Here is a 144,179-nt window from a genome sequence, read left to right as displayed (position 1 = left end):
GATTGTTAATGTGAGGACCTCAGCAGATCTTTATTATAGTATCCTGTGAGGAGAGAGTGGAGTTGTGAGTTAGCCATCTATCAGGAAGGAACATGTGTTATGTCAATGAGTATGTCCACACAGAACCTACAAAAGAAAAGTACAGAATTAATTGGTGTATGTTTCAGAGTGGTTTTTGATGCAATAATACAAGTCTGATAAGCCACACGCTGGAAAGCATGAACTTCTCAACAAGGATTTTTAAAGCAAACCACAGGTGCTGACACAAAAATGTTGACACTTATTTTAGGAAAGTAACAGATGCCAAGCAGAGATGGGCCTGTTAGGTTAACATGATTGAGAAACTGGGAAGGGCTCCCATGCCCCAGTCTCAGAGTGGTAGGACTTGAGACAGGGTGAAGGTAGAGAAACCTATCACTAGAGGGGTGCACTCAAGAGGGACTAAAAAGGGGTCCAACACACAGCTTGCCCCGTAACCATGGAACATGTCAACTCCACAGCAGTGACTTCAGTGGGAGTTGAGGGTATTCGGCATTTTGCAAAGGTGGTCAGAGGGTTGCAGAATAGGATCCTTGGTAAACCTGTTAATCTACACATATAGATATAATCAACAGTGAATGTAACCCCTGAAGATAAGTACTGTATTCCTTCATATACATTTCTTATCTCCCAAAGTAGGTGCAGTTTTAAAACAGTAGCTTTGGCCATATATAATTTGATAGGTTTCAGAGTAGCAGCCGTGTTAGTCTGTATTCGCAAAAAGAAAAGGGGTACTTGTGGCACCTTAGAGACTAACCAATTTATCTGAGCATGAAGTGAGCTGTAGCTCACGAAAGCTTATGCTCATATAATTTGATGTAATCAAACTGGAACGTACATTGTGCAACTCTTGAACAAGGCTTGGGGGGCTCCATCACCAGGCTTTTTGTTATATTACATATTTGCCGACATAAACTCTGCCTGGCGTGAGTGGAAAATATGACCATATGAACATCTTGTTGATTCTTAAAATTTCCACTGGGAATGCTTTGTCACACAACACCCTTTCTCTTTGTGGGAACCGTTCTCACATCATTAATAGTTTTTCCTAAAATTCAAAGTATCAGTTTCATAACAAAGCCCAAATTAAGGATTTTTTTTAAAAAAAGTACAACAAAAACATAAAATGTCTGAGCATTTAGGTTTTCCCAAACTGGATTACCTTCTACCTCCATTTCCACTCATTCTCTTTAAAATTCATCATGTCTGTTAGAAACTTGCTATGTCATCTCATTCTCCACAAATATGAATATCCCAGTTTAATCATGGAAGACTAATAATCACATTTTTCTTGCTTTTACTAAAGGACACTAATATTTCAGCTAATGTCTAGAATCTGTATATTATATATTGATTATACATGTTGTAATTGTTCGATTTCATTCTTGTTTTAAATCTAATCCAGTTAATATAACTTTAAGGATTAATAGCTATTAAAACTGCACTTAAAAAAAAGATTTATCTAAAAGGCTACAGTTTAAGTATTATTTTAGTGTGTGTGGTAAGAGAGAGAAAGAATGTTTATTATATACAGCTAATACGAAGCTCACAGCAGCCACTGAAAATATTCTTATTTACTTGGGCTTTGGATCAGATGTATAATACTTATTTATATATCTAAGTATGTTAGCTATAATGCTATAAACAATTATTTCTATTCTGCAATACCCAGTTCTGCTCCTGAAAGCATGAACTGCAGACATGTCTATCTTTCTCCCCTCCCCCTAATTTATATGAATAAGAGAGTCTGTAATTTTCCTAGAGAGAATAAGCATGTGTAAGGAATATCACTCACTATGATTTAGGACATGAGCCAAGCACTGACTTCTGGAGGTCAGGAAGAAACTTCTCCTGTAAGTGTACTACGCCATAACTGTCCATGGGCTTTTGTACCTTCTTTCAAAACCTCAGGTACTGGCTATTCCCCCAGACTTAGGAAACCATTTTTAACCAGTTTTCTTAAGATTAGACTCTCATCACTGTGATAACACCATTTCTGCTGCCTTATATGGCTATCTCCCAAATGTTTATTGGGTTGGAGAAGGGGACATTAGACATGGTGGAACTGAACAGTATTCAGAATCCAGATGGATGTTCACAAACTGTATTTGAGGTACTTAAATTGCTTCTTTAGCTCTGTATATTAAAGATGAATGCAAGCTAAGTCCATTAATTCTTTATTCTGGGCCTGACAGAATTGTGTGGGAAGGAGGGGCTATCCCACTACACATGCAAAACAATATAATATATATTTCAGAATACATTTTTCATTTTTAGCTCAAATTTTCCAGGAAAAAGAGGTCGTTTTTGACCGATTTATTGCAAAAAAAAGTTTAACTAGAGGAAAGTGTGGGGTATTATCTTTGACTAGATTAATGAATATGTCATTCTTCACATGTGAATAGTCACGAAGACAAAATTGATATTGCCCTGTACTGAAGGTTTTTACAAAGCTGTCTCTTTGTGAATACAATTTTGCTGGGGTCTGGATGGCTCAAGGGATATGGAGATAGTTAGTGGCATATGGAGCCTCTCGGCTCCATCTATTTGTTGAAAGAAAGCCCAGTTTAGCAGTGACCAAAAGTTAATCTGAAAGCTAGCTAATGGTTAATATGAAATGAGTTTGCAGTCTCATTCAGTTCCCAAAGGAAAGATGTTGACATCACAAAACTTCTATCACAGATGCCCCCTTGTTTGCAGTTTTAACAGAGAAGCCTAAAGGTTGAATTGGAATGGAAAGTGAATTACCCTTTCACTCCTAGCATGTTGTGGTACAATTGAGGCACAAGAGTTGACAAGAAGGGAAAGAGCTTTATGAATGGCAAATTCAGAAGCAGCGTAGAAGAAGCAACACTTCTTCCAGATCTAGTAGTATCTGAACTCATCCAGCGCACAAGCAATTGAAACGCATTAAAATCATGGAGCAGGTCCTCAAGAAAACCATTCTGAAGCACTTGGAGGAAAGGAAGGTGATCAGGAACAGTCAACATGGATTCACCAAGGGCAGGTCATGCCTGACCAACCCGATTGCCTTCTATGATGATGAGATAACTGGCTCTGTGGATATGGGGAAAGCAGTGGATGTGATATATCTTGACTTTTGCAAAGCTTTTGATACAGCCTCCCACAGTATTCTTGCCAGCAAGTTAAAAAAGTATGGATTGGATGAATGGACTATAAGGTGGATAGAAAGCTGGCTATATTGTAGGGTAGTGATCAACTGTTTGATTTCTAGTTGGCAGCCTGTCAAGGTACCTTCCCCACTCTGAACTCTAGGGTACAGATGTGGGGATCTGCATGAAAACCTCCTAAGCTTACTTTTACCAGCTTAGGTTAAAACTTCCCCAAGGTACAAATTATTTTACCCTTTGCCCTCGGACTTCCACTGCCACCACCAAACGTTTATCTGGGTTTATTTATTAGGAAAGCATTGTTTGGAAACATCTTTCCCCCCAAAATCATCCCAACTCCTGCACCCCACTTCCTGGGGAAGGTTTGGTAAAAATCCTCACCAATTTGCATAGGTGACCACAGACCCAAACCATTGGATCTTAAGAACAATGAAAAAGCATTCAGTTTCTGATTTTAATAGAAGTAAAAAGTCAAAAAGAATCACCTCTGTAAAATCAGGATGGTAAATACCTTACAGGGTAATTAGATTCAAAACATAGAGAATCCCTCTAGGCAAAACCTTAAGTTACAAAAAGACACACAGACAGAAATATCCATTCTATTCAGCACAGCTTAATTTCTCAGCCATTTAAAGAAATCATAACCTAACGCATATCTAGCTAGATTACTTACTAAATTCTAAGACTCCATTCCTGTTCTGTCCCCGGCAAAAGCATCACACAGATCCTTTGTTTTTCTCCCTCCTCCCAGCTTTTGAAAGTATCGTCTCCTCATTGGTCATTTTGGTCAGGTGCCAGCGAGGTTATCCTAGCTTCTTAACCCTTTACAGGTGAAAGGATTTTTCCTCTGGCCAGGAGGAATTTTAAAGGTGTTTACCCTTTCCTTTATATTTATGACACAGCCGGTATCAAGCGGAGTACCCCAGGGGTCGGTCCTGGGGCTGGTTATGTTCAACATCTTTATTAATGATCTAGATAATGGGATGGATTGCACCCTCAGCAAGTTTGCAGATGACACTAAACTAGGGGGAGAGGTAGATATGCTGGAGGGTAGGGATAGGATCCAGAGTGACCTAGACAAATTGGAAGTTTGGGCCAAAAGAAATCTGATGAGGTTCAACAAGGAAAAGTTCAGAGTCCTGCACTTAGGATGGAAGAATCCCATGCACCGCTACAGGCTGGGGACTGATTGGCTAAGCAGCAGTTCTGCAGAAAAGGACCTGGGGATTACAGTGGACGAGAAGCAGGATATGAGTCAACAGTGTGCCCTTGTTGCCAAGAAGGCTAACGGCATATTGGGCTGCATTAGTAGGAGCATTGCCAGCAGATCGAGGGAAGTGATTATTCCCCTCTATTCGGCACTGGTGAGCCACATCTGGAGTATTGCACCCAGTTTTGGACCCCCCACTACAGAAAGGATGAGGACAAATTGGAGAGAGTCCAGCAGAGGGCAACGAAAATGATCAGGGAGCTGCGGCACATGACTTACGAGGAGAGGCTGAGGGAACTGGCTTGTTTAGTCTGCAGAAGAGAAGTGAGGGGGGATTTGATAGCAGCCTTCAATGACCTGAAGGGGGGTTCCAAAGAGGATGGAGTTCAGCTGTTCTCAGTGATGGCAGATGACAGAACAAGGAGCAATGGTCTCAAGTTGCAGCGGGGGAGGTCTAGGTTGGATATTAGGAAACACTATTTCACTAGGAGGGTGGTGAAACTCTGGAATGGGTTACCTAGGGAGGTGGTGGAATCTCTATCCTTAGGGGTTTTTAAGGCCTAGCTTGACAAAGCCCTGGCTCGGATGATTTAGTTGGTGTTGGTCCTGCTTGGAACAGGGGGTTGGACTAGATGATCTCCTGAGGTCTCTTCCAACCCTAATCTTCTATGATTCTATGATAACAGCACAGTGTGGAGAGTCTTGCAGTGCTGATATCCATCCTGTGAGTAAATGGCCATTCTAGGGATGTCAATCCAACTCCTTTGACAAGGGTTCCAAGGCTTCCCAAGCATGTAAACTGGCAGCTCTTACATGGATGTGTGAGCATGGGTGTGGGGTTGGCACAGTTTGTTAATACCACCAAGATTTGGCAAGAGGGAGACTCCTGGGTATACCCAAATTGCAGCCCCTTTTCTGGCTTCTCCATAACTCATTATTATATTTGTGGCTGTTCTTCTCTCTACACTTTCTTTTTTTTATTTTTATTTTTTTGCATATCCTATGTGAGCCTCCCCAAAGCCCATAGACCTCCTTGTCAACCTCCTCCTGGAACTCGCTAACATGGTCATTCATCTATCAGGAGGGAGAAGTTAGGAAGATAGGGGAGCTGGCTTTTCCTGTGACTGTGGGGCCTATTTCCTCACACTTTTATGATCACCCATCCAAGCAGAATTTCTTTGGGTACCTTCATATCTTCTTGGAGTGGTGCAGGTTGTCTGAGGTTCTCTGCTTGGTGGCCCTTTCTGGCTGGTTAATTTTATCCTTATAGCTTCACTTCAATTCCTTTTTATTCTCCTTCCACCCCCCATTTTTTGTCCCCTGTAATAAGGTTATTCATGTAGTCCCCCCCATATTTTTGTAGATGAGGCTCATTCACTGGGGACTTTACCCACCTGCATGGGAGTCAAACAGGCCAGCTCTTGTAACAAGCACTAAACTCACTACAAGAAAAATTCTATTTTAAACAACCTACTAATTTCAAGTCCCAGCATGTTGCTATGGTCAAGCCACAAATGCCTTTTCTTATGTGAGAAAAACAAAGCCACATTTTACTGTAAAAGAAAAGGTACTTTCATCTTGACTGTTTCTCACCCACATACCATAAAACTGCATTCCTTGTATACAACCCTGAATATTGCCCCAAGCCTTTTAAATATCTACAGTAAGGAAGGCCACTTGCTAATGAAACCTGGCAAGATGCTGCTGCCTATCCACCTCTCTGCTATATCAAACAGAAGAAATTCTCAACAACCAGGTGCTTAAAAGACATGGACTTCAAAAAAACTGTTCTAAAACAGTAACTGATATCTAAGGAAGGGTTACTAATAACTAATATATTCAACAGGATGCAGGGAGGCCATTTTGAGGGTGATGTGTCTTCGTCACAGTGGTGTTGTGAGACTTCTAGCCAAGGATCACAATGCACTTTACAGATATTAATGAATTAAGCCTCACAACACCATTTTGAGGAAGACAAGCATTACTATTCCTATTTTATATATAAATAAACAGGCATAGGGAAAGCGAAATGACCCAAGGTCACACAGGAAAGCCTCAATCCTGAACAATTTCTGCTAGCGTGAGCATCTGCATGCTCCATATTGACACAACATGATTAAGGGGCTTTGGAGACTCTCCAGGGAGTTGTACTGAAGAGGTCCAGGAAGCATCATCATGAACTGTTCGCATCTAGCCTTGCATACTCTGAGTATCTTCCCCTCATGTGATTTTCTGACTCGGGAATATTTTATTCTGTATGGCAGCTTTTTTTTTTAATGTACATTATTGTAATGTTGCCCAGGTCTACATTAAAACCAACAGATTCTGCCAAGTACGAACTCAGGTTTCCAGAGCTGAAAGGTTGGTCTGCTAAACAATGACCTCAGCCCGTTTGTCTTTACTGTCTTCCTTATTGCATAATAATACAATGCTGAGAAGACACTGCAGTAGAACTCATGGCTAAAATGCAGTGTCCTCTGGGCAAGAAAGTCAGCACTTTTAATGAACTACCTACACAGCCAATGAACCAAAATGGCACAAAGAAGCAAGCAAATCACAAAAGTGTGTCCAAAATTAGGAAGGACACATTTAAACAAAAAATAGCTCTGTGCAAAATGCAGCAGGAATTTATTGCGATGCACGTACAATATATACCAAAAGAAAAGCACATCAAGGAACACCTCCTAGTACATGGGAACGAAGAAGGGAGCACAGGGGGAATAAGAGAGCTAGCTATAGGGACAACAATGATATAGTCCTTACTCATGAGAAAACATCTATTTCAAAACCTTAGTTTCTCCCATGAATTCTCTCAAGGCTACTGAATACAGGGGCAAGTAAGGCTCTGCCTTGGCATGTAGAAATAAAAGAATGTTGCATTTCTACTTCAGATTGTGGCCTGAATGAACAGTGACTGCCTCAAAATATTTCCCTCACTAAGGGAAATAAATGAAGGAAGAATACCAAAGATGGACACAATGCAGTATTTGACTCACATGAATACAGAGATCAGTCACCCTTTATTGCATCCTCCCATACATCTTGCGTAGCAAAAACTAAGACTCTCCAACAACTACTCACAGTATAATATGATAGCAGGTCAAATTATTAATTGCAAATCAGTTATCTGATTATTTTAACCCTTTTCTTTCTCATGGCTCATTTGTGAAGTGGCTTTAACCCTGGTTACTGAGAGGTGGTGTTGAACAGTTCCTCCTTACCCACATTTGCAGTTTCCCTGTGTGCAGCACGCTTGCTGAAACTCCCTGGCAGTGACAAATAATTTGTGTAGCCACTAGGCTTTGCTGGCCTGTGCTTAGTTCTTGTCAGCAATTTGCAAAAGGACATTCTGTCAGAGCAATCCAATGCCAGGAATAGGGTGTAATTAGTGTGTCAGCCAGGCCATGCTGGAAGAGCATGTTTCCAAAACAAACCTGGCTCGTTATTCAGCATTAGGATATGAATTGGCCCTAAACCATGCTCTGAGGGGCCAGATTGCTCTTTCTGGAGATCGCACAAGTCAGAGCTCTTCACTGGAAAGGGATATAGACAAAAGGGGCATCTTAACCTCCCCGCAGGGCAGCCTCATTCCCTGCTCCTGCACTCGCCCCATCTGTGTCATGGAGACACCTTGTCTGGAATTGTTTCAGGTCACAAGAGGGTGAATTTACAAGCTTTGCCATTGTTAGTTTGAAGGCAGCTATGAGGGGGGCGGGGTCCTGACAGTGACACAGAAAAATTCTGTTTTGACTGTTTCCTCCCCCTACACCCTCAAAAAAACACAGCAGTGGGAGAGGACATGAGAGGGATTATTTCATCCCTTCAGAAGGTATTTGCAAAACAATGTTGCATATAAAGCTGGCCTCTACACCCTACCCTGGAGGGAGGTACTTATAACCCACAGTAAACTGGCTAAATGGGTTTGTTTAGTAATACTAGTGGAAGCGGAGGTGTGGAGCTAAGTCTTCTCTGACTTCTGTTATATCCCCTCCATAGCAAATATCAAAGGGATCACACTCAGACCTCTGCCTATCACACACCTTCTGCCCTCCGGATAGTTCTGGATGGAATTCTGTGTCCCCTTCAAACTCTTGATGCCCTGTTCAGCTCAGTGATTTGTTACTATTAAAGCAACAAATAATAAGATTTTGCAAATCTCAGTCATTTTGATTCCTAAGGGTCTGATCCTGCACACGGAAGGCAAAAGAGAGTTTTTCTGAAATACTTATGCAGGGTCAGGCCAAAAATTTTTTCAGAATGGATTCTTGATTTGTATTTGAGTGCTTTTTGGACACCGTTCTACTAAAATTAATGCAGCACTTTGAATTCAGCAACTTGATTTTCATTATCTTGTTCAGATAATACTTCAGACTGCACAGAAGAATCAGGTTCAATGGGTCCTGACCTTGAGGGATTATTTTTAAAGCAGGAAATAACTTTCATAAAACCAAAGACAGTACAGGTAAAACACTTACTACTCTGTCTGCTTTTTGCAATTAAAACACGCAAGATGTGCATTAACCTTTATTTGTGGTTTATTATCTGTGAACAGAATTTTGTGTCATTCTTAAATCTAAATTAGTTCACAGAACAACATCCTCTTATGGTTTCATATTTTCAGGCATTAATGTGTGATTAACTCTAGTTCTTTATGAGAAAAGCTATTTCTCTCATGCGGTTGCTCTACATTACAGCAACTAAACTCTGCAAGAACAGCTTGACAACCAGCATCCCCAAATGGTAACTCTTTGTAAACATACATAATTTGTTACTCTTTGGATCAACTAGTTTCACTGTAGGAAAGAGACAAATAGGACTGGGATAATCATGGAATTGTCAAATATGAAGAATTGTCCAAGACAGAGAAATGTAGGGCTCAAATCATTTTCCCAGATGACCCACAAGGGAAGGGACTTACTATACAGATCCCTCTTGTTCCTCTTTCTTCCTTTCCCCGTCTACAGATGGGCTTGGACAGGACAGAGAGGGAAAGGCCTGGGGGTGATGTGCATCTTTCTTCTCCCCAGAAAAAACAATAGACTATAAATTGAGCCTGGATTAACTTTTCCATAATATCCTAAGTGTTGGGGAGTCCCACTGAGATAGATTCTGGAAACAGCAGTAGCTGGGAGAGGGAGGTTCAGTTAGACCTATGCTACCAGAGGGTGTGTGGGAGTAGAGCCACTATAGAGCCAGCAGGTCCCATAAGTAGGGAAGACACAAATTGGAAGCCAGGTTGGTTCCATGCAAAGAAGCATGGCCAATAGTTGTGGGAAGGAGTGCAGAGACCAGGAGACCACAGAACCAGTGGAGAAGGGTGTGGGGCAGTCTGGTTTTTGAGAGTTAGTGGATAGTGGAAATGTGACAGTAGCTCAAAGAGATGAGAGAATGAGGACCAGGGAACAAGGCAGGGCTGCTACTGAAGAGAAACAAGGCCTAGAAAACAAGTAGACTTGTCCCTTGTGTTCTAAGGATTACTATTGTGGGTTTTGTTTGTTTTGCTAGCCTTGTACAGAATAGTGCTCTCTGGTAGCTATGTAAACATCAAAGGAAAACTGGGGCATTTCTGGAAAATTAATGTCATCAAAGTCCAAATGTTTATTTTCCAAGCTGGAGCTATAGATCACATAACAATGTTCTTTCATAATGACTATTTGTATTGTGCCCAGTGACTGATAGAGATTTAATCAGCTTATCTGATGGTTGGTCATGCATTAGTGACATTTGCTCCCTGTACCATTATTGATCTGCTGTAGTCTCATTTGCTTAGAGAATTGACTTATTGTGCACATCAGACAATCAGAAACCAGCACACATGCAATTACACTATGAATTTTTATGAATAAGCCAGTTTCTAACTGGCTACAATTTTATTTTGTTATTTAGTGGCAAGCTATCTAGTATACTTACTAGCTGCCATGAATTCCATTTGGGAGCCTCATCCCACAGCCCGTGGATGAAATCCTAACCCCATTTAAGTCAATGATGAAACTCTCATTGACTTTGGTGGGCTCAGGATTTCATCCATAACATAAGAAAACTCCCCCTCAGAACAACAGGAGTTCTGTAGCATTATGATAGTGGGATCAGGCCCTTGATACTGTCTTTGCTAGTGGTAGATAAAAGCAATACTAGATTGCAGTGACTATAAAGGAGATTCTCTGTTGAGCCTTTTGCAAACAGACATACTCTGTGTTGATCCCTAACTAAATAACAAAGCCTGTGTTGACAGACATCACCACACAGAAGCTTCCTAAGCTGACCAGCTATGGCACAAACTGCTGGCTATATTACAGGTATGATAGTTAATTATATGAGTTTGACAGGAAAATATACTGGGGCTAATAATCTCCTGTAAAACCAATGCTGTGATGTCCGTGTGAGTCTGCAGAGAGACAGCCTGAAACAATAACTCTCAAGGAAGTTTGATATACTCTTTCTGCTGCCAGGGCACGAGGGAAGAAAATCTGTGGAAAGGAATAATTGCACCAGAGAATTATTTGGCCCAATATATTTTCCTTTCAAATCCCCACAATTGACATCAGTGGAGTTATACCGGAGATTACTTCCGTCCATTGAATTCTATTCAGGTTACAATGTAATTTGCCAATATGTAAATATTCATTACTTCTACCCATCTATAGTCCTAATCCTACCTAGAACCTATATCACAGCCATTTTTAAAAAAAATCTGCATCATTTAAATAAAAGATTATCCATCAGTCAGACAGGGTGTGTCACAAGAAAATGCATCAGAGAGAAAATTTAGGACACACAATTTTAAAAATAACACAACTTAACATTCTTCTATTTAAATAAGAAACCAACTAACAGCCCAATAATACTTTACCTATATCATAGACTGTTAGCTTCTCAGGGTTTGACCATGTTTTCCTGTGTGTTTCTACAGCATCAACTAGAATAAGGGCTCATGACTGGGGCCTCCGTGTGCTTGCACGAGACTGCTAATAATCACATTGCCCTTACGCCAAGAGGTAGCAGATGTCCAGGGCCTAGCAGGTCAGCTTCCCAGTGGAGGAGAAATCAGTGATGTGGAATCTGTGTAAATTACAACTTTCCTGTTTACAGATACATAGACAGAAGTTCATAAAAGCAGCCAATAGATTGCTGTTCATGTTGAGCGTGTAAGGGAGTGTACACAAAGGAGATGATGGCTACTCAGGCCTCCTCCAACTTGCACACCCATGCAAAAGTCAGTCACAATCTGGCCCACAGTGAATTCTAAAAGACCCAATCCTGACCCCATTGACTTCAATGGGAAAACTTCAGAGACTTCAATCAGAGCATGTTTAAACCCCATGTGTGTTACACAAATGAAGTTGTCCACCAAATATATGTTCTAGAATCCACAGTGAATACATTTTAGTCCTGAATCTGAATCTTTCCCTCACTGCTAGATGTCACTTAAGACATGAACAAGGCTCTGCCGTCCCTGTCTTTCACGCTGTTGACTGGAATGGCTATCTAGTTGTGTTTCTGTAATTTAACGTTTTAGATAGTTGGCTTATCACTCAACTCTCAACGTGGGTGGCCAGTGGTCGCTCCTCTTTGATCTGTCTGTATTAGGTAGCCATAACATGAATTAAGATTCCTGACAGAATAGCTCTCAGGGTCAGTGGAGCACACAAGCCTTCCCACTGTGGCAACATGCAGTTCCAGTGAAGAATTTAAAGGTGAAAGAGTATTGATTTGGGGTTTTTTTAAAACCTGTTTTCTCACTGACTTACACTGTATTAATTAGATTACTTTCACCAGAAGGAATATTTGTGCAGCAGGCAGCATGTAACATAATGGATCTTGCATAGTGCTGAACTCCCTCAACTCCTGGTGAAGTCAGTAGTTCAGAGAGCATGGCCCTTCGCAGGATCGAGTCATGTGTTGGTATGACTGTTGCAGTGTACATTTCTTTAGCTGACCAGCAGGGCTTATACAGCATCTGTCGCATTTCAGCAATGCAGGCAGAGGCCAAATTGCTTGGAATGTATTCAGAGTTCAATTGCATAACATTAGCAAAACCAAATATGCATTTCTGCTACTCTAACAGCAGAACACCGAGCAAAGCAATTCTCAGAGAATAATGTACTTCAGTATACTGGGAGGGACAGTCAGGACAGCTGTGGTGGGGCTATGCAGAGGGCAAAAGTCATTACATGAGGTGCTCTCAACATTCCTGCAGCTCACAGAAAAGTGGGCAGAGTAGGAGAGGAATCATAGCAACACAGGACTGGAAGGGACCTCCAGGGTCACAGAATCTAGTCCCATGGTATCATAGGCAACCCTGTCCTATAATTCCATTCATATACCCATCAAGGAACCGCAGGAAGCAGTACGATCTCAGCAGATCTAGAGCTGATCCACTGCAAAGGTCTCTGGAAAGTGAATTCTGACTACAATTCTAGAATTTCATAATGAATATATTGCAGAAGTGCAAAGTGGGGTTATTTAAAAAAAGCAGCACTCAAATCACTAGTTTTGAAAAAAAAAATGAAGCCAAAGGAAATTACTTGGATTTTGGAAACAGATAAGGGATGAGAGAACAGATTAAATTCTGGGTTTAGCCTTGATAGTGTCTCTTTGAAACCACAATTAATTCATTGCACTCTAGATGAAACATCTTGTCATTTAAAAAGATCCTTGTGTTTATGATGAATAATTGCTTTGCAATGTTGCCTCAATTTTTATTAATTTTATTACTTGCTTCATAGGCAGATTCTGTATTCCTTGTAACTTTTATGGATCATGTGACAGTTCTTAAATCGATTTTACTTAAACCAACAAATTTTCCTTTCAACTGCTAGATGCTCTTTAGCACTGCAGGATACAGTCTAAAATGTATGTGTGTGGGAGGGGAGTTATACTGTCTCATTATGGAGCATATAGCTCTCATTTCCATTAATTGAATTGCACATGCATTGAGAGTATAATCCTGCATGGTGCTGAGCAATAGTTCCCATGACTGTTGAGAGTGCTCAGCACTGGCAGGAGCTGCTCAGCACCTTACAGGATCGGTCTCATGAAAAGGACAATATAATCCTAAGGCTTCCCCAGCTGTTTAATAGCATTAGATGCATCAGTTATAAATTCTCTGCCATTAATGAGAAATCTCCCTACATCCATTTATCTAATCTTTTCATTTTCATTCTTGGCTACCCCAGCCACAAAGACAACTGTGATCATTGTCAGTGTTCTTACAGGGAAGACAGCCTGGTTGGGAGCATTCTGGTTACTCCTTTTTCAAATTCAAAGCAAGCGTATAGTAGATGGAATGGCAAACTAAGAGAAACGGGAAAGAAATGTTTAGACATTAACAACTTATCTTTTAGTTCTCAAATGTTTTATGGCTGAACAGAACTGGAGATATAGTTTCTCTTAATGCTTGTTTCCCTTACTGCTGTGATGGAAGCAGTTGTTCCTCATTCTACATTTTAGATAGTAAATGAATGCATCCTTTATAGGAGATGTTGGGAAACATTTGAGGTCCAATTTCATTACTGTAGTGAAAGCATCCTGCATTTGATTTAATTAATTCACATTAATTTAATTAATTCACATTTTTACTTTTTATTGATCTCTCTCTGACAGGTTCATGGATGCCATTTCATATCAGGTGAAGTGCATAATAAAGTAGCTTTTATGGGGAACAGCTGCCATAGATATCATTGGGGATAGGTGGGTTTGTATTCATGTGTAATGACAAATGAGAACTTTAAGCAAATATTTTCAAAAATGGGTGCCTAAATTTTGGTTCCTAAATCCACAATTATGCATATTATAAGCCAGTAGGAAAATTCACCAGCCGATGCACCAAAGAATTCAGCCACAGGATTTTCAGTCCCTTTTTTTCAACACTTGGTTTGATTTCTTCAAAATAGCACAAGTTTAACACATGATCATGTCCCTTCCCCCAACCTGGGGGGAGCATATCTACCTCTTCTGGAGGAGTCTATCTACTTCCTACAGGATTGCCTCACAGGCCATCTGCTGGGAGTCAAGGTAAGCCTTTCTGCTCCCTTTTCCTTCAAAGCCAGCTCCTGGCAGGATTACCCTCTGTAAGCCATGCACGAGTTACATATAAACTGGGTCCTTTTACCTGACCCAAGGGATCCCTACAGCTCAGCAGAACTATTTGCTGGTTTTCTGGAAGACCAGGGGCCAGATCCACAAAGGGGTGTAGGCACTGCAGCACTCAGCGTGGCAATGCCTAACTTTTAGGTCCCTAGAAAATCACTGGAACCCACAAAGCCAGGATCCCTATGCAATGAATGGGCAGAGATGGGTAATAAGAAGGGGATCCACAAAAGCCAACAGGCTGAGCAAGGAACTGCCTAACTAGCCAATAGCAGATGCCAATGAGGAGGGTGTGTCATAACCTCCCACCCCTCTCTGGGATTGCAATGCCTAAGTCCAGGCTGGAGAGAGGTGCCTCTCTCTGCTTGGGATCCACAGCTCAGAATTGTCTCCTGGAGTCAGGTACATAACCTGTTGGGTTTTTTCAAGAAATGCTGCTGGAGGAGTAGGGAGGGGTGTGCCACTGCCTCTCTATTTATTTTTAAGCCATTGGAGAGACTGGACCCTGGCTCTCCCACCTCCCAGGTGAGTGCCCTAACCACTCGGATACACAGTCACTTTCTTTTGAGCTCTCAGTGACTCTTTAAATATTTATACAAAGTGGAAAACCTTTGTCAGGAGAGGGAGGAGCCCCACAGCAGATTATCCCATACCCCACGGGTTAGGGCACTCTCCTCAGAGGTGGGCCACCCTTCTTCAAATCCTTTCTCCCCATCAGATGGAAGGGGGATCTGAACCTGGCTCTCCCACATCCCAGGTGAGTGATCTCACCACTGAGCTAAAAGTTATAAGAGAAATGGCACCACAGACTGTGGCCTGAGCACACCTACTCTATCAGGCCCCTATCAGAACTGAGAGAGACAGGGTAAGGCCTATCTTCATCTGGTTTGAGTATCCTGCTAAGGTTCAGCCATGAAGATAAGGGTCCAGATACCTAGAGCAAGGAGTTGTGCACATGTCCAGTGGCAAAAACTTAGGTACCTAGGGAACTTTTACAGTGAAAATTTAGGTGCTGAAGGATTTTAGATGACTACAGGATTGGGCACCAAAAGTGGGGAGTTAGATACCTATGGCCTTTTGTGGATCTAGGCCCAGATGATCTTCAAGCTATCACATGATCCCTGGCCACACAGCATCAGCTGGTAGGCAGCTGATCAATCACAGGTGGAGGTAGGACGAACATCTTTAAGGGGCCACCCCACCCTGTGACATACATTCCCCACCTAGAGCCTAGTTTACCCCATTTGGCCAACCTTTTCATTAAACCGCTTAATTGTTAATCAAATACAGGCAATAAGTCACTACATTTATCTTAATTCTTTTATTCTGATTCTGGATACAAAAAAGGTACACCCCCTACAAAGTCATTCTAAAATCTATTTCTAATAAAGTATCTGTATTTATTTAACTTTAGATATATCAGGTATGTTCCTGACATTATAGTCACAGGAGCTTGGGGGGGAGGAGGGGAGAAGTTGAAATAACTCTTGCCTCAATTTCCTTAGTTTGCTTGACTTTAAGCCAAAAATATGTTTTTTTTATATTAATAGGCCTTTGTAATAATGAATGGAGAAAAAACATCTGAAACATACATACTTTAATTAAAAGCCATGTGTGATGCTCAGGACAGGGCTGCAGGCTAATTCACTCAAATGCTAATATAAATCAAAGGTGTGTCTAAAAGTATTGTAGTGTAATTAGGCCAATTCACTTGTGTGTCAGTTTAGTTAAAAGAAAATGTTAGTGATATTGTTTTCACTTATCTATTACCTCTTGAATGCTATCACATTACATTATGTATATCTCTGTAAATAGTTAACCCTAAATCAAAAGTGTGTGTTAGTGTTAAAATAAGAATGTACTTGATGTGTAAACTTCATGAAAACTAATGAAGGATTGTTGTTTGCTATTAAATTACCTTTCACACTGTGTATATCCCTGAAATTGAGCTACCCATCAAACACAACTGGAGCCCTGGAAATGTAAATGAAGAAGAGTGCTAACTTCAGAGCAAGGGCCATTGTGTTCAACAATGGAAATTCACAGACTCAGTCTGCATTTCCTACTCATCAGCATCAAAGGAAAACCCACATGGTTAGAGAGACTGCCAGTTTGTCTTCTGTGAGAAGAAGATATAAATATGGATTCAAAGAAAGATCCTTTATCCTGTTTGGATTCTTATAGGGAAGATACTAAATGCAAAGTGGAGATTCCCAGAAACATCTAGGTTCCCTGAAAAGACTTAAGAAACTGAGAGATTACTACATCTCTGTTATCATTTTGGACTTATAAAGTTTGACTCACCTATTAATGTATTTTACCTGCTTTAGCCTCTGAATAACTCTCATATCTTTTCTGAGCTAATAAATCTTTAGTTAGTTAGTTTAATAAACCGCTTTGGGAACAGTCACCTTCTTGTGGTGAAGGGACTTGCACTTTCCAATGATCCTCAGAGCTAGGTTGTTGGGAGCTTCATGTTCCAGGTAGGATCTCACAAGGAGAACAGGTCTGAGGGGAGGTCCCAGACAAAGCATGGTCCAATCCCGCAAGTCCCTCAATGGTGGATCAGGTGGAAAAGCATCCTTGGATCTCAACGGCTGTGAAAGCAGATGAAGGTTGCAGCTAGTGGAGATCTCCAGGTGTCTCGGACTTTCCCTGCCACTGGGCCCCAGACCTCCAACTTGTCATGATCATGTGGTTGCTATAGGCGCACAAGCTTCCTCCCATTAAAAGAAATCATGCACAGGCTTCTACCATGGGAAATAACATCTTTCCAAACTTCCAAGCCCTGCAGCGATGGACTAGTGGTGACAGGGACAGGATTAGTGAATCTGGCCATCCCTAGTCATGAATTTAAACATAGGCAGAGGTAGTTAGATGGTCATCTGGCACCTGGACTGAGATAGGGATGCAATTCAGCAGCTACTATTGTGACTTAGGATCCCCTCTGTTCACCCCGCATGGGGAGAGGTCTGGAAAAGGTGCCCTAAACCTAGGCTCTCTCATACACTTCTGGCTGGATTACCATGTCCAGTGGGATGACTCTGCCTGCGGTCGAAGCTGTAAAAAGACAGTGACATTTGCTACATGAAATGTTCACACCCTGATGGATAACAAAGATAATGTACGGCCGGAAAGAAGAACTGCTGTCGTCCCCAGGGAACTTGTGAGATATAACATCGACGTCACTTCCCTGAGTGAGACAAGGTGCCCAGATGAAGGTCAACTGAGAGAAGGTGGCGGAGGCTACACCTTTTTCTGAAAAGGAAAATCTGCAGAGGACAGGTGCGTTCATGGTGTCGGTTTTGTAATTAGGAATAAGTTTGTCAGTCATCTTACAGAATTTCCTATAGGAATCAATGAATGTCTTATGACTCTTCATCTTGAGCTCAACAACAACCTGTCTGCTGCTGTCATCAGTGCGTATGCCCCAACATTTGATTCTATCGAGGATATCAAGGAACAATTCTATACAGATCTTGACAGAGTCTTGACCAACATTCCCAAGGAGGACAAGATCATTCTTCTCAGAGATTTTAACGCTAGAGTCAGGCAGGAATCAGATCTCTGGAATGGAAAAGAAGGAGTAGGAAAGGCTAACTCCAACAGCATCCTCCTCCTGAGCAAAAGCGTAGAACATGGCCTGGTCATCACAAACACCCTCTTTAGACAAAGTGAGAAGTATAAAACCACCTGGAGATGCCCTCGCTCCAGGCACCTTCTTATTGTTATTGTTAGAGCTCGAGATTGGAAGGATGTCCACATCATGAGGGCCATGCATGGAACCAATGCTGTTGGACAGACCATCGCCTTGTTATATCAATCATGAATTTCCAGATCGCCTCAAGGCATCACAAACGGGCAAAATCAGTACGAAATAAATTCAACGTCAAGTCCCTTGAAGATATAGTGACTCGGGAGAAACTTCAGCAGTGTCTCCAAGAGAAGTTTGCTGCTTACACCTACAGCTGATGATGATAATGAAAATTTCTGGAAGGGATTAAAGACTGCCATTCTCTCGGCATGTGCTGAATCCATTGGCTATGTCACCCGCCATCACCAAGATTGGTTTGGTGAGAACAATGCTAAGATTCATGGCCTGCTTGACCAGAAGAGAAAAGCTCATCACATGTGGCAAAATGACATATCACACCAGCAGAAGAAAGAGTCATATGAGCCCAAAGGAAAACCCGTGACATCAAAAATAAGCGGTGGTGAGAAAAGGCCAAAGAGATTGAGCTTTATGTTGATAAACATGACATGAAGCGTTTCTTTCAGGCAATAAGGGCCATTTACAGCCCATGCTCCCATGGACCCACACCACTCTGAGCCCAAGATGGGTCAATGTATTTAAAGGACAGCGTAGCCATCAAAGCCAGATGGAAGGAGCATTTTGAGTTACTCCTGAACCGTGAGTCAACTGTCTCTGATGCCACTATTGAATCTATAATCTCTATCAAATCTACTAATCTCAACGACATGAAAGAGAACCTCTTGCTGACCCCCCACCCTCACAGAAGTAACACAAGCCATTATGCAAACTAAGAACAACAAGGCAGCAGGGCCAGATGGCACACTAGCTGAAGCTTACAAGTTTGGAGGTGAAGAACTGGTAGGGAAGTTCCACAAACTTTTTCTTCATATCTGGTATAATTAGAAGATTCCAGAAGACTTGAGAAATGCTAACACTGTTACAATCTTTAAGAAAGGAGATAAGTCGGAGTGTGGAAGCTATCGGGGCATTGTCTTACTAGCTACAGCAGGGAAAATTCTTGACCGTATCCTCTTAAACTGATTACTTCACCTTGCTGAGGAAATATTGCCGGAATCTCAATGTAGTTTTAGACCATCCTGCAGGACAACCAACATGATCTTTGTTGCCCACCAAATCCAGGAAAAGTCTTGGGAGAAAAATCAGGACTTGTACATGGCTTTCATCAATTTGACAAAGGCCTTTGACTCTGTCAATCGCAAAGCCCTGTGGAATGCGCTGGCCAGATTCGGCTGCCCTCCAAAATTTATTAAGGTCCTAAGGCTTCTCCATGATCAGATGCCTGCCACAGTTCTCTGTAATGGCCTTGAGATTGAACCTTTCATCATCAAAACTGGGGTTGAGCAAGGATGCGTTCTTGCCCCAACCCTGTTTTCCATTTATTTAGCGGTCATTTTGGTCCTCATTAAAGATCACTTCCCCAATGGACATTGACATTCAATACAGAATGGATGGGCGGCTCTTTAATCTTCGATGTCTCCACTCAAAGTCTAAAAACTTCAGGGCATCCATTACTAATCTTCAGTATGCTGATGATTGTGTCATCCTCGTGCACACTAAGAATGACCTTCAGTCCATACTGGATTTTCTTGCACAAGCTTACCGAAGCCTAGGACTCTCACTCAATACTGAGAAGACTAAAGTGCTCTATCAACCTGCTTCAGGCCTTGCACATGACCGACCACAAATCACCATTGAGAGTCAGACTTTGGAGACAGTTGAGCACTTTTGCTACCTCAGTAGCCAACTTTGTCAAAATGCAAAAATTGACAGTGAGATCCAGCACAGGATCCAGTGCACAAGTGCTTCCGTTGGGAAATTGCTCCGATGCATTTTCACGGACCAGGACCTACGGCAGGACACCAAGATCCAGGTCTAAGACAATTGTTGTTCCTACACTCCTCTATGGATGTGAAACCTGGGTGGCCTATCGACAGCACCTCAAGAGTTTAGAGAGATATCACCAATGATGCCTCTGGAAAATCCTTGGCGTCAAGTGGCAAGATCGCTGCACTAACACCAGCATCCTCACTGAAGCCAATGTCACCAGCATTGAAGCAATGATCCTCATACACCAACTTCGCTAGGCTGGACATTGTGTGAGGATGCCAGACTCTCGCCTCCCAAAACAAGTCTGTACTCTCAGCTCACCCCTGATCAGAGATCCTGTGGTGGTCAGAAGAAATGCTACAAAGACACGCTGAAAGCATATCTTACGAAAACTGATGTGGCCAGCACAAGCTGGGAAGAGCAAGACACCAACCGACCGCAATGAGGCCATATCCTCCATCAGACAGTGGTCCGCTTTGAGGAGAAGAGCCTTGCCCTCGAAGTTGAAAAGAGAGAGAGGAGGAAGGAAAAAGAAATAACTTTCTCCCAGCAGGCCACTGGCCTGCCACAAAATGTCTGTACCTACTGCCAGCGGATTTGCAGTTCCAGGATCAGACTCCTGAGTCATCTCAGGCTGTATATGTAAATCTATGGTGGAGATCATACTCAAATCAAGGGATTGCTAATCAATCAGTTTGCTCGACAATTGGCTGCCAGCATTGTCTTTGCTGTGACCTGAGATTGGCACTCACGGATGTGAGCCGCTGTAGCGTGACACCAGCATGACACCATTCTATCAGGACATTTTGGTTAAAATAAATCCCAAAAAAACATTAGGGGCTTGTCTATACTTACAACACTACATCAGTGCAGTTGCAGCAGCTCTTCAGTGTAGACACTTCCTATGCAGACAGCAGGGATTCTCCCATCGGCAAAGGCAATCCACCTACCCCAGGGGCAGTAGCTAAATCAACTGAAGAATTCCTCTGTTGACCTAATGCTGTCTACATGAGGACTTAGGTCAGTTCAAATATGCCTCTCAGTTGTGTGAATTTTTCATACTTGTGACTGATGTAGTTAAACCCACGCATTTTTCTAGTGTGGACCAGGCCTAAGGTTTCACCCAAAAACTGGTTTTTCCCACAGTTTTCAGATAGTACTATCTTAAATCCATAAACACAGAGATGTACTAAAAGAATTTTAAAACAAATTTTAATGTAAAACTTAACAGCACCTTCCCAAAACATTCATGAACACATTCAAGCTAACTTGTAATCTATTGTACAGATAATTATACACATACGCCTCAATGAATGTGTGTATTTTATAATGTGGTCTATAAAATAATTTTGAAAAGCCAAGTGTAGTTGTGGATAGGTATTTTGGGATGACTGGATTATTGTATACAGGCTTTGCATATGTGTGTGCGCATCATGGTTTTTGCTATTGCACTTCCTGAAACAATTGTTATAAAATCATGTAATCTGCAAGCAGCCTTTTTGTGGATCGTGGCTAAATTTCTGCGTTTCTATTTGTGTGTACTTGTGCTGCTTCTGCTGATGTTATTACGGGCCCTGTATGTATCCGCAAAATTAGCAAAGCCCTTCTGGAGGTGAAAAAATGATTTTCAAAGAACTGAGCTCCAGGTAATTTTAAGTTAAAATTACCAAAAGAAAAGCCAATACTGGATTACCAAAATTGATACCTGGAGAAACAATCAAAAGATGGAATAGTTAACTTGCTTCTCATCTGACTAGTTTCGGGGGGGAGGGGGGAAAGGGAGATGGAATTATTGATAATTTTATTAGACTAATGCAGGAAGGTGATCCCACATTCTCACCTTTTGGTTCTTTTCTCATGCATTGGGAGACAACCAACCAAATAAAAACAAAAATTACTTTTAAAATAAATGAAAAATGTTTCTGAACAATTACTAATGGAAGGGAATGACTTACATTAATGACTTGGATGGTGGAGTTGAAAGTACATTTAAAAAATTGCAGATGACAGCAAGCTGGGAGGTCTTGCAAGCGCTTTGGAGGATAGGATTAGAATTCAAAATGACATTAGCGAATTGGTCTGAAATCAACTAGATGAAATTCAATAAACACAAGTGAGAAGAACTACACTTACGCATTGTCTACACTACACAGTTCTGTCGATGCAAGTTACGCCAACAATCAAAAACCACTATAATTACATTGCTTATGCATGTTCACACAGCGCTCCTCCTGTTGGCAGAGTGTGCTCACAGTTGGTGCTCTACCATCAACAGTGAGAGCAGTGCACTGCGGGTAACTATCACCACCTTCTGCAGCTAAGAGTTGTGGGAAGGCAGAGTGGATCACAGTGCATCATGGGTGCAGTCTCAACATCCCATGATGCAGTTTTTCCATCCCATCATTCCATGGGCTTCCGACTGCATTTTGTGGCATTTAAGCAGCCAGATCCCAGGGCTATTGGAGCTGCGCAACAGGGTGCCATTAGAATCAGGGAGGCTTTGAGGCAAAATTTTGACAATGAGCACCAGTAATTGTCTTTCTATACAGCACTCTGCCGTGCTTTGTTAACTTGCTGCCTTGCATGAAAATTGTGATGATTCCCGAGCGGGATTTACAGTCAGCAAATAATCAAATTGCCAGTATGTATTACTACCAGCAGCAACCACTATATGTAGGAGACAAAGATTTCAGAGAATTTGTTTTTATTAAATACCAACTAACAACACACACAATCTCTCTGTTTGCTCCTCCATCACTTTTATCATCCACTCCTGGCCCTTTAGAATGTGCTCCTCATTCTCCTTTCTGTCCTGCCTGTCTATTTTAAATTTTTCTTTCAGGGTCTCTCTCCACTCCTCCCTGCATTCTTTTTTTCTGGCCTCTGAGGTTTGGAGCACCTCCCGGAACATGTCCTCCTTGCTCCACCTTGGGCACTTCCTTATCTGGCAGAGGTGCTCCGCTGGTGTGTATGCGGGGTACCCCTGAAGGCTGCATCTGGTGAAGCACGGGGGGGGGGGGGAACAAAACAAAATACAGAAGCATGATTGTTAGGTCACACACAGCATTGAATCATTATAGTAAAATACACCTCTTTTTACATATGAATTGCTTTCTCACTGTTCTTTGGCAAGCACACATCTCAGCATACACCCTAAACATGGTGAGTTTGGTTTGGGGGGTGGGGGGTTTGGGTGCTCAAGATGGGGCAAAGGATCTAGGTGTTTAAGGGATTCAGGCGACTAGGGACAATATTGTAAATTCTGCCACCAGTTTCCACAGGTGGGGGTCATTGCAGCATATATCTCACTTCTCAGGGTAAGCAATAATGCAAAGGTGCATCTCCTATACACGTGCAGCTTCAAGTCCTATCCCTATGCTGTTTGCCTGTATGGCACTTTGGTCCCTGCACAGGTGATTGCTGATTGGCACCAGAAAGTGTCCTACAATGGGGGAAGGAACAAAGCAGCTCTGCCAAGGAACCTTCAGCAGAGGATTGTCTCCAGGAAAGTTTCCTAGAGATCTTTCTGGAGGATTCCAGTGAAATCTCAGTGTGCATTAACACAGTGTTCCGCCAAACTGCTTAGCTGCACAGAAGAATGTGGAGCACACGCAAACACAGCTAGTCTTGTACATTTCTATCCGTTCCTTCACCCACTTCTAGACTATACAGAGCAAAGGACAGCTCTACGTCATATAATCAAGCAACATCAACTCAAAAAGATCACTTACTAGGGCCCTCCTCTCCTGCATCATGCATGCCAGAGACTGCTGGGACTCGTTAGACCCCTCTGGAGTTAAAAAGAGGTCCTGACTTGCCATGCCACTGGATGACCGTGCCATGTGCTCCACGTTGTCCTCCAACTCAACCTCCTCATCCATGATTTCATCCTGAGGGTTGAGTTCACTGTCCGCCATCTCCAGCCCCACCGAAGTATCCATCAGGCTCTTGGTGATGGAAATGGGGGATGCTGCAGAGGATGGCATCCAGCTCCTTATAGAAGTGGTAGGTCTTTGGCGCAGCACCAGAGCGACAGTTTGCCTCCTTTGTCTTCACCCGGCACTGAAGCGTGTCCCATTTATAGCCCTTCTCCAACATACTATGAGAAATCTGACCGTAGGTATCGAATTTCCAACAGCTAGAGCAGAGCTGGGACTACATAACCTCCGCTCTCCACAGTGCCAGCAGATCCAACAACTCAGGTGTGCTCCAATGAAAAGAGAGTACAGCATTTGACTGATGTAAGTAACACTATAAATCCTAAATGTAACTTAAAGAAACTATATAGATCGATAGAGATAGGAATTAGCCGAGTCACAAAATAAATGCATGCAACATCCATTTCACATCACTAGGCTTCTATGCATTAATAGAGGTGCCTGAGCTATACTAAAGTCTAAGCCGAGTAGAGGAATCTCATACAAAAAGGGAAAACAATCTTGGCACCATGAAACCAAAAAAGCTTTATTATGGCCAAGTGGTAATTTCTTCTGAATGCTTTCAGGAGAGTGCTTTTAACAAAGAAACACCAGGTGTATGAGGTAATTTTTTTTTACTGCACCAACTTTAACATTGGTAGTGAGATTCAAGAGAGCAATACTTCAAATTATGTGGCCACTGTAAGCTCAATGCTAATATACAGTATACATGCATAACAATTTCCACAGGATGTTACAATAGCAAAATAGTGTAGTTTCAATAGTGTAAAGATTGGGCAGGGTTTAAGTAGAAGATGTTGAAGGGTGGGAAAGCTATTGCTACTGTCCCATACAGCAATGTAAAATTAAGGTTTAGGACAAGTCAAGCAAGGTAAGATGTGCTTAAGGAGCAAGGTGGGACCCACCAATGCAGTCCCAGTTAATTTAGCTAGTGTTTCTGTGAACAGTGTTTAGGTGAGAACACACAACAGTCTAGTGTGTATGCTAGAAATTTAAGATGCAAAAGGGTCGGTCCTTGGGCCGGTTTTGTTCAATATCTTCATAAATGATCTGGGGGATGGTTTGGATTGCACCGTCAGCAAGTTTGCAGATGACACTAAACTGGGAGAAAAGGTAGATTCACTGGAGGGTAGGGATAGGATACAGAGGGCCCTAGACAAATTAGAGGATTGGGCCAAAAGAAAACTGATGAGGTTCAACAAAGACAAGTGCAGAGTCCTGCACTTAGGATGGAAGAATCCCATGCACCGCTACAGACTAGGGACCGAATGGCTCGGCAGCAGTTCTGCAGAAAAGAACCTAGGGGTTACAGTGGACGAGAAGCTGGATATGAGTCAACAGTGTGCCCTTGTTGCCAAGAAGGCCAATGGCATTTTGGGATGTATATGTAGGGGCATTGCCAGCAGATCGAGGGACGTGATCGTTCCCCTCTATTCAACATTGGTGAGGCCTCATCTGGAGTACTGTGTCCAGTTTTGGGCCCCACATTACAAGAGGGATGTGGAAAAATTGGAAATAGTCCAGTGGAGGGCAACAAAAATGATTAGGGGACTGGAACACATGACTTATGAGGAGAGGCTGAGGGAACTGGGATTGTTTAGTCTGCGGAAGAGAAGAATGAGGGGGGATTTGATAGCTGCTTTCAACTACCTGAAAGGGGGTTCCAAAGAGGATGGATCTAGACTGTTCTCAGTGGCAGCTGATGACAGAACAAGGAGTAATGGTCTCAAGTTGCAGTGGGGGAGGTTTAGGTTGGATATTAGGAAAAACTTTTTCACAAGGAGGGTGGTAAAACACTGGAATGCATTACCTAGGGAGCTGGTAGAATCTCCTTCCTTAGAAGTTTTTAAGGTCAGGCTTGACAACGCCCTGGCTGGGATGATTTAGTTGGGGATTGGTCCTGCTTTGAGCAGGGGGTTGGACTAGATGACCTCCTGAGGTCCCTTCCAACCCTGATATTCTATGATTTTATAGAAATGCATCTTGCTCTCAGAATCATTTTAGTACCTCTCTGGAGTTGTGTTTGAAGTAGGAGAAAACAGCGTTTGGTAAGAATTCATATGCTCTTTAGAATGAAGTCTGATGGGAACACTTGGTGATAGGATATGTACAGAAAAGTGTTTCAATAACATGTACACATATAAGCGAATGTTGAAATGAGGTGGAAACTGCAAAAAGTTCTTCTCTCTCTCTGTACACAGTATAAGAAGCGGGCTGTGAAGGGGAAGGGTACGATTTGGCTTACCTGTCACTCACTTGCTCAGACAGACAAGAAAAAGCAGTGTTTCTTAGTTTGGCAAAGTAGGTATGAGAAGGCACAGTTGGAGTTTAAGAAACTAGGCCTTTAAATCAGATTAAACCTGCAGTTAGCTTGAAAGACAAAGAATGAAAGGCAGCAGTCTAGTAATGCTCCAACTCCTACAAAAAGTACACCACCACAAGAAAGGCACAGTTTAAAGCATATAGCACATAATAAGATGAATTACAAGTATTTGGTTAGCACTTCCAAATAGTAGCCAAGATCTTAGTAGATTTGAACAGTGATTTAAGCCTTAAAGTATCACACAACAGTATCTGTGCAGAAATACAATGCTAATTAGAACAGCATTTAGGTGTAACAGCAAATTAATTTCTCGCAATTTTAGGCACGTAGTTCTTGTTTGCTATTATGGAATAGATTTCACATTTCTGTGATGCTGACAGCCGTAAATTTGCTTGTTCTTTGGCCTTACTCAAAATCTGCCTTTCAGGTATTTGGAAGAGAATAGTTTGGCAATATTGCTATGGAAATTGTTACATCAGACTCCTATCTCCCTCAAAAGGGGATTGCACAAGTTCTAGAGTCTTGAAGTAAGGAACACAGGCATTTGGTTCAATTGGTTAATTACATGGGAAAGCAATATAGTTCTCTCCCCAACGAACTTCTGGTCTCCCTTCAAAGCCCAGAGGTTTCCTATGGATTTGTTGAGAGGGAAATATTGATTACTCCACTCTCTATTTTGAAACAGGATAGTTTTAGCTCACCATTCAGTTTAAAGACTGATAGCTCTTGAGAGCAATGGATTTTCTTGATGTCTGCATCTTCTAGGAAGCAACCTTCATCCCAAGGCTGGTTTCTGATAGAAACTTAGGCGTGGGCCCTAATATTCCAAAGGGTTTTGTCTGTGAAAGACTGGATTTTAAAAAAGTATTCCTCTCCCTCAGGAAAGCAAGCTTTCAGCTAAGGTGACTCACTTTGTCTATATGTGAGCACAGCTCAAGATAGCTTCTTCATGGCAGGAGCATTGATATTTGTTTTACATTAAAAATGTATGGGTGGAAGTAGTCCCCATCCAAAAATAGTCAGGTCTAAGTGTTGTCGCTTTCCTATTGGATAGTTGCAAATTTTTGGAGAGGGACCTGCTGGTTAGGTGTTAGCAATCTGTATTTTCATTAACAGGTCAGGAAGAAATAAATTATTTTTTGTGCCCTGAGGAGAGTGTTGTGATCTCATTAAAATCTTCCAGCCCTTTTTTAAATTCCAGGCTTGTAAACAGAGTCACTTTAAAGTCTTTTAGTAGTGTTCTTCTGTTAATTTTTTTCATAAAGTTTTACATAGTTGTAATAGTCCTTTCACATTCTGTGGCATGTTAGTACAAGCTTTCTTAAAGGTTTCTTAAATTCTGAAGCTGGATATTCATTCTTCATCTTCCTTCAAATAATTTTCTATCAAAGGGTATTTTATCTATTTCAGTTTCAAATATAGGAATTTTATTCCCAAAGTTTTGACCTCCAGAAGTTGTTATTAAAGTTCAGCACTCTACTCCAAATGATCAGGAATACTTTTATATTTTGTTCTGGATAATTTTACATTTACTATGTAAGTACAAGTAAAGCAACCCACAACTTAATATCAAATAATACTTAAATATAAGAGAACTTAATTCTTAGACACGTTTTCATACTTCTAAGTATAACACAATAACAATTCCTAACACTAGACATAATTTCATAAACCACTAGAAATGTCTCAACTACAATTATAGAGTTGATGCTTATTTTGATTAAGTTTCATATAGTCACTAAGAGAAGACTTTAAAATGAGGTTCTTGTCAAGGAGTTCACTCACCATAAATGCCTCCTTCTGGACGGGCAGGGGCACAACAGAGTCTCATCCTCTTCTCTGGAGCCCTCTTCCCATAGCCACGCCAGCCCTGCAGTTATCTGCCTCCTCTCATCAGGGGTGGCTCTACCAATTTTGCCGCCCCAAGCAGTCACTGCCGAATTGCTGCTGCTGCAATAGCGGCGGAGCTGCCGCTGAATTGCCGCCATGGGACACGGACTGCCGCCCCATTCAGAATGCCGCCTCAAGCGCCTGCTTGGAAAGCTGGTGCCTGGAGCCGGCCCTGCCTCTCATGACTCAGCCCTCAGGCCAGGTCATCTTGTACGTTCACTCCTTTTGGGATAATAATGTCTTTTCAGTCTCTTCCCACGTTCTGCCCCTTTCAAGGGATTATAACATCTTAAAAGTTTTTAATCTGCAGTATTTACCAAAATATCTCTGGCCTGTCTTTCAGGGACTGCGTGTCTAGTTTTTCCAGCCACTTTTTTCTCTCCCCACCCTTCTCTTAAGTTTTAACACCTCTTAGTGCAGACCTTCCTCCAAAGCCAACTTTTCTTAGTCTTGCCCCCTTTTTAGGGCTTAACTCCCTTTTTAAAGCCCTCACCCAGTTCTGTCCTTCTTTCAGGGCCTGCTGCCCAGGGATGTCCCCTTCCCCTCCAGCCCAGCTTTTCTTCCAAGCTTTCTTCTAGGCTTGCCCTTCTATCAGGTCCGGCTGTCTAGGGATCTTCCCATCCCCTCCAGCCCAGCTTTCTTGACCCTTTTGCATAGCTTCCTCCATGGGAATGATCCCTGGGCCTCCACCTCCTCTCTAGCCTGAAGCCCTACCCTTATAGAGGCCACCCACCCCTCCCCAAATGGTCTCATCCCAAATTTGTCTTGGCCTCTTTTCCAGGTGAAACTGGATGCACTTAAGGAGCTCTCCAGCTCCTGTCAACTGCTTCAGTGCCAGTGTGGGGTTTACGTCCCATCACAACTGTATAATGCAGATATCAAAATGAGGCTATTTGTGACAAATTTTGAGGTAAACAATCTTATAGCAAATGACTGTTGGTGGGTGGCTTCTGGTTCTGTAAGTATAGATAAGAGATATCAAATGGAGGAAATCCCTTTAACTTTTTCTTTTGGAGGAAACCTTACATGGAGGTTTCCTTATGCTAGCCTATTGACAGGTGTTCCTGCTAGACTTCAAGTTGCAAGACCTATAATTTGATTGATTTTATATAGATGTAAGATCTGGCTTGTCTGAAGTAATGGATTTTGCCTGTCTCATCTCACCAGCTGGACACTGGGCATTTATCTTTTGCTGTGGTGCAGCTTGTCTTTTTACTGTGACATCAAGTTTTCTGGTGTTCCAAACTTTCTTTTAACATGCCTGGCTCCTTAGTTGGAAAATGTATGCAACAGGTATTTTGCACTCTGGCTTATACACATTCTAAGTTGCATCAAATTATAATTATTTGGCCTTCTTGCTAAAAAGAAGAATTCCTTGAAAATTTGAGGCCTTTGATTCACTTTTACCATTGAACTCCTAACCCAGTATTTCATGTTAACATCTTACTCCTATAAATTGCATATTCATGACATTGATCTTGAAAACCTTTTTGTTAAGTAAAATCTGTCTGTGCATTTACTTCTCCACAATCTGCAGTTTCCCCCCATTACTGTGAGGCCTTAGTACTGTTGTGCTAATAATAAAGAGAGGGGACGTGGACAAAAGTGGTCTGCAAACATGTGTGCCTTGCTCACAGCTTATGGGCCAAAATGTCATCTCTGCCTCATTGTCTGCAGGCAAAGAATATTAGGTTAAATGCAGCCTTGCAATTAGATTTTCTGACAACCATGAAGAAGTCAGACCAAAGAAAGAAAGGCAGCTTTTTTTCTGTAGAGACATCTTGTGATTGCACTTTGTTTTGGTATTTGCAGGGTTGTTTGTTGTTTTTTTTTAAAGAATTATTCACTATAAACCATTATGTATTTTCAGTGGGGGGTTGCGAAGGGGAGGAGGGTGTCCTTGTAGTGATTTGTATCTAATAGTTCGTCCTTTTTATTTTTTCTCTAATCTCATCCATCAATCTTTTTGACGTTTGTTCGGATTGCCTTGCTACTGGTGTACCTCTCCCTGTAGTAGCTCCTGAGTTTTCTGCAGCTTTGACTCCAGAAGTCTTCCCCCAGTTTAACTGCCATGAGGTCTGAGCATCTCTTTTGGTTTTCCTTCAAATGTCCCAATTCAGGCTTTTAGACCTGACAAGATTCTGTCAGTCTAGTGAACAAAATCAATTAGATGCAGCAGCCAGTAAAAAGACTATGACAGAAGTAGGTGGTTTTAATTTCAGTTTGAAACATGCACTGTTGGTTTATTCTGATTCACAAACAATCAGACAGAAACCACATTTAGGGCCAAATTATATACTTTGATGCACATGGCTTCAATAAGAAGGCCACTACAAGAGTAGAATTTGGCCCTATAGCAAAGAGACATAAGACTGTATTATTACACACCTCAGGTAGTGGATGTTATGAAGCATGATGCTGAACGCTAAGTGACTAACTACCAGAGACATGTAATTATTCTTTAGAGATGCTCTGCCTAGAGTCTTTGTTGTTGTTCAAATCAATTAAGAGACAGTAATAAAGGGCCAAACTGCAGTCAACTCTGATATAGGTATACAAGAAGGAGAAGGGGGGATAGTGTAAGGAGCCACCTCCTTGCACTCCCACATAGGAGATGGCTACAGTTGCAGCCTTTGTGCCCCCCTGAGCAAATGGACTGTTCCTAGCTAGCGCCGCTAACAGCACTTGCCTCCCTGAAAGGGTGTGGACAGTGGAAGGGAGTGTAAATTTCATCCCCTGAAGGGGTATAACAGTGCATGCATTCCCATGTTTTCCAGACGTTTTGTGGAATCGATGAGGCTTCATATCACCCCCTAGGTAAGTGAGTCCTTTAAAGATACAGCTGGGCCCAAATATAACTCATAGATTTGCTTGGTATTATTGACCTGAATAGCACAACCTTGACTGTCATTCAAAAACTCTGTTACCAAAGCAATTGAATAAGCAAATATAATTGCCATAGAAACAGGCTGAGTATAAATCTAGCCATTTAGTTACGATATTTCATCCACTCTCACAGCATTAAGCATTATGCTGACAGCTGACACAATCATGTAAACCCTATTAGGGTAATGAACATATTTCTGAATGGTGTCTATACAGAATGTGATATATACAATATTTAGTCCTGTTGGAAGAAATGTTTATAATTCAGTTCTAGATCAAGTGCAGAAACTGCTTTGCCAAGTTAATGTTGACTATATTTCAACATTGCTCATGGTGTAATTTAAAATGTGTTACAAAAATTATGTCAGCACCTTAAAGCCAAACACACTGGGCTAAGTAAACCACTGTTGTAAGAGATGCAACATCATTGACATTAATAGAATTGTGCCCACTTACCCTACCCACGAATAATGGCCCATGACAGGCAATTCTGAAAAAATAGAAATGCTAATCGAATAATGCAACTTTATATAATAAATGCATAATACTGTAATATTTTGTACCTCGCTAGTGCTTGAGGATCTGAGTGCTTTACAAACATTAAATAAGTTTCTATGGTGAGCATATTTCCCTATGCTGAATATGGGACACTATGTAGTACAGTAATTTCTCACTTAACATTGTAGTTATGTTCCTGAAAAATGCTACATTAAATGAAATGATGTTAAGCAAATCCAATTTCCCCGTAAGAATTAATATAAATGGGGGGTGGGGGGGTTAGGAACCAGGGAATTTTTTTTCGCCAGACAAAAGGGTATATTTTATATATATATACACACACACACACAGACACACACATATACACAGTATACGTTTTAAACAAACAATACTGTACACAGCGATGTTGATTGTGAAGCTTGGTTGAGGGGGTGGAGTCAGAGGGTGGGATATTTCCCAGGGAATGCCTTGCTGCTAAATGATGAACTAGCACTTGGCTGAGCCCTTAAAGGTTAACACATGGTTGTTAATGTACAAGGCAGCAGGAATGGAGGGAGGGGAGACAGCATGGCAGACAGAGACAGACGCACACACCATGTGTGTGAGAGAGAGACGCACATTGCCCCTTTAAGTACGCTGACCCCAGTCTAAGTACTCTGCCTTTTTAAGTAGATCAGCAAGTTGAGACAGCAGCTGCTGCCAGCAAGCTCCCTCCTTTCTGAGCCCTGTCATGTCCTCCCCCGCTCTATGGAGATGGGGTAAAGGAGCAGGGGGCAGGAGCGGGGGTGTGGGGGACACCCTGACATTAGCACCCCTCTTCCCCCCGCCCCCCACACAGCAAGCAGGGCCACACCTGGATGGGGAAATTGCATGCAGGACCATGAATGTAGGGCTTGGGCAGGGGGTTGGGGTGCGGGAGGGAGTGCAGGGTGTCAGAGGGGGTGCGGTGTACAGGAAGGGGCTCAGGGCAAGGGGTGGGGGTGTGGGAGGATGCGGCAGGGGGCTCAGGGAAGGGGGTTGGGGTGCAGCAGGGGGCTCAGGTCAGGGAGTTGGGGTGCACAAGGGGTGTGGCAGGAGCTCAGGGCAGGGGGTTGGTGTGCGGGGTGCAGGAGGGGTGCAGCAGGGGTTGGGGGCTCACAGCAGAGGGTGAGGTGCAGGAGGGGTTTGGGGTGCGGGCTCCGGCCTGGCGCCACTTACCTGGAGCAGCTCCAGGGTGGCAGTGGTGCGCATTGGGGCTAATGTGGGCTCCCCGCCTGCCCTGGCCCCGCGCCGCTCCCGGAAGCAGCCAACATGTCCCTGCAACCCCGTTCCCAGCCAATGGGAGCTGTGGGGGGCAGTGTCTGACGGCGAGGGCAGTGCACAGAGCCCTCTGCCTCCCCTCCCCAGGGGCCACAGGGACATGGTGCAGGCCGCTTCCAGGAGCGGCGCGGGGCCTACGGCTCCATGTGGGTGGCAATCCCATGGGCTGGATCTAAAGCCCTGACAGGCTGGATCTGGCCCGCGGGCCGTAGTTTGCCCACCCCTGAGCTAGCTCCAACAGGCTGCTCTTTCTGCAAGCAGTGGACAAAGCAGGCAGCTGCCAAACAACCTTAAAAGGGAGCATTGCACAACTTTAAACGAGCATGTTCTCTAATTGATCAGCACAGTAACAATGAAACAACATTAACCGGGACTACTTTAAGTGAGGAGTTACTGTACAAATGTTCAAATTAACATCAAGTTCACTGAGCCCCTGTTAAAAAGAAATACTGCATACAGTAGTTGTATTATTTTTATTTATCTTCTTATCTTTAAGACTTATTGGTTCACGTGGGGAGAGGTGACACACACACAGTTCCATACACCTCTCTAACACGGGGGGGCAGGCGGGTGTGACCAACTGACCCTCTCCTCCCTGCCCGGTGCTCTCTGCCCTCCATGCCTGGCTGGACCCCTGGGCCAGACCTGCCTCTCCTGGTACCTGGCGCTGGGTCTTCCCAAGGCAACACATGGAGGGGCACGGAGGGTCACATGCCCCTTCCCCAGATTTCTGCCATGGTTCACATCAGAATGTGGCCAGCAGCAGCCTTTTGGCACTGTGCAGGAGGGAAGGGACAGGACCTGCTTCCAGCCACAGGGGAGGCATGGGAGGGGAAAGGATGACCTGGCCCGTGTCTTTGCAGAGCTCATCTCTTCCTCGCTCTCCCCCCCCAGCTCCCGGCTTCCCCTGTGGCTGGAAGCAACTTGTCCCTTCCTGCCCACTAAACTAAAAGATGTTACCATGAAAGATGTTTCAGACCAAGAAATGAGCCACCTGAATTGAGCTTGGTGGGTTCAGCCCAGATACCAAATGACTGAATAGCTGCATCACAAAAAGCATCTCTATAAATGCCACTAATTCATAGAATATCAGGGTTGGAAGGGACCTCAGGAGGTCATCTAGTCCAACCCCCTGCTCAAAGCAGGACTAATCCCCAATTTTTGCCCCAACTCCCTAAATGGCCCCCTCAAGGATTGAACTCACAACCCTGGGTTTAGCAGGCCAATGCTCAAACCACTAAGCTATCCCTCCCCCTGTTAATTAACATCTGTGTTAGCAAATTCAGCAGAACAACCGAAAGGCCTGCATGGGAGTCACTCAGCAAAAAGCCAGTTCACTCAGGCTTCATTCAGGGGTGATAGTATTTCCCCCGGATGAAAGAGAGCTTGACTTTCCAGCATTGTCACCAGAACAAAATACCGTTACTTAAGGGATAGCCTTTTAAATATAAATTGCCACAGAGAAACATTTATATTCTACACACATCTCCCATTCCAGATCCCACTACAATGTATAGACAGAAAAGACGATCCAAAAATTTCTAAGTACTATAATCTAGTGTATATAATACTTCCATGATGTGTTTATGGGATTTCCATTGCTCCATTTTTATGCTTTGAGTGTTCATTCAGGATGAATCCAGCTCTTTAGTCAAATCTTCTTCAGCCATTCGTCTTGTGTTTCCTCCCTTAATTAGGAGGACCTCCAGCTGTTCACAGAGACGGAGTCATTTACAGTATGTACTGTAATGTCACAGGTTAGTTACTACAAATGGGCCCAATACAGGAAAACTGTTTGCATCCTTCTCAGCCAAGCAAGTGAAATGGGTGTTGTGTCTGTAGCAGAATGAGGGAATTTCCAAGGGAGTTGTCTGCCTGATGCTGAAATCTACACAGACAAAAAGCAAAGGCTCCTCAACTGGGAATTACATATCTGGTCAAGGGAGGAAGTTCTATATAAACAAGTTTCCTGATACTTTTGTCTTTGCCCTTTCACACAGGGATTTACCCATTGCTTGGGCTGGATTGTGACTCTGACTACATAGGACAGTAAGGCTGGACACCATGCCTCAGGCTACATGCACCTCAACCCCAGGCACACAGGAGTAAACAGGGCTATTTGCCTGCTCATTCTGATGTCCTGAACCCAGGGCTGGGAGTCCCCAGACAGCAGCAGCATCCTGACCTCCACTCAATGTCTGCTGAAACCTGGTAGGCCAAGAAGCTAGTAGGACTATAGTCTGAGCCTAGGCACCACCCACGGGAGACCTATTTGGAGGAACACCCAGCTTCACCATTTGGTCCAACCACACTATTTAAGCCAGAAGGAGGCACAGGATGCTTCTCTGAGCATCAAGGTGATTTCCTGTTGTGGCTGCATTGGGCCCTGCTTGTGCCTGCGTCCTGCACCCAACCCTGTTCCCAATTCCTGCTCTGCTCCTGGTTCCTATCTTTGCTCCTGTTCCCACTGTGCTCCTGCTCTGTGCCTGATCCTGGCATCTCCTCCAATTCCTGGCCTTACACCTTCCCTCCAATCATCAGTTACCAGTCAGGGCTCTGAGCACAGCTTCTGACTTCTGATCCTGTCTCTGGCTTGACCTTTGGATCTGACATTTTGTATCTGACCTTGGCTCTGACCTTCAGCTTCAATTCCTTGCTTCTGACTCTGACTTGACCCCTGGCTCTGATAACTGGCAGTTGACTCTGGTGTTGACCCTTTGCTTTGTTCCCCAACTGGATGCCTGCTCTGCTTATGAGACCTGACTCCTGCTCTATTATGTCAGACCGCCTACATCCCGATCCATAACACTTACTTTCCCTGGACCAGGTGGATGAGGAGGAGCAGGGAACAGGCAGAGCCTTGATTTTATCCTTCCTTCTCATTGGTTGGAATAATTGAGCATACTTGGTAGAGGCCAGCAGTCAATTGCTATCCCAGGAGCAAGAAGAGAGGGAATTGTGACTGCAGAGTATCTCTGAGGCACAATGGCCAGGAAGGTTACTCCCAGGGTGGTGCACCTCAAGGCTGTGTCTTAAGTCAGAATCCAGCTCTCTGTGACAGCAAGTGAGAGTCACAGTTTAGATGCCAGCATAAGAGCCAGATAAGGAGATGTATTGATAAGGAGATGTATGATGGGTGATATATTCATATTAGTAGGGCTATTTGGATAAGTTTGCTCTGCTGCAGTTCATGTTGTTTCTGTTCTGTGGATAATCTGAGAACTGCACTCATTAGGACTGTCATATCAGCATCTTTTATGTGCACTAAATTTGCTTTAGAAGTTTTAAATTGAAATAACAACCGTGATTTTTTGTAATTCTTTCCTTTGTGATAGGACCTAAAATTCCCAAGGACTGTTGTGAAAACATCAAAACATGCCCTTACAATTAGTGGAAAACCAAATGAAAAATGTCAAGTATGCCAGCTTTCTCTGAACAAGTGCTAAACAGTCAGGCAGATAGCATAATATATTGTAGCAATTCTGGCCCTCAGAGCCAGAGTAATGCTTCATATGAAAGGTTCTGGTGAGCTGCCGGGGCAATTTATTAAATTCTAAGAACTGCAACACATTTCTTATTGTTCTCCTGAGGAAAGAGTTATGGAACTGTGACACCAGATCTAAAGAGAGAATAAATAATTTCCCACCCATTTTGTTTGGGTCAGTGGGGTAAAACTATTATACTCGTTAAGGTCAATGTAGACTTTCAAATCTCTCAAGAATGAATGATAAAGGAAATTTGCTCCAAGATTTCATTCTGGTTAATTCTGTTTTCACATAATTTAATAGTTATGTCTCTAAGATGGTGCAAGATCTATTGGAGTGTCTGGCCCAAGACGACAGTGCTGCATATGAGTCATTACTTTGTCAGATGAGTCTTTGCAATTTTTGGTCTGTAAGATTCCAGAGCAGTGCAAGGTTGGTATTTATTTTGATAAGCCTGATGTGTCTTGTAAAAAGTGTCAGTGTAAAAGAAAGTTATACTGAAAATGCTGGATCAAATTCAACCCTGGAGCAAATGGATGCAGTTCCACTCTCTTTGGTGAATGACAGGTTTCAGAGTAGCAGCCGTGTTAGTCTGTATCCGCAAAAAGAAAAGGAGAACTCGTGGCACCTTAGAGACTAACATCCGATGAAGTGAGCTGTAGCTCATGAATGGTTATGCTCAAATAAATTTGTTAGTCTCTAAGGTGCCACAAGTACTCCTTTTCTTTTTGTGTTTGGTGAAATTGCTCAAGCTTACACCATGGCTGAAGTTGGTCCACTGTGTCTTAAAATGCAATTCAGCTTTGAACAAGTACACTGAGGACTGTTTTGGGGCGTAAACCTGAAACTATCAGTACATACATTACAAGTCCTTCCTTTAAACACATTTCTTTCAAAAGGCCTACAAGCACTTGTAGAGAAGAGTTATTTATTGAAATAAATTGAAATCTAAAGAAGAAAAAAAATCTGAAAAGCTCCTCTGGAACTTACATCACACATGAAAATCTTAAAATATCTCTTGTTCCACCCATCCTCATCTTTCATTTGTATGTTATCTACCTTGAGCTTTTTAGGGCAGAGACCTTGTCTCCATATTTGTCTGGAAGGTGCAGACCATCCTGTTACTGATGTGTAAATAATAGTAATTAATAATACATACTAGGTTTCTAATGTCAAATACAATAATTTTGTTCCTATTTGTGTTAATGTTCCACTCTGCAGGGAAGGGTTCTGAAATATTAATCAGATACTTTTCTTTTATATAGTGTCCTTAACACAAGAAACTCAGAGCATTTTACACCCTAGCAATAAAAGAAATATATATTGACATCTTACAGAGTGAAACTAATTTAGTGATTTCATCGTAGGCTTTAGTGGGCATAGGCTTACATGAAAAAAAAAGTCATTACAGTTGTCATTATAAGCTCAGAAGACGCCTGCGATCAGAACAGCTGAAATACGGTACATCGTGCTGAAATGCATTGGCAGAGCTGTGTTGAGAAGCTTGCACCTGCGTATGCTTTCACCCCTCAAGCCACTGCTACCAGGTGGACTCTTTAGTAGCTTTATACAGTGTTTTACAAATTAATTGGTAAACTAATAAAGTACATAGCGATGGGGAGTGACTATGTCTTGTAACGGAGCGACGGTGGGTGGGTGGGTGTGTGAGAGAGAGAGAGAGATTGTCTTTTAATGGTGACACACACACACAAAGTCACTTATTCACACACAGCCCCAATTGGCTACAGCATCTCCCAGAGAGGAAAGCCCCCTGTTTCAGAGAGGAAGTTCAGGGAATGTCTGTGCTTCCTTCATGGGGAGAAAACGAAACTGGTTTTGGCGGCAGCAACACCACCAGTAATAAACACATGCTGTTCTGTGTACTAGATTCATGCCTGTGTCCTCATGCTGGGAATGCTGCATGCTTATGCTTACCCCAAAATAAGGACACACAACAGTTTGAAGAAATGGAACTGCACTGCCCCATAGCCAGCACTGGGTCATGCTCTGCCTCAGGAAAAGCTTTTTGGAGCAATCTGATGCCAAAAGGCAGCATGCCACCTGCTACCGCACTTTATAGGGTTCAACCTATTTGCTCTTATCCCCTGTGCAGCTGGTCAGCTCCTCCATGCAGTGTTTAGGAGAGGATAGTCCTGCCACCTACACATATCATCAGGAGTGGGGTTCCTGCAAAGTCCCTGTGTGCTGGGGCTGTGCTTGCTTTACGAGGTCTGAGAGTGGGGCGAGATGGCTATTTGCTGTCTTCCCTCATCATGCATGGTGTGGCCTTATGTTCTTAACAGTACCGCACACACACACAGCCTTGGGGATTAGAACCCATGTTGTCTGAGCCCGCTTATGCCAACTCTGTGTGTGTGAGTGCGGCTACTCCAACGAGACCCTGCCCCACGTCCTGTGCAGCTGCAAGCCCCACTCCAGAGCCTGGCAGCTGCGCCACAACGCCATCCAGAACCGCCTGGTGAAAGCCATCTCACCAAGCCTGGGGGAGGTCGCCGTGAACTGCGCCATCTCCGGTACCGACAGCCCGCTGCGACCCGACGTGGTTGTCACCAACGAAACCCAGAAAAAGATCATCCTCATCGACATCACGGTCCCTTTCGAGAACAGGACCCCGGCCTTCCAAGAAGCTCGAGCTCGGAAACTGGAAAAATACGCCCCTCTGGCCGACACCCTGAGAGTGAAGGGCTACGAGGTGCAGCTGGACGCCCTGATTGTCGGAGCCCTGGGCGCTTGGGACCCCTGCAACGAGCGTGTGCTGCGGACCTGCGGGATCGGTAGACGCTACGCACGGCTCATGCGGCGCCTCATGGTCTCGGACACCATCCGATGGTCCAGGGACATCTATATCGAGCACATCACCGGCCACCGACAGTACCAGGAGGAGTGAGCCGGTACGACATTGTGCACATACTGTGGGAAAGAGACTGAGAGGCCTTCCCCATCGGACCGTATGAACTGGAACTGTAAACCCGCTGAACATTAAACCCCACCAAATGAGGGTAGACCCATCCCCACCCCCGTATTCACTCACTATACCCAGCATACTGAACATAGCTGTTGTGTGGATAACTTACCCCATATCTCGATGTCTGACCGGTTAAACTTTTCCCCCAGTCGGGGAGATTGCAGATTATTATGTGATCCTTGCTCCACCAGCTCCTAAATCGAATTTTGCACCCCTTGATAATCTGTACCTTATCCCCTGACAACCAGAAACTTCTATGCTTGAACTCTGTACCGTTCCTTATTTCAACATTACCTCAATAAAATTATTAAATCTAACTATGTAAGTAATCCCACTGAAGTCAGAATTGGGCCTTCAGAGAAGAAATGTTATCCTCTTCTTGCCCCTTTCCACTCAATAGCTTGTAAATGGCTTCAAACAGCCAACACAGGTGATACATGGTTTGCTTTCATAGCTAACCTGGTAATGTGTTGGATCATATTAAAGAAGTTGAGTACTTGTGGCACCTTAGAGACTAACCAATTTATTTGAGCATGAGCTTTCGTGAGCTACAGCTCACTTCATCGGATGCATACCGTGGAAACTGCAGCAGACTTTATATACACACAGAGAATATGAAACAATACCTCCTCCCACCCCACTGTCCTGCTGGTAATAGCTTATCTAAAGTGATCATCAAGTTGGGCCATTTCCTGCACAAATCCAGGTTCTCTCACCCCCTCACCCCCCTCCCAAAAACCACACACACAAACTCACTATCCTGCTGGTAATAGCTCATCCAAAGTGACCACTCTCCCTACAATGTGCATGATAATCAAGGTGGGCCATTTCCAGCACAAATCCAGGTTTTCTCACACACCCCCCACCCCCATACACACACAAACTCACTCTCCTGCTGGTAATAGCTCATAGTTTGGGGGGGTGTGAGAAAACCTGGATTTGTGCTGGAAATGGCCCACCTTGATTATCATGCACATTGTAGGGAGAGTGGTCACTTTGGATGAGCTATTACCAGCAGGATAGTGAGTTTGTGTGTGTGGTTTTTGGGAGAGGGGTGAGGGGGTGAGAGAACCTGGATTTGTGCAGGAAATGGCCCAACTTGATGATCACTTTAGATAAGCTATTACCAGCAGGACAGTGGGGTGGGAGGAGGTATTGTTTCATATTCTCTGTGTGTATATAAAGTCTGCTGCAGTTTCCACGGTATGCATCCGATGAAGTGAGCTGTAGCTCACGAAAGCTCATGCTCAAATAAATTGGTTAGTCTCTAAGGTGCCACAAGTACTCCTTTTCTTTTTGCGAATACAGACTAACATGGCTGTTACTCTGAAACCTGTCATTAAAGAAGTTCTGTATTAAAATCACAAATGAGTTTGATTCCCCATAGTTTAAATTCCAGGGTATTACTAATTAAGAGGTCTCTTGGTTTTTGGTACTGTTTCTCTCCCTCTATGTGTGAAACTTGCAAGCTGCTAATTGTGTTAGTACATTCTAAGACAGAGTCTGTTCTCAAAGCAATTCACAGAGAGAGAGACTCAAAGCAATACTCTAACAACAGAAACAGCACCCAGAGACTCCCCACCCTTTTGTTGTATTAACAATTGTGATTAAAATAGAGATAGAGGATGTATGTGGATGGATGCTTGGTGGGGATAATAACTGAATGATCAGGGAGGTGCCAGCCTAAGAATCCAGTGTCCATCGGCTGAAGAAGGCATCAAGTGGAAATAACCAGAGGACCCCCCCCCCCCCTCCGAGGGCAGACTGGAATCCACCCAACAGCCTCAAGAATGGGAGAACCAAAGAACAAGACAACATCTAGCAGCAGGGAGCCATTAGGAATGTGCTATCTGCTGATTGATTCAGCAACAGCATGATGAAGCAATTCCCATAGACTGGCATAGGAAGAAATTCCTATAAAAATAGACTCTAAAAAGTGAGAACTTTGGGGTCTGATTCTGCAAACCAACTTCCAGGAGCATCAGATGAGCATCTGACAAGGCCCTGCTCCCTCCTCATGTCCAGGCCACCTGGCCAGGGGCTTGGCATGAGCAACTCTAAGGCTGGTAACTATGATAACAACCTTGCAGAACCTGTGTGTGTATGTTTGTATGAATGAATGTGTGAGTAAATATGAGATTGAATGGAATGTTATAGCAAATCCGCACAGACACACCCCTGGAACCCCGACCTGGGATATTCTATCTACTACCCAAGATCCATAAACCTGGAAATCCTGGGCGCCCCATCATCTCAGGCATTGGCACCCTGACAGCAGGATTGTCTGGCTATGTAGACTCCCTCCTCAGGCCCTACGCTACCAGCACTCCCAGCTACCTTCGAGACACCACTGACTTCCTGAGGAAACTTCAATCCATCGGTGATCTTCCTGATAACACCATCCTGGCTACTATGGATGTAGAAGCCCTCTACACCAACATTCCACACAAAGATGGACTACAGGCCGTCAAGAACACTATCCCCGATAATGTCACGGCTAACCTGGTGGCTGAACTTTGTGACTTTGTCCTTACCCATAACTATTTCACATTTGGGGACAATGTATACCTTCAGATCAGCGGCACTGCTATGGGTACCCGCATGGCCCCACAGTATGCCAACATTTTTATGGCTGATTTAGAACAACGCTTCCTCAGCTCTCGTCCCCTAAAGCCCCTACTCTACTTGCGCTATATTGATGACATCTTCATCATCTGGACCCATGGAAAAGAAGCCCTTGAGGAATTCCACCATGATTTCAACAATTTCCATCCCACCACCAACCTCAGCCTGGTCCAGTCCACACAAGAGATCCACTTCCTGGACACTACAGTGCTAATAAACAATGGCCACATAAACACCACCCTATACCGGAAACCTACTGACCGCTATTCCTACCTGCATGCCTCCAGCTTTCACCCTGACCACACCACACGATCCATCGTCTACAGCCAAGCTCTGCGATACAACCGCATTTGCTCCAACCCCTCAGACAGAGACAAACACCTACAAGATCTCTGTCAAGCTTTCTTACAACTACAATACCCACCTGCAGAAGTAAAGAAACAGATTGATAGAGCCAGAAGAGTTCCCAGAAGTTACCTACTACAGGACAGGCCTAACAAAGAAAATAACAGAACGCCACTAGCGGTCACCTTCAGCCCCCAACTAAAACCCCTCCAACGCATTATTAAGGATCTACAACCTATCCTAAAGGATGACCCAACACTCTCACAAGTCTTGGGAGACAGGCCAGTCCTTGCCTACAGACAGCCCCGCAACCTGAAGCAAATACTCACCAACAACCACATACCACACAAAAGAACCACTAACCCAGGAACTTATCCTTGCAACAAAGCCCGTTGCCAATTGTGCCCACATATCTATTCAGGGGACACCATCACAGGGCCTAATAACATCAGCCACACTATCAGAGGCTCGTTCACCTGCACATCCACCAATGTGATATATGCCATCATGTGCCAGCAATGCCCCTCTGCCATGTACATTGGTCAAACTGGACAGTCTCTACGTAAAAGAATAAATGGACACAAATCAGATGTCAAGAATTATAACATTCATAAACCAGTCGGAGAACACTTCAATCTCTCTGGTCACGCAATCACAGACATGAAGGTCGCTATCTTAAAACAAAAAAACTTCAAATCCAGACTCCAGCGAGAAACTGCTGAATTGGAATTCATTTGCAAATTGGATACTATTAATTTAGGCTTAAATAGAGACTGGGAGTGGCTAAGTCATTATGCAAGGTAGCCTGTTTCCTCTTGTTTTTTCCTACCCCCCCCCCCCCCCAGATGTTCTGGTTTAACTTGGATTTAAACCTGGAGAGTGGTCAGTTTAGATGAGCTATTACCAGCAGGAGAGTGAGTTTGTGTGTGTATGGGGGTGGGGGGGATGTGAGAAAACCTTGATCTATGCAGGAAATAGCCCGACTTGATTATGTAAAGAGTTGTCACTTTGGATGGGCTAGCACCAGCAGGAGAGTGAATTTGTGTGGGGGGGTGGAGGGTGAGAAAACCTGGATTTGTGCTGGAAATGGCCCACCTGTTGATCACTTTAGATAAGCTATTACCAGCAGGACAGTGGGGTGGGAGGAGGTATTGTTTCATGATTTCTGTGTGTATATAAAGTCTGCTGCAGTTTCCACGGTAAACATCTGATGAAGTGAGCTGTGGCTCACGAAAGCTCATGCTCAAATAAATTGGTTAGTCTCTAAGGTGCCACAAGTACTCCTTTTCTTTTTGCGAATACAGACTAACACGGCTGTTCCTCTGATAACTGCTTACTATGATTCTTTCTGTATTCACAATAGATGTGACGTTTTGCCTTTTCCCCTTTAATAAGATCCTGCTGGTTTTGATTTTATTGGTATAACAAATGAACAGTTGTAGCTGTGTCAGAAATGTCTATAGATGTGCTACATGCTACCTCCAGCACAGTCCCGGCGAGCAACAGTCTCAAAAATAATCCCAGTCTCCGGTGGACAAGGACACTGCGCTAGCTCTAGCTATGGTTATAAACAGTTCTCAAGTGTAAACCTGGCAGAACTGTGCTTGAGCGCAGTTTTCCAACCTGGTTGTTGCTAGTGCAGTTCAAATTAGAGGGCCTGGCTCCGCTACAGTTGTACTTGAGTCTGTTACAACATAATTGCCTGGTTACAAAATGCATTCTCTTTTGTAGTGTAAACTCGAAGCAGGTTCACTGACTGGGCTGGAACCTGGTTGGGCCCAGATAGGACAAGTTTATGTTGTATGTACTCTGAACAGAAGGAAGGGATGGCGGGGGATGTAAAAGCAGAGAAACATTTGTTTAAGATGCTGAAAACATGCTTATAGCAATGAGACTGAAACATTCACTTATCCGGGTGTCTCATTAACAGATCTGGCCGTAGGGGCAGGTGATCATGGTGGGTGCCCTGGGCACCAACTACTGGGGACACCAAATCAATATTCAGGGGAGGGAAGAGGGCACCAAATCTGGTTTTGGGTTGGCCATTTAGTGAGTGCTGGAAACATCTTCCACCCTGTGCAGCAAAACACCTCAGACTACCCCTGCTCCTTCATTTCCCTGAGCTTGGCTGTCCTTTGTGTACAAAGCCCTTCCCAACCTTGATTTCCCCTGATTCCATTTTCAAATGGGCTCCTACAACTCTCCACATACCCAATAAGGGGAGAAGTCTCCTGGTCATCTCTCACTAGCATCGCATTCCTTCTTGTATCCTTCCCAGAACAGCTTTTCCTGTCTCACCTTACGCTCATACTTCCCAGAGTGAGACTGCTGGTTCTCCAGAGTAAGCTACAATAAATAGCTCTCCCAATGGTCCGGTCTGGATCAAAACCTCCCATTTGACTCTCTCTTTGAACAAGACACTCAATTTAACGTTGTTTTAAACTTGCTTCTAAGATAAGATCTATACTCTCCATAATTAAACAGTAGTAACAAAAATGTAGCATAACGCTATGTTTACCATACAAAATGGAGCTAGAATGGAATTATTTTAATTGTCATGTGTAGACACAATATAATCTTTGAAAAGAGGAATAGGATCGGTAACTAGCATCAGGAATCAGACAGCCAAAGACCAGCATTAACCACCGTGGTTTGCTATTGTATTTGAAGGCTTCTAATGGAAAAGTGGTATTTCCCATCCCCCATCTCATCCAGTACTGCATTTCTGTATCAGTAATTGATGCAAAGTTATGGTTTGGTGTAGGACTCAAACACCCAAACTTCTCTTCAAGAGTCAAGAATGTTACCAGTTGAGTGGTATTGACATCTCACTCCCAAATTTTCATGAAAAAAATTTAAAGAAAAATACAGCTGAATACAAGAACAATTAAAGTAAATAACATTAAGAACCCAAAGATACAGAACTTTCAGATGGCATGAAAATCAGCCAGACAGTTTGCAAAACTAAAAGTGTGGGGTTTCTTTTAAACCCAGTCTCTTAAATACAAAACCTCCCAATACCTATTTGAGAAGGTAATCTCAGAAGGTTTGATCTTGCCCCTTTGAAGTCAATGGGAGTTTGTTGCTGACTCTAGGGGGAGCTGGATTGGGCCCCCATTATTTTGGAAAGCAAATCAAGAAAAAGGATCATCCTTAAGACATACAGTAGGGTGCATCTAGCATCTGTGTGGACAAAAAAAGACAAGTCTTCTGATAGGTTCATTGATATCCAATGGTGATAAACTATAAGTTATTCTATTTTTTCCATCTCTGTGTGAATAATTATTACTCCTGCAATAGGACTGTATGTGTAAATGCATGTAAAATAAAACTGAATTGCTCTATAGAAGTAATGCCTACAAAGCTGGTCCCAGTTCGGCTCATCCTTGCCAGCAACTCTTACTCATGTGGAAACTTCAAATTTCACTTTATGTGGATTAATACATACAGCGTGAAATGCTGACCTATTGAAGTCAATGGGAGTTTTGCGATTGACTTCACAGAGGCCAGGATTTGTCCCATAGTCTTAATATGTCATTCCATTTTTGGCACTGTACTAAACATAAAGTTAGACTGATATATGATTGCCACCACTGAAAAGAGCGTTAGGTAAACGTTTAGAGCTGAGTCCATCAAAAGCCACATCTTTCTTTGCCAGCAAATAGTCATCCTTCCATTAGGCACAGCCCGTCTTAAGGGTGATCTTTGGGCGTAATTTACGTTCCAAAACACTAACAGTTCTCAATCTGATTTCCACTGAAGCCAGTTACAAAACTCCCATTGCTTCCAAAGGAGACAGATCAGACCCTCTGACTGAAATCCTGGCTCCACTAAAGTCACTGCCAGCACTCTCATGGACTTCAGTGGAGGCTGGATTTCACTCTTTGAGGCTGCACACTCAACTACAGTATCTGGCTATTGTAGCAACTGGCTGAGTGCTGTGAATAATTTGAACAGTGAGTCAGACATCTTATGCTCGAATCCTCAAAAGGCGTCTGCTTTCTTTTATCCAGTATGATTAACTCAACTGAATTCAATAGAACTATTCAGTCCTTAAAGTTAAGCATGTGCCTAAGTCTTTGAAGGAGCAGCAGGAGTTTGTCCCTAGTCAAATTTTATATAAATGTAACCAGTTAAAAAGAAATTTCTTTATTAATTTTTAAAAATACAATGAGTGAAACATCTAAATTAATACAACAATCAGTGTTACCAGCATCTGGACAAAGGAATGCAAACATACAGGTGTATTGCCTAATGCATTTAGCAACTGTTTTCTTTTCAAATGTTGACACAAGGAGGGCCAGTGCACAATCATCAGATCAGTGTACACTAGATACAAATATCACCTGAAAAAGCTGTAATGCCATCATGTTTGAACCATGCTACTTCACAACTGCATTAATGCAGCCGTGACACACTAGTTTAGTGACAGGTTTCAGAGTGGTAGTCTATATCAGCAAAAACAAAGAGGAGTCCTTGTGGCACCTTAGAGACTAACACATTTATTTGGGCATAAGTTTTCGTGGGCTAAAACCCACTTCATCAGATGCATGGAGTGGAAAATACAGTAGCAGGTATATATATACACAGTACATGAAAAGATGGGAGTTGCCTTACCAAGTGGGGAATCAGAGCTAACCATTTGATTTAGCAAGTTTTTGCTGGGATCACAAATCTCAAAGACTCAAATTTCCTGCCACTGGAAATCCAGAAGCTTTTGTTCTATGCTTCATCCTTAAAGAACAAGGGAGAAATGGGACCTACTGGAGAAAAATCATTCCAGTAAATCAATCCATACATTGCAAGAAGAGGGAAGCCGTCATAATCTCATTGATGAGTTGGGGAAGTTAGTGTACCTTATTATGTGGAGATTATCCTGACCAAACACATTAGTATTTACAACAATCTCAATGAAGCATTCTACATGTAATAGCCCTTTCAAAAAATCATTTGGTGTAGCTCAGAGAAGCAGATCTCAATGGGCCTTTTGTAATTGTTGGATCCTATTAGCACCGGCCATAAAAACTAAAGACTCTCTTTCCAGGAGATAAATACGTCATGTTAGCATTCATACAATGCAAAAAGTAACACTGAACTGAAGAGACGATACATCCAATGTAAATTACTTTAGATCATTTTACATTTATTAGAACAATTTTTAGAAACATAGTTTAGAACCCATGTGAGGGCAACTTAATATCCCGACCCTACCTGTCCAACAAAAGTCTAGCATAGATGGAAAGTAGGATGACCAAATAGCAAGTGTGAAAAATCAGGACTATTTTTTTTCGGGGATGGGGACGTATAGTTGCATATATAAAACAAAGCCACTAATATCGGAACGTCTGGTCACCCGAATGGGAAGTCACATGAAATCTAAAGACAAAAGAGGTGCTTCTTGTTAGGATATTCAACTCTGATATTCTCCTGAGCATGTGTAACTTGCTTTTTGACATTAACCTACACTTATGTCAGTGGTGTATTACAAGAGAAACACTGGGGTTTTCCCTAGGCATGTTTTGAATAAGAATGTCATGTAATCATTAAGATCTTTAACAGTTATTCACACTCACTCACTTCCACACAGCATCTGCTTACAATCAGCAGAATTCTGGGCAGGAGTGCTGTACATAGGTAAGGAATTGTTTGCAGGATTGGGCCCTAAGTGTCAGCACTAGATGTTGATGACAGCTGGGAGGAGAAAGGTAATTCTATTTCGTGAAGGAGTTTGTTATTTTGAAATTTGGTTTTGTTACAATTTAGAACAAAAGTCAAAAATTTCCCAGTTCTCCAAAGGGGAAGTCTCAGTTCTAGGGAAGCCCACCACTCCTAGACCCTGAAGTCCCTGGTTCTTATACTGTCCAAGCACTCTGACTAGTGGCCTGCCCCAGATCCAAGGATCCTGTAAATCCTGGGAGCCTGGCTGCAAAGGAGTCATAAGCCTTGGGGTCAGGCTAAGTCTTCCAGGCTCTCAATTCTCCATCAACCCACCAGGTAGGCTGCCAAGGAGCCAGGTGTGCAAACTGGCAGGCACCAGGCAGGGTTCTGTCTCCTGGATTCCTTTAGAACAATATCAAAAATCAAGCTATTTCCAGCACATTTTGATATCAATGAATGGCAAATTCTAATGAAAAAATGTTTTGTCAGAATGTTCTAACCAATTTTAATATTATTGATTGGACAAAAACTGCAGTCTGGATTTTTTTGCACTCCTCCAATTTTGATCTGATGGTTTAGTTCAGGCCCACTTCTGTACAACATGAGTATAAAGTCTGGATCCAGAATTCTCACTACAAGTAAAGAAGCTTGTATCAAATTAAGCATACTGTTACTCAAGACAGCAATCAATTCCACTAGGTTACTATATTTATTAATCATGCATACACTGCCTTTTTCTTCAGAGAAGCACTTACACAACTAATTGAACTGGAGGTTAGCCTCTGATTAAAGACATACATTAGTATCAGATTAATCTTAAATATGGGCAGGAAAGATTTCCTATGGAAATCCTGGAATATGTTCCTGTAGGCAGTTTGTGTTCATTTAAATGATTTGAAACTCATCTAAAAGTGACAGTCAAATTGAATCCATGAAAAGCAGCTTTTAAAAAGTGTAAGGTTTGCTGGATTTTTTAATCCACAAATAATATGTAAGTAATATAACCATTCTGTGATTCTAAATCTGTTTTGTTGTCAGCTATGCAGTTAATGCCTAATGAATCTGTGTTCAGTGAAGTTGATGAAGAATTTGTTATTGCAGCAGTAATATTTCTTCAGAACATCCTAAGGAACAAACATCTCTCCTCAGATAAGCACCAGAGGACAAATAGCAGCTATAGGATAAAGAGGAATAAAATTGTATCAGTGAGTTGGACATGTAGGGCCAAATCCATGTGTAGTGTAACTCCCTTGACTTCAGCTGGTCAACACCCTGATAGTTTTGGCCCATTGAACTTTAGTACAGTGCAATGATCACAAGATAATTTAACATAGCATATTGTGTGAAACATCTTCCGTGCATTTTTAACAGAAATGCAGCAGTATCTCAACGAGAATAGTTGAGATACTGCTGCAAAACATCCTGCTTAGCACAAAGCTGTGACAGTAATACTTCTGACTGATACTAATCTGTCAGAATGACTTTTGCTTCAGTATGGCCTGTCTAGAAACTGAACCATGCAACAATCTGATGGACTCACTCCTCCAGTACTTTTGTTTTCTTTCTTTCTTTCTTTCTTTCTTTCTTTCTTTCTTTCTTTCTTTCTTTCTTTCTTTCTTCATTAATTTGTATTGATCTGCTTCAGTTTCTAAGATGATAGATACAAGGAGAGTATTAAGATTTTAGAATTTGTGTCCCAAATTCATTTAAAAATAACAATTTATTGTCAAGAGAAATCCGAAAGGTTCTTGCTAGACCATTTCCCCAAAGTAATAGTTTCAAAAAAAGTTTCCTTTCTCTCTAAGATATATAATAACAACAAATTCAGACAAATACAAACAGTCCAAATAACAAGTTAATTTGTGAGAACCATGCTAAGTTTGGAGGCACTATTATTGGAAGGGATTGTTTATACCTTATTTAAGGAGGGCTAAATGCCATATACACTTAAATAGGCAGTGACACTTAGGGCTTGTCTAGATTAGGTAAATTTACCCAGTATAACTAGTTACACTGTTGTAAGCTCCTAACGTAGAAACACATGCAAAGCAGGCCTGGAATTAGGGTGACCAGACAGCAAGTGTGAAAAATCGGGACAGAGGGTGGAGGCTAATAGGTGCCTATATAAAACAAAGCCTGGATTATCAGGAATGTCCCTAAAAAATCAGGACATCCGGTCACCATACCTGGAATCAGCACACATTTCCCCAAAGCTGGTTTCCCTTTGTTTCCACCTTCTGTGCTGCCTTGAAAGAAAGCAAAAGAATGCATTAAATGCTTTTGTAATAACCATTTCCCATGTAAGCAATTGGTACCATCACCTGGATGTTATTTCATCCTAATTGGGAGGGAAATGATAGTGAATGGGAAGAGAGGTGACCACATGGCAACTTCTGCATTAAGATACGGTCCATGCTATGAACAATTTGGGGAACTCCTGGAAGTAGGGTTGCCAACAGTCCCGTATTACAAGGGACATCCCTTATTTAAATAGAAAATTGCCTGTCCTGTACTAAAACAGTACAGGACACCTTTTATCCTGATTTCAACAGCAGGTGGCCAGTACTCCTGGGTGCATCTTTTCACTCCCCTCTCAAGCCTGGCCCTTCAGTGCTGAGCAGGGAAAGCAAACAGGGCTGTGCTCAAGGGCCAGTATTGGGAGGGGAGTGGAAAGATGCGCCCATGAGTACTGGCCCCTGCTTGACATGGCCCACTACTGACTCCAGCCCTTAAGCACAGCCCCGTCTGCTTTCCCTGCATAGGCTGTCTGGCAGGGCAAGTGGACACGGCTGTGTGCCCTGGTCCCTGGAGCTGTGCTGAAGGGCCAGGGTCAGGAAGGGGCTCTGTTGGGGAGGGCGGTGTCAATACACCCAGTAGCTCTGCCAACATCTCCAACAAAGTGCACAGTACTGCAGCAGGCAAAGACCAGCAACTGAAGCCTCTAAGTTGAATGTGAACAGGAGTTGCAGCAGCTGCTGTCTTAGCACCTGAGGCCCTGGGTTTTCTGCAGCATCTGGAGCTCGAGAGAGAAATCCTAGGAAGCATGGTGCTGGGGCAAAGGGACTTGCCCCCAGAGGTTCAGGTCAAGACTGGGCACATGTGAGGTCTGTCCCATAGCTTTTTAAATAGTATTGGCAACCCTCCCTGGAAGATGAATAGGAAAAGTTCTTTGTAGATGAGTTGACCAAAGGGCACAATGAGAAGCAGATTGGGAAACAGTTATTGAGAGTGGTTCCTCACATTGAAAGAAAGGCTAGGAAACTGCAAGTTTCTTTGAACTACTCAGGAGCAGCAGTTCAGTGTGCCTCATGGGGTGAATAATACATTTTCTATCTTTCCTATACTGTTTGTACAATGCAGCATCCTGACACAGAGTAGACATCCTGCCAGCATCATGTGAACTAAAATGTACGATACATGTAATTTTCATCGCATGGAAATGTGTACTTTGGAACATATACAAAGAAATATTGGTCTTTGGCAGGAGGCACATTCCCACAGTTGGCAGTAAGAGAAACAATTAGTAAGAGCTGGTCTACCATTTCTTGTTTCTCTAAGCTAATTAATTATAGTAATTTTTAAATAAAATTACCTGGTGTACAACAATTTAAAATTACCCTTTTCTTTCCCACGAGACCCAACTTGGGCAGAATCTTCCTGCTGCTTATGCTTCATCTTTTGGCCCCTGAAATACGATAGAGGCATGCCATGGGTGCATCAGGGAGATTGGGATCTGCAGGTTTTCATAAGCAGGAACAAATGGAACCAGAGACCAGCTGCTTTTAATAGTATCATTTACAGGACTCTACACTAAGCTGCTACTGAGTAGCTGTGACACTCAGTCACAGCAGCTGGGCTTCTACTAGAGTCATACTGCCAGTGAGAAGAAGACTAGTGGAAAGGGTGGTAGGGGCACCAGCTTTATTGAGCAGTCCCTAAATTCCAAACCTTCTGTTTGGGAGTGGAGAATCCCACTTGCCTTCCACTAGGTCCCAATCTCTTGGACTTCCACGGCTTTTGAGGAGTCAGGAATTAACCCCAGAAATAAATGTTATACTCAGGTATAATATTATTACCCTTTTTGACCCAAGCAATTAGCCAGTATTCAGGGTCTTGTTGATTGTTTCTGTTAGGAAAAGAAATTGATGATGGAACCAGGGATTTCTTTGATACAATCCTGTTTATTTACGAAGAATGTACACAAAGTCCTGTTTCCCTAAACACAGTAGGAATCAAACAACTGAAGATAATTTCATTTTGCTCAGAGTTCCAAGACTCATTTTAGCTAGCTACCCAAAAGTGCTCTGTATCTCTATCTCTTAGCTTTTTCCTCAGGGTCATGCTACAAGTGCTTCTCTGGCTTTCTCTAGGGCTTCCTTCTTTGTGTAGTTCAGGTGTGTTTTTGCAGCTTCATTCTCTCTCTCTCTCTCTCTCACACACACACACACACACATCCCTCCTTTAAGCAATACTTGTCCCCCTGTGTTTGCATTAATTCCCAAGTGAAGTTGCTCCATCTGCACTGCTCAAATTCCTAACTGGCTTTGCATGTGGCCTGTGTGTTGGATGGTGACTCCTATTGTTTCAGCAATATATCCCATAAAGGAGCTTAATTGCTTTTTACCTTTATCCTGAATGAAGGGTAGATGTCATGCCCAACAGCTTCAGTGAGCTTTCACTAAACCCGAAGCATAACAATACCAATCCTTATATCTGGGCAATTCCCAATTCGTTAAAGGGACCACTGAGGGACTCCTATAAGGAGTCACGCATACCACCCTTATTAAGATGATGTTTTTTTTTAAAAAAAAAGTGAACGGTACAGAGTTTAAGCGTAGAAGTTTCTGGATATCAGGGAATAATGTACGGATTATCAAGGGGTGTGAAGTTCGGTTTAAGATCAGATGGCGTAAGGAATACATACTCTGCAATAACCCCGATTGGGGGTAAAAGGTTAACGGGTCAAAGTACAGACATTGAGATATGAGGGTATGTTGTTCATATAATGGCTATGTTCAGGTGTGGGGTATAATGCCTGGATACGATGATGAGGATGGATTGAAGTGGATAAATTGGAGAGAGTCCAGCAAAGGGCAACAAAAATGATTAGGGGGCTGGAACACATGAGTTATGAGGAGAGGCTGAGGGAGCTGGGATTGTTTAGCCTGCGGAAGAGAAGAATGAGGGGGGATTTGATAGCTGCTTTCAACTACCTGAAAGGGGGTTCCAAAGAGGATGGCTCTAGACTGTTCTCAATGGTAGCTGATGACAGAACGAGGAGTAATGGTCTCAAGCTGCAGTGGGGGAGGTTTAGATTGGATATTAGGAAAAACTTTTTCACTAAGAGGGTGGTGAAACACTGGAATGCGTTACCTAGGGAGGTGGTAGAATCTCCTTCCTTAGAGGTTTTTAAGGTCAGGCTTGACAAAGCCCTGGCTGGGATGATTTAACTGGGAATTGGTCCTGCTTTGAGCAGGGGGTTGGACTAGATGACCTTCTGGGGTCCCTTCCAACCCTTATATTCTATGATTCTATGATTCTATGATAAGCTCATTTGGTGGGAGTTAACGTTCAGTGAGTTTATGGTTGCAGTTCATATGGTCCAACAGACAATGTCTTTTGATCCCTTTCTTGTAGTTGATGTGTTGTACCAATAAAATAAAAACCAGCAGGATCTTATTAAAGGGAAAAAGGCAAAATACCACATTTATTGTGAATACAGAAAGAATCATAGTAAGCAGTTAGTTCTAGTTATAACATTCCATTCAATCTCATATTTATTCACACATTCATTCATACAAACACACACACACACACACACACAGGTTCTGCAAGGTTGTTATCATAGTTACCAGCCTTAGAGTTGCTCATGCCAAGCCCCTGGCCAGGTGGCCTGGACATGAGGAGGGAGCAGGGCCTTGTCAGATGCTCATCTGATGCTCCTGGAAGTTGGTTTGCAGAATCAGACCCCAAAGTTCTCACTTTTTAGAGTCTATAGGAATTTCTTCCTATGCCAGTCTATGGGAATTGCTTCATCATGCTGTTGCTGAATCAATCAGCAGATAGCACATTCCTGACGGCTCCAAGATGTTATCTTGTTCTTTGGTTCTCCCATTCTTGAGGCTGTTGGGTGGATTCCAGTCTGCCCTCCGGGGGGTCCTCTGGTTATTTCCACTTGACGCCTTCTTCAGCCGATGGACACTGGATTCTTAGGCTGGCACCTCCCTGATCATTCAGTTATTATCCCCACCAAGTATCCATCCACATACATCCTCTATCTCTATTTTAATCACAATTGTTAATACAACAAAAGGGTGGGGAGTCTCTGGGTGCTGTTTCTGTTGTTAGAGTATTGCTTTGAGTCTCTCTCTCTGTGAATTGCTTTGAGAACAGACTCTGTCTTAGAATGTACTAACACAATTAGCAGCTTGCAAGTTTCACACATAGAGGGAGAGAAACAGTACCAAAAACCAAGAGACCTCTTAATTAGTAATACCCTGGAATTTAAACTCTGGGGAATCAAACTCATTTGTGATTTTAATACAGAACTTCTTTAATATGATCCAACAGATGCATGATGTCACTCTGGCTCACGCTTCCTGGTATTGTCGGTGGCCAGTGGTGTATTCAGCATAGATGTCCCTGGACCATCGGATGGTGTCTGAGACCATGAGGCGCCGTATGAGCCATGCGTAGAGTCGACTGATACTGCAGGTCCACAGCACACGCTCATTGCAGGGGTCCCAGGCGCCCAGGGCTCTGACAATCGGGGCATCCATCTGCACCTCGTAGCCCTTTGCTGCACTGAGTCCCCAATTCTTAGAGAGAAAGAGAGCATTATCTTCTAACCTAAGTGTCCAAATTCCCCCTCCCCCTCCAGCATCAGTGTTTTAGTCCCAGAGTAGGGTATCTCCTGCCCCTTCTGGAGATCACTTTTGCTTGGGTGCAGCATGAGCTCAGGGTTGGTGAACCCTGGACTCATAAGAACATAAAAATGGCTATACTGAGTCAGATCAAAGTGCATCTAGCCCAGTATCCTATCTTCCGACAGTGGCCAACACCAGGTGCTTCAGAGGGAATGAACAGAACAGGTAATCATCAAGTGATCCATCCCCTGTTGCCCATTCCCAGCCTCTGGCAAACAGGGGATGGATCCCTGCCCATCCTGGCTAATAGCCATTGGTGAACCTATCTTCCATGAACGTATCTAGTTCTTTTTTGAACCTTGTTATAGTCTTGGCCTTCAAAACATCCTCTGGCAAAGAGTTCCACAGGTTGACTGTGCGTTGTGTGAAGAAATACTTCCTTTTGTTTGTTTTAAACCTGCTGCCTATTAATTTCATTGGGTGACCCCTAGTTCTTGTGTTAGGAGATGGAGAAATAACACTTCCTTATTTACTTTCTCCACACCAGTCATGATTTTACAGACATCTATTATATCCCCCCTTCATAATCTCTTTTCCAAGCTGAAAAGTCCCAATCGTATTAATCTCTCCTCATATGAAAGCAGTTCCATACCCCTAATAATTTTTGTTGCCCTTTTCTGAATCTTTTCCAATGTATCTTTTTTGAGATGGGGTGACCAGAAGGGCATGCAAAATTCAAGATGTGGGCATACCATGGATTTTATAGAGCAGCAATAGATATTTTCTGTCTTCTTATCAATCCCTTTCCTAAGGAGCCCCAACATTCTGTTCACTTTTTTGACTGCCGCTTCACATTGAGTGGATGTTTTCAGAGTGACTATTATACTATTCACAATGACTCCAAGATCTCTTTCTTGAGTGGTAACAGCTAATTTAGGCTCCATCATTTCAGAGGTATAGGTGGGATTATGTTTTCGAGTGTGCATTACTCTGAGCAGCTTTTCCAGCCTGGCTGCTGCTGTGCCCTAGCCAGCTCCCTAGGCCAATCTCCTAGTCCTGGGTTCAGACTGCATTTGGGCCTGCTCCCTCCAGAAACCACAGCACCCACATCTGTTCACTGCCCAAGCCCATGGCTTTCTCCCAGCACTGACCAGTGGCCTGCACCAATCCTCTACCCACATCTGGGCAGGACTGAGCTCCCAGTTTGGAACGGCATTCTTCTCGTCCACTGGGAGGCAAGCTGGAAGCAGGAAGTCAGGAATGGGATTTCTTCCCAGTCCTCTAGCTAACTAGGGTCCTGGGGTGGAATGGCCACTCCTCTCTTGGCCTTTCTCCTAATTAATCAAGGCTTACATGGGGTAGCCCATCCATGCTGGTGACACAAGCATTTGGAGTGGGGAGCTCCACAATTGCAGAAAGGCCAGCCCTCCATGTGGCCACCTCCTATTTCTGGGTATCTAGAGTTTATTTTATTTATAGTGTGCTATTACCAAGAGTCTCAAAGCAGATTGTATGCGCATTGTGTTAGGTATTGTACAAACATATAGTTAGAGTCATTCCTTGCCCCTAAGAGCTTACATGCTAGTTTGCCTTCTCTGTGGAACCCCAGAATCTGGACCTACTCTGCATTCTGCCCACTCCTCACCTCCCAGATCTTTCCTCACACAAAAGAACAATTTCCTGGAAGCTCAGCAGGGTCAGTTTTGCTCCGTTGCCCATCGCCTTGCCCCACCACCTTGCAGGTGTCTCTGTGAGAGAGGATTCTCTCACTCCAGATGCGTAACAACTATAAGAACAGACATACAACAACTACAGAAAACTGTTTATATGTTGGCAAGACAGGAATAGTTGTTAACTTTTTAAAGGGCAGGGGCATGTGGGGAGTCTGCCTATCAGTTACACTTGTTATTTGAATTTTGTGGTGAAAGCTTTGTATATCTAATGCCATGTAATAAACTGTACCTTTCATGGAATGGCAGAAGAAGGAGAGAAGTAAAACAAAACCCAAACATCCGCTGAAATGGGTGGATGAACAGAAAAGTTATAAGTAGAAAGGAGAGGTTATTGTTATTAACCTTCAAATGTAAGTGTTAAAACCTTTTTGTTCTTTTGTAAAGGGAATTGTGACAATATAAGTAGGTATGTCATTCAGCTGCCTTTGGAACACACTTCCACTGAATTAGCAAAGTGTGCTACTAACTCTATCTCTTATCCAAGATCAAATATTACATTCCACAAAAGGTACAGGCACCTGATATTTAAATATGGTACTTGCAGAAAACCTCTGAGAATATTATAAAGGAGAAACAGAAACATTCTCTTGCTGATATGAAGCACTAATAAACTCAGAGACACACTCTGAATGTACCCTTTCAAGGGGAGTAACCATCTGACCAGCCTACATTGTGTGGAAAAGAAGATCTCTATCAACAACAAGGTGTCCAGAATGCAGCCCATGACCTTCTGTAATATAGTTTGTGGACAATACCATCTATAATAGGATATGGCCCTTGGAGACTACAGTTCCCAGCCTGTCCTTTGATGTGAATGAGAAAGGTCTCCACCTGCTGAACTCCACAGATGCTACTTAGCTAAAGACGGAGCATTGATGGTTAGGACTGCCTCCATCAATATAGAACGTCTGATGTGGGGGAGGGGTCAATCTGTAGTATCTATGGATTGTGCCTTCACATTAAAAATTATTGTAGCTTAACTCTTTTTCACTGTATGCAGATTAAATTGATTCTACAACCAATGCACGTCTCAGCTGGACAAAATATGGCTGTGTCTGTTCTAAGACTTCTTAGGTAACAAATGTCCAGAGGTGCATTTTATGACTCTGGTGGCCTAAGTGAAAGGAGTATATGGGCTCAGTCCGACTCCTAACTGACAGTTGTCCGAATTAGAAAATACACCATCCTCATTAGCACCAGCCTTGGCAGTGTCAGAAGAGATGAAAGATTAAATGACATGGAAAATGGATTACCTACCCATGGCTTGTACCTTGCCGTGGTACCGCTTTAGTGGAGAGGTTCTCCCATTGCCCTAGTTAATCCACCTCCCCGAGAGGCGGTAGCTACGTTGACAGGAGACCTTCTACATGGGGGGTTAGGTTGGTATAACTACGTTGCTCAAGGGTGTGGATTTTTCACACCCCATAACAACGTAATTATACCAATATAGGGTTGTAGTGTAGACCTGGCTTATGTGCTAGAAATTGTCCCTCCAGGTAAGGTTTAAGAGCACTGTGAGGAAGCTTGGCAGAGCACTGTGAGGAAGCTTTCATTACCCTATTCATGGTGCACCTATTGTATGGATAAAGAGAGCTCTTCAGTCCCCATTGCTGTCTAACTAGCACCTTTAAATAGCATGTTTCAGAGGAACAGCCGTGTTAGTCTGTATTCGCAAAAAGAAAAGGAGTACTTGTGGCACCTTAGAGACTAACCAATTTATTTGAGCATGAGCTTTCGTGAGCTACAGCTCACTTCATCAGATGTATACCGTGGAAACTGCAGCAGACTTTATATACACACAGAGAATATGAAACAATACCTCCTCCCACCCCACTGTCCTGCTGGTAATAGCTTTTCTTTTCTTTTTAAATAGCATGAGAATATGAAACAATACCTCCTCCCACCCCACTGTCCTGCTGGTAATAGCTTTTCTTTTCTTTTTAAATAGCATGAGATTCATTTGGGGGGGGGGCAGGGAAGCGAAATAAGAAGGCTAAACTCAGCCTAGGTACAAGTAGGTGCAATTCCATTGGCTCCAATGGAGTTTTGTCCATTTTCACCACAATTTACACCACACCATTTACATGCCCTGCCTTTTCATGTTAATATGGTATAAAAACGGGGTCATGAACAAAAACTGAGATTTTAATCTTAGCCCCTAGAAACCTGGGAGCGTTTGGAATTGGGATTTTGGTTTAGCCCATTTTACACATAGGGAACATCTGTGAAATTGTGATCTGGATCAGGATTTAGAGCCAAACCACCCAGAGAAGTTTGGAGATGTCCAAGAGTTTGGAAAGTTTTGTTTCAGGTTCATCTCTGATTTGTTACTATTTTTCTACCAATCGTCATGCTGATTTATTATTTAAAAAAGCTGATGTATTCGTTGCTTGTAAACTGAGATCTGACAGTGTGGGTCATAAAAAGAGGAGACCTCTTAACAGAGCATATTTAGTCTGTATGTCTTTCTCCCTGTAAGGAGAGTGCTGAATATTATACATGCCCTCAGGCTATGTTTATAGACCATCACAATTAATCCCACCCAAGAAGCTATTCAAATGCTGCTTCAAAGTGGACCTTTCCAGGCACAGTTTCTCTCCTTTTCAGAGAAGAGGAAAGAAGAGCAGGTTTAGGTGTCTTTGTGTTGTGATTATACTTTTTAGTTGTTATTTATAATTTGAGTGAATGAAAACTTGGGGAAATCGTATTTTCCAGTTTGACTTGTGCAGCGAAAAACCTAAAGCATTTCCTGATCAGTTTTTCTACGAATTCCTGGGTAAGTTTATTTCACCCTAACTTTTTTGTAAATTGTCCAAGGATTTGCATCTTATTACTTAAAGAGAGCATCGTTATAAACATCCACTTAAGTCTGCAAGATAAATGTTTCCTGAAATTATACTACTACGTGGAAAGCAATACCTCTTTTCTACCACCAAATATCCAAAATCCAAAAAGCTGGCTCTGCGCTCAGAACCAGCAGCCTAATGGTTTCCAAAACAAGCTGGCTCATTCACAACTTCAGGGTAAGATCGGTTAAGGCAGAGAATTACTTTATAATATAGGAACGTGAGGCCTATACTTACTCATGATAAGCCATATTTTTAAAAAGTCATGAGGAACTGCTTTGACACCAGATCAGTGAACTATGACTGACAATTTCTTATGAGAAGATCCACTGCCAAGGACCACAGCCAAAGAGTTCAGTTGATAATCTGCAGCCTGGAGACATGATACTGGAAAGTTTTGACCATGTAGTTTTACATATTATTTTCTTGTATTGGCACAGAGTCCTAGATCCACATAGTTTACATAGGCCGGGCTATAATTTTTTTTAGCCTATGAATAATTATATGAATATATCATGTTTTTTTCTTAAAGGGACAGCACCTGCTTGGTTTAGGTTTGTAAAATTAGAGCTGAACCCCACACACTTAAAATGAAGATCAGGAGCTAAGACAAACATGCTCAAAACTCAGGGGTGTTTCGATTAAGGGATTTTGTTCAATTCATTATGGTGGCAAGTATATGTGTATATGTTTTCTGGAATCATAGGCATTTACATAGGATCAACATAAACATTTCAATATATTGTTTCTTATTCCAAAATTTTAAAAAGTAAGAATTTTATTTTAATGAATAGATTACATTAAATAATGATAAATGCAGTGTTATAACACAAGCATGATTTGTTTAAAATGCTTTTTAACATGAAAGTATCTCTTAAAATATGATTACACTCTGACACAGTGTTTACAGCAGACTGAAAAGAGTTGTGGTGGGGTGCCGTAATCCCAGTCAAAATAAATATTTGTGCACTTGATACAGACAATTCACAATTTTGGTATACATAACAAAAGCATTCAATTTTTAGCTCAATAAACTATACCTGTTTGTTACTGTTTTTGAATTAGACAAAAGGCCTCATACAAATCAATGCAATAAAATACATCCTGTGAGTTTATGGGATTGGTGTCAAGGGGATGCAGTGAGATTCATTAGGTTTGATGGTCTCTCTGATTCTGGGGCTGTGGTGAGATTTAGCTGGATTAGGGGATCTCTCTGGGAAGAAGGAGTGAAGGAGGATTAGCAGTCTCACTGGGGACAGAGGGCTGAGGGGTGTGGTGATATACAGTGGGGTTTGGGGGTCTCTCTGGGATTGGGGTCTTTCTAAGTATAGATGGCTGAGGGTGCTGTGACATTCATAAGTGGGAAAATGGTCCTGCTATTGTGGGGAACTTTCCTGGCTTATACGCTACCCTGGTGAAATGGGCCAGTGAAAGGATCTGAGTCCTCATTCCCACTTCCTTTAACCAGAGGCCTCCCTGCCTGAGAGTTCCCCTTCCACTCTCCTGTGTGGCACAGTGCTCGTAACCCCAACAGGGCTGGGCTCAGGATTCCTGGGGGGTCTCAACCCCCAACCTTATCATGATCACTTAGGACAGGAGCTAGGGTGTCCCCACTCCGGGGTTCTCTCTCCTCACTGGATGCTTCCATGACCCACTGATCATTACATACAGTTCAAAGCAAATACAATTTATTGAACAGCAATCAATTTTTTTTTAAAAAAAAAAAGGAAAATATGGGAAAGGTTAAAGGAAAACGCATCACCCCGCTCTGTGGTACAGGGACACCACAACCAGCGTCTCTGGAATGTCAGGGCAGTTCACAGTCTGTTCCTCACAAGTCCCAGGCCTCCTTCTCAGGCCCTGGCTGTGCTGCAGGGATGTTGTGGGTCACACACTTGCTCTGGGGGTGGCCACACGCCCTCAATCTCTAGGTGGCAGGACCCTTCTTCCCAGTATCAACCCCCCCTCCCTCTCCGGGTTTTGATCCTCTTCCAAGTTTGGCCTGCAAGGCCTCCTGGTTCGCAGTGTCTTCTGCACTGGGCCTGCTGCCCAGGGTCCTGCATCGCTCTCCCCAGCTGACCGCCGCACCTGGCTCCAGGTGGCTCCAGCCCCAGCTCCAGTTCCACTCTGCCTCAGCGCTGATGCTGCTCTGCCTCCAGTGAGCTCCCTTGGCTGCCTCTCTGGCCCCTGCAGCTCTGCTCCCAGCACAGCTCTGCTCTGTGGGATGCTTCTGTGGACCTGCTCCATGGGCGGCAGGTGAACCCCAGCTTTGGGGAGGCAAGCCCACCGGCCCCGGCTCTTCCACCCGAGGTCCTGACCCCCACACGCCTCCCCCCACCCTGTAAAAGGAGAAGCCCTGACTCTGAGGGGCCCACACAACCAGAGGAGCCCCGGCCCACCTGCCCCAGCCACATCAGGACGAGCCACTGCCAGCCCCCTAGTGCTAGCTCCTCCTGCCCCTGAAGGCCCCGCCGAGCTCCCAGCACCTGAGAAGGAGGGACATGGCGAGCAGCGGGATGGGGTGTGTGGAGTGGAGGAGGCAGTGGAGGTCTCGGGGAAGAGCTAGGGCCACCGCGGTCCAGGTGTCTGGCAGTGGGTCGGCAGCGACGCCAGGGAAGGCAAGGCCTTCCCTAGCCTATTATACCCACTGCCCATGCCATGCTCCCAACACAGATCTGCTCCCTGGGCTGCTTCTCTGGTTCTCTCTGGCAGGCGCGGCCCTGCTCCCCAGCTCAGCTCAGGCTCCTGTTCTCTCCTTAGCTCAGCCCCACTCTGTTCCAGGCAATTCCAGCTCACATGGAGGACAGGACGCCCCTGGGGTCTCCCTCATTAGCCTCCCCATCCTGTCAATCAGGCTGACCTGGAGCACTGGCCTCTCCCCATTGCTCCTGGGGACTGTCAGTCTCAGGGTCCTGATTTCCCATAGACCCTTCCCTTTTCTTTTGGTACTGGGAGCCAGCCAACCAAACCCCCACTGAGTTTTAGTAAGGGGCTAACAGTCCCATTACACATTCAGTGAACCTGGGAGGTCTCTATGGAGTTTGGGGTGTGTGGTGAAATTCAGGGGGTTAGGGGCTAAGTTCCCTCTAAGATGCGCACCTGCACATCCGCAGAGGAGGCCACTAAGGGCCATGCACTTAAATCCCTCAGCCCCGGGGCTCCAGCATGGCGAGGAGACATGCCTATCCCTCCCATCTCTGGGGCTGCGGCATGGAGAGATGATTCCCACAGCCCAGGGGATACAGATGGGAGAGGCTTCTCTCCCCTGGTCCCAGCCCCAGAGTTGCTGCGGTGTGGAGAGGTGCCTCTCTCCCGGCGCCAGCCCCAGAGCTGTTGTGGTGGGGGATGCACTTCTCTCCCATCCTTAGCCCCAGAGCTGCTATGGTGAGGAGAGATGCTCTCTCCAAGCTCAGGCGCTGCTGCAGGAAGAGAAGGTTGCGGGGGAGGGGGAGCCCTCTCTCCCTGCTGCAGCCCTGGGGCAGCCTGTACCACAAACCCCTAGTCCCTGGCCCCACCCCAGAGCCTGCACTCCCACGTGGACCTCGCCCCGCCCCCCACACCACAACCCTCTGCCTCAGCCCTGAGCCCCCTCCCGCACCCTGAACTCCTCATTTATGGCCCCACCCTAGAACCCACACCCCTCAGCCAGAGCTCTCACCCCCTGCACCCAAACCCTCTGCTCCAGCCCTGAGGACCCTCCCATACTCCAAACCCCTCAGCCACACCCCCACCACACATCATCTCCATATTGGTGCACACAGCAAAATTAATTCCGCATGTGGATGGGAAAAAATAGAGGGAACATTGGATAGGGTCCCTCTCAGGGTGAAGTGACAGTTGTGACATACTATACCTTGGGGGGGGGGCATCTTGTAACCCCCATATACTTCATCTGTATATAATTGTGGTATTGCATATAAAGCATGCCATGTGATGTACCGGGGAAAAGGTTATGATCGGCTGAAAGTCACTGTTCTATCTAAATATGTATATCTTTAATGCATATGAAGTTATGAGATTGTGTTTTATGGTTGTCACTAAAACATGTGTAAATCAGGGAATCAGCCAGATATTAGCTCCCCAGAGACAACAGCAAGGAAAGTAACCAATGCCTAGGCGGGGTGTCAAACAACCATTAACAGCCATTGTCCAGCAAAGGAGCTACAATTCAATGACTCACCTGCATAAGGCCACACCAGAGGAATTGCTCAACCTTGCCTGGGGACTCAGCAACGTCCACCAGACACGTCTGGACTTGTGTTCTCCAAGCACATGGACTAAGGATATAAAACAGAACACAGGGGCCCATGCTTCACCTTTCTCCTGCCTCCACCTGTGCTGCAAGCAACAAAGATACTCAGAAGAAGACTGAAGACTCCAACAGAGAAGAATGGCCTGTGCTTAAGGGACAAACCTGTATATTAAGGACTGCAATATCCAGTGGGGTGAGAAAAACTGCTTAATCTAGATGTTGCCCAGTCTAATAGGGTTGAGAGTTTAGACTGTGTGCTTATATTTTATTTTATTTTGGTAACCACTCTGATATTTTGCCTATCACTTATAATCACTTAAAATCTATCTTTTGTAGTCAATACATTCGTTTAACTGTTTATCTTTACCAGTGAGTTTGCCTGAAGTGTGTGGTAAATCTGCTCAGGTTTGCAAAGGCTGGTGTATATCCACTTTCCATTGATGAAGTGGTGAACCAATTAATAAATCTGCATTGCTCATCTTGAGCAGTGAAAGATGGTAAATTCCCGAGGTACAGTGCTAGAAGCTGGGCGGATTTAGCTGGTGCCTTTCTCTGTGTGATTCATGAGTGGCTCTGGGAGCATTCATGAAATATAGCTGGGTGTGGGGCTCCACAGGCAGTTGTGCTGAGTGATAACAGCGCCTGGAGGGGTTTGCTGCTTGTCACTAGCAAAGCACTGTGAGAGACAGCTCGGGCTGGAGAGGTAAGGGAGCATAGCGGTCCCACAGTCCCAGGCTGCTCCCCGGGGATCCTGTCACAATAGCGTTAGGGCAGAGTGACACAGCTGAGGGTTTTCTCTGGTGCTGCAGTGGGATTCAGTGGGCTTGGGGTCTCTCTGGAAATAGGGGATTGGGGTGCAATGACAGTGGGAATGGGGTTCTCTCTGGGGCTAGGGGTATAGTGATAGGCAGTGAGGTCGAGGAGCTGAAGTGACAAGCAGTGAGAATGGGTGAATCTTTGTGGCTACAGAAAGTCCCTGAGGCCTGTGCCAACGGGTTCTGTCCTTCCTGGGGTGCTACCTCTTCCCCCCCCCCCCACTGTTCCCCACCCAGTCTCTCTGCCAGCCAGATAGGATGTGTCCCCCCTGTCATTTCTCTTGACCCCTTTCTTGCTTCTAGACTGCACCAGGGCAGAGACCCCATCAGAACTGCTGCATGTGCTGCCCTCAGGGCTCAGCCAGCTCCACTCTGCTCCTCTCACAGACACAGGCACTCCCACTCCCTGGCTGTTGACTCAAGGGCAGCTGTCCCAGTGAGCTGGGCAGTGCCTGCCCATGGGAGAATGGATTGGAAGGGAGCCATGTGAGGCAGTAACTCTGGTAGAAGCTCTGCAGCAATCAGAGGCCCCCCCTGGAACTTTAAAATTCCTCTCCTGAGCTGTTGGTAGAATCTGAGTACTATGGAAGAGAAATTTTGAAACAGAAAATAATACATACTTTGTTCTTCTTGAATACAAAAAATGTGACCATTTATTTTCACTGTGTTTATGAGGATCAGGGCTTGTGAAATCTTAGAGGAAGTATAAGTGGAAATAGCTGGGTAGGCAGGGTTCAGGCCTATATCATCTTTGTGTTCAGAGCAATAGCAATTACAAGTGATTTGGAAAAATAACAATTTGGTTGAATAATCATGTAACTGAGAGAAACGATACTCTACGAGGTGGAAATTTGATGGAGATTCTGTAGATTTCAACTCTAAAACAGTCAGTCAGGAGTTCAAGAAAAGTACTCTCAACCAATGAAAACACAAGTTAGAAGCATTACAATGATTTCACTATCAGAGCAAACTCTCACTGGCTGATGCTATCCAGAGGGCATGATTACAGCCAGAAAGCAACAAAAAGCTGAATCTCCTCACTGTGAAGTCCCCAGCTATTCTAGATGGCCACGATTCCCCTTGAAAATCCCATTGGGAGGGAAGCATAGCCAGAGTGCACTGTGTTCTGCTTTTTCCTAGCTGACACCCTTGAGTGCTTGAGGGCTGGCACAGAGCCTGCTCCAGAATCACAAAGCTCCGTCTCTCAGCTGTGACCCGTTCCTACTAAACTCAGCTGAAAAACTGGCCCATTGTTTCCAGCCGTTTCTGAATTCTGCTTTTATCAAATTACAATTTGTTACATACATTACAATAAATGTTACACAGTGTACTGCAAAGTAGAATTTCTGTATTGTTCTTCTGGCTGGCTTATTACAATGCTATGGAGCTGGGCAGGTCTCTATAAACCATGCATACCTGGTGTTGGTGGCCTGATTTGCTATTGCTATGGGAAATCATGCACCTTATTTCTTTCCTTCTCTCCTATGGTGGGAGCCTAGGGTAATAAAGGGAAATTATTCTTTTTAATACTGATGGTCAGTGAAGGTAAGTATCAGTGACCCTTATACTAAGTATAGTGAACACTGTTGGATACATTATTATCCTTTTCTTTTTGTTACTACTTTGGAAATATCTCTTTTAAAAGAGTATCATGTGGGGTAGCTCAGGGTTAGGCCTGGTTGAAATATTTTGGATGACGAATTTTTCCACTTTTGGAAAGGAACCAAAAGACAGTGTTTTATCCCCACTTTCTCTCACTTTTTATCTCCCCCAAAAACATTTTTTCAGTACATAAAAACCATGAAAGAAAGGGAGGCAAAACCAAAAATGATTTCTTTTAAAAAGAAACAAATATTTTAGTTTTGGTGTTAAAATTTTCATGTAACATTCTATTCATCAAAAAAAGAAAGATAAGAAAAAATGTGAAAATTTTCAAATAGAATTAAAACTATTTTTCCCAATTTTTTTTAATGAACCTTCACCCCCCCCAAAAAAAAAAATTAAACCAGCTTTACATAAGACCTCAAGAAGAGATCTATGTAGCTCAAAAGCTTGTCTCTCTGACCAACAGAAGTTGATCCAGTAAAAGTTATTACCCCACCCACATTGTCTCTATGGGTATGTCTACACTGCAATTAGACACCCAAGGTTGGCTCATGCCAGCTGGCAGGGGCTTGGGCAGTGATGAGCTGCCAAAATCTAAACAACCGGTTCCCTCCTCACCCCACTAGGTTGGTCATGGCCCACCCCCGCCTCCCCGGGACTCCTGCCACATCCAACCCACCATGTTCCTTCCCCCCGCCCCCACCGGAACTCCTGCCCCATCCATCCCCCTCCCCTGTCCCCTGACTGCCCCCAGAACTGGGCAGGAGGGTCTTATGGGCCACCGTAGTGCGTGCCCACCCTGCCCCTTCGAGCCAGAGGGACCTGCCGGGGGGTGAGGTGGGGAGTCCTGGTGTTGCTAACCTGGGGCGGCTCCCAGGAAGGATCCAGCAGGTCCCTCTGGCTCCTAGGGGTGGGGTAGCATAGCTGGGGGGAGCAGGGGGAGCGGCCGCTTCCCCCACTGATCACTTCAAAAGTGGCGCCTTAGGCACCGACTCCGTGGATGCTCCAGGGCTGAAGCACCCATGGGGAAAATTTGGTGGGTGCAGAGCACCCACCGGCAGCTCCCCGCCCCGGCCCAGCCCCAGCTCACCTCTGCTCCACCTCCGCCTCCTCCCCTGAATGTGCCACCTCGCTCTGCTTCTCTGCTCCCTGCAAGCCTGGGAGGGCTGAAAAGCAAACAGCTGATTCACGGGAAGCCCTGGCAGGACAACTGGCTCTAAAAGGGCTTCTAAATTTAACAACCGGTTCTAGCAAACCGGTGCAAATTGGCTCCAGCTCACCACTGGACTTGGGCTATTTAATTGCAATGTAGACATTCCAGCTTGGGCTGAAGACTCAGCTCTAGGACCCTGTGACGGCAGAAGGTCCCAGAACTTGGGCTGCTGCCTGAGCCAGAACATCTACACCACAATTGAACAGCCCTGCAACACAAGGCAGCTGGCACAAGCCAACCACAGGTGTCTAATTATAGTGTAGGCATGCCCTATAAGACGAAGAGTCAAGCAAATAAGGGCTTTGATACTATGATGATTGGCACTCTAGAACTACAACAGGATAGTTAGGATCAGTGGTGCAAGTAGAAATCATTTCTTGACGGTACTGCACTCATGGGAGGGACACAAGGGAAGGCATGTGACCTCCCCATGTGACCCTCCATGTGACTCCGCCCCGCCCCCAGCCCCCACACTCTCCCCATCCCCTCCGACACCCCGCTTACCTGTCTAAAATTTTACAACTGCATCTGTTAAATAGATGCAGTTGTAAAATGATGCTCTGGGCCCCTGGTGCCACCTGTACTTCCAGCTGTCATTGAGGATCCAGCAGCACCCCAGATTGAAAACTTTAATGAAAGAAGGATAGGAAGGACAATCACCGCACTTTCCCTTAACACACTATCGGTGCCTCTCTTATGTCCAAACTAAGCTTCTGCCAGCTTGCCTTTATCTAAGTATTACTCTCCACCAGACACTAGGAAAGCAAAGATGCTGCACCATCTGGGTTTGATGGAAAAGAGGCATAGAACTGTGTGTGCCATCTACATCTTGATAGAACTACAGCCCAAATTGTTTTATTATTTTCCTCAGCATGACACACGGTGGGGCAATCAAAATCAGCCTGGCAGAACATGCATGAGAACTGTCTCTGGACAGATAAGCAATTGATCAAAATCACATTCTCTGATCTCTTGGGTCCAAATCCTTTTCCCATTAAAATCAAAAGGAGTTTTGCTATTGAGTTCAATGGGAACAGGCTTTGACATTTGGCGAGGAAAGAACAAAGATACTCAAGCAAGAGCTATGTCACTTATACCACAGGTATCAAAGGCTGCGGACTCATGTGAGAAAGTCAGCAGACATCTGATCTTTGTCCATTGGAAGGGAGAAAACAACAATCAATGAGGCTAGAACAGTCTCTGTACCATATCCAACTCATAAGTCCATAACAAAGGATCAAGGAAATATGAAGGCTCCAGATTACCTTAAGGTCCCAGTCCCTTGGTTAGAATGCTCCCCTTAGTATATGTCCATAGTCCAGAGGCTGGAGCAGGAAAGAGGCAAAATGTAGATATTTCCAGGCCAGGGCCTTTTAGCTTCTGCCAAGTGACAAGTAAAGGGAAATCTGTTCTCACTGTGAAAGATGGTGTTTGGAGTCACATGGGCAAGTTACATGTTCATCACCCTCACCCATATCCTAGTTAGAACGTTCACAAAAAGTCCATTAAGTGGAGACAGGCATTTTCCAGGGTCCATTGTGAGCTAAGTGTTCCTTAATGGACCATTCAACTTAACTTGTCCCTTCATATGCTGGCTAAATACCTTGTGGGTGTTACCACAGAAACAAACACAGCTAAAATTCATAACTTCAGATACTAAGATTAATATACATGCATAGAAATACATCCACATACATAGAAATAGAACAATACATCCACATACATAGAAATAGCATAATCATAAGTACCAGCTATTTCACCTACATGACTATTCCCAAAAGAGCTTCTGAAAAATCACACCACGTACGTGAGACCCTGTGTGCTAGCACCATGCCCCACTGGAGTTTTGTTATCTGTTATATAACAGAGATGGAGCCAGTGACATGACTCTGTTTAGCCTAAAAGGGTAAGGTTAATTTTCAGCTGTTCAGGTGTGACTGCACCTTTAGTCAGTGACGGCATACTGGGTGGCACACATTCAGGTTAATGGGCTTCAGCGTTCCTTTGCAGTTAACTTTTTAATGTTCATAAACCTCGTATGTGCTGAGGTGGTTTAAAGCATAACGATTGCAAATCTGTGAACCTCTGCCTCTTTGAGATGAATGTCATGGATAATTCAGACCAATGGAGAGAAACAGAATCAAAACCACTGTTTAAACTACTTCCGTTCCTCCCTCCCCCACACCCTCCCAGGACTCCTGACCAACTTAACAGCACAGTACATATGCTAACAAACTTTAAAAAGGTCTTTGTTTAAGTTTGTTAGCATATGTTAACATTGTTAATTTGTTAGAAATGTTAAAGCCATATAAAGAATGAATGCCCTTCCTAGCAGTGTTCTGTTCTTTTAAGGAGCAGAGCGCAGCCCCCACCCCTGGATGCAGGGGCTAGCCCCAAGTCTTTCTGGTACCCCATACCCACTAAAAATCTCTTGCCAGTACTGTGTACTGGAAAGTACCATCCTACTTGCACTACTGGTTAGGATAGAAAAGACAACCATCTAGGTTCTATTTCTGAATTTCCTACAAACTTCCTGTGTGTGACATTAGGAAAATCAGTTAAGGTTATTTTCAGGGATACAAAGCATCCTTAGCTCCCACTGTGGATGTTCAACAATTCTGAAAATCATGTCCTTAATATCTCTGTGTTCCAGTTATGCTGCCTCTAAAACAAATATAATAATACTTCCTATCACAAGTTGAGAATTTAAATAAACAGAAGTAAGGTTCCATTTTATGATTCTTGTAGCAACTGTAGAGTTACATGTGCACATAGCAAAATACAAATCTGACATAATACACAGCTATGATTTATTTATAGAGAGGATTCACTAAATTAACTGTCAATAGCTGGGGACAGCATTATTCCCTATGAAATAATAATTTTCTAATGTACTAGCCATAGTTTATAAGCAGCAGTACTCTCTAGTGGATGGTATATCAAACCTATTCAAGAGTATGTCACAAGGCCTAATACTAATACAGGAAAAAGAGATTCTTCTATAGCTCGTGTTGGGACCTACGTTTTGGAAGGACAGAACCAGAGTTCTATATTCCTATCTACAATCAGTGTCTTGAGTGGCAGCTGTGTGTGACACAGCAGAAATCCAGGACACCAAATGACCATGGAATGCAACATAGCAGCCACCAGGAATTAGGGTGACCAGATATCCCAATTTTATAGGGACAGTCCTGATTTTGGGGTGTTTTTCTTCTATAGGCTCCTCTTACCCCCCAGCCCAATCCCAATTTTTCACACTTGCTGTCTGATCACCTACCAGGAATACTTTGAGTGGCCATGACTCTGACAGAAAGCAGGAGAAACTCAGGTGCACAGGACTTCAACAGTGAATGTTGATCTTTGTCCATTGATTTAAATTGCCCACCCGAAAACAAAAATGAATGTGGAATTGCTGCATTGATTATTGTTGCAAGATCTCTGCTGCTGCAGGCAAGTCACTTCAGCCTAGCTGTGGGGGCCAAACCTGGTGGAAGGAAGCCTCCTGAGAGTGGCACTTGTGCGGGACATACCTGGAGAGATGACCCCCTGGGGAAGACCCTGGGGAGGGGGTGTCAGTTTGTGGGGGAGGGGCCCTAGGGCAGGAGTGTCGATGTGAAGGAAGGGATGTGGCTCATGCCCAGAGGAGGGGGTGTCAATGTGTGGGGGACAGGCCATGGGGTGGAGCTCTCATGGGGGCAAGGGGACATGGGGATGGACCCTGGAGTGCGGGTGTCGGTGTGGAGGAGAGGGGCCGTGGGGCAGGCCCTCAGGAGAATGTGTCACTGTGTGGGGACAGGGCTGTGGGACCGGCTCTGAGGCGGGTTTGTGTGGGGTGGGGCCATGGCATGAGACTCTTGTGGGGGAGGGGGTGGTGGAGCAGGGGTGTTGGTGTGCGGGGCTGAGGTCCTGAGGTGGGGGTGTTGGTGTGAGGGGGCAGGGCTCTGGGGCCAGTACCGGGTTTACAATGGCACCAATGGCGCCAGGCCCACACTTGGAAGGGGCCCGTGGGGGCCCACAAAAGGTTAATCTGGCCCTGGCCCCAGCCCAGCAATGCAGAGAGCCCGCTGAAATGTTCAGGAGCCCAGGGAGCGCAGGGCACGGGCATAACAGGGACTGGGTGTTGCGGGAGTTGTGGTTCACTGCATTCTGCCGGGTCCCTTGGACCTGCGCCGCTAGCTCCCAGACTGCCCTGCACCACGCTGCAAACCACCCCAGCTGAAGCGGGTGGCAGTGGAGTGAACCAAAAAAAAAATTATCCAAAGCAAGGGAATGGTTCAGGGAGAGGGTTCCTGGTGCTGGAGCGCTGATCCCGCTGCATCCCCTTACCCCATGTGGCATGGCGTGGGGGCTCCGGTCCTGGATCGGTCTCCTCCTGCCCCGAGCCTCCCTCGCTCTCCTGGAGTGGAGGGCCAGGGACGGCAGCAGTGCTGTGACTCCTGGTAGTCACCCTCCCAGACACCCTGATGCCTGGCTGCAGGCTCCTGGGCACCATCTCCACCGTGCAGGTTCACGCTGGGGGGAGGGGTGTGTGTCCTCCATCACCACCGGGGGCCAGCATGGAGAAGGCCGGTTGTCTGTTGCACCCAGGGGTAGGGGACAGTGACAACAGAGCTGGGCGGTGCTGGTTGCCACCCCCCCTGCCAGTGGGAATGCCCAGAAAGTTTCCCCCACACTCCATGGAGGGAAGAGGGTAGAGCACAGGTGGCGGGGGGGGGGGGAGGGGAAGTTGTGGGGCAATTCCAGGTGTAACAGGTGACTCTGTGTTAGTGGGTAGGAGAAGTGGGATGTGAAGGTAGGGATTGGGGGTGGCTAGAGGGAGGGGAAAATCTGGGGGTGGGTGGGTGGATGGGGGGGCAGCAGCTTGGAGCTTGAGAAGAGACCTTGTGTGAAGGTAGGGGTTAATTATGTGTATGGGGGGGGAGAGTAGGAGGGATGGCAGGGGACGAGCCCTTGTGTAAAGGTTGGGGTAGGGGTTTGAGGCTGGATTGTGGTAGCCTTGGTGATAAAGTGTGTGTTTATGTCTCAGTGGCCCTTTTTCCCTGCAAAAGATGGGCACCAGCAATTTTCCTCCCCACACTCCACTCCAGTAACTTTACTGTTTCACTTGAAGTCATGAGTGGGGCCCTACCAAATTCATGGTCCATTTTGGTCAATTTCACAGCCAGCGGATTTTATAATTGGTCAATTTAATGATTAAATTATTAAATTTAATGATTTAATTTAATGATTAAAAATATTTACATCTGAAATTTCACAGTGGTGTAACTTTGAAGGTTCCAACCCAAAATGGGATTGTATCGTCATAGCGGGGTCACAGGATTTCCACCCTCAGCATTGCTTTCAAAGCTGGGCTCAGAAGGGAGCAGCTGCTGAACTTCCTGCAGTTAGAGGAGGTTCCCAGAGGCAAAGATGGGTCCCATGCTATTGGGAGCAGCCCAACTGGGTGGTCCTGGCTGCTAGTCCCGGCCAGCGGAGCATTAATACAGGGCCCCTGGCCAATTTGGGGCCCCCCAGAAAAATGGGTGCCCCGAGCCCCGGAAGAAGCCCCAGGGGCAGAAGCCCTGATTCTCATCACCCCGAGCCCTAGCAGGAGCCATGGGGCTGGAAACCCCAAGCCCAGGTGCCCCAAGTGCGGGTGCCCCAAGCTCCGGCTGCAGCCACAGGGGTTGAAACCCCAAGCCTGGATGCCCCGAGTCCCAGCTGCAGGGCGGAAGCCCCGAGCCTGGGCACCCAGAGCCTCGGCTGGAGCCACAGGGGGCGGAAGCCCCAAGTCGGGATGCCCGGAGTCCTGATTGGAGTCATGGGAGACGGAAGCCGTGAGCCCTGGCAGGAGCTCCCAGAGGCAGGAGTCTTTGGGGGTGGAAGTAGGGCTGCCAACTGTCTAATCACACAAACCCAAACACCCTTGCCCTGCCCCACTCACTCCATTCCCCCCCCCCCCCCCCCACACACACACACACGTACGTGTTCACCAGGCTGGGGCAGGGGGTTAGGGTGTGGGCTCTGGACTGGGTGGGACCGAGAGGTTCGGAGTGTGGAAGGGGGCTCCGGGCTGAGTCTGGGGCAGGGGGCTGGGGTGCAGGAGGGGGTGGGGAAGCCCCAAGCCCAGGCACTCCGAGCCCTAGCTGGAGCCACAGGAGGCAGAAGCCCTGAGCCCAACGGGAGGGGGGGGGCTGAGCTCCGCAACAAGAGCAGCCATGCAGGGCAAGGGCAAGGGCAAGGGCAAGGGCAACTCCTCCCCCAGCCCAGCCCAGCCCAGCAGCTCGGAGCCCCCGGCTGGGGCGTGCCCAGCAGCCGGCAGGGCGGAGAGGTCTCCGGGATCGAAGGGAGGAGGGGGGGCGGGTTTGTGGGGGAGGGGCTGTCGGTGGGCGGGGGCGGGCCGCGGAGCAGACTCTGGCCCGAGTCCGCCAGCACTAGGGGGCGGGCGAGCTCTCCCCGCCTTTGCGTCTGTCGCGGCGGGGCCGCTCGGTTTCCTGCTCCTCCGCCGCCCTCTGGGCAGCTGCCGAGCCGGGTCGAGTCTGCAGCCGCCGCCGAGTGAGGAGGGGCCGGGCGGCCGGCCGGAGCGCAGGTAAGGGGCTCCCCGCGTCCCGGCCCGGGCTCGGGCCCACCAGGCTCAGAGACCCTGCGCAGCCCGCCCCCGCCTCGCCCGGCGTGTCCCCGGCCAGGTCGCCCCCTGAGCGCCCGCCCTCCTCCCAGCCGGCCTGTGCCCTCTGCTCCGCCCCGCGTGTGCCCTTTGCGCTCTAGCGGCGCCGAGCCTCGCCTGCCCCGCTGCCACGTTCCCACCTCCCGCTCGGCTTCCCTCGCTCGGACCGGCCGGAGCTCGGAGGTGCCCTGCACCGCTCTCCTCCTTCACCCGCAGAGTCTCACTTCCCCCTTCCTCACCCCCGGCCTACGCCCCTTGTTCCTCCCCTTTGGCTGCCTCCTGTGCCAGCAGAATAAACCACCCTCCAGCCCTGAGCCCTTTCCATGGGGTCTCAACGTCCCTGGCAGCTTTGCTCTTCTTCCCTTGCTCCACAGACTAGTTTCCTCCTTGGGGCTGCTGCTCCACCAATCTACGCTCCTAAAAGGGGGGAAATTGGGCTGTTCTGCACCCGGTCTCTGTATCTCCCCCCTGCTCCAATGTGGGGGAAAAAAGGGGGAAAAATGACTCTAAATGTAAGCAAAAAGGAGTACTTGTGGCACCTTTTCTCTTTGCGAATACAGACTAACAGGGCTGCTACTCTGAAACCCATAAATTTAAGTTTGCACAGGACCAAAGGAAGGAGTCGGGTGGAAATGAGAGTTTGTGTGCGGGCTCCAGGCCATTGAATCAGAGATGAAGTGTGTGGAGAGAGGTATTTCAGGTGTAGAGAGAGAGCTGGACACTTCCCAAACTAGTATTATGGATGCATTCCTCACAGAGAAGAGATAAAGTGTGCAGGTGTCTGATACCTTTTGACTGGGTATGCTTACAGTGATTTAGAACTTCAGTATTAATAGCTGTAAACGCAAATGGGCTTTTCTGGTTTTCACTGTTGTTTGCAATCAGCTGCTATTGATGCAAAACAACTTAAAATAGAATTAGCCCTTCCATTTCAGTTTTGAATTGTGTACCTTTGTTTCTCTCTTCACATCTTTATCCTATTATTTGTAGAAATGCATTCCTAACATTTTATCCTTGATACATAATAAGTAAGCATGATTTTTCTTTCCAGCTCAACTTTCCTCATATGTGACTTTGTAGCCTGATGCCAGTTCTGATGCCGTCAATCATCCAACAGTGAAAAGCTTTAGTTTCTCTAAAGACCTAGCCTAGTTTTATCAGTATAACTATAAAAAGAAAAGGAGAACTTGTGGCACCTTAGAGACTAACAAATTTATTTGAGCATAAGCTTTCATGAGCTACAGCTCACTTCATTGGATGCATCAGCTGTAGCTCATGAAGGCTTATGCTCAAATAAATTTGTTAGTCTCTAAGGTGCCACAAGTCCTCCTTTTCTTTTTGCAAATACAGACTAACATGGCTACTACTCTGAAACCAGTATAACTATGTCAATTAAGGGGCTGACTTTTTTTTATTTAAACCAGTGTGACTTTACTCTGGTTGTGACTTTACTCTGGTAAAAGCCCTACTGTGGAGACAGTTATACAAATATATCATACTAGCATAGTTATTCCTTTTCTTGTCTGGGAATAGCAAAGCCAGTGTAAAGTGCCATTATATTGATAGAACTGTGTTCATACTAAGGGGATTGTACTGTGTTAACTCTGTCAGTTTTCTAATATAGACAAATCCCTTATGTTGTGGGAGAAGGAGGAAATACTGCTGTAAAGAAGAAAAAGTAATTTTTTAAAATAGCATTTTATTAAATGTTCTTTAACTGATCATGGAAATCATCAATACAAAAGTTGTCTATGGATAACCTGACATTCAACAAAACACTAAAGCAGAGGTGGGCAAACTACGGCCCACGGGCCACATCTGGCCCACGGGACCCTCCTGCCCGGCCCCTGAGCTCCTGGCCCGGGAGGCTAGCTCCCGGCCCCTCCCCTGCTGTTCCTCCTCCCCCGCAGCCTCAGTGCACCATGCTGCCTGTGTAATGTATTAAACTGCTCTGCGTAGGAATGTGCTACTGGTAGCAGTTACGGAGATCAATTTACTACACTACACCAGCACAGTGCTCTGGGCTGCGCGGCCAGCCACCAGTGCTCTGTGCTGCGCAGTAAGGGGGCAGGGAACAGGGCAGTTTGATAGAGGGCAGAGGAGTTTGAGGTGGTGGGCGGGGGGTATGGATGGGGTCGGGGCAGTCAGAGGGCAGGGAACGGAGTGCTGGGGGTTGAATGGGGGCAGGGATCCCAGGGGGTCAGTCAGGAAGGAGGGGGCTTGAATGGGGCAGTCAGGGGCAGGGGTTCCAGGAGCGGTCAGGGGACAGGAGCGGGGTGTGTATGTGTGTGGATGGGGCAGGGGTCCTGGGGGGCCATCAGGGAACAGGGGGAGGGTTTGGATGGGGCTGTCAGGGGGCGAGAAGCAAGGGGGACAGATAGGGGGCAGGGGCACAGGCACAGCCTCCCCTAATCGGCCCTCCATACAATTTCCAAAACCCATTGTGGCCCTCCGGCCAAAAAGTTTGCCTGCCCCTGCACTAAAGACATTGCTGTAGGGACCAGTCCTGCATTGGCAGGGTAATGAGCTGAGGAACCAATTCTGCAGTTGGGTACATCCTCATGGATCTTATTGGAGGATCTGGGTCTAAATGACCTAGTACATCACTTTGATCTCCAGTTTTTCTACTTCTGTGATTGTGAAGTAGAAAGATTTATTATTATAGATTTATTATCTATATTTACCTATCTTTGCGCATCTGTCACTGTAGTAGCTACATGCAACTAGATAGTGTAAAGCCCTGTCTGCCCTGGATTCCATTTTTGCCTGAGCCACTAACTATCTATGGGACCTTGGTCTTTACTCCAGTTTTCCCACATGTGAAATTGGTATAATGATACTTACCTACTTTTGTAAAAGCCTTTGATAACTGATGAAAAGCATTATATAAATGTGAACAGTTATTTAATAATAATTACATAAAAATACATGAACCCATCTAAATGGCTCACACTAAAATTACTCGCTTGTCAAGGACTGAAAACACTGGATAACCAGATAATATTTTATATTAAGTTACAGAGTTCAATTTGTGCATTTGTGGTATAGAAATAATTCACTAAGGCCCTGATCTTGTGAACACTTGTGCATATGCTTAATTTTACTCACCGGGGTATTATTGAAATTAATGGGACTACTCACGTGAGTAAAATAAAGGATATGCATAAGTATTTAGTAGGGTTGAGGTCTAAAGGAGTAGGCACCTATACTGCAAATGCTTACTCACACTCTAGTGGTCCTTTTGATATCAGTAGGATTACTATTTGTGAGGAAGGTTTTTTTTTAGGTTTGTAGTTATTTTTATTTTTGTAATCATTCTACTACTAAACACTAAAGCATTTAACCTAATCCCCATACAACAGAATGTTAATAGTATTTAGTAGCTGTAGCAGTACTGGTAGTCCTAATGTGCTGGAATCAGAGTGCAATCAATAGCTGATAGTTGGATCAAGGTCAAAGTTTCTAGCAGTAAAGACTATATCCTATCCATCCAGCCTCTTCCTTTCAGATTCTAAATACCACAAATACACACATACCAGTTGCTTTTAACATATCACAGAAATTAAGTAAGACAGATGGGCTGGCATTTCTCACTAGTCAAGAGTATACCTGTGTGTGATAGCTAAATGTCAGAGGCTTGAGGGGAGGCTTCAGTGACACATAATTTTCTGTTAATTTCATGGCAAGTTACCACTCATTTAGTTAAGCATGGAGACACACTTGGAGGACTAGCTGCATCTCTGTCCTCTGTTTGAGTGTACCTCTTAAAGTGTTAGACCTTGTATCTTTACCTCACGGGGGTAGAATTCCATATTTCTCCCACATTTAGACCAGGTGTGGTACTACCCGTGTTTCAGGCATGTTTTCCCAGCCAAGTCCGACTGGATTCGGCACCTGTTCTTCTCTTTAGGAGTCTGACACCAAACAGCTGACTTAAACCAAAGTATTGTTTAATCTTAATAATAGGAATAAAGCACTTTGAGACATTTTTTTTAACAGTCCCTCTTAGTTAAAGCCGTACCATTCTGTGATTAGAAAAGGAGGACTTGTGGCACCTTAGAGACTAACCAATTTATTTGAGCATAAGCTTTCGTGAGCTACAGCTCACTTCATCGGATGCATTCCGATGAAGTGAGCTGTAGCTCACGAAAGCTTATGCTCAAATAAATTGGTTAGTCTCTAAGGTGCCACAAGTCCTCCTTTTCTTTTTGCGAATACAGACTAACACGGCTGCTACTTTGAAACCTGTCATTATGCATTCTGTGATTGTGGGCCAGATAGGCCTAGCTTCTTTAGACACCTCAGCAGACCCTGGATGTCAGCTTGAACAGCTCCCCAGCAGCAACAGGACTGGCCTCTGGACAAAGAGTCATTTTAACTGTTGATAGTGCAATTTATCTGCTGGCTACCAACATTGGGCCCATGTGGCAAAACAAGTTTTGTAAGGAGCCTGAAGATAAACTGATTATCACTACAAAAGGGTCGTCCCTCCCACCCCACCCCGCTGGTAATCGCTCACCTTTGTACAGTGTGTATGGTAACACCCATTGTTTAATGTTCTCTGTGTACATAAAATCTCCCTGTTGTATTTTCCGATGCATGCATCCGATGAAGTGAGCTGTAGCACACGAAAGCTTATGCTCAAATATATTTGTTAGTCTCTAAGGTGTCACAAGTACTCCTTTTCTTTTTGCGGATACAGACTAACACGGCTGCTACTCTGAAACCATACAGTAAAGACCCTAATAAGCAGGTAACTATATGGTATTCATGGAGCAGCTCCACATCTGGCACAGGTGGGACAGGGCATATAGGAGAGAACTTGATTTAGATGCATAAGTGGCAATATTTTAAGAAGAGAAGGATACTACAGCAAGAGTTTTGGAGTTTAATGATAAATATTTGTAAAATATTTTCTGAAATTTGTGTGTAGCAATCGTTCCAAATCCTTATTTTCCATTTTGTATATGGTAATAGGGCATAATACTTAGGATATTTTACTGCTTGTTAAGTGCTCATGATGGGTTTGGTAGTGTATAGTCACAAAAATATGTGGTTCATTGTCTAGATTATTTTAGTATATAAATCAGTCACAGTTAAGACACAAGTCACTGGCAGAGCCAGACAGGGGTGGGAGGGAAATGTTGATTTAGAATGTTGTATTTTAATTCAGTAGAATTTGTTAATTTAAATTCTGATTGTTTAATCCTTACACACACAATCCCATTAAACTCAAAGGGATGATTTATGTGAATAAGGGCTGCTGGACTGAGTCAAAATTTCAGTCAGATTTAATTTTCAAGATTTACATGTTCATACTGGGATTTAATTTTTTCATTATAAATAGGGTAGGAGGGGTTAGATTTTAGGGCTCAATCCTGTAATTTTTTCCCCCCATTTGTGTGCTTACTTTGCTGCATGATTTTGTGAAAGTCCCTTCACCTCTCTGTGCCTCAGTTTCACCATCAGTAAAATATGGGTCAGTATAATTGTGTAGTATTGTAAAGATCGTTGAGATATGTGTAGGAAAAGTGCTACAGTAGAACCTTACAGTTACAAACCCCAGAGTTACGAACTGAACGGTCAACCACACACCTCATTTGGAACCAGAAGTATGCAGTCACGCAGCATCAGAGACCGAAACCAAACAAAAAATACGATACAGTACTGTGTTAAACATAAACTACTAAAATGGAAATTAAAATTTTTTTTGACAAGGTAAGGAAACTGTTTCTATGCTTGTTTCATTTAAATTAAGATTGTTAAAAGCAGCATTTTTGTTCTGCATAGTAAAGCTTCAAAGCTATATTAAGTCAATGTTCAGTTGTAAACTTTTGAGAGAATAACCATAATACTTTATTCAGAGTTACAAACACTTCAGAGTTATGAACGACGTCCAGTCCAGAGGTATTTTTTAACTCTGAGGATCTACTGTATATAAGAACCACATATTAAGCTAAGTATTAAGAAAGAGCATATGTGCTTATTAGGTAAGGTGTGTTCTGCATAGGAACTGTATTTGATGTGAAATTAATTCCTCTCACAGCTCATATGATTAGGCCTGGCATGATGATCTATGTATGGGGGTAATTAAATTTGAGCATCGGTTTGTAGGCAGAACGTAACTCAGCGCAGCCCCTTTCAACTTGCAACTCCCACCCAGTGACTAGAATAGTGGTTACTGCCTCTCTGCACCCTCTTATTTGAGGGTTTTGGGCCACTGGAGCTGCTTAGGATTTTGTCCCCCTGCTTCAGGGACTGCAGCACACCTTCCCTCAAATAATGGCCTGTTCAGTGGTTGCATGGATACTCCTGTGAGTTCCTCAGCCTTGCAAGAGATCTAGATTTCCCCGTGTGACTAGTCTCTTTGTATTCCGCATGCATTTATGTGGATCATGTGTTTGCATCAGTTCTCCATGCAACGTGTGAATTTCATTCTTAAAAATTGTGGATCTAATTCTTACAATGTTGTCCTGATACCATTCACTGGGATTTGACCATTCTTCAGCAGCTTGGGGGAATAAATTGCTTGTTCTGCAGTAAATTTGGGCTTGATTCAATAGGAAGTATTTGTAATGACTTCTTTTATTTTTGTTGAGGTTTCTCTTTCATGGTATATTCATTTAGAATGGGCTGTAGTATCAAGCTAGCTACTAGGACCCAGTGCTTTATGGGGATGCTTATCATGACAAAGCTAGATATTTTCAGTGATACAAAAAACAAATACGTACATAATATGATTATAATACAGTGTATGCACGTTCTAGTCACGCTTTTTACCAGTGGGAATAGTGGGTTGGCAAGTAACTGCTTTCTGATTTTAATTAACGCATTTATTTTGTTCTTAGCTACTATGGAATGATTGAACATATGATTGCTATAATTTGCTATGTATACTTCAGAATATATGAAGTGGTGGTGTGCTTTTTTTTGTGAGCTTCAAATAGGTGGTAATTGCAGCTACACTTCAACTTCTAAATATATTTCTCATAGTATTAAAAATAAATAAAATCCTCCCTGTCTCAAGCTTCCTGGTACCTGGATTAGCCAAGTCACCCACTCTGCCAAGCTGCACTTGACTCATACCCTTGTAGCCACATCCACATTGGCACTGCAGGTAACTCGGGTTCACAGCTAATATTTCTGGGATGAATTCCACAGTTTTTAGCACCTGACTAACTCGAGTCCCTCTAGGAATTGTTTTATGTGCGGTGTGGAAGAAATTGTCTGTCCTTCCTGAGCACCTGTGCAGAAGTTTTCTTCAATCTCCAGCACTTTAAACTGAGGGATTTCCAGCTGTGCATACTTCTCACTTCTGTCCATTCCCGCTGGTGCTAAGTCATGGATCCAGCACCAGTGGATGAACTGTTCCTGCTTTTGGCTGTGCTGTTATTGGAACAGGATGCGGATTGAAGGTATGGGGCATGGTTGACGTCATTTCAGCAGTGGTTGGTGACCCTCAGGAGGCATCAGCAGGTCTTTAGATAATCATGCTGGCTGGATGCTGTTATGGCACAGTGGAGACAGCTGATGCATGCTGTAATTGCTGTAGATTCCCCCTGTGAAGACCAGTACATCTGGTGCAGGACCATAAACGCAGAGCGGGACTACATTGTCATGCAGACCTGGGATGACCACCAGTGGCTCCAGAAGGTCTGTGTGAGGACGGCCACTTTCATGGAGATCTGTTAGGAGGTTGGCCCAATCTTCCAGCACCAGAGTATCCAAAATAAGGGTGGCTGGTACCAGTCCAGAAGTGGCGTGTTAGTACCATCTGGAAGTTGGCTACCCCTAGCTGCTATAGATCTATAGCTAACCAGTTTGGTGTTGGCAAGTTGACAGTTAGTGGTGTGGTAGTGGTGATTTGTGAGGCAGTTATTGCTGTTGATTACCTATGGGTGATGGACATAGCTATTGTGCCTGAAGTAATAGCTGGCTTTGAGAGAATGGGGTTCCTGAACGGTGCTGGGATCATTGATGGTGCATGTGTGCCCATGGTTTGCTCACCACAAGGAACACATAAATATGTTAACTGTAAAGGATATTACTTGATTGTTATTCAGGTATTGACCTGTCAGGGTTCCCTCCCCACTCTGAACTCTGGGGTACAGATGAGGGGACCCGCATGAAAGACCCCCCTAAGATTATTTCTACCAGCTTAGGTTAAAACTTCCCCAAGGCACAAATCCCTTCTTGTCCTTGGACGGTATTCGCTGCCACCACCAAGTGAGCTAGACAAATATTCAAGGAAAAGAACCACTTGGAGTTCCTGTTCCCCAAAATATTCTCCCCAAGCCCCTTCATCCACCTTCCCTGGGGAGGCTTGAGCATAATGTCCTCACCAATTGGTACAGGTGAGAAGAGACCAAATCCCTGGGTTTTTAGGACACTAAAAACCAATCAGATTCTTTTTAAAAAAAAAAAAAACAGAACTTTTTATTATAAAGAAAAAAGTAAAAGAAGCACTTCTGTAAAATCAGGATGGAAGGTAATTTTACAGGATAATCAGATTCAAAACACAGGATTCCCCTCTAGGCAAAACTTTAAAGTTACAAAAAACAGGGATAAACCTCCCTCTAAGCATAGGGAAAATTCACAAGCTAAAACAAAAGATATACTAACGCATTTCCTTGCTATTACTTACTATTCCTGTAATTTAGATGTATCATTCAGTAGGAGCTGGATTACTTGCTTGGTCTCTCTCTTTGTCTCCCTAGAGAACACATACAGAGCACAAAAACAAAGCCTTTCCCCCCGCCCCAGATTTGAAAGTATCTTCTTTCCCCATTGGTCCTTCTGGTCAGGTGCCAACCAGGTTAATTGAACTGATTAACCCCTTACGGGTAAGGGGATTCTGTACCTCTGGCCAAGAGGGATTTTATTTTACTGCATACATAAAGGTTGTTACCCTTTCCTTTATATTTATGACATGACCAACCATAAAGGCAAGTTTATTAACACCAGTGTGGGATGCACTGGCAAGGGTGCCGAGGTGATTTGGCATTTACTTGTTAGGCGGGAATGAAGTCCTTTTGCGTTCAAATAACATGGTTATGAATGGGGTGTCTGTGCCCACTGTTGTTTTTCCACTCTGCTGCCACAGCTCATGACGCTGTACCATGATACAAGAGCACCTGGAAGAGAGAGGTTTAATTGCACACAGAGCAGTTACAGGATGGTGACAGAATGTGCACTTGGCCAACTGAAGGCAAGATGGCACTCACCTGCATACCCATTTGAATGCCAGTATTCCTAATGCCACTTGTATTGCCCTATGCAATATCTGGAAGGAAAAGGGCAAGAGCTTTCACCGCTCTCAAGACAGTACTGGTTTGCAGGCCTGGTACAGACAAAAAGCCCCTGTCATCACTGGAACTAGGTCCTGGTGAGTAAGGGAAACAAGGGATGCCTTAGGAGGTGGAAGTTGCCATACAAACTGTAAGAGGCTAATTAATTAAGATGAGCTATTATCAGCAGGAGAAAAAACATATTTAATCTATTTCCCTATGTTAAGTATCCTCACACCTTCTTGTCAACTGTCTGAATGGGCCATCTTGATTATCACTACAAAAGATTTTTTTCTCCTGCTGATAGCTCATCTTAATTAATTAGCCTCTTACAGTGTGCATGGCAACTTCCACCTTCCGTGTGTTTGTGTGTGTGTGTGTGTGTGTGTATGTGTATATCTTCTTACTATATGTTCCATTCTGTGCATCCGATGAAGTGGGCTGTAGCCCATGAAAGCTTATACTCTAATAAATTTGTTAGTCTCTAAGATGCCACAAGTACTCCTGTTCTTTTTACTGTATTGAGGGTGAGGGATTCTGCATTTAGCTGCATACTGAAATAAATAGTGTGTGTGGTGGGGGGGGATTCTCAGGAGGTTTCTCAGTTGCCTACACCGATAGTGATCTCCTACAGTGTGCTTGCTCATGGCCAATTACTTATCATCTGGACATTTTGCATAGCTTGTGATGGATATGCTAGGAAAGTTTCACTCTTAGTGTAAGCAGTGAACATTTAGCGCCAAATTCCTCTCTACTCTTGAAAGTGCCTGTTGATATTTTAAGGTCTTGGTCTCTTTCTTTGTGTGGAGAGAAGGAGGGTTTCTCAGGTCTTTCCATTTTTTCCTTTCATTTACTATCCTCCTCACTACTAACCCTTACTCCCATAAAAATTTAAGCAGTATATCATAGTCACCCTACCTATAGCAGAGAGGAGCTGGACATGGATCTCTGAACTCAATAGTGCGACTTTGAATACAAGCCAAAAGAAGTTGTTTGAATAGTGGAAAGTTCACCCTCTCCCAGGGCTTATGTAGGGTTGAGAGAGTTTTCTGAACGATGTAGAGCAAATAGGATTTTTTCACTGTTGTAGTATTCAAAAGCACGGAGTCTCAGGGATGTTGTGGTACTGTCATATACAGCTGTTTCATAAAGCCTTATATTAGGCATCAACCATTCATTTACACATTCTTTTCCATTTCATGCAGATTTCCTTTTATCCAAAGGAGATATTGGTTACAGGCTACATTATTGGTCTGAGTATCGTGTGCATTTTAAGGTAACTTGTAGAGGTCTTCTCGGGCCTGATTTTTAATCCAGACCCAAATTGACCCAAGCCTAAGAGGGTCGAGTCATTTTCCAACTACCGATGTCAGGTTTGTGTCAGGTTGGAAAACAACTGATCCTCTTGGGCTCAGGTTGGCTCTTCTCCTTACTGTGAGGTTGGCACGGCAGTAGTTGCGTGCACTGCTCCTGCTGTGGTGGGTGTGTGCACTGCGGGATGAGGCTCTGTGATTCCTTGGCACATGCACTCCCCAGCAAACACAGCACAGTGTGGTGACAGTGTCCGGCAGGAGCAGGTCAAGCAGCGCCATCACCATAGGCCTGGGGAGGAGAGCCGACCTGGGCCTTCAGGAGTCTATAGTTTTCCAAACCAATGCGAACTTGACACTTGAAGTTGGGTCCTGTTAGGTTTGAGTGAGGTTGCAGGCTCTAGTAACTTGAATCTGAGTTTCTTATGCATTATTAAATGGTAAGAAATGAGCGAGTGAAATAGTAAATAGCTTAGTAGCCTAATCTTTTCCTGCTAAGCTTCCAAGCAGAATCTAATTTCAGCTCAGTGAAAAACGTGAAAACCCTTTCACGCCACAGGTACGGAAGTACATATTACAGTGGTTCTTAGGAGCCTCTGCAGCCTTATCAATAAATATTAGAGAATGCTGTCTCCTTTGTTCCAGTGTTCAGCCAAATGCTTCCTAAATTACTTATCCAGTGTCAGAATAGCCAAAACTTTAACACTTTGACTAAACCTAGACACCTCTGGCCTGATTTTTTTCAGTGGATCAGAGTCCTGAACCTTTCATTGGGTTCTCAGCAGGTGCTCAGAATCTCTTGGCATCTTAGTTTGAAAATTTTGGAAGTTTCTGTGGGAGTTTTGCCATTTAAAAATTGGGGATAATACTTAACCATCCTCACAGGATTGTTTAAGGCTTAGTGCAAGTAATGTTTGTAAAGTGCTTGGAGATCTTCAGCTGGAAGGTGCTATGGAAGTGCATTTGATTTTTCCAGTAACTGAAAGATAATCTGTGAAATAACAATTTATTTACGAACACTCCATTTTATGTGAAAGTTTTATAAATGTTGTAGATGTTTTCTAAAATACCTTTTTAGATTAGAATTAGCTTGTCACTGTAGAGATGCTGAAGTTCTGGCTGAGGCAGTACTATCAGTCTAATCCCCTATTTTCAGATACTTGTCACTTTTCTGGAAAGTTATCTCTGGAATTTAAATTTCTCATTCTTGTGAGCTCTTGTGTGTGTGCATGCGTGCATGTAGTAAAGTTCTCTTAGTTGTTTGAGCATATCAAAATGTATACCTTTTCACTTTCAATATTTTGATAACTAACTCAGAAGATTTAATTTTAAAAATTCAAACTTACATATCATATGTAGTCTTCAGGTAAGTGTGCTTACTGCTTGGGGGGGTGGGGGGGGCGTATTCTGGTTACCTTAGCTCCATCTTTTTCTGAGCACTGTTCTTGGAGTGCCCTTTTAAGCACCAACTTTCTACAGTTGCCATCTGTAAATTTAACTAATAAAATGCATATAGGTGAATAGATTTATCAAGGTACATATCTTTTCTTCTTGCATTTCAGACATTACTTTGCTGAAGAAAAGTGGAGTTTTTTTGTGCACAGACTTTGCAATGTTGTCATTAACTATTTTTAACTATAATCTAGAGAGAAAATCCTCAGGTTTGACATGCCACTCTTCAATAAAACATAATCTTGGTACAAAAGGTCACTAGAAATTTGAAAGAGTGCAGATAGGTTTTTTTGTGTGTGCACCCTCCATGTTGTATGTTTACATTTGTACAATACAAATTGAACACCTTCAAGAAAACCAGGTACATCATCCAATTTCCTTGGTAATTGATTGAGAGTATAATGTGTCATATCAAAACAGGCTGAAAATAAGGTGAGTTTATGAAGGATTTCGTTAAATTCAGAAATGAATGATTAAAATAACAAAACATTCAGGTAGCTTGCTTTATACTTGAGTGACAAATGAGAGCAGTGCATCAGAAATCAATCCAATATACTCTTTCACTGTACGCACTAAGAAATCAAGGCTTAATAGCGGGCTAACTATTAAGTGATCAGCAAAATCGTTATTAGCACTACAAGCTTGGAAACCCTAATTCTGTGATCGAATTAACAAACAAAAACAGTAGTAAAATTTCTTATTTGCCTTGAGTTCTAATTTTTGTGCCTTCTATCTTCTCCTTTTAGGTCGTTTGATTAGTGCAATTGTGCTACTGACAAGACTAAACATGAGGGTAGCAGGTAAGAAAAACAGTCACTGGGATCAGATTTATGTGACTTTTAAAATAAGCCGTATACTGCATTAATGAGTAAAGGATAATCCTGATGTTTTTTGTTGTATCTAACTTCTGAAAGAAGCACCACAGCTTTAATTTAATGGAAACAGTATTGCTTTGCTATTTTTAGCTGTCTGTGAAGTATGGCATTAAGTAATCATGAATGGCGGAAAAAAATCGTGTATGTTTATTTTCTCCATACCCGTACCATCCAGCTTCCCTGAAGGTCAGAAGGAAGAAGCAAATGTGAATTTGGTCTTCCTCGGAGTTTCTCAGTGTAACCCTGGCTTCCAGCTTTCTATATGTAGTTCATTGAATTATTGTATATGCATTTCAGTTACTAAACGGGACTTTTTGCAGGGGAGAGGTTCAAGTTTATTGGAAGAAAACATTATGTCCAATGAAATGGCTAAATGTTTATTTGCCACTTTCAGCCAAAATAACTCCTCCTGCAGTCCAGTCTTTGTTTATTAGTATTCTTGATATGAGAGACATCTCAAAAGAATGCAAAAAATACTCTATACATCACTAAATTTAAAAAGTGTATTTAGCACCTTTCGCATCAGATGTCTGATGGATCTTTTTATATATTTTTAAATCTTTTAAACAAATATCAGTTGTTCTAATCGTAGTGCAAAGAAACACCAGTCATTTTAGTAAATAACCCCAAAGAAGTGATATACACATTAGAAATTCAGGAAACCTAACAAATGTATACAGTGAAGTTTAGTACAATAGGAAGAAATGGAATTCGAAATTTTTCAGGACTTCAAGATATGTTTTTAATGTAAATGTTACGAGTGTTCTGGGTATTTGTAAGGCAAAGGTCACTAAGATGAAGGAATTAGAAATGGGTAACTGTTCCAAAACGGAGAGAAGAAATAAATAGAAATGTCCTGTATAGAAGGAATACAGCATTACTTCTGGGGGGGTTCTGTGTGATTGCGCGCATGCAGAATTGCGCCCTCCCCTCCCCCCACAAAATTCCTGTGCTTGCCTGCAGAAAACTGCAGCGAAGCAAAGGGAAGCTGCACTGGGGAGGGCAGGGGCGACGACCATGGGTGCAGTTTTGGGCAGGGGATTGCCCCCCTCCAAACAGAAGTGAGGCGTGGGGGCCACACAGGGTTATGTGCCACTGGGCCCCCCACCCCCATCTCTGCAAGCGCAGAGCTGCCCAGCTGAAGGAGGCTGCATGTTGGTTCAACTGACTCTGCAGCTGAATGCCACCTCCTGGGTCCTAGTGCCAATTGAGCTCCCCTTCTGTGTGCTGGGAGCCTTCCTCTTTTCTGTGCAACAGTGAGTGCCGGTGGAGGGGAAGAGGCAGTGGGGAAGGAATTGGGGGTGGAATAGGGCAGGGGAATGCGCGAGTGAGGGGAGGGAGATGGAGAAGAAAAGGGGATAGGGGAATCCCGGGGGGGAAGAGGGAGACCAGCATGCGGCATCCCTTGGCAGCAGCTGGGGCTCCCCTGTTAAGCACGACTATCGAAACCTCACCCTGACAAGCCCTACTCCCCTACCCATGGACTCCTCCGACCAGCCTGCCACACCCAGACCCTTACCTCACTGATTCCAAAGCAGCTGTACCTGGACCCCTCTCCCCCCACTGAGCCCCAATCACCTTCACTTGGATTGTCTGCAGAGTCCCATTGCCCCTGCACCCAGAACCCCCCTACAAGCCCCTGTGCATCCAAATGTCCCACTGAGCTGCCCGCACCCAGAGTGCCCCACACCTGGATCCCGTACACCCGAAGCCCCTCCACACTTGGATCCTGCTGGGCTGAGCCTGCCAACCCACACCTGGTGCACCTGGCACAGAGGGCCCCAGAGAGTTTCTGGGGCAGGTCCAGCCCTTGCACTGTGTCAGGGTCAGGTGCAGCCTCACTGCCGAGTCCCTGCAGTGGGGGAGGTGGGGGTTTCAGGGTGATCTGCCACCTCAGTGCAGCCAGTGGGCCTGTGCTTCCCCACTGCCATGCTGAAGCCACATTTATTTATTAACAAATAAAATGTGCAGAATTTTAAAATATTGTGTACGCTATTTTTAATTTTTTGGTGCAGAATTCCCTCAGCAGTAACAGCATATCAGAGACCGACTGGATAGAGTTCAGAAAGAAACTGAGGGAGTGAAAGCTGAATAAACCTAGCATTTGGAGAGCAGTAATAGAGAGGTCTCTGAGAAGCCTATTTACCTACGAGAAAGGAAGCAGGAAACTTCAAAGAAAATTCAATAGTGTATTACATCTGTATCACAACTAAAGAATTTTAAGGCATTCTTTTGCTATGTACATTTGTACTGTTGTGTTGCAGGAGGAATGTGTGTGTGCTCTAGTTAATAGTCTGACAAACTGTTAGACTTTTCAGCAGTTCGATTCATAGGTTAACTTAGTAACAGTTGCTTCAAAGGTTTCAGAGGAACAGCCGTGTTAGTCTGTATTCGCAAAAAGAAAAGGAGTACTTGTGGCACCTTAGAGACTAACCAATTTATTTGAGCTCACGAAAGCTCATGCTCAAATAAATTGGTTAGTCTCTAAGGTGCCACAAGTACTCCTTTTCTAGTTGCTTCAAAGTAATCCGGGAAGAAAGCATGACTACATGCTTTCTCAACATTGAAGTTAACATTATTCAGGCTGTGATAAAGGAATAGTGCATGGAACATACATTTTTATTAATTGTATTAGGTATGCTTACATCTGAGCTTAGTTCAAACAGACTCCCTGTTGGGGGTCTGGTGAAAGTCCATTTTATGCTGCAGCAGGAGTAGGCAGATTTTGGTAAGACTGGGAAATGCTCTGTTTTCTGGAAGGTGAATTAGGTCACCAGTGGTGGTTGTCTACTACGATAATCTTCCTCATTTTATTTCCTGCTGTCAGCCCTGCTAAGAGCTCACAATTAGGGCAGAACCTGGTAAATTTTTTGTCTGTAATCTTGTTGGTAAACCCCGTAACACATTCTCTTCTTCTGTTGACGTTTCTTAGCTATAGTAAGCAAGTACTTTAGTGGAGTGCTTTTAGTTCAAAGATTAAAGGAAGTGCTCTCTTAGAAATGTGTTTTCTCTTTTATAGAGAGAGCCCATACAATTCCACGGGAGGGCTTAGAATTCTGTGGTGTTTCTTTGGTGCTGGTACTGTCTGCCCACACTTTCTTGCCTATTCTGGATCAACAAAACATGAATCATCTGTCTAATTTACTATATATCCTGTTCCAAAATCTACTTTTTTTGGTAGATGTGACCTTGAAAAATAAAATCAAACCACTGTATAACCTAAAAATAACCTCCAGGAAAGATGTAATAAGTTACATCTGAGACGTTGAGAAAGTATATAGATAAAATGTCAAATAGATGCAAATATTAGCATTAAAATACTTTCAGAAAACTGTTTTAAGTTTTGAATTTGCTTTGAGTTACCAAGAGTATTAACTATAGTTAAGGCTGCGAGTCTATCATGGAGGTCACGGATTTCGTGACTTTCTGGTCCGAGCAGCTCGGGTGGCCCTGGCGCAGCCGCTGCTGGGGCAGTCTTGGCCCCCATCCCCCCAGCACCTGTGGTTGTCCTCAGGCCGCCGCCCCCTGCCCTGGAGCACCAGTTTAGGGTTGCCAATTTTGGTTGCATGTATTCCTGGAGATTTAATCACATGACATAATCTTTAATTCCTGGAGACTCCCGGACAATCCTGGAGGGTTGGCAACTCTACACCAGCAGCGGTCCCGGGCCACCCCGTGCCCTGGAGCCCCCTTCCAGAGCACCTGTGGTGCCCTGGAGTCCCCCCCTCCAGAGCACGCAAGATTTAGTCAGGGGTATATAGTACAAGCCATGGAGAGGTCATGGGCTGTGAATTTTTGTTTAGTGCTAGTGACCTGTCTATGACTTTTGCTAAAAATACCCATGAGTAAAAAGTGGCCTTAACTGTAGTTTTGTCAAATAAAATTATTGTAGGCATATAGCCCCCCCCCCCCAATTGCTCCCACCCAGCTCCCCTCCCCAAACTCTTGATTGCTTCCAACCCAGCTTAGGGTTACCATCTTTCAAGTTCCCAGAGAGAGGGCACTGCCAGGGGTATTTGGAGAGGTGCTGGAGGGGTTTGTGAGTACTGGGAGGGGTATTTGGGGGGTGCTGGCAGGGATTTTGGGGGGTACTGTTGGGGTACCTGCAGCCTCACTCTTGAAGTGGGGGGCAGTGTTGCTTCCTGTCATTGGCAGAGCAGCTGGCACAAGGCCAGGATGCAGCGCCAGCCCATCAGTCAGTGCCACGCCAGCCCATCATGGGCCTCTCCCCCTTCCCAGGGCTGGGAGCCAGGGCCTGGCTCTGTCACCCCTCCTAGCTGGGCTCTGAGGCCCCATGGCAGGGCAGGTGGCCCAGCAAGAGGCGCTTTACAGCTCCGCTTTCCTGGTGGGCCAGCAACCCAGCTCAGGCTCCCCTCCGCTGATCGCCTGCCACCTCCCTACCCACCCCTCCCGGAGAGGCTCCTGCTGCCTCACTCACTGAGCCCGGATGCCAGCACTTGCTCATTCGCTCACATGGCCTCTCTGTTGCTGCCAGCTGGTGGAGGACAGAGCTGGCGGGGGTAGGGCTGCGCTTGCACCATTTGGGGACACACTGTGCACTTCAGCCCGGCCCAGCCACCCACCCCCTGCTAGCAGGGCCCTGTGCTGCAGAGCAGGTACGGCTCCAGCCCCGGCTTGGCTTCAGCCCGTTTGACCTTTGCAGTCCACTCAGAAGTGTCTGGCAGTCCAGATTTGGCCAGCGTTCACCTAGTGACTATCCCAATCTAGCATATATATTGTTCTGTAAATGCCAATGTGATTGACAAAGCCTTGGCTGGGATGATTTAGTTGGTGTTGGTCCTGCTTTGAGCAGGGATTGGGCTGGATGACCTCCTGAGGTCTCTTTCAACCCTAATCTTCTATGATTCTATGATTCCAACATGCTATTGATAAACTGTGAGATGTGAATTGGTGCCCCATCCTAGGGTGGAACATAGCAGTCAGAGGTACAGCTGAGCCTCACAGTATCGTTATCTATAGCAGTGATTTAAGTTCACACCTTGACAGTACGAAGCTTCACTTTTGATTTATTTTTCATGTACGTACTTTTTGTTTACTTCATTTCACAGTTTGTAACATATTTCTGGCAGCATTGTAATAGCTTTTTTTAACACAATTCACTGTGGATTTCTCATGCAGTTTATTTTTTGTGTTTAAAACTGATATATATAAATTGTAAAATATAAATAGATGCCAAAAACTTTATTTTCTGTGGTTCTGAATAGGTGCTGTAAAGTTGGTGGTAGCTGTCTCAATATTTCTACTGACATTTTATGTCATATCTCAAGTATTTGAGATAAAAATGGATACAAACTTAGGAAACCTGTTTGGTAAGTGATGACTTCTGTTTTCCCCGCACAAATCTAATTTGCCTTGAATACAGATTAAGTACTACACGCTCTTTCCATGGTTAGCCTTGCATGTTCATGTTCCAGAAGAATTCATGTTTTTAAGAATGTACTTTTATGTTCTGCATTAAAAGGTAAAATATTAATATTTACAAATTTTAATGTGAATATTTTAGCTTAAAAAGTTCACATTCAGAATATAAACAAGATTCATGCACAGATCATGTTTAGCAACAGATCATGTTTAATAGTATTTGTGGTTTTAGTCAAATGGTCTATAGACTGAGGGTATAACAAGAGTGCACAGTGTGATTGTAGTCATGTTGGTTCCAGGAAGTTTGAGAGACAAGGTGAGTTAGGTAATATCTTTTATTGCACCAACTTCTGTTGGCGAGAGAGACAAGCTTTCACGCTACACAGCTTTTTTTCAGGCTGGGAAAGTTACTTCTGTGCCATAGCTAAATACAAGATCAAACAATTAGTTTAGCATAAGTAGTTAACGCGTATTCTAAGGGACCACTTCACCCTGAATATGTGCTAAGTACTTATGGGGTAGTCAATTATTTTTTGTCAAGTTCAAATTTAGACACCTACACTCTGATTTTTTTTCAGAGGGATTGAGCACCTACAACTTCAGGGATCTCTGGGAGCTCAACATATCTATTACCAAATCCTCTGTATCTGAAATTGGCCAACCAAAACTTGAAGCACAAAATGTTAGACTGCATTTCAGAATTTGGCCCCTTAATTTTTGTGTGTCTTACTGTAAATGTTTGTGCTTTATATTTGAATATGATGGTGGGAGGTATTAAATGGAGTATCATAAACAATCAAACATATTTTTATAGATCTGCAAAAAACCAAATTAATGGGATTATAAACATTTTACAAATGAAATATCATTGTAACTAAAGCTTTTTAAAAAACATTGTAACTAAAGTTTTTTAAAAACTTTCTTCTGTGTTTTTAGCTAGATCAGCATTAGAGGCAGCTGCACGCCGTAAGTATTTCATATGCCATAGTTACTGCAGTGTGTATTTACTTTTGTCTGTATATACAATATTGCTGTGACTTTTAAATACTGACTGTCACTTTGATATGAAAATTGCCACCTGTACATAAAAATGCAATGAGAATAGATTCAAAGTAGAAGATTGTTTCATGTTTAACCAGAGAATTGCATTTGTTAGATCAGCATATGTCAGAATAAGTATTTTAATGGTTTGTGAGATTGTACCTAATTAATTTTACTGTTACATATACAGTATTTAAGCTGCAGTTCCATGTGTGATTGATCAGTATTTTCTTTGTGCTCTTTTGGTCAAGTACAAGATAGGATATGTGGGAAATAAGTTTACTTTTATTCCTGGATAGAGACAGATTACACTAACTGGTATTATTTATTTATTTATTTATTTATTCGGAGTATAAATAAGTTTCTTATGAAGGATATATGATGCGGCTCTTGAGTATTAATATGTTTTGAAGAGGGTTCCCGATAGCCCTTAAAAAGGTGACCAAACCATTCGCTGAAAATCTTCTGTCCCAGCTTTTAAGTAGAGCCCTGCACAGATACAAATTTAGATCCGCAAATGCGGATATCTGCAGATATAAATTGATATCTGCGGTACCACAGGACTCTCTCTGGAACCACAGCTGCAAAAGGAGCAGAACGTGGGGCTGCCCGCTGGCAACTCCTCTGGCACAGCGGTACCGCCCCCAGCCCTGTCCTCCGGCACGGCTGTACAGACCTCAGACAGGAGATGCAGTCATGCAAACCTCTGCGTGGAAGGGACAGGTGCAGGACTTGGGGTGGTACAGCCGCATGGAGAAGCTGCTGGCACGGGACGCTGGTTCTTGGGGGCGGCGGCCCCACGTTCTACTGCTTTCGCAGTTGTGGTTCTCTAGATACCAATTTGTATCTGCGGATATAAATTTGTATCCATGCAGGGATCTACTTTTAAGCACTTGATTCAAGATGTCTTTGTTACATTATTTAAGCAAGGAGAAAAGTTGTGTGTGTTCATGTGCCACAGGACTGGAATCTGGGAGATGTAAGTTCTGTTTCTACCTCTGCCGCAAAATTCTGATGTGACTTCAGGCAAGTCATTTAGGGAATGATCCAAAGCCCACAGAAGTTAATGGAAAGATTCCCGTTGACTTTAGTGGGTTTTGGATCAGGTCCATAATTTTTCTGTATCTGTTTCTCCATTTATAAAAAGGAGATATGCACTTACCTCACAAGTGAGATTAAATGAATGTTTGTGAAGTGCCTTTTCCCAGAATTGAGTATACAGTCTGAGTTATGCACTGTTGTTGTCACCATATTGACCCCAGAATATATGAAAGACAAGGTTGGTGAGGTAATATCCTTTATTGGACCAACTTCTGTTGGTGAGAGAGACAAGCTTCTGAGCTTATATAGTGCTCTTCCTCAAGGGCTAAACTCTGCGTAAGCTCATAAGCTCGTCTGTCTCGCCAACAGAAGTTGGTCCAATAAAGGATATTACCTCACCCACCTTGTGTCTCTACATAGGCTGAGATTATTTGTGACTTCCCTCCACCTTTTCCTTAGATTTTTTTATTTACTGTCATATCTAAATCATATTTATTTCCTTTCTAAAGCTACAAAACCACCCAGATATAAATGTGGGATTTCAAAAGCTTGTCCTGAAAAGCACTTTGCCTTCAAAATGGCAAGTGGAGCAGCCAACGTAGTTGGGCCAAAAATTTGTGTAGAAGATAATGTGTAAGTATTTGCTTATCTGGCAGATTATCTGTATGTACCTTTTTAAAATCTATTTTGGATAATTGCTCAGTCAGAATCTCTTGAATTCAGACTATAACGTATTGATTGTTTTGCTGAAGTAAATAGAACATTTTTTTGTTTACTCTTTAGTTTAATATGCAAACAAATATCTGAATTGGTGCAAACACACTTTTTTCATGTACTTTTGACACTCGCTAGCTGTATGAGGGATTGTATTGTGGAATTGTTATGGTTTGCAAAATACTTTTTAAACTCCATCAGGCCAATGACAGATAAAATATATTTTTAGCATTTCTTTAAAAGAGCCCTGACAGGGTAAAAAGACAGATATTTTAATAATAAAAAGGTAATTACATTTTGCTGGTATCTTAAATTACTAGACCTAAATTTTAAAAATCCAATTCACTTTTCACTATTTACAGTAAAGTCACTTAGTTTGATTAATAATATTAGACTATTGTTTCCGTTTCTAGTAACTTTCACTTTTTATATCCACTACTTCCTTGCTGCAAAGGTTGGGTTGCATGCACTGTAGGGGAACTTTTGAAAAATTGTATTCTTTGAGGTTATTAAATTGAATAAAAACTTAGTAGTTTTTTAATGCAGCCCTTTTAAAAATACAAAATCTGTTTTATGCCTGAGCTATTTGTGTTCCTTAATATTAAACTAATTGGATTATTTCATCAGTGTGCTAATTTTGTTCCAGACAGTCTCACTTCTTACATCATGATTACCCTTGATTTTACCCCATAGAGTACATGTGACTTTATAGGTTACAGCTTACCAGCTCAGTTTCTGAATAAGTTGCATTGCAAAAGGATTTTTGGTATTGCTACAACTACTAAGAACTTTGTTTATTCCAGTCACAATTAATCAGCATTCATGTGAAGGCTGGCTTTAAAATAGCACAGTATAATTGTACAGTATAATTCTCCCAGCGCACACTATTCTGGTGCTGCATAATTCCAATATGTCTTATGTCAAACTATGCAGAGTTGTTCCAAAATAACTGGCAATTTTTCAGTGACCATCATAACACAATGTATTCTGCTGCAGATGACAATTTAACTACAACATAATTTCAAGTAGAGGACTAGATTGTCATCAGAGTGTACTGTGTTTAAAGAGACTTTGTAAGATTAGAAGCATTTGAGCCAAAGGATTGGCTTTGTCTTCAAGACTGTACCCTGTCATGATCACTTAACTCTAGTAACACAGATTCATTGAGGCTGGAATATACTAAGCTAACATGCTGAAGAATAGATAGTTAACATGCTTAACTATGGACAGATGTTCCTTCAACCCATCCTTGCACAGCCAGTACTATACCCACCACTGACTCAGCAAGTTGGTTAGACTGCTTAAGATCCAGTTTGGCTAGATTTTTCACTGCGCTGCCGAACTGGACTTTAAACAAACTATGAAACTTGGTTAAGTGGCTGGCCAGCCACATTCATTAAAGTTCAGTGCTATAATTGTCCTTAGAACTTAATCAGCAAACTAGTACTTATGAAATAAGTCAGTTCCAGAACATGAAACTAATTATGGTTGGTATAACTGGATTCTTTAGGAGTTGCCCCCCTCTTTTTTAGCTAGGCAGCAATCGTAATACTTTGCCTCTTTCAAATGAGACACAACCCTCTTGAAATCTTTCAGTGGAGCAGAAGTGTTAACTTCAGTTTCTTGACCAAACTTTAACTTAGGTAGTTATATCTGTCAGCCTAAAATTTTCCTGTAAAATTCCTTGCGTAGTTGAGGAAATTATTCTTTAATTCCCTCCTAAAACCCTGTTATCTAATGTTGCTGCCTCAGAAGTGCCCTAATTTTCTTGGGGGGGAGTGAGTGGTCCCAATATTGTTTTATATAGAGTCATATAAAAAGTAGTTTCTAAAGTGCTTGGGATCCATCAAGATGAGAATGAAGATGGTTTGAGGTTTCAGAGTGGTAGCCATGTTAGTCTGTATCAGCAAAAAGAATGAGGAGTACTTGTGGCACCCTAGAGACTAACACATTTATTTGAGCGTAAGCTTTTGTGGGCTAAAACCCACTTCATCGGATGCATGCAGTGGAAAATACAGTAGGAAGATAGATATATATACACACACAGAGAACATGGAAAAAATGGGTGTTGCCATACCCACTGTAACAAGAATGATCCATTAAGGTGAGCTCTTTTCAGCAGGAGAAAAAAAAACCTTTTGTAGTGGAAAAAAAATCTTTATTATGTATTTTCAAGCTTAACACAAGATTATGTTGTGTGTAAAAAGGGAGTGTAGTCTCATAGCACAGAACTAGGAAGGGCTACTGGGTTATGTTTCCAATCTTGTCAGTGAATCAATTTGTGACCTTGGGCAATTAATCTAATCCCTTGGTCCCTCAGTCTACCAGTCTATACAATGGATGTAATAAAATTTACCAACTTCTCAAGGTGTTTGAGGCAAAATATTTGAAAAGATTTTTGGAAAGCCAGAGATGAAATGCTATATATGTGCATCATATTAGCTGTTTGTTATTTTATTTTTATTTTTTAATCTCAAATAGTTAAATAAGGAGTGGTATGTGTGTTGATTTGTTTGGCAAAGCTTCTGTTGTAATTGTGTCAGATTCTCCTCTGGAACACGTGATAAAAAACCAGAGGCACTTCTTAGTAACAAATAACTTAATAGTTCTGTTTGTATGATGTACTGTTATCCTGCATCATGTGTATGGGATCTTCTGCATCAATTTACTGTACACTTTTTTGGCAAAAAGTATTATGTCTGCTAACTTCCTGTGAGGGTACCTTTTTAATGTTTCTTGGTTTTATATACACAATTAAGAATCTACATTTATAGATTTATAGACGTCTTTGTTTTTGAATGCAATGCCTTTGACTTACATTTTAGAAGCCCACATAATATGCTGACTCGAAGTTTGGATTAGTATTCTAAAACCAACAAGCTGCTGCTCTCTTGTGAGAAATTCAGTGTTACATTTGTACATGCTTATGACTGCTGCTGCCACCTGGAGGGTGAGGAGAAAGATCTAGCCACTTTGCAAGAATTCATTTTAGATAATGCAGCTGTTTTATGGTTGCTTCAAATTGCCCTTCGTTATCTGTGCTCAGGTGATTATTCAAATTTGTTTGTACAGTAACTCCTTGCTTAATGTTGTAGTTATGGGTATACACACACAAACACACACACACAAAGTATAAGTTTTAAACAAGTTAATATTGTGCACAGCAATGATGATTGTGAAGCTTGGTTGAGGTGGTGGAGTCAGGGTGGAAGAGGGTGGGATATTTCCCAGGGAATGCCTTACTGCTAAATGATGAACTAGCACTTGGCTGAACGCTCAAGGGTTAACCCATTGTTAATGTAGCCTCACACTCTACAAGGTGGCACGAATGGAGGAAGGACACACAGCATGGCACAGAGAGATAGACATACCCTCTGTGTGTGTGTGTGAGAGAAAGAGAGAGAGACACCATGTCTGTGAGAGATGCGCATTGCCCCTTTAAGTACACTCTAAGTACACTGCCTTTTAAAGTAGATCAGCAAGTTGAGACAGCAGCTGCTGCCAGCAAGCTCCCTCCATCCTAAGACCTGTTGTGTATCCTGTCCTTCCCCCACTGCTCTGTGGAGATAGGGTACAGGAGCTGGGGGGAGGAGGACACCCTGACATTAGCAATTCTCTTTTTCCCCCCTGCACAGCAAGCAGGAGGCTCCCAGGGAGCAGCTCCAAGGAAGATTGCAGAAGCAGCACATGGCAGTAGGGGGAGGGACACCTGAACTGCCTGGCAGTTGATAGCCTGCTGGGTGGCTGCCACACAGGGAACTTAGGGGAGCTGATAGGGGTCTGCCAGCCCACCCTGGTTGCAAGCCCCCACCAGCTAGCTCAAATGGGTTGTTTTTCCTGCAAGCAGTGGACAAAGCAGGAGGCTGCCAAACAACGTTATAAGGGAGCATTACGCTACTTTAAACGTGCATGTTCTGATCAGCAACATAACAGTGAACCAACATTAACCTAGATAAGTAAGGAGTTACTGTACAGCAAACATCCAACAGCCAGCTAATAAAGCAAGTCAAATTGAATAGCACTGTTACGGAGGTAAATGAACATTAAATATAAATGAATGCTACTTGCTTTACGCAGAGGTCCAAAATCTGTTGACATTGCAGACTAAATTTCATTAGGAAATTTTCTTTTGGACGTTTGGCAATTTTGGGGGAAAATACAGTTTTCCTGTAGAGCTGGTGCAGTTCAAGATCCATGTAAGTATGAGATGAGATGATTCCCAAAACCTTGCATCTCATTATATCAGTACTGGATTGGTCTGAATGATTACTGCAGAATACTGTCATATCTCTTTCTACAATTTGATCCCTGAAGGCAGTTTTGGTCTAGTAGAAAACAATTGTTTGCTATGTTCCAGTAATATTATACTGAAGTAAAATGTTTGGTTGTAAAATTCCCTAAATAGTTAATCTTTCTTTATTGAAATTAGTCACTTGTTTTTAATCTGACCAGCGAACAGATTAGGTAATTACTGAAGGAAAGCAGAGACTATTTCTGAGTTACTGCAGTTTTAGCTGTGTTCTGGCAAGTGCTAGACACTTCAGCTACAACAAGAGGTACTGAATACAAATATGGGTGAACTTGAGTACCTCGTATTAAATGAGGATACTGATATAATAGGCATCATATAAACTTGGTGGAATGAGGATAATCAATGGAATATGATCCTACCAGGGTATAAAATATATTAGAAGGACAAAATAGTGCATTTTGGTGGGGGAGTGGCACTTTATGTGAAAAAAAAGCATAGAATCAAACGAAGTAGAAATCTTATATGAACCAAACTGTACCATAGATTCTCTATGGATAGTAATTCTATGCTTGAATAACGTATATAGCAGTAGGGATATACTACTGACCATCTGACCAGGATGCTGATAGTGACTGTGAAATGCTCAGGGAGATTAGAGAGGCTATAAAAATAAACTCAGTACTGGGGATTTCAGCTATCCCTATGGTGACTGGCTACATGTCACCTCAGGACGAGATGCAGAGATAGTTTCTTGACACCTTATCATAATAGAGGCTGAATTTAAATGTATACCCCCAAATTAATAAAAACATAGCAAGAGGACCAAAAAAGTGCCACTGGGGCAATGAGGGTGACCTTGGCCTGATCCATTTTCAGCTGTGGATGGTCACAGGATGACCTGTGTAATGATCAGTATCGGAGGGAAAGCATACAGGAGAGTCAACTGCCAGCTGATGTGAAAGGTGGTCAGGGAGGCCAGACTGAGGACCGCTCGAGAGCAGAATGGATAAAATTTCCTGTTGTCCCTTGTAGCAAACAGGATGCCCCAAGCCACAAAAATGATTTGCCAGAACACTGGGTTTCAGGGACCACTCGTGACATAAGGAAAAATTCCTGCTGAGATGGTCCGTGAGATGATTCTGGATTCCAGGCAAATGATTAGCTATTGAGAGATACGCTCTTTGATTTAGAATTGGAGAATTGGCATAGTCTGATTGGCAAAACACTCTGGAGTGTGCTCCCTCCTGCCTCTTCATGTAATACATTGCAGTGGTATTGTTGGCAAGTATGTGAACCTCTGAACACTTGATGAAGCCTAGGGAAGCGTGACAGGCATTGTATATGGCCTGAACCGTCCACCAGTGCAAGGAGTCAGGATGAATGGAGGGAGGCTCGGACCAACCTATCCAAGGTGCGAAGGGTTGGATGGTAAACTGTCCTGGGCAATATTTGAAGAGGGTGAAGGCATAACCTTGGAAATTGAACCAACTGCATGCATGTTGACATATGGCCCAAGAGCCTCAGACACATCCAAACTGTCATGGAAGGTTGAGACTGCAGACTGAGACAAAGGCAACAAATTGTCTGGAAACAGTTGGCAAAAACACTCTCAAACTTGTAGAGTCTATTAGGGACCCCAGTGAACTCTATTTTGTGAGTATGGACCAACATTAACTTCCCAGTATTTCGGGTGAGAGCCAGATGATTGAGTAAGCGCAGTATAATGCATACATAAGAAAGAACTTCTTTTTTGGCCTTACCCCTTGGTAGCCAGTCATCCAGGTACAGGAAACATGGATTCCCTTCTCTGTGAGTTACACTGTCACTATGACTATACATTTGTTAATAACCTGGGGGCAGAAGACAGACCAAAAGGCAGGACCATGTACTGAAAATGATAATTCCTCATGACAAACCAGAGACATCTTCTGTTGCTCAGGAAAATTGCCACATGGAAATAAGTGTCTTGAAGGTCCAGAACAGCAAACCAATCATTCTGAGAGAATGCAGGGAGGATAGTTGACCATTCGGAACTTCATGTGTCTGATATATTTCTTAGGGTTGCAGAGGTTGAGGATAGGTTTTACCCCTCCTTTGGATTTGGGAACCAGAAAATACTGGTCGTAAAAACCTTGACTTTGTTATTCCGGAGAAACCTCTTCCACTGCTCCCAAAGCCAGAAGAGACTGGACCTGCTTGAGGAGTAATATCTCATAAAAGGGGCCCCTAAAAACATAAAGAGGGTGGGAAGGAGGTATGGAGAGGAACTGTATAGGATAGCCCAGTCTGACAGTGCTTGGGACCCAACTGTCAGTAGTAATCGAATCCCAAACACTGAGAAAATGAGCGAGGCTGTCCCTGATTGGGGAGGACTTGTAGAAGTCGTGACTGGACCACTGTTCCGGACCAGTGAGTCAAAATGGGCACGTGGTAGCTGCCGGGGAGGATGTGTGGACTGGCCTAATCCTGGCCCTGGATGCTTCTGCATCTGGGACCTGAGCCCCTTTCTGGGGTAGTCTTGCTTTCTCATGGGAGGGAAAGTCTGCCCGAAGGGGTGTTGCAGGCAGTACTGTTGCTGCTGCTGTGGTCCACTGTAATAGCGCCTCTGCATTGCTGGTGCAGCCCCTGCACAAGGAATATAGGGTAACCCTAGAATCCTTAAAAGAGTGCAGAGTTTCATCCATTTTATCTTAAAAAAAAAAAAAAAAGCAGCCCATCATCAAAGGGCAAGACCTCTATGGCCTGCTGCATGTCTGGAGCAATGCCAGAACTCTGCAGCCAGGATGACCTTCTCATAGTCACCATCAAGGCCATCAGATTGGGTTAAGTGTCTGCGCTGTCTAGCGTGGACTGTAGTGCCGCCTTGGCCACTAAGCAGTCCTCTGTGATAAACACCCAAAACATCTCTGGAGGTTTCAGGCAGCTGGTCTGCAAATTTCGACATGGCTGACTAATTTACAAAATCATACTTGGACAGCAATGCTTTGTGGTTGGCAATCTGCGGTGGAGATCAGGTGGAGGATCCTAACCTGGACACTGAGGAGTCTCGGGATTATGGGAATAAGGATAGAGCCAACACTGAAGTTGCGGTTCGATCAATCTGTCGCCCAAAGCAATGGAGGGACCAGTGCTGCTGGTGGAAATGGTACTGCCGGCGCCAAGTGCACCTCCGTTGTTTCCAGTGCCGAAGGTGATGTTGATTCTCAAGTCAGCGGAGGTGGAGGGCAGAGAGTGTTGCCACGGCAGCATGCCAAAGAGCTGAGGAGGTCCCTTGTGCTGAGCCCAGTGCTGGCGTTGCTTCTACAGTCTGCAGCATGGGGAATGTCTGGATGCAGTGCCCACGGACCCAAGGGTTCAAAAGCCTATCCAGACAGCAGGGCTGTAAATGTCGTAGCCTGGCCTAAATTCTGGGCCAATAGAGAGCTCAGGACAGAAAGGCAGAGGAGGTCCATTGGTGCCTGATGTGCTGCCGGTGTGAAAACAGCTGATGCCATCACAACCTTTGTCAATACTGGATTCAGCGGACGCCCCAGGGCTGGAGCTGGAGTCGATGGTATGGGGATCTCATCTCCCTACCTGCTAGAGGGAGCAATAGGAAGAGCCCGCTTCATGCTGCGTGCCAGCAGTAATGCTGTGCCAATCTGTACTCTTTCTGGAGGAGGAGGAAGACTCTTCATGAGGCCTGCAGTGGTCTTGGTTGGTATTATGAAACCTTTTCCTTGGTGCACTAAACAGAGAGCGACTTCTCTGCCTCTTTGGAGAGTTGCCGGCCCCAAAGTGCAAAACATCAGCGCACTCTGAACCTGAGGGTGACCTCCAATCCCACACAGACCTCGGTGCTGATGCAGGCCACATGGCCAATTTGAGAAGCTGCTGCTGTAAGTGAAGATCCCTTGCCACCTTATTGTGTTTTGTGAATGATTTGCAAATAAACACAGCTCCTTGACATAGGCTTCACCTAAGCAAAGCAACACCGAGTGTGGGGTTGTGTTGGGGATTGTTCCCTCACGCAACAGACAATGTTTGAATCCTGGTGAGAGTTTTTCCCTGATGATACTGACTACAATATATACAACTAGAATAAGTCTCTAAAAGAGAGAGATGAATTGTGAGGTTAAAAACCACACGAGCTCTGACTCTAGTCGCAGGTAGTCAGAAGGAACTGAGGGGAGTCATGATGATGCCATCTCATATAGCCAGGGGAGAGGCTACGGCCACGAGCCACAAGCACCACTCTTCTGTGGGTACTGGTAGGCAAGATTCTCTGGCTCTTGTGTGCAGGGCACACGCATGTGAAATACCTGTCTCCATCTACTTGAAGAATTGAATTTGGGAAATCCAGTGTATTTCCCTTACAGTACAGAATGCTGTAACTTCAGTCTTTGTGGTTTTATGGATATCTAATCACTCAAACATTACACTCTCTTGATAGGTACCTATTTATGAAGAAATCTATAGCCAAATTAAAGGGAAATTCTTCTAACTTTTGTGTTGAATAAAAACATGGTAAATCAAACATTCACAAAACTTTGACTACCCAGAGAATTTAGTATGTCCTAAGGAATGTACTTAGAACTTTACTGCCCTTTCATTCACATTTGTATTTTCATTTGCCATGTGTTTCAATTGCGTTAATGGAAAAATATGGAAGCCCTCCAGTGGCCAAAATACCTTCTGAGTGTTAACTAAAGCTTAACTTTGTAGCCAAGCGGAAAATTGCCTGCCTTATATTTTAAAGGTTATTGAGTTTAAATCCTGTTGTGGGTTGTATTTTTACTCAAAATTCTTGGCAGACTATATAACTCAAGGAATTAGTACAGGAATATGGAACCTTTCATCTCTAATTACTGGTTCAGATACAGTCACAGTGACAAAGTTAGTATCAACTGATAGCTCTTTATTCCCAATCTGAAATCAGCTGGTGTCTATCAAAACTGGCACTAAATAGTGCCTTTGTTTGCACTCTCAGCAGAGGTGGATTACATCATAGGTTGAAGAACTTCTTTAATAGGTGGTATTTTGACATTAGTGTGGAGGAACAATAGTGGGCCATTCCGTTGAAGCTCATGTTGCTGCTGTTGTGTTTGCATGGATACTGCCCTTCAGAAGCAGATTCTCCAATAGGGGTTTGCAGAACTGGACTGAAAATAACTGACCAGAGAAGTAAACTGATTAAAAAATGTACTCCTTAAGAAGTGAGCACAAACTGAGGTCCCAGTTCAGGAGAGCACTCTATTCAGGCCAGCATGTAAACACATCCTAAAATCTCACTGTGAAGTCAATGGAACTTAAGCAGATGCCTAAATTTAGACACATGCTTAAGTGCTTTCTGGCATCAGAGCCTAAGAGTAGCTGTGGCATCTTATTTGTGCAGCCTTCTTGAACCCCCTCCCCCAATGCTCCTCTCATTTGTTTTCACCCTCATTTGTGTTTATTTTTAACTTGTTAGCTGCTCATGACAGGGTCCTTATTTGTCTGTTCTTTGAACTGCCTAACACATCTTTGGGTGCAGTGAAATAACTTTTTATCATAGATCGCTACCATTGTATAGGTGTGTAACTGCACTCTTTGAGTACTGAAACTTCTTACACATCTCATTTTATTTTTTTCATTTTTGTGCTCTTTTTAACCTTTTTTGCATTTCTTCCATGCGACCAACGAAAACAGGACTAGTTGCTTTCACTTTTTCATATCCAAGCACAATTCTGCAGTGTCATGGGAGGATGTTTATTTAAAATTTTTTTTGTTGGAATTTATTTTATGGTCATGGAAACATTTCTATTGGTTGTATATTTATAAAAAAAGCATAATATTTGGGCCAATATCCCTTCAGAAAATAATTATTAATGTTGCAAATGGATCCTTAAAATTACTGTTAATTTAATCATTCAAAATACTGTGTATTTAATAACAAGGTCTAAAGTACTGTGTTTTTTTTCCATGAAATTTTGAATGCATGCATACCTTGTTATGAACTACTGTCCGTATATTTTGCTTGAATGTTACTGTAGCCCTTTTAAGTTTTTTAATTTCTGCATATCTTTCCATAGTATTACTGGAAGAATATAGAGTCCTTATATTGGTCAAAATTAAGTGTTTAAATCTTTATCTGAACAGAGCCTATATCCTAGTTACTAGGACCTAGTACATAAGTGCCTGCCTTTTACCTCAAATATATTGAGATGAAATCTTGTTAAATGTGTATGTTTTAATAAAACTTCCATAAACATTTTGTATCCTTAGGGTTAATTCTTACCACTTCTTAAAACAAATAAGCTTGCCAAAAATGTACTTAATGTTTGTTTAAATTATCAAGAAATAAAATTAACAGTCCAGCCATATAAAAATGGTTAGTCTATTAAAAACATGATAGAAGAAGTCAGCCGACCAAGTTAAACAGGGCACAATTAAGGATGAATGACTCTGTTCCCTGGCCTCAATTCAGAGCTTCCATAAAAGCATAATCATAGATTCCCAGGCCAGAAAAGACCATTGTGATCATCTAGTCTAACTTCTTGTAAAGCATAGGTCATAGAACTTCCCCAAAATAATTCCCAGAGCATTTTTGAAAAACATTCAGTCTTGATTTACAAATTGTCAGGGATGGGGAATCCATCAAGATCCTTGGTAAATTGTTACAATTATTAATTACTCACTATTAAAAATGTTATGCCTTATTTCCAGTCTGAATTTGTCTAGATTCAACTTCCAGCTATTTGATTGCATTACACCTTTCTCCGATAGATTTGAAATGTCCATTATTTAATATTTGTTTTCCCATATAGGTACTTAGAGTCTGTAATCAAGTCACCCCTTCACCTTTCTTTGTTAAGCTAAATAGATTGAGTCCTTTGAGTCTATCAGTATAATGCGTGTTTTCTAATCTTTTAATCATTCTTATGACTCTTCTCTGAACCCTCTCCTATTTATCAACATCCTGCTTGAATTGTGGGCACCAGAACTGCATACAGTATTCCAGCAGCAGTCGCACCATTGCCAAATGCAAAAGTAAAATAGCCTCTCTATTCCAATTCAAATTCCCCTGTTTATGCATCTGAAGATCTCATTAGCTCTTTTGGCCACAGTGTCACACTTGGGAGCTTGTGTTCAGCTGATTTTCCACCACCACTCCAAATCTTTTTCAGAGTCACTGCTTCCCAAAGTAGAGTCCCCCAATCTGTAAGTATGGCCTACATTCTTTGTTCCCAGATGTATACATTTACGTCTAGCCATGTTAAAACACATATTGTTTGCTTGCTCCCAATTTACAAAGTGATCTAGATTGCTCTGAATCTTGTCTTTTTTTTTTTTTTTTTTACCACTACCCTAATTTTTGGTCATCTGCAGGCTTTATCAACAATGACTTTTTCTTCCAGGTCATTGATAAAACTGTTAAATAGTGGAGGACCAAGAGCCAGTCCATACAGGACCCCATGGGAAACAGATTTCAAAATGTAACTGTAAATGGGGAATCATCACCAAGTGGATCTATCAGCCACTTTTTAATCAATTTAATGTGTTTCATGTTAATTTTATGTTCTAGTTTTTTAATCAAAATGTTGTGTGGTACCAAGTCAAAAGTCTTAAGTATATTATCTCCACACCATTACCTTTATCAACCAAAATTATAATCTCATCAAACAAAAATATCAAGTTAGTTTGACAGGATCTGTTTTCCATAAACCCATGTTGATTTGCATTAATTACATTAATCTCCTTTACTTCATCATTAATGGAGTCCCATATCGGCCTGAGCTCATTATCTTCCCTGGGGTCAATGTCAGGCTGACAGGCCTGTAATTACCTGGGTCATTCCATTTAACCCTTTTAAAAATTGGCACAACACTGGCTTTCTTCCAACTTTCTGGAACTTTCCCAGTGCTCCAAGTCTTATTGAAAGTAAACGTTAATGTCCAGCAAACTCCTCAACCAGCTCTTTTAAAACTCTTCTATGCAAGTTATCTGGACCTGCTGATTTTAAAAATGTCTGACTTCTGTAGCTTCTGTTTAACAACCTACAGAGACATTAGTGGAATGGAAAGTGTGTTATCACAATATAACGAGACTACATTGTCTGTTTTTTCCCCTCCAAATACAGAATTGAAATATTTATTGAACACTTCTGCCTCTTCTGTGTTGTTGATCATTCTACCATTTCCATCTAGTAACGGACCAACACCATTGTCCAGATTCTTTTTGTTTTTGATTATATTTAAAAAACTCCTTATTGTCCTTAACTCTGACCATAGGTTTCTCCTTGTGTCCCTTGATTTCCCTTATCAATTTTCTATAGTTCCTAACTTCAGATTTATATTCACTACCACCAACTTTTAAGTCTTGCCTTTTTTAAAATATGAAATGCTTGTTTCAGAGGTTTTTCATAATTCAGATGTAAACATTTTATTTTTGTTTCAGTTTAATGAGTGGTGTTAAGAATAATGTTGGCAGAGGAATAAATATAGCTTTGGTAAATGGTAAGTCATATTTTAAATGTGCAAAGTATTTTCATTCAAAAACCATTTCTCAAATAGTTCTTAAGGCATTTAGAGAGGGTGGGAGAAAGACAGCCAGGAGGCAGAGAGAGAAAGAGAAGAAAAAGTGGGGGAGGGGAGTCATAGGAAGCAAACCCTCAGATTTATATTGAAAGTAATGTGCAAAAATCTCTTAATTATAGTTTAGTTTAGAATTGCAGTGTGGAAAGATTAAAATTTTAGTGCAGTTCTTCTCTAAAAACTTACTGTAAAATGGGTTCACGGGCTCCATGTTCATTTTATTTCAATGATTATCTGCTAATATATGTTCTGTTTACATGTAAAATGGAAAAAACTGCCAGGCTTCCAAACTTAATCTGTGATCAGAAAGTCAAATGATCTTTATTTGTTAATTTGCCATCACCAGTGGTAAAGATTCTGTGAGCCAAATTCTTCTGACACTTGTTTTCAGTGGAGCTTAGTTAAAAGTTCCATTGATAATGCCGGAATAGAATCACTCATTCTTTCATAGCTAAGGATCAATATATGCCATGATTCCACAGCCACAGAGCTTCCCACCAAATGTTATTTGTTACAGGATTATGTTCCAGAATTTAAGCTTTCATTACAAAACAGACGAATTCTGCACATATGATTGTGAAAGAGAGAAACTTGAAAAATGTATATGTTGTGATTGACAGACACACACACACGATTTCAGTAGTAAAGATGACCATTTAAGTGTCAACTTTGTCAGCTATTTCACTAATGATGATTTTAGCAGAAATATCCAGCTATTGTGCTTATGCCTCAATCTTAAACTGTCTCCACCTGACCAGAGACCAAAATCTGGCAGTTGGGTAGGGAGCAGCTGAAATGGCCTGCTGTCTTCTACAATGCAGTTAAGATGTAGATTTTTGTATTTTCAATGCATATCAAAAACTGACTGGAACAGCATAAAATAAATTCTTATCAAAATGAGTAACAGGCTGCTCTGCTGGTTTTAGTATTCATTTTCATATCTAATTCATTAAAATCCTCTAATTTAAATGAAGCTGCCATGACTGAAATTTCCAGTCAGCTGCAAAAAGTGCCGTTTTCCACACACTCATTGCTAATAGGGATAAAAAGTAGTAAAAGCTAATTTTTTTTATTAAATAGATACAGGAAGCAGGTCTTTTAAGTATGAATGTGCCATTTTTGTACTGTTCTTTAAAACTGAGAAAAACACTCCTCTTTCTACTGCTGCTTGTGTAGTTCTGTCACTAAGATGGCAGTGCTCTTCTTTGTCTGTCTTGTCTCTGACTGTGCATAGTAGTACAGGAACAGGAAGTTAAAGGTGTTGTTTTCATGGAAGAGAACATACCAGCTGAGAATTAGTATGGTATTTTTTGCAGGCTCTCAAAGCTATACTGTCACCTCTGATTGGTTGTTATGAAATGTTGAATATATTCTTAAAAGAACTTTGGATATAGACACACAATGTAAGCTTTTTTTCTAGGCAAAACGGGACAAGCATTGGACACCAAGTTCTTCGACATGTGGGGAGGAGGTAAGTGTTCATGAATTGTTTCTTGTGTAAAAATAATTTTGAATGGCAAAAATAAATCGCTTCTCATTACATTTTAAATGTTTGAATTGAGCAGTTATGTAGTCATTTCATATATCCTACTATAGTCATGAGGAGAGGACAGGTAAATAGAAGCACACAGATCTTTTGTTATCTATACACATGCACATAAAGGCATTTGCCCTCCTGACTAATTATCCCCCTAATGGCAATTCTGACAGCAGACTAAAGAAGCCATCGTGTGCCAAAATGGCATGTAAACTGTACTAGTAAGAGTTATCGTAGTGCTAATAAATCGGTTTCCTAAATGACTAACGCCGCTCTTGTGTTATATAAGTTTGGCTTATTTTTTTCCCACTAGACTAATTTGATGTTGAGTACTTTCCCAATCTGGGCTACCAGAGCTTCAGTTTATTGCCACCATTTTGAATTTAAATGGAAACAAACATCAGGTATTTTATTACAAGAGAATAGGTGAAACTGCAGCTATAGAATTAAGGTATACTTTCTCTGATGCTTTAGTCATCTTTTCCCCACTTAATTTCTTTGACTCCATGTATAAACTATGTATAAGGAATGTCTCAGTGTTAAATTAGCACTGCCAAAGGTGTCTTGTCTAGATTTGGTATGGTACTGTAACTGCATTTTGCGGTAATTCTGTGTATTCTGTCTCTGTTCAGACGTGGCACCGTTTATTGACTTCCTAAAGTCCATTCAGGATGGAACTATAGTGTTAATGGGAACCTATGATGATGGTGCAACCAAGTATGTATTGACCAAAAATAGTAAATTTTGCTTATCCTGCATTTTTAAATACTTATCATATATGTGTATTGAAAAAACCTTAAACTGTTCCAAAAACATGTTTGAAGAAGTTTTGCTTCTGGGATAATATCATTGACACTGTCCTTTATGGGAAAGTTTCTTAATTTTATGATCTTGTAACCTGAAGAGTGAATACTCCAGGCTGTGCAGAATTAAAGCATACAGTAGAACCTCAGAGTTACAAACACCTCGGAAATGGAGGTTGTTCATAACTCTGAACAAAACTTTATGGCTATTCTTTCTTTCAAAAGTTTACAACGGAACATTGACTTCATAGAGCTTTGAACCATGACTGTGCAGAAGAAAAATGCTGCTTTCCTTTTATTTTTTTAGTAGTTTACATTTAACACAGTACTGTGATGTATTTGTGTGTGTGTGTGGCTCTCTACTGCTGCCTGATTGTGTACTTCTGGTTCCAAATGAGGTATGTGGTTGACTGGTCCGTTCATAACTCTGGTGTTCGTAACTCTGAGGTTCTGCTGTTTTTAGAATGCTACACATGTAGATGTTGTTATTATAAAACCTTTTAGATTAAGTGGAGCAATGAACTGGGTCTCAAAAGGCCTTTTTGCGGTGAGTGTGTTCCATGCACAACTTTGACATCTAAATAACTACATATGTAATGTCTGTCTGTTTGCCATTACCATATCAATAGATTGTGCATGTTTATTTTTTTGTTATAAAGTTAATTTGAAACCAAAGAACTCATTAGGTGCATAGTTTGTGCATACATTGCAGGTGCAGTTGATTCAGTATTGTATACATGAATATTCATGTATCTCAGGTTTCATCTCCTCATTCTCAACCTCTGGTCCTAAATGTTGTTTAAACCAACACAAGCGAATAAGTCAAGAGTTAAGGTTGTCGTCATGACTATTAGTTAATTGATTCCCTTTTGTTTAAGTATTGTAATTGCCACTGTATGTGACTGAGGTGGTGGCATTTGCACTATATCAGTAAGCTACAATAGGTTGTGCTTTAGTAAACTGGGCTACACAAGGAGATGATGTGAGGCAAACAGTCAAACCACCAAAGTGTTCACCAACAGCCAACTAATGCAGACTCTGATGTCTTATTGCTATTAGGTTACAGGTTATCTGTTGTTTCCATTTTAAAAACTAAATAGCCATTACAAATAATTTTTGGGAGTTTTATGCAACCTGTCCTTCAACTATGAAAAATAATTCCTTGTGGAAGAATATGAGAACAAACAAAGAAGTTATGAGCAACTTTTTCCTAATTAGGAAAAAAATTAAGTATTCAAAATATTTTTTGTAAATATTTTTCAAATTCTGTTAACCCATCACTCTCCAGCCCAGCTGTTCTTTCAGTAGCAGATTATGGCACAATAGCCACTTTCTATGGTGAAGCCTAGATTTATAATGTTGAACTGTTCCCAAATTAGGTTGTACAATAGAGTGGGTTAACAGTGGCTGCCTATTCCAAACTACGAAATGCTGGGGAAAGAGGGCAGTTAAAAATTATTACTTTTCTCCTCCAACATCTCCTCCTGCTTCTCCCCCACCCCTGAAGGGGTGTCTTCCACCATCCCCTCCCCTTTAGACAAGCTGTCTGTTACCTGTTTTTCCTTTCATGATACTTAATATGAGATTTCTTTTGTTTTGTTTCAGTGTGTACTTTGTCCCAGCTGTGTACTTGCAAGAGCTGGTGTCTAAGTGTGACAACAGCAAAAAAAGGCTCAACAGGTCAATAGGAATGTGGGTTTTGGCAGTCCATGTCAATAACCAGACTCTAATGTTCACTAGTAACTTCATATGAATAACAAAAACCTCATCAATATTGCATTCCGGTAATAGTGAATGCAAACAATTTCAACAAAATCTGTGCCTTATCTGTAGAGCTGTATTAGTGGAATGTAACCATCTAAATATTCTGTACAATCACAGGAAAGTAGCCCCAAAATTAACTTAATTTGGTGTGCCCAAAGTTTTTTATGCTCTGGCTTAATGTGATGTATTCTGAGTTCATACCATATGATTATAGCACATTAGTTAGCAGTAATCAAAAGTTTTGTGGCGTGCTCAGAATTGAAAACGGGCCAAATTATTGGCCAAAATATAGTAGCTGGCAGGAGAAAAAAGGGTTGCCTCACAAAAATTTTGGAATAAAATGTATCTTGTTACATCATCGCTGTATCTTCCCTGCTATAACTGGTTTGTTTAGATCTAAAGCCATAATTGTGGCAAAGGTTAATCATCATTAATTTGAAATTGGGACCTGAGCAATCATATGTTTCATCTTTCACTTAGTTGTGATCAGACTTAATGGCCTGCTTATGACATCAAAATATTCAAAAATATAAAGTCAAAACCTAGAGATAAGCATATAAATAATAAATAATTCATGTGGTAGATTGTAATCTACAATCTATCAGACCTATCTTGGAAAGGCTGATTGATATCTTCTTATGGCCTGAGTGAGTGATAGTATTCCAAAAATTGTTCTCTATATATATGGGCTGAGCAGGTGGTGATCAGATCCAGATTTAGGGCCTAATCCAATGAAAGCTTTCATGTGTGCTTAATTTTGAGCACATGAGTAGTCCCACTGAACTCAGCTGGAGTACTAACATTCTTAAAATTAAGCATGTGTATAGATCCTTGCAGGATTGGAGGCCTTCGTTTTTACAGGTTTGGATCCCCGTGCTGGCCACATGAGATTTTGGCATCAAATGGTAGAAATTTCATTCGATCAACTGGCCTCATTTAAAAAAAAAAAAAAAAAGTCCTTGTGGCACCTTAGAGACTAATAAATTTATTTGGGCATAAGCTTTCATGGACTAGAACCCACTTCATGCCCACAAAAGCTTATGCCCAAATAAATTTGTTAGTCTCTAAGGTGCCATAAGGACTCCTTCGGTTTTTTTGCTGATACAGACTAACACAGCAAGCACTGAAACCTGGCCTCATAAAGAGAGGCATTCCCAATTCCAATTGTAACACTAGCCCTAATACCAACGAACTGGAAATTTTATTGTGTGAATTAGAAGCTGAATGGTGAACTAAGCAATAAAGGATCTAGCTACATGTATTATATTTTTCACATTTAACACACTTTGCATTTTGTTCAAGGCTTAATGAGGAGGCACGGAAACTGATTGCTGAACTGGGAAGCACATCTATTACTAACCTTGGTTTTAGAGACAACTGGGTCTTTTGTGGTGGAAAAGGAATTAAGACTAAAAGTCCATTTGAACAGGTTTGTTGCTAATATTACTTTTCAGAGTTCGATAAGTCAATTTATACTAACCGAGGCTTAGCCTATTATATGAACACCAAACATTGTCTCAAACCTATCACAGTAGATATTTAGTATTTAAGTTCCACAAAAAATTATTTGAATATTTAACTTCTTTTAAATATACAAAACGATGCTGTGATAAGCACCTTAGAAAAATGATGCACAGATCTACATTAAAACTGATGAACTAAAACTCTGTAAAATGAGTTTTTCTTACTTAAAAAAAAAAAAGTAGCTATAATATGGTCATGTAGGCCAGTTCAAAAATCAGTGTTTGAAGTTCAAAATTTAGGCACCTAAGTAAATAACCTAATTTTCAAAAATGCCTATCATGCAACAGATCCCAATGATTTCCAGTTGCTTTTGAAAATAGAACACTTATTTCAGTGCCTACATACAGTCTAAGGCAGGGGTTCTCAAAACAATTTTTTTGGTGGCCTCAGAGTGTGGCCACCAACTCTTGCTGATGGCTGCATTGACAGTTTTTCCTACAATACTAAATTAATTTTAGGAAAAACAAAATAAATATGCACATATACATGGCCAAATCAAAATGTATTTATGTAGGGTTTTTTTCAGACTCAGTAATAAAAATAATTTATATTTGTGTCTATTCTTTACTGGACCTAAACAGAACAGAAACACAAATAAGGTGCTTTGCATGTTCTTGTCTTTTTGTTGTTGTTCCTTTTGCTTTTTTGGTTGCAGCTCCTCCCCCCCTCCCCCCCCCCCCCAGACTTGCGAGCTGGTAAGTCTTCTGCTGTGAAAAGTGATATTTGTATGTTTGTTAGTATCACTTTTCATAGCCGACTTACTCAGCCCTGGCAAGCCCTGGGACAAATTAAGCCCTGGATGGAGAGGTCGGCAGGAAGGCAGCAGGGCACCGGGATGATGGCGGGGGTGGCGAGCCTGGAACCAGAGCCTGCCACCATGTGGATGGAGCCCAAAGCCCCGTGACCAAAGCCTACCTGCTCTACCCTCGGGAAAGTGGGAAACTCACCAGCTGTCTGCACCTCCAGAGTTTGTGTTTTCAGAGGGGGGCAGGGCCCAACCACTGCTGGTGGCCCTGGAAGGTGGGAGGAGCCCAGGATGCTGTGGCCGCAAGAAAAGACGATGAGAAACTCTGGTCTAAGGAGCCTATATTTAGCATCCACTTTTCCAAATTCATGGCTATTAGCAGGTATTCTGTTATGTCATTGATTTTGTATGGTTCATGATTTGGGTTAAGATTTGGGTTATTTGCAATGGGTGTCATTGATAAGGGAAAAACATGTATTTTGTCTCTAGTTCTATCTCAGACCTAAAGAGTAGCCTTTGCTAAAGGATGTATATGCATTTCTGGAGGGCATGATTTTTTTTTAATCATGGTAGCCTAGCAATATTTATAATGGTAACAGGACAAATGGTTTTATTTTTAACAATGGCTTCATGTTCTCTATTTGTAGCATATAAAGAACAACAAGGATACTAACAAATATGAAGGCTGGCCAGAAGTTGTTGAGATGGAAGGCTGTATCCCTCAGAAGCAAGACTAAACGATTCAAAACAAAGAATGTGAGAGAAAATGCACTTTCTGCTATTATAAGGGAGAGGGCTATGAAGAAGATACTATGTTATGTAAATATTTTTAAAGCATGCATCCATCTTGTCGGTGTGCGCATGAGCATTGACATTTTGAATATCAGAATTATTTATTTGCTAATACATGTAGAAATCGTTTTGTAAATAGGCCCAAAATAAACAAGACAGTGAAACATTTCTAAACAGCATTCCTCAAAGTGCAAAATTTAGTTTGCCTATGGTAAATAATCATTTTAGTTCTACTGACTAAGCAGTTAAGTAGCCAGTAAAGGAATGAGCTCATACTGAAGGATATTGTACTGTCCTATAACAATGTAAATGTTGCTTTGAGTCCGTAACCTTTGTGGAATATGTAGATTTTAGTGAGAAATTAAAAAGCTTTAATTTTTTTATCCTCTGCCTTTTGGTGGCAGCATCACTTTTTATTAAAGATCTATTCAGTTATTCTAGTACAAATGCGTTATAATTTTGTTTTGCAGCTCCCCCCAAAAAAACCTAATAATCAACAATAATAATAAACAAAATTAGCGTACTTTATACAACAGTGTAGATCAGCCACGAGAAGCACAATTAAATAATTTTTTTATTAAAACAAAAGTAAATATATAAATACTTGTACATGATATTTAAAAAAAGCTTGAAAAGATTTGTATTTAACATGGAAATAGTGTTTACTTTGTAGAAGATACTTGGCTTAATAACAGTTCTATGACTCAATTGTTTTGTTTTTATTACAATTTTTGTACCAGCTGCCTGACCTTCAGTTCTACCTACTGCTGTTCAGCAATACTAACTAGCTGAATGAGAGAGCTGTCTGATGGAATGCCCTTCTGTTTTAATTCTAGTCCTAGGAGCGAGATTTCCCAGTGAGGGAAGCATGTTAGAAAATGGGCTGTTTCCTTATAGGAATTAATTTAGTATACATAATTTTATGCACAGTTTCACTACTACCTGTGCTGCTTCTAATGTGAATCAAGATACTCAATCAGTACTTGGGATGTTACAGAGAGCATTTTGAGATATGAATCAGGTGTATCAGTTGGTATTGAAAAACTAGCTAACACTGTTATCTTCATCCCTTTCAGCAATGGATTTTAAAAAACTGGACAAAGTTAAAGTGGCCTTATACCATAGCTCATGTAAGAGTAAATAGAAAACTGAACACTTTCTGTAGAAATTAATTTTTTTAATCACTTATATTTTTTAGTAGGGCAGGCTTAGAATTCTTTTTCTGAATACAAAGTGAGTACAGTGAAACTGACTATCCAGGCATTCAGTGTACAGGCCCTAGAGCAGAATTCTATTTAATCTCTTGGAGTTCTATTTATACTGTTTGTTCTAGTACAAATGGTCAACATCTTTGAGCAGTACTATAAAACATTTTTTAGGAACTTCAGTATGAATCACAAATAGTGCCACTCAGAATGTTCTATAATCAGTATCTTCTGAGACAAACTTAAAATGGTTTGCACTAAAATCTTTAAAGTAATACAGGGAATAATAACTTTGTTCAGAATAATATCCACCTCTTAATACAGGAATGAGTAAGACTGGAATTTGAATTGTTTTCTGTTTAACTAGCCTGCTATGTAACGTTTTCCCCTCAAATTTAATGTAGAACAGCAATAAATGCACCTTATACAGTGAAACCATTTATTTGTAAACTATCATGCAGATTTTTAGTTCTTACTTGAGAGAGATTACATCATACGTGTCAAACTATGTATATTTTTTCATCAAATAAAGTAAAAATCCCCTCCGTTCTATAAACTGGAAACTAACTTTATTTCACAATGTGAGATTAATCAAGAAAATGAATGTATAAACTTTAGTGTTTAGGTAATGACAAAATACATTTGTTTGTACTGTGAATACTCCATGACTGAGTATATTGCTCTTCAAGATAACATTTGAAAGAATCCTGAAGATACAATACTTAGTGGTGTATATAGCTATATTAAAAAAAAAATCCAGTTTGTATATGGATAATCTCTCTAGGCTATTGTCTTACTAGCCTGTGTAATACTATTCTGATATGAGTGCCAACAAAATATGACATTCATACTGGGCATGTCTACACTACAAACTTAAGTCGACCTATGTTAGGTCGACTTACAGCCACCGCAGTAATTACTGTGGTGGCTGATGTCCACACTACTTTCCTTCTGTTGGTGATGCACATCCTCACCAGGAGCGCTTCCACCAACTGAAGACGGGAAGTATGGGGAGCTGAGAGCCAGGGCTCACAGCTCCCTGCTAGGAGCCCAGCTGCCCCCTCATGCTTCTCGCCTCCCCAGCGGGTGAGGGGGGCAGCTGCCCAGGATCCCTGGCTCCCCACTCAGGGAAACGAGAAACCAACCCAGAGGGGAGCCTGGAGGCAGCAGGGCTCCCAGCAACAAGCACAATCAGCAACCTGGTTGAGAGTGGGGAGCCAAGCTGGGGGGCAACCAGGCTGTACCTGGAATCCACCACAAGCCCCAGGCTTTCTTGTCAATTTCACCGCTCCAACATGGAGCATGAAATTGACAAGAATGACAGCCAACTTAAGTAACGCAGTGTCTACACGGACATTGCATTGCTCTAACTACACTGACATAAGCCCTAGGCCTCACGTGGAGGTGCAGTTATTATGTTGGTATAGTAGGGCACTTACATCAGCAGGATAAGGCTGTATTGTGTACACTGACCTAATTAGGTCTATGTAAACTGCCTTACGTCGACCTAATTCTGTAATGTTGACCAATTCTTAGTTTCATACTAAATTGTCAAATATTCCAAAGATTGGATATATGTGCTGAATGTCGAAGGGTGTACAAGAAACAGGTTTTAGTAACTGCAGAGGTTTGTGTTCTAATCTGTGGTTTGAGCCAAGTAATGCAATCTGCATACATTTTTTTTTAATACTATTATCATTCAGTCCTGAGGCAATAAGTGTTTCACAAGCTTCTGACAGTTCACACAGATGAAGGTAGGGAGCTGCTTGACTTTGGTGGAGTGATGAATTAACCCATCATGTGACTCCTAAAGAGCATGTATTAAACAATTTGACAGTATTAAATGTACAACTGCAGATTATCCCACTGTGAATGAAAGATGGTAAGAATAGGAAGAGGCCAGTATGGCTCCATCAGGAGCTCTTTAATTACCTGAAAACCAAAAAAGAATCCTACAAAAAGTAGAAATATGGATGAATTGCTGAGGAGGAGTGCAAAACAATAGCATAAGCATGTAGGGACAAAGTCGGAAAGGGTAAGGCACAAAATGAATGTTACACCTAGCAAGGGACATAAAAGGTAATAAGATGGTATTTAAATTCATTAGGAGCAAGATGAAGGAAATTGTAGGTCCTCTACTTAGCGGGGGACGAAAACTAATAATTGATGACATCAAGAAGGTGGAGATGTTTAATGCCTGTTTTGCTTCAGTCTTTACTAAAGTGGTTAATGGTGACCAGATCCTCAACACAATATTAACAAGAAAGGTGAAGGAATGCAAGCTAAATTAGGGAAAGAACAGATGAAATCGTATTTAGATGTATTCTGGTAGGCAGAGCCTGATGGAAGTTCATTTTAGGTAATCTTGGAACCATTATCAACTATATTTGAGAACTCATGGAGGACAGGTGAGGTCCCAGAGACTGGCCAATGGCAAACATAGCATAGTATAGGGGGACAAAGAGGACCTATGGAATTATAGACCAGTCAGCCTAATTTTTATACCTGGAAAGATACTGGAGCAATCTATTTGTAAGCACCTAAAGGATAATAGGGCTATAAAGAATAGCCAGCATGGATTTGTCAAGAACAAATCATGCCAAACCAACCTAATCAGTTCCACATGCCATTCTAATAATCAGATTAGGGAAATGTGGTCTATATGAAATTAATATAACGTGGGTGCACATCTGGTTGAAAGACCATACTCAGAGTAGTTATCTGTGGTTTGCAGTAAACTGGGAGGAGGTATATTTGTTGTGAGAGGAGACTCAAAGAGCTTGGCTGATTTAGCCTAACCAAAAGAAGGTTGAGGGGAGATAAATTGCGCTCTATAAATACATCAGAGAATAAATACCAGGGAGGGAGAGGAGTTATTTAAATTAAGCACCAATGTGGACACAAGAACAAATGGATATAAACTGTTTATCAACAAGTTTAGGCATAAGAACGGCTTTACTGGATCAGACCAAAGGTCCTTCTAGCCCGTATCCTGTCATGGATGATCTGGACTTGACCTTTCAAGGTTCCTTCCAGCCCTACATTTCTATGGTTCTATGTACAATTTTCCAGTTTGGGTTCAGCATGTGAAACTGTCCTGCCCTGCTTGAATTCTGTGCATAAGGTCACTGGAATATCTACAGCAAGTTGTTTTTGTAACTCCTCATTGAGCAATGCCCTGTCGCTGAATGCATGAGGGACTCCAATGTGGGTAGGTGTCTCAATCACTAGCATACCAAAGTGTCATTGTGTACATCTGTGTTCCCTAGAGAGTGGGGTGCATTTCCCTGTTGGTGAGTGAGGGGACTAGCTGAGGGCTGTGTAAATCTTCTTTTCCATGGCTCATGATGTCAGCTTTGATTAAAAATTAAAACTTTTGACTGCTATGGTTGCAAAACAAAGTAGAACCAAAACAAAAGACGGAACAATTGTAACTGATCTGCATGAGTTTGCAGAGAGCCTGAAACTATAGCTCTGAGGTATGAGCTGTCTTATTTCAGTGGTAGCTAATTCAGATGCCAGTGATGATATTTTTTCAGTATTAACTATTTTACTTATTTTAAGGCATGAAAGAAAGGATAAGTATCCTCTTATGAAGATCTATACTAGCATTTCCCAATGTGAGGCATGAAGGACTAATTGGGGGTAGCGAAGAGGACAGAGACAGGAAAATGTTAAAGGCCTACACATTTTAATACCTACAACACATTGAAGGGGAGTGTGACTGGTTTCAATTTCCCAAAGGGAAGCTCAGCCTGGATCTAATCCAACCAGGGAGTCCTGCATCACAAATCAAAGTGTACTGCCACTCTTAGTTTCTTGCCCTGCTAATGATACTTTGTGTGGTTACTGAGCTTTTCACCTACTGTAAAGATAAGAGAGAGCTTGATGGGGTCAGTGGGGTAGTTGTGAGAGCCTTCTGCCTGTTTCCAGTGCCTTTTCCCACCTAAGTCTGCGTTGCACAGAACAAGTGATCTTGACTATCTGTCTCCTGATAGCGAATTTTGAAAAACTTCCACTAACTGTGGTTGCCCAGCTTAATACCCCCTTACAAGTCTGAAGCTGGGCACACAAGTAGAGAACCCTTGAAAATACAGCCCTTGGTTTCTTAGCATGTGCATAATGGTTGTAAGTGTGGTTGTGATTTCCCAGAAGTATTGTGTGTGTTAGGAAAAAGTGTTTAAAAGAACTAATAAACGTAAAAAATGAAGCCAACACTTTTTGGGAAAAGGGGAGAAAAACCAGAATAACTTCAATATTTGGGAATGTGAGGACTGGTATCAGCGGCTTGAGTCAGGCATAGTGCGGGCTGTGATGGTTGTCTGTATAGTCCCATCAATGTACTTAATTCCTGACCTGCAGCATTCCTGCTAGTTCAGTCCTGGTCCTGTCTTGAGTAGAAACTTGGCAGCTGGTACTGTCCCTGATCTAGTTTTCCCTGCCTACACCCTTCCCTTCTTGCAGACCCCTGTCAAAACACGCTTCTTCCAAAAAATCTGTTGATGCTAGTCCTCCCATTGGACTAACGTTAAGAAACTACATTGTTAATCTAGCAATAAACTCTGTGGAACAGACATCTTGGACCAGAATTGTGGCCCTGTTCTGCTGGTTTTGTGCCATTTTTGACAGGCATGTTTTTGATTCTACATAATATGAAGAAAAGTGGAGACCATGTTTAACTTTTATAATAAATACTATAACGTAAATGAAGAGGTAAATAATTGGTGTTGAGCAGGGGTTTCGAACACACGGCCCGCGGAGTTATTTCCTGCAGCCCGCCATAGCTCCCACCGCTGCCTGCTCACCCAACACTCCGCATCCCCACTCCTCCGCGTACCTCCCAGTGCTTCCCGCCACCAAACAGCTATTTGGCGGTGCTTAGGACTTTCCAGGAGGGATGGGGAGGAGCGGGGATGAGCGCGCTCCGGGAAAGAGGTGGGGCTGGGGCAGGGATTTGGGGAAGGGGTCGGAATAGGGGTAGGGAGGGGACTTTGCGGAAGGGGTTGGAATGGGGGCGGGGAAGGGGTAGGAAGAGGCGGGGCAGGGAAGAAGTTAGCTGGATCAGCAAAACATAACCCACCTCTTGCCCTGCTGCTGCCAGCTCCCACACACGTGTTCTGGGGAGGAGGGCAGGCAGGCAGGAGGGTGCTCGGAGCTGCTGTTTAAGCCAGTGTTTACAGTCTCTCTCGCTCTGGGAGGTGGGGATGTCTGCTGCATGCATTTCAATGAGCCGTTTCCCCAGTTCTCTGAAGTTTACCTGAGTCAAACTGCCCAAGCTTGACAAACGGCCTTTGAGCCTGCTCTTCCTGCATCCCCAGTCCTCCCCTCCAGTTATACGCCTACTCACACCAACCCACAGCCAGCCCCTTCACCACTCTTCAAATCTCTCCTCCCTCAAGGGAGGGCCAAACAGACCCGCCACTGAAATCCGTCACCATTGATCCCATGTGCAGCATGAAACGCTGGAGAGAAGGGAGCCGGGAAAGCAGGAGCAGCAGCCAGTCACTGGGAAAAGCCCTTTTCCTTTAGCACTGGGAGGGAAGGAAAGGGAAGGCGAGTCAGAGAGAAATATCATGGGAGGGTCGGGGAGGGAACAGGAATCTTGGATTTTCCAGTTTACAAAAGCCAAGCCTGTTCCCCGTGCCTCTCACCCTCAATGATGCCTGGGTGGGAAAGAAATCCCTGACCCTCCAAGGGGATGTGGACACTTCAACACAGGTGCTGACTGCTGAGTAAATTTGCTCAATAGAGGACAACAACTCCCAGCATCCTCTATTCCACCTTGCACCGAGCTGCTGCCTTAGAGACGGAGCAAGGCATGCTGAGAGTAGTTGGGAAGAATGTTTGTTAAAAGTGGCAACGTATTTTGTATGAATAGTTACTTTAAAAAGTTCCTGCCATTACAGCTGTGTCGATAGACTGTTAGTTTAGATAATCATCTGTGTTACTGACCACATAAGGAATAGTTACAGGTCTTTATATTTTATTAAAACCCTCTTTACATTAAAGTTTTTTAAAAGTTAATACATTTACTTTTAATAGCATACTATATTACTTTTCATTTTTTTTCATTTTTGACTATACTTTTGTTTTGTATGAAAAGGCTTCAGTGATGCGGCCCTCGGGCCAATGTACTAGTCCTCATGTGGCCCTCGTGGTGGTTTGAGTTTGAGATCCCTGGTGTAGAGCACTGAACATAATATAAGAATGGCCATACTGGATCAGGCCAATGGTCAATGTAGCCCAGTATCTTGTCTTCCAACAGTGGCCAGTGCAGATGCTTCAGAGTGAATGAACAGAACAGGGCAATTACTGAGTGATCCAGTTCCAGCATCTGGCAGTCAGAGGCTAGGGGGACACTCAGAGCACAGGGTTGCATCCCTGACCATCTTGGTTAATCGCCATTGATGGACCTATCATCCATGAACTTAGCTAATTCTTTTTTGAACACAGGTATACTTTCGGCCTTCACAACATCCCGTGGCAATGAGTTCCACAGGTTGACTGTGCATTGTGTGAGGAAGTAATTACTTTTGTTTGTTTTAAACCTGCTGCCTATTATTTCATCAGGTTACTCCTAGTTGTTGTGTAGGGGAAAATAACACTTTCACTTTCTCCACACCATTCATGATTCTGTAGACTTCGATCATATCCTCCCTTAGTTGTTTCTTTTCCAAGATGAACAGCCCTAGTCTTTTAATCTCTCCTCAAATGGAAGCTGTTTTATACCCCTAATCACTTTTGTTGCCCTTCCTGCACCTTTTCCAATTCTAATATATCTTTTTTGGGATGGGATGACAGGAACTGCATGCTGTATTCAAGGTGTGGGCCCACTATGACTTTATATAGTGGCATTATATTTACTGTCTTATCTATCCCTTTCCTAATGGTTCCTAACAGTCTCTTAGCTTTTTGGACTCCCACTACACATTGAGCAGATTGTGTCAGAGAAGTGTCCAAGATCTTGAATGACTCCAAGATCTTTCTTGAGTGGTAACAGCTAATTTAGACCCTGTCCTTTTGTATGTGTAGTTGGGAATATATCTTCCAACGTGCATTACTTTGCATTTATCCACATTGAATTTCATCTGCCCTTTTGTTGCCCAGTCACCCCGTTTTTTGAAATCCCTTTGTAACTCTTCGCAGTCTGCTTTGGAATTAACTCTTGAGTAGTTTTGTATCATCTACAAACTTTGCCACTTCACCGATTACCCCTTTTTCCAGATCATTAATGAATTTGTTGCCCAGCACTGGCCCCAGTACAGATCCCTGGGGGACCCCAGTATTAACCTTTCTCCATTGTGAAAACTGATCATTTATTCCTACCCTTTGTTTCCTGTCCTTTAACCAGTTACTGATCCATGAAAGTAATATCTGCAGCAATATCATGTCATCCTCATCCCTGTGGGATGACACCAGCTTGGCTACTTAAGGGCCCAGTCCTGCTCCTAGGGAAGTCAACAGCTGATCTCATATTGAGATTTGGTGGGAGCAGAATTGGACCATAACGGCAACAATAATCAATTGCTTAGGTCAAGAAGTGAAGCATGCTGTATCCAACTGAAATTTCAGGGTCATTTTGGTAGGCAAAATTTTATTATCCAAACTAATGCAGGGGCGATGTCACTATTTGGCCAAAGTACCCTGGGATCTTTAATGACTGTAAGTGATTAGGACCTCCGTTTTACATCTCCAGGAGCATATTGCCTCTTAATACTAAAATAAAGCACTAGTAGGGTGTTGAGTAAAAGGAAGCAGTGCTAACCACTGAATTGCCAACACTTTCCATGGTACCTGAGTTTTTTGTGGGAAATCTATCCTAGCATTCAGAGCTTTAACTTCTGAGAGCCAATGTGGGAGATGGTATGATTTTAATGTAACAGTGGGGTACACAAAAACATTTGTGTTAGCTCATCGCTAATTCATGATAGTCAATATGTCCATTCAATAAATGGACTTTAGATTATTTTTGTCTACAACACTTGAATCAAAGTTTCCGTTCTTGCAGACAATGATTCATAAACATTGAGCCAGGAGTCATAGCATGTGCCATGCTCTGAGTAGGATTACCAATCATCTTACCCTTGATGGAGTGGAATCTCAAGAAGTGCACAAAGACTGTGAAGCTCCAAAACCAGTTAGCACTAAACTAAGTTACTTTTTTCTTTAAGGGCTTGTCTTTGCTGCTTAAAAAGGTCTGTTTCTTACCTCAGGTAACTAACGGACGTGAGCTATTCCAAGATAAAAGATGCACCCTTTTTTAGCAGTGAAGACAAGGCCTAAATTAGAGGTAACTCCTTAATTAGCAGTAATTGGGGTAATCACGGATGAATAGCAAGTCAAAAAATCAAAACAGCCACAATCCCCCATCAATACATTCCAAATTGCAATTAGACAATGTCAAAGTTATGTTGTTCTATGCAGAACCTTTTAATGATGATAGACAAATAGATTCTCTAACTCAATGCATTTGACCTTTAAGATGTTGTTTGAAACAAAATTTATCCACCGTGTTATGTTTCAGTGGCTCTCCAGTTTCTCAGCTGATTGTGTGCGGGCTTCTTTCAGGGGAGAAAAGGATATTATTTCAGTCATGGACCTGTTTCTTTGCTATTGACGGGGTACAATGCACCCTTCAGCACAAAAGGAAATGAATAATGTAACCTTAGGAATGATCATTTTTTTTAACCCATAGTTTAAAGTTTCTAGTCTCGGCTGTAGAAAACAGAAGTGATCATAAAACATTTCATTCTGTCTCCCAATAAGGCACGAATTTTCAGAGCTTTCTGGGAAAGCGGTTACAAAAATCCTTCCCAATAGTAAGTTTCAACTTTTTTTTTAAATTAAAAAGTTTGAACCATACATATTACAGGTTTGATCATACCAAACTGTGTTTGATTTAAGCAAAAACATGGGCAAGTGCACAGGTGTTTAACAGTTAAGTTGCCTAGTTGTAGACACATGAGAGTTAGAAAAATGACCAAACTACAAGACAGATTCTGATCTTGTGTATGTGATGGAATTTTCTACCTTGTTAGTGGACTCAAGATCAGTAGCAGATTTCCTAAGATACATGGCACTATATGTCATGTAGCTATATTAAATATCTGGACCTACATCCAGTTGTTCAATTAGTGTATTAAGAGCTTCTATATTTGGTGCATTAGTGCTCACCAGCTGAGGTGTGTCTCTCACCCACTGTTCTCACACCCTCTGCTGGTGTGCACTAGAAATTCCCTAGTGGATGCTGACTTAGTACTGTTTGATTTGAAACAGGATTATGTCAGTGCACACTAGGGAATCTTTAATGTGCACTAGAAGGGTCCACATGGACAGTTAGCATGTACCATTCTGGTGCACACTAGAATTTGCACCCAAGCTGATGCACACTAATGTACCACGTAGACAAGCCCTAAATTAGTTGTGGGTTTTTTAAAAGTTTAGTGACTTTTGCCATTATTTATTACATCCCATTGTTTAGCAATCTAACTAAAAGATAGCTACTGTACATCAGGAATGGTGCATTTAGATTAAGTTCTTGAATCCTGATTCCAGTCCCATCTGTGGTGATCACAAATCACTGAGATATCTGCAAAATGAATTGCAGTGTCACATTCCAGATCTTCTACCATATTTTCAATCCTACTAAACTGGCACATTGGTAAAGGGACTGATTCTATTCTCTATGCTGGTGTAAAACATGAGCTAGACCACAGAAGTTAGTGGAGCTACACAGAAGTTAAACTAGTGCGACAGCAGAACCTAGATCAGGGTCAGGTATATTTTGGCATTAGTTATCTGAAATTAATGTTGTAATTAGACTTTATAGATACCACTCAATTCAGTGGAGTTACACCATTTGCCACCTGTCTGTAAAAGAAACACAACTGCCTTCCAGAAATATGAATCATGAGAGTCTAAGAAATGCATTTTCAGAGTGGTTTACATTACTATTGCATGTTTTAAAAAATTACTGGAGGCTACAGTGGGGATCGTTTTCTTATTGCTGATGCTGTGGTTGATATTAAAATGCCAGCAGTTACCATACAGTTGTAACTGATAAACCACAATTTCTTCTTTGAGTACTGGTCCCTAAGGGTAATCACTGTTGGTGGTCAGGTGCTCCATGAGTCCAGGAGCAGAAATTCTTCAATAGCAGTGTCTGCTAGTCTGCACTGTGGATTATGTCTCTTTGTGCTTCAAACCAAGGGCATAAGTGGTGAATGGACCAACCACACCCTTCAGTTCCTCTTTTACTGCTTGTGGTCTGTGATGGAAATTCTCCTGTGCCAGTATTCCCTTCTTCCGCTTGATGTTTACATGTAAATAGTTATTGATTTTTAGATAGTTTGCATAAGTCTAGTTTAGTTCGTGTGGGGGTAGTGTGTGTGTGTGTGTGATTCGTCACCCTGTCTTTTCCCAACTCTGGGGCCTTATGCCCAGGGTTCTGGGCTTTAAATCTTGCCTCACCTGCCCCTGGGTCTTCCGGGTGAGCGACCCTCACAACACATGCCTCTACCGCTTAGGGTAGGCACACATCCCATCTAAGTGTGGGATTTGCCACTCCTTTCCTTCTCACGCTAGGCAAGCTCGGGAGTTCCAGCTCTGCCAACACTTCATGGAGCTAGCCTTGAGGCCCAAGATCAGATCCAGGGTCCTCTTGTTCTCCAACTCATCAGCCAGAACCACTGAGTAACATTGTGCCAGCACCAACGGAATGCCCCACCAAGCTGAAAGACTCCATTAAGAGCAAGCACGATGAGGGTAAGGAGACGCACAAGACGACTGAGAAGTCTGCTCATTATTCTTCAAAGAAGAGAGCAGCTTTTCCCCTTCTGGAGTCTTGCTGAAGCCTGGCCTTAGACAGGGTTCACCTGGAGCTCATGGTGAGATTGGGCAGGTACCAGTGGTAGTAGGAACATCTGCTACTCCAAAACTGTCCTCTGAGCAATGCAAAGATGATAAGGAGCACGTGCCCTGAACACCGATGGTATCACACCACAGGTCTCAGCCTCAACTATCCGTCCCAAAACAAGACTCCGACAAGCTTTCCTCCAGCGAAACAGGGATACACCCTTCTGGATGGATTTGGCCACCTATTGTGATCTGGAGTCCCCAATCCTGATGGAACTGTTGTTAGTATAGGACATCAAAACAGTGTCCATCCACCACTCCCTGATTCCCAGCCCCAGCAGAGAGATGACATTCTGAAATGGTATTTTGACAAATCGTTCAATCACTGCTAACCATGTGTTCTGTCACCAGCTTCAACCCCCATTCAGCAATCACCTACCCCATGTCTTTCCAGGATGGCAGACCACAACCGCTGTTTATTACATAAACAAGCAGTGAGAAGTGATTTACACCCTTCTGTAAGGAAGCAGTATGAATAGGGAACGGATGCATCCAACCCAACATTATCTTCTTAGCAGCACCTCTTCTGGGAGTCATGAATTCCCTGACAGACAGGCTCAGCAGGCATTTTAACAATGACGACGAGTGGGATCTCTGTTATTTGTTGGTCCAACGAATCTTCCAACAATGAGGGTACCCATCCTGGGACCTCTTTGCCACCCAAGAAAACATGAAATGCCGAGCTTATTACACTAGCAATGGCCAGGGTCCAGACTCCAGAGGGGATGCCTTCCTACTCCTATTTTCAGAAGTGTTAACATATTTCTTTCCTCCCATTCCCCTCGTACCTTGTGTTCTCTGGAAAATACACAGAGACAGTAATTGTAATAGCACAATAGTGGCTGTGTCAGTTTGGTTCACCATAGCCCTGCAATTGACCACCTGCAGTCACTTCCCACATTCCTGTCTCAGAATGCGGGACAAAACCAACCATCCCAACTTGACTTCCTTCCAGCTGACAGCTGGGTTTTGGTGGCGAACAGACTTAAAATGAACCTGTTCAAAAGCAGCACAATCCATCTTGCTTAATAGTAGAAACCCTTCTACGTGTTTTAGATGACAGGGAAAAGTGCTTCCACTTCGCATCCTTCCTCCAGAACTTCCCTATCGCCTTGATTACCTCCTCTTCCTAAAGACACCAGGACTTCCAGTCAGCTTCCTGAAAGTGCATCTTGCAACTATCAGCACATTTGCACCCTCTTACAGAGAGCTACTCAGTTTTTACTCATCCCACAAAAGCAGTGCTAGAACTTTTCCTCCTGTGTCTCAACCTACACCACCCTGCAATCTGAACTGAGTACTAACGGCAATTATGCGGCCACCCTTTGAGTCCTTGGGTTCATGCTCCTTCCTGCATTTATCAACGAAACTTACTTTTTGACAGCCATTACTTTAGCTCGGAGAGTAGGTGTGCTTGGTGCCCTCAGGGCAGAGCCACCTTATACTGTCTTTCATACAGACAGTGTCCTTCTGATTATATCCGACGTTTATTCCTAAGGTCCCGGCAGACTTCATCTGAATTACATGGTTCATTTGCCTATATTTTACCCAAAGTCCCACCACACTACAGACAACATGAGATTATTCTGTCTAGATGTTCGAAGGGCCCTGGCTTTCTACCTGGATTGAACAAAGCCATTTTGATAATCTCCTTGACTGCTCACTTCATTTGCCAAAAGAATGAGGGGTGAGGCCCTATCTTCTCAGAGACTCTCAAGGTGGATCTGTGGGTGCATCTTCCTCTGCTAGTAGCTCACAGCAACTCCTCCTTCACCTGGTATCAGCTCACGCAACTAGGGCACAGGCTGCCGCATCACTGCAAGGTGTCCCTCTTTCTGAAATCTGCAGAGCAGTCACTTGGAGTTCAGCAGATGGTGCATCCTTTGGTTCAGCCATCCTGCAGACTGTGGTGCCATGTACTTGCACGCACACCCCTCCTAAATAAGCACTGCCTAGGAACCACCCACAGTGAGTACGCATGGGGATCAGCACTCGAAGAAAGGAAAGTTACTTACCTTATAGTAACTGGAATTCTTCCAGATGTGTGGTCCCTGTGGGTATTCACAACCCACCTTCTTTCCCCTCTGCTTTGGATCTGCATGTGATTTGTGGTAGAGTAGGAAATGAAGGGGCAGTGGGTCCACTTCTCAGTTCGCAGCACAAGGAGGTGCAGCCCAACAGATGCTGCTTTTGAAGAATTTCCAGTCCCGAGCACACATGCACCCATTCTAAATACCTGCAGGGATCACACATCTCAAAGAACTCCAGTTACTATAAAGTAAGTCACCTTCCTTTTCCCAATAGCTGGAGTAGAAAACAGACGCAGGATAGAGCACTGGACAGGGGCTCAGAAGACCTGGGTTCTAGTCCCAGGACTGCTACTGCTCTGCTGGACGACCTTGGGCAAGTCACTTTGCCTCTCTATGCGTCTCCATATGTAAAATAGGATTAATGGTACCAATTTTCTTTGTAAAGCACTTTGAGATCTATAGATGAAAAGTGCTATATTTGAGCTAGGTATTTAATATTAACGGAGCCATATCTCTTAGCAAATATTGTTGTTACAGTGCTCACTGCCAATGAGTCATTTATAACTTTTAAAAGTGTGACACAAACATCCTAGGTTGAGATTTTCAAAGAAGTCATGTAACCAACGCCTAATAAAAATCAATGGAAGCTGGACACTTGACACTTATATGCTCCTTTGAATATCTCAGTCCTAATATGTATCCTTTTGACTATGTCCTCTGGCTGGCCCACACTGACTTTTGCTCTCTACCTACATTTTGTTCTTGCTACATATATCTGTAGTGTTCACTATGCATCCTGCAATTTAGGCAATGCACTAGAAAGTGCTGTCCCAGCACAGAGCAATTTGGCCAATAAGAGAGAGAATTTCCGTAGCAATATATTTTTTCCTTTAGTGAGAGATCTCCACTCAATAGGTAGTTTTCTCTCGCTATCACTGTCCACAGAGACTGGTAAATTACACAATTAGCATGCAAACAAAATGGGTCAAATTCATCCTGACTGTAACTTCACTGACCTTGACAAAATTGTTCCCAGGATGAATTTAGCCCAATCATGTTTAAACTTCTCTCCCTAAAATACTAGCCCATGGTTTTTCTGAAACTGGCATAAATAATTAACATAGTTTGAGTTTAAAGAAGAGGTCATAATTATTCTTTGTTTGGAAAAAATAGACCTGTGGCATTTTTCACAGCTTTGCTACTTTTCACAAATTGCTGCTCCATGCTTACAAAAATGACAGAGTGAAGGAACGTGACTGAGAGAAGCAGCTTCTCCCATCTAAGGTACGAGAGGGAGTATCTCTTTCTACTATCCCTTCTTTAATCCAATTTAGATTTGGGGGAAATCTGTTCTTTAAGGAGAAATTATATATTGTGCCCCTCTATGGTAACATACCCCTTCAAGAGTACTGTAATCCCATATTTTATAAATTATCATAGCTTGCAGTCATCATACAGGAAAAACTCCCATTATGGAATCCCTGTCACTGGTGGTTTGTAAGATACATATCCATCAGGGGCCAGCACAAAGCATATGAACCATGTATGTCACACTTGAGCCCTCAAAACAGAGTCAGGCCTTGTGCTGACTTGGCAACGGTGGTGAATTTCACCCAGCTGGAATCTTTCTTGAGTGGTTCTGATGTCAGTAAATGTAGTTTACTTCTTTAGAAAACCTCATATGTAAATCGAACAGGAAATATGAGGAGAAATCCAGTATCATCATGTACAAGAAAAATAACGTAAGTACAAAACAAATGGAAGTGTTTGTTGTGTTCTCTAGGTCTTCCTCAAACAAATGAGAGTAAAGGCTGAGATTTTCAAACCTAGCTAAGGGATCTCAACACCCAATTAAATTAGAAATTTAATTAAAGTTGATGAGAATTAGGCACCTAAACAACTTTTAAATTCTCAACTAAAATGTCTATGCTAGTTTGTTTTTAAAAATTACAGTTGATAAGATTCCATAGGTGAAATCCTAGCCTCGCTGATGTTAATGGGAGTTTTGCCGTTGACTTCAAAAGGGCCAGGATTTCACTCAGTGAATAAGTTGCAAAGCAAAATTAAGAGGAAAAGGAAAATGTATAATTCAATTGCTCATTTCAAAAATTAAATTCTCAGTGTGTCATCATAGGTGTATTTTAGCTGTAATATCTAAAAGTGCCCTGCTGGTAAGAAATAAGTCATTTATGTAATAGCTCAAATACATGTTTTCCCCTTACACGAGTGAATAAAAGTCAGTTAAAAGCTACTGCAACAGTAACAGGTCTAACCAGAAAATGTCAAACGTAATCTAATGTTAGTTCAGGGAACTTAATACACATACCTTTAAAGCCTTTTCTATAACTTGCATAATTTAAATATTTACAAAATATAAACTTTATCTTATCAAAAATACATCTTTGTATATTTCAGCAACCAAAACCCTTTCACACACTGCTTTTAAAGCAGTATTTAACACATAATTACATACAAATAAACAATGAGCACCAGATGCATTTCATATACTACATGGATGCCTCTGCACAGTTGCTGAGCAAACACTGCATGTTCAACAGTTGAGCTTTGCATCCCCATTTCTTTCAGCAGTGTGCAGGAACAAGCTATGCATGGGTAATGCCTAATCCCTGAATGGGGAAAAAATATCAGTAAATATTTTAATGCTGTGAGCTAATCTATCAAATACATTATGCATTTGATCTTGTTTTATAAGCAACACTGGCTGGGGAATGACCTATTGAAATATTCTAGCTACTGTAGCTGCAAAGATATTCATGGTGGATAGGTCCGTCAACGGCTATTAGTCAAGCGGGTCTGGGATGCAACTCTATGCTCTGGGGGTCCCTAAACTCTGACTGCCAGAAGCTGGGCCTGGATGACGGGACAGAACATTCAATAAATTGCCCTGTTCCATTCATTCCCTTTGAAGCATTTGGTACCAGCCACTGTCAGAAGGCAGGATACTGGGCTAGATGGATCATTGGTCTGATCCAATATGACCATACTTATGTTCTTAAAGGCAGGAGAAAAACAAGTTCTGTTTTTGACATTTATTTCCCTTTATGATAAATTTCTCCTGGTTTGATCCTGCATGTGATGTGTCTAAGGATTAAGAGAACCAGAGCTAAAGCCACCACCAAAACAGCTGAAGATGGTGAATTGTTAATTTTGACCCAACAGTACAGTACGCTGAGGGCAGTGGGGCTAAAGGTATGGGTATGGGGCTGACTGTGCCCCACGCATATATGAGACCTGGAGGAGCAGGCTGCAGCAGTCTGTTTCCTTCAGCTACCATTCTGTCCTACACAACTGCCCCCCTTTCACTTGTTCTAAGCGCATTTGAGTGATGGGCTTGTGAAAATACTAAAAATGGCAGCTACTGTGCACACTATTTGCATTCACTAGAATGAACTCCAGCACCAACAGCCTGGCCATGCCCCATCTCCACCCAAAATATACCCATTATCCCCACTCTCCCACGTACTCAGCTCACATTACTGAGCACCAACACATTTACACTACGTGACTGTACAATGGCTAATCAAGCACTGCATGTTCAACAGTAGAGCTTTGCATTCTCATTTCTTTCAGCAGCATGCAGGAACAAGCCATACATGGGTAATTCTAGTTCCTGAAAGGTTCCCTTTATTAACAGATGGGAGTGAGGACTCCAGGACACCTCTCACATGTCCAGTATCCCTTCAGCCTGTGGCCATTAAAAGCCAATACCTCCTCTTGACTTTTTTCCATTGTATTTATTGACAATGTTAAGGCAATTCTTGATCATGTTATGGCTGTTGCTGATGAAAAGTTTAATGCCCCTAACTAGCTGTGGAGTTACATATTCAAATGTGTCACCTATCCACCTGGACTTCTCAAAAGGCATGGCCTTTTTTGCTGTTACTTTATCACTTTGTGCAGGCTACTCTTTGTCTTGAATTGCTCTTTCGGTTAGAAACCAAACCGTTTGGAATACAATACATTCCGTGAGCTCTGTTACTGAGATTGATCCTCTTGTTATCCCAACACAGGAGGAATGAGTCCTGTTCAGCAGGAAGAAGTTGCTTTGGTTTTCGGAGGCAGATTATCTCATTTGCAGGTATGAACATCAGTCATGCTCTCACACCTTCTGCAGCGTACGTAGCAGCACCAGACAAACTTGCATTCGCACCTCTCCACGTGTCTGACCACATGAGTGTTGTAACCACGGCCACAGCAGAGGAGGTTGCAACCATCTGGTCCCTCTGAAGTGCGGTTGCATTCCCTTCCCTGTGTTCCAGGAATCCCAAGTCTGCGATCCTCTACACAGTAGTTGGGCGACTTGTTTATGTAGAGAAGATCTTCCTTGCGGATTGGTATTTTCCGTTGGGTTTTTTCTTTCCTGCGTAGCTTTTTCTTCAGTCTGTCTGATATCTGTATACTGTTTTCATATCTATCTTTTAAATACTGGCCAATCTTTTCAAATGAAGACATAGTTTTCCAACAAGTTTTTACAGCACAGGACCCAGAAACTCCATGACAACGGCAATCCACTGACAACAGCTTTGCTACAGCCTGAAAACAAATCAAGACCAATATTCAGACTTTAATTCCACCATATTCCCTCATTCATTAAAAATACTGCTCATTCGCTGGTAATCCATAGATCTCCAAGCATTTTACTGATGGGGAAATAAGGCCACAGCAGGGACAAAGTTTTAGTGGCTACTCGCTCTGGGTACCTAGCTGGAGACACACACACAGCCTGACTTTTTTGAGGTGCTGACCAGCTGCAGCTCATCTTAGCAAGACAAAATAAGTTGTAAGTTTCCATTATTACTCCTTCAAAATTGGCATTTATGCCTTTTTTTCATTCTGAAGGATTCAACATTTCCCCCAAACTACATATACTTAATCATTCCACCCATCGCTGAAATGCATCCACCTCTTGAGTGGAACATAGCAATGATGTTTAACAGTGCACAGTTTGGGAATAAGAGTGGATTTAGAGGAGGACATTTAGATCTAGGGGCTTAGGTGAAGTCCCAGGTGGCTGTAACACGGACAGGATCAGGCTCTCCTGTTGTAGGTAGGTAGGGTAGGTATTAAGTTAGGTTTGCCATTAACGTCTTGTTTTCAATGCATTTTTTCACTGCACACAAATACTAGCTAACATGCTTTGATAATGTAACTTATCCATGTTTTTTATAACTGCAGTATTTTAGAAATATTAGTAGAGTTAATACTTTCCTGTTTGAAGTGTTTCTGTTGGGTGGAATAAATTTTAAATCCTTTTCAGATATAAGTCGATTTAATAAAAACTGTCTGCAGGGCAAAGGGTGTCTGCAGCCTTAATTAGGCTTCTGCAGCGCACACAAGAATCTAGGCAGAGCTTATATGGGAGCGAGCCTTGAAAAACTGTAGACTGTAAACAAAGCACTAACTTTCTACAGCCAGGACTGCAGCTCAGATCTTTAGCAGACTGAGCGTAACGGCTTCCCCTTCAATCTCTCATGGATGGTCATATGTAGAAGTAAACAACAAGGTGTGTCTATTGGTACACGTGACACAGCTCTGGAAAAGTTTAAAAAACTATCATATACACAGACGTAGCAAAATGATGAAGCCAAATTTTTTTTAACGTCTCCATTATTAACACTCCCTATGGATTCATTGGTAACTGTGTGGAAAAGTCCATATTATAGTTGTCTGTAGTGTATCTAACTTGTCCCTGTCCTACACTCCCACAACTCATGTATATATTTTAATCACAAAACAATTTATTGATGACATTGTTTTGAAGCACCAGTAGCTGGAGAGTGTTAAAAAAGGCTGATTTTTAAGACTTGATAGTGGAGCTACAAGCTTCTCTTTAAACTCTTTATACAGCAAAGTATATACATTCTTTAAGCTATTAGTGCAGAAAGTTTAAGGGGCATTTACTCTGATTCATAACAACTGAGTGTAAAAGGGACCTTGGGGTAAGCCTACAGCAGACTAATAAGGCAATAGAGTTTGGTGTGTTTTCCAGTTTGAGTATCTTTACCACCAATACAAAGATCTTAGGAGATCTTAGAAGATCTGTACAGGAACACACACTTCCACATAAACTATGGAGCAAATTCTTCAACATCCCCAGGAAAAAACTTGTCCTCTGTTTACTCAAATCCCTCCCAAAGACCCACTGCCCACATACACTCGCCCATGTCCATCACATGCCTTCCCCACCCTAGCATTTATAAAAGGGGAGGAAAGAAGGGGGGGGGGGGGAGAGAGAGGAAAAATACCAATTTAACACCTTCCTCTGGGTTTCACAACAACTCTTACTTTATCCTGCAGACTGATCAGAGCCACTGTAGCCCTGCCCTCATGCAGAGCCTTAGTGACATCAGGGGGACTGCTCCATCCACAAAGGGCAGATTTAAGAGTCAGGGTATTAGGCTGCAAACTCCAAGGACCCAGGACTATCTTTATTTGTGTGTTGAGTGGCACCAACCCCGCCCCTCCTCCACACACCAAAGTTTAACAAAGGAGTAGTTGTTATAATTTGGTGCAGAGGAAGTGATTTGTCCCTGCCTTAAGTTTTAACATGATGGTAAATTTGGAACAAAAAATGAACACATTTCTATCAGCGTGGCTGAAGCTCTGGACCCTGCCCTGATTAGGTCCCATTGACTTCAGTGGGAGTTCAGGGCTTTCAGCACGTTGCCAGATTGAGCCCAGAGTGATACTGAGGGCTGCGCTGGCAACGTGCCTGGATCGTCAAGGTCACATCTAATTATGTATAACTCTACAAATATTATTAAAAATACACGAGCATATTTGCTTGGACTTGTACCTTCCTTGGTGCATGAACAGAAATTGCTTGTTGCTCGAGGTCGCTGGTAAGTCAAACAAGTGAGGCATTCACAGAGCCATTAAAGAGGAATAGCAGGCATGTGCCCTGACCTGTTAGAACCATTAGTCAATGCAGATGGAACCTAGTGAACTGGGAAGGAGATGAAGGCAACATTTCTAGACCCTGTGGGCAATGTTTCCTCTAATTTTTGACAGGCCGTGTTTGCAAAAAATTTCTGTGCAAATTGTTGTGCTTCTGTGCAAATTTTTGTGCACATGGTGTTTCGCCATGTGCGCTGGGTTTAGGATCTGCGTGCGCACACAGACACGCACAGCTTACAGGGAACAGTGCCGGTGGGCCATATCTGGAGCTGGAAGCTGCTATGTCCGGATGGACAGCAGGCAGTAGGAACACCCAAACTGCTCCTCTGCAAGAATGGGGGATAGGACCTATGCCCAGACCACCCTTGGGCATCCCCAATTTACAACAGTCTTCCAGTAACACTCTGATTCACCCCTGCAATTACGACAGATACTTGTGTTCTCTTCCTCACTACTTATTTGTACAGTCATAATCCTGTGTTTGTATCTTCAGAATCAGTTGATAAGGAAATGATTGGATAGTCACAGCTTTGGCATTAAGACTTCACTATGATCAAGGCAGAGGAGAAGCTAGGCTCTGAGAGGAGAGGGCCATTGTTACAATGTAAATAACCTGAGAAGCTAACAAAAATGACAAAAACAGAAACCATACAGAGAATGTAAACAGTAAGCCTGTTTTACAAAGAGATGCTATTTCAAAGTATTATCCTAGGTACCATTATTAGTTATATGTATTATGATAAAATGTAGCATCCCCAAGTAGACTGAAACCATATTGTGCTAGGCGCTGTACAAACATATGCCCTGATGTTGCAAATAATTTCACAAACTTCACTTTCCACACATGAATAGCCCCATTGAAGTTAGTGGGGCTACTCTTGTGTGTAAAATTAAGCATGTGTGTGTTTGGAGGATTGGGGCTACATAAATGAAAAAGGGCAAAGGAATGATGTGAGCCTCACTCTCACCTCTGGTCTGGTCTATGATTATCTAAGTGTTTCTGATCACCTCTCCCCATGGTACTTTATGATGTGGGATGCACCTTCCTTATTAAAGTGTGGTTCTGCTCTAAAAGGTGACTGCAAGGATAGCATTGTGAGGCTGTGTATTCATATTCTGACTGCAACAACAGATTGCCATGGAACAAGCTTCTATGCATGAGGCCAAATGTCATAGGTAAGCATCTAAATGAAAGCAGACCAGATTGTGCCAGGATGCTGGAAACGATGGTCTACTGTTTCTGCATAATCTGAGGGCATTTCAAAGTACAATACGTTCTGGACCACTACAGCTAGAACCTCATGTGATATGGGCACTGTCACATGCACTGCAGTGCTTTTATGGGTTATGTATGCAGGTGTGTATACAGAGACGTGAGGTGAATTTAGTGTTTGTGAAAGGTCTACACTGGTGGCTGAATCCTCTGTTTAGACCACACACGCTGGTCTATAAGCAGCAGCCCCATTTGGAGCAATGACAGGGCAGAGTAAGTACTTCAGTCCATACCCACTCAATCCACTCTGCCGATGCGGTCACCAAGAGTGCCAACAGGGATTGTGGTTCTGACGACAATTACCTGGACCTTGATGAGACCATCATCTCATTTCACACAGGCAAACTGAGCAGGTGACATTTCATTCAGTATCATACCAATAACCAATTCCAAATGGCTCCATTAGCCATCCTCTGAGCCATCCTGTCCCCTAATCATTATCTAATATGTTTGGAGCTAAGAAGTGCAATACACTTCTGAGTTCCTCTATCTGTCAATAAAATATTCTGATGGGTCAGTTAGTATATTCCTTTAGGGGACATGGAACCCAGTGAGTTCAGACTCTCAGTTTTAGCCTGATCATTCCCTGAGGGAGGAGGGGTTTGCACCCGCCCCCAAGAGAAAGGTGTGAGGTTCCTTCCTCTGAGACCCACCAGAGACAAAGGAAATCCATATGGAAGCTGCATGCTGCCACATCTCCCTTCCCCAGCACCACAGCTCCTGTAGGAGCAGCGTTCTCATAATGGTCCTGACCAGGGCTGGTGCAAGGAGGTTTCACGCCCTAGGCGAAACTTCTACCTTGCACCACCCCGCAGCAGCTCCCCGCTGCCGCCCCCCTCGCCTCGGCCCGGGCAGAACCCCTGCGGCAGCTCCCCGCCGCCCCCTCCCTCGGCCCAGGGAGCTGCGTGCAGCAGCTCACCTCTGCTCCGCCTCCTCCCCGAGCACGCCGCCGCTTCTCCCGCCTCCCAGACTTGCGGTGCCAATCAGCTGTTCGGCACGCAAGCCTGGGAGGGAGAGAATCAGAGCAGGGCGGTGCTCAGGGGAGGAGGCGGAGGAGAGGTCGGCTGAGGCAGGGAGCGGGTCCCCTGTGCGCCGCCCCCCCCCCCCCCCCCCCGTTACTTGCTACAGGCGGCCCTCCCCGCGCCCCACTGCCCCAGCTCACCTCCGCTCCACCGCTGCCCCCAACCACTTGGCACCCTAGGCAACCGCCTAGTGGTTGCACCGGCCCTGGTCCTGACTGCTGCTGCCTCCAACTTCCTCTTAGCAAGAGGGGTACAGTGTATGTTCAGTATGAAAGGGTCAGAATTAACATACACTTGGAATTTCCATGGAACCGGGGAGTAGACTCCTGAGACTAACCCCTCCTGTCACCAGCTCACTTGTACCCACTTATTTTCAAGAAGCATCTAGGGAGACGTTTCTACAGTGCTTGGAGAAACAGGGGTTGCATACGACGGAGCCCACCCCACCCAGGTCGATTCCTTTTTCTTCTTTCTACTTGTGGAACCAGAAGGGAGTGTTTGGCCCCCAGTCTGTCTAGATATCTTAAGTATCATAGTATCTGAGCACCTCACAATCACAAGTCTATTCACCTATCACAACACCTGTCAGGTAAGGTAGAATTATTTCCTCCCATTTACAGAAGGGCAGCTGAGACATAGTGAAGCTAAGGCCCGCAGCCTCAAAAGTATTTAGGTGCCCAACTCCCTTAATACCTTTGAGGATCTGGGCCTAAATGACTTGCCACAGGAACTCTGTGACAGAACAGGGAATTGAACGTTGATCTTCCAAGTCTCAGACTAGTAAACATTGGACCACTCTTCCTTTCTGATCTTCCGATCCTTCCTACTTTCTAAGTTACATGTCCTAGAGCAAACTAGGATATCAAAGCTTAGGCATAGGGTTCGGAGTGGAGATGGAACAGGAACTGGAGTATTCTACACATACCAAAGCCAGTACCAGTTATTCCAAATGAATGGTGTCACATCACTCCCTGGAAGACTATTCTTGCAATGACATGGCATCAGAAACATGATGGTATTTATTATGCAAGGTCACAGGATAGCACAATATCTTGCAAAACCTCCTTCTTGTAGGCCCCAGAACACCAGTTTAAATTCTTTCCAACGTCTATTTAAGGATTTTGAAATTGGGACAATCAAGAGAATTTATGCTGCTATTTTACTCACTAATACCATAGTTAGAGTAAAATCCTAACTGCAAATAATGAGGGCTGCTTTTGCTTTCACTTTGCATAAAGGCTGCAATATTTGCTTTACCCTACAGCTCACAGCTAAGTTGAAAAATATTTACTGTATGGAAATTACACAGAATAGTCTGCATACTTTCTCCAAGGGTATTTAACAACAATTCCAGCTCTTCTGCAAAAACAGTGTGGCTAAAGATCATTAACTGCTTCAAGCTTGCTATGGATGAAATTTCTTTAATACAAAAACCAGTGCTGCGCTGTAGAAAAATGCAGCATATACTAAGGTGTGGGCACCCAATGATTTCTACAGTGCTCTTTTCTGTGCTGTACTGCAGAGTTCTGTATTACAAAATGCCTGCAATCCTGTAAGGTCCTAGATTCTCATTGGGGCAGATTCTGCCATCCTCATTCACACAAAGTGGTACCTTACTCTGCAAATCAGTCCATTGATCTCAACTACCCTGGGATTATCTACACTACAGCCACAATGCTATAGCTATGCTGCTATAGCATAGATGCTGCCTACATCGATGGAAATGGTCAAGACAAGGGGCTACCTCAGTCTAACTGTGGTACTCAATGCTAACATTTTTTATTTAATTTTAAGTGTAGGTAGAGCTCAGAGAGCGATAGGCAAGTGCCTGATCATTGCAGACAGCAGGCCCTAATCCTGATCCTGCTGAAGTCAATGGGAGTTTTGCAACTGATTTCAAAGCTTATGCTGACTTCCCTGAGAGTTGTGGGTGCTCAGCTTCTTTCAGGAAAAGACTGTATATAAACTGTCTAAAAATGCTTATTCATAGGTGTATTTAACAGCATGTAATACACTGTAGGCAACAAAGTAAAGAGCAATTCTTAAAAAAATAGACTATACCCGCTAAGAAACCTGATGTCCACTCTGTCAACTCACAGAAAGGTTCCAAAAAAAAAAAAGGCAGCCCACTGTATATAACTGAAAGGAAATAAAGCCACAAGCATTATTCTGAGAAGTGTGTGGTTAATTTTACTAAAGAAGGGGCATGAAAGGTAAAAGTCTCTACTGCATTCCACCTCTGACTCAAAATTATTTTGTGGATTTTATTTTTTAACTATAAAGTGAGTGAGATAGATGATAGCCTGGATTTTTAGCCTCAGTTTTGAAATTCTTTGCTCTGGAGATTTTAGTTTGGCTCTTGCCATGGGCCCAATCCTTACTTGCAGTCAGAATCAGGTCTCTTTGCATTAATGCCACTTTGGGCAGTTAAATCTAACGAGCATTTGGTTCGATTTCTAACTTCTAATGCATACCTGCCTTCCAGCCTCGTTATTGTGCAGGTTCATTGAGATCAGTCCATTCCCGTCTTTTCCAGTTATATTCTTAATGGGCCCATCTAAGAACTTTCTGCTAAACCACATTCCATAATGGATGTCATCAGAGCAGCCACCCCAGTGCCAGCCTTCAGTGGCTGAGCCACCGTTTTGCAGGTTTGTATCACAGGAGCACTCAGTCATATTTCCTGCACTGCATGATCGAGTCACTGCATGTACAAGGCCTGCCGCCGTCACTGCATATATAAAGGCTGTTTCCTTGGTGCCTAAAAAGAATGCATTGAAATGTTATTTTAGAGATTAACCACATCTGACCACTATTAATTTTCACAGATGAATCTTGGAAGTCAATCCCCAGTAGCTATTATTCAAGGGGAATAATGAGAGAGCTCTACAGTCATTATTTACACCATATCCCACTGATGTCAGTGAGCCTGATTCATGGAGTTACACAGGTGTAATGGAACTGAGACTCCAACCTAACAAGACTTCACAGATGCGGAAGGACTACTCACATACATTTGATTTTTTTCATGACTGTTCCCTTAACTATGCTACTTCATTCTGAGCGTGTGTCATTTTGTTCGCCACTTTCAGAAGTGGATTTTGGGTTTTTTGGCATCAGAAAATTTTGACCAAATTTCAAAAATAAATTTCAGTTGAAAATTTCTGACCAGCCCTGCTGCTTTCCACCATTAATACTGATTTGAATAAGGAGAAAATGGTTCAGATCATGGGGCAACCCGAAGCTCACCTGTGCACACCCAGGATCATAGTGTTGCCTTTGTACAGGGCCAGATCCCACTGTATACCACCTTTAAGAACCTCAGGGCTGTTCTAATTTACAAAGCGTGCAACAATCACAAGAAGCTGAAACCACAGCCAGGGATCAGAGTGGCACAAGGGTGTTTTGGCCATACCCCCTTTTCTCTGGTAGGCTGGCATTAAGAAGGGGAAGTGGCATAAAGCCCCAATGCTATCTTTATGCCACCAATGGATGATCTTTGCCCTGGGATGACTCTTCCCATGCCGGTTAAGCCAGCTTTAGAGCCAAATTCTGCTGGAGGCGTGGCATAAAGCGAATGCCCCAGAGAATCTGGCCTGATATCTTTAAAGGCTTTGGTAAGGTTAGAACACCATTAAGACCATTTAAAACATCCTGCCATCAGTTGAAGAACTACTATTTTCTCCACTGTTATAAAAGAGAGTTTTAGTTATTCCATACTGCTCACTGAAAAGGAACTTCATTTCTACTAGAGTGTTTTGATGGCACCAAAACAATTTTTCCCTTAAAAAACACCAACGAGACTATTCACACTAGTAAAGACACTTGTGTGTAAGTATCTGCAGGGTCAGTCCCTCAGTTTGGGCCCAACTGATGTCCACAGGAGTATTCACATGAATAATGTTATGTGCAAGGATGACCTTTCTGAATTTACATTAATTTGTATTGCTTATTTTTAGTTATTTATTTTTGTGGTTTATTTCACAAGTGATAGCATTTAGTGACCATTACATGGGAACAAAATACAATCTTAAACTACTGAATAAGGACCTGATTGTGCACTCTTCATTCAGGCAAGTAGCATGGGATTGAACCCAAATCCTGCGAACACTGACATGGATGAGTAACCTCCGGCACAGGACTTCAGTGGGAATACTCATGTATTTGGGAGCAATGACACTACTCACTCCTCTGTACGTGTGTGCCATCCCTGCCTTGGTCATAACTTGTTAACAGTATCTAAAGCCATAAACATCTGACAGGTGTTTAATTGTTAAGTTGGGCCCAGACCCTACAAACTGCTCCACTATAGATGCCAAGTCAGCAAGGCTCCAGGAGAGCCCGGAGAGAGCTTCTTGCAGGATCTGATGCTTTCATCTAATACAGACAAATTTACCCCTAGTTTAAGGCTTGATTCAGCCAATTCCCATTGGCTACTCCCATATTTAAAGCCAGCCAGTATCTGAAGAGCAGCTGATGGAGGGGACGCACGGGGGGCGCCGGGCACGGGCGGCCCTTGGGATTCCCCCCTCCCGGCCCCTCTGCCCTTCACAAGCGAGGACAGGTCGCGGGGGAGCCGAGCCTTTGCTCTCCCTGCAACCTTCACACCCACCCCAGCCTCTGGCTCGTCCCCGCCCGGCGCCACAGTCTGGCCCCGGCACACGGGCGGATCGCGCCCTCCCGGGGGACGGGGAGCCCCGCTGCGCTCCAGGTGGGGCGAACGCTGGTCGGCGGCCAAGGCTTGGCAGGCACCAGCGGGCTCGGGATCCCCCCCCCCCCCCCCAGCGGCTGGGCGCTCTCCCCCCAGCCCCCGCGGACTCACCGCTGCTCAGCTCGGCGCCGAAGACGGAGAAGTCGGAGTCGGGGGGCAGCAGGAGGCAGTCCCACCGCTCGTGCCTGAATTGGCTCCGGCACTCCTGGATGCCCAGCCGCGCGCCCTCGCGGATGCTGGGCAGCAGGTGGGGCTTCCTCTTGCACAGCTCCTTCTGGCGGCCGCTCAGCGGCAGCCCGGCGCAGCCCAGCTTCTCCGGGACCCCGAAGGAGGCGATGCCCAGCCACCTGCGGAACCAGCCCGGGAGTGAGAGCCAGGCAGCCGGAGTCTCTCGGCCACAGAAATGCCCCCTCCCCCGGCCGTCCCGCCAGCCCCATCGCTGCCCGCCCGCCGGCCCCCGACTCACATCCAGTTCCCGTGGGCGCAGCAGGGCCAGAGCGCTAGCAGCAGCGCTGCCCACCGCACGCACAGGCGAGGCAAGCCGCAGCCAGCCCTCCCCATGGAGGCAGCCCGCCGTCCCTGCCCCGCGCAGCCTGGGCCAGCAGGTGACAAGCCCCCGCGGCAGCTTCCCCTTATTCTGCCTCTTCCTTTGCTCCGCGCCCGGAGAGAGCAGCCTGCGGGCAGCCGCGGGAGCCCAGGGCTGGGCAGAGGTCCCCTCGCTTCAACGTGAGCAGGTTCCTCTTGGACTTCTCCATGCCCAGCCTTCTCGGCCCCTCCAGCCGCGCCTGGCCGCCCATTGGCCCCCGGCAGCTCATGAATATTAGAGCCAGCGCCCATTGGTCCGGAGAGCTCGCGGGGCAAGGGCTGGCCCGCTAGGGGGCGCTGCCGCGCAGCACACCCGGTGTGAAACAGGCTCCGGGGGAGCGGCCGGGTTCACTCAGGGAGAGGTGCGCGCCGTCTGTGTGCGGGTCCCGGCGCCGTGCTCGGGGAGAAAGCAAAGGGGCCCGGCTGTGCGACAGGTGGCCGCAGAGCGCCCAGCCCCGTAGAATGGACTGCGC

The 144,179-nt window shown here is 43.2% G+C and overlaps 2 protein-coding genes and 1 long non-coding RNA gene across 5 annotated transcripts; 1 reads left to right on the top strand and 2 right to left on the bottom strand.

Annotated features, from left to right (window-relative positions):
• Positions 1–68,163: 68,163 nt before the first annotated feature.
• On the bottom strand, positions 68,164–74,187 carry LOC142070625 (uncharacterized). The gene is made up of 2 exons (XR_012666537.1): positions 74,118–74,187; positions 68,164–68,714 (listed from the first exon to the last, which is right to left on the bottom strand). It is a non-coding gene; the product is annotated as an uncharacterized LOC142070625 (long non-coding RNA).
• Positions 73,754–141,574, top strand: FAM3C (FAM3 metabolism regulating signaling molecule C). Of its 3 annotated transcripts, none has more exons than XM_075124446.1 (11): positions 73,754–73,902; positions 86,773–86,826; positions 92,127–92,231; positions 93,220–93,249; positions 94,875–94,998; positions 107,747–107,805; positions 109,304–109,354; positions 110,053–110,137; positions 113,290–113,416; positions 114,904–115,012; positions 141,239–141,574. In XM_075124446.1, the coding sequence occupies exons 2-10, from the start codon at positions 86,814–86,816 to the stop codon at positions 114,991–114,993; spliced, it is 684 nt and encodes a 227-aa protein (XP_074980547.1). In that variant the 5' UTR covers positions 73,754–73,902; positions 86,773–86,813; the 3' UTR covers positions 114,994–115,012; positions 141,239–141,574. The 3 variants fall into 3 exon arrangements, with proteins under 3 accessions (XP_074980547.1, XP_048692150.1, XP_048692149.1); XM_048836193.2 differs by lacking the exon at positions 141,239–141,574 and adding an exon at positions 133,229–134,474; XM_048836192.2 differs by lacking the exon at positions 141,239–141,574 and having other exon boundaries at positions 73,756–73,902; positions 114,904–116,809.
• WNT16 (Wnt family member 16) lies at positions 131,261–143,908 on the bottom strand. Its single transcript, XM_048836191.2, has 4 exons — positions 143,588–143,908; positions 143,233–143,468; positions 140,885–141,171; positions 131,261–133,751 (listed from the first exon to the last, which is right to left on the bottom strand). Exons 1-4 carry the CDS (start codon positions 143,680–143,682, stop codon positions 133,287–133,289), a joined length of 1,083 nt encoding a protein of 360 aa, XP_048692148.2. The 5' UTR covers positions 143,683–143,908; the 3' UTR covers positions 131,261–133,286.
• Between the last annotated feature and the right edge of the window lie 271 nt (positions 143,909–144,179).

The sequence above is a fragment of the Caretta caretta genome, chromosome 1, assembly GCF_965140235.1.
Source record: "Caretta caretta isolate rCarCar2 chromosome 1, rCarCar1.hap1, whole genome shotgun sequence".
Taxonomy (NCBI): Eukaryota; Metazoa; Chordata; order Testudines; family Cheloniidae; genus Caretta; species Caretta caretta.
The sequence above is the reverse complement of the archived record's forward strand: the minus strand, read 5'-3'. Positions and strand labels throughout refer to the sequence as shown.

Coding starts and splice junctions, on each gene's coding strand:
- WNT16 (XM_048836191.2), bottom strand. CDS start 143,682: ATGGGGAGGGCTGGCTGCGGCTTGCCTCGCCTGTGCGTGCGGTGGGCA. Junction 141,172..143,232: donor CGGCGCCGAGCTGAGCAGCG/GTGAGTCCGCGG, acceptor CATTCTTTTTAG/GCACCAAGGAAACAGCCTTT. Junction 133,752..140,884: donor ATAACGAGGCTGGAAGGCAG/GTATGCATTAGA, acceptor ATTTGTTTTCAG/GCTGTAGCAAAGCTGTTGTC.
- FAM3C (XM_075124446.1), top strand. Junction 94,999..107,746: donor ATTTGTGTAGAAGATAATGT/GTAAGTATTTGC, acceptor TTTTTGTTTCAG/TTTAATGAGTGGTGTTAAGA. Junction 107,806..109,303: donor AAATATAGCTTTGGTAAATG/GTAAGTCATATT, acceptor CTTTTTTTCTAG/GCAAAACGGGACAAGCATTG.